Genomic DNA, 144,179 nt, shown 5'->3' with positions numbered 1-144,179 from the left:
GCCACAATAGAGCCCTGGTTCAGATTTCAACAATTTGATTTCTTCCATCATTCATGGATTTTTCAAATGAGCATAAAAAAAAGTATAGCGGTAACTAGGCCTTCACCATTTTTATGGAATCTTCCTCCATATTTTTTCTACTGGTTGGCAGATGTAAGCTTCCTGGAGACCTCAAGCCCAAGAGAACAAATTTTGCAGAATATGGTTGGTTTATCTAAGCATATAGACTTATACAAAAATCTTCCACACATATTCTTTCTGGCATCTATGTTCCTCCACCAGAAGAGAATTGAAAATCTAAAATTTCCTCAGAGACATCTCACACAAATGCATGGCTCTGGTTCACCTCCAAGTTTTGGCTAAAGAGAAACGGGATTTTAAGTTTTGACGAACAGTACGGCAGACTGGGTCGCCTCCTCCATAGCTCATCACTCCGGAGCTTTCTTATGGGATGGTATTGGTCCTATTCCGCAGGGCCTCGATTGTATTTTGCATTCTGATTGCTCGTGGCGTACCCACATCCATGTATAGTGAGACGCCGTTTTACCACAAAAAAAAAAAAAAAAGAGATCATCATATACCACTTCTAACCTTCTTTATGACCGGTCAATAGACCATGTTCAGTGTAATTAGGTGCAATCGTCTCCGTGCTTGATATAATAGTATAAGATCAACCAAACCTAATATGAAGAATGTAGGCCACCAAGGCTATAGTTTAGGCTGCTTCTTGCTCGGGTCAAGGTTCCAACCAGTGCATCTTGGGTAGGTTGGACCAGGCCAAGCACAAACAAGATCTTTCCAGATGCAGGATATTCATAGCTTTGGGTTGGTCAGTCCATTTTAGCCAATTGGAGAGGCAGCCCGTTTGGCAGAGGCTTTTGAGGATCAAAAAGCACTTTATGATCCTTCAAAAGCACTTTTAGATGAAATAAGAATGTTTGATAAAAATTTCAGAAAGCTGTTTTAGCTTTACCAAAAAACTAAAAACAACTTTTTTTTGGACCTTTTTTTTGGAGAAGCTCCATTTTGGAGCTTCTCCGAAAAAGTATTTTTAGGTCCCATCGAAAAGCTGTTTTGAGTTATAATATTTTTTTCTTTTTAGACCAAAATATCCGTAACAATTATACAAAATTTCCTTTTATAATCATGAAAATCTACACGAGTCTCAACAAAAAATATTATATTATATTACACTATAAATATTTTATAATCACAAAAATATTATATTATACTATAAATATTATATTATACTACAATCATTAAAATATTTTATACCTTTATTATTGTATTATATTATAAATATAATATTATATTATATTATATTATAATACGTTAATATCTTATGTTAAATAATTTAATATTATGTTATATTATAGAAAATTAATTTACACTAATAATTATAATATTTTATACTTTTATTATTATATTATACTATAAATATCATATTATATTACATTATATTATAATACATTAATTTGTTATATGAAATAATTTAATATTATATTATATTATGAAAAATTAATTTATGCTAATAATTATAATATTTTATATCTTTATTATTGTATTATACGGTAAATATAATATTATATTACATGATATCATAATACATTAATATGTTATGTCAAATAATTTAATATGATACTATATTATGAAAAATTAATTTACGCTAATGATTATAATATTTTAGACATTTATTATTGTATTATACTATAAATATAATATTATATTACATTATATCATAATACATTGATATGTCATGTTAGATAATTTAATATTATATTAAATTATTATGCTACAGTATACAATATTATATTACTATATTACAATAATATTATATTACTATATTATAATGATATTATATTATATTACAGTAATATTATATTATATCATATATTTATGTATTAATACATATTATATTTTATTATGTTCTATTGTATAATACTATGAAATGTCCTTTATAGTTATTTTGTCATAACAAAAGTATTTTCTCAGTTTGTTTATAAAATATATGTTAAAGTTCTATAGCACTTTAAAAATATAGTTACCAAACAGCAAGCAGTTTTTTATAAAGCTCTATTTCAAAAAACTCTATTTCTAAAAATTCTGCTGCCAACAGCTCTGCCAAACAGAGCCATACTTAGGAGCCAAAAATGAGGAATACAAATATCTTGTGCACTGTTTTTAGCTCTTTCACAACGGATTCTTCGGTGGCAGTTGCACTTCTAGAAACTTGATTCCCATCCACAAGGGAATTTGTGCTATTGCTAGCTTGGAGCAAGTTAAGCCCGGCCCAATTAGATCCGCAACACAAAGAAACTACTAATTCTTTATTAAATTGTACGATCAAGTAAATGCACGCTCAAAATTCATATATTCAAATTCTTTGATGCCTAAATATGCCATACATACATATATATCATGTGTATTGATTGGGCTGTCTTGGTTTTTCATTTCGGATCCAGACCCAGGCCATTATCGGTCCAGTGGGCTAGGCTCCGAGGGAACCCTAGTTTGGGGTCCATCTCCAGTCCTAGTCTACCTGCAGTCAAAGCAGCAGATGACAAGAGCTCAGCTCTGCCCATCCTTTCTAAATGGAAGCATAATGACCCCATAAGAAGGTCAAGAACAAAATGGATGGTAACAGAAAAAGAAAACAAAGTTGGCAGAAGCAGATAGAGGTTTAATGTGATGGCCCAACTAATTAACTTCACCTCATACATAGGTTCACTTCCTTTGGCCTCCTCCCTCTTCCTTCAATCTCGGTACTCTTTGCTTGACTAATTCCTTGACATACGGCAATCTTTGCTCGTTGTCGGAGTTCTCCCCTAAGCATAGCCACCCCATTGATATGGATAAGGGGACAAGAAGATGATCATTCATGTCTTTGCTAAAGGTATAGAAGTGCTTTGTAGCGGATTCCAGCTTCCCATTATCCACTGTATATACTTTTTTTTTTTTTTTTGCGCTGGGGCCACCATTTTTATAGCTTACCTAGCCGTAGTCAGTGGAAACAAAAGCAAAGATGGGAGCTCCCGCCATCGATGAATGTTTGAATTATTGTAAGAGCCCGTATTAAGGTGGGCTTGGGCCGGCCTGGTGGTGGTTTGGATCGGCCTCTTGGGCCACCCTCATGCATGGCATGTGGTAGAGGCAGGGAGGAAGACACCTGATCGGAGTCATCATCTTCTCTAAGTCCATCGAGGAAGATGGGACCTATGTGTCATGCCCCAAACCCATCACCCGGGTCCGGCACGTGACCAGCCGCATGAGCCCTAGAGCAGTGCCCTAAAGATTATGCAAGGCCTAAAATAAACAACAATTCAATAAATCCACAACTAATTAATTAATTCAAATTGACAAATCCGACATGTCCAAATAAAAAATTGGTTCAATTACAAGATTTTCAAATGTTCATCAATAAAAGATAAGCTGCTTCTAATTATCTAGCAGTCTGACTCTAGATCGATCTCACTTCTTGTCCCACCCGACAGATCATACGAATCCAATGCCTCTGAGAAAAAATGTAAGAGTAGTATGAGCTTTTCCAGCCCAGTAAGAATCCCAACAGCCACACACAGTAATAATAATAAAATAATCAAAGCATCAAATAAATGTTATTTCATCTTTTCAAAGGCTCAACAAACAACAAAAATATATAACCATTTCATATACATAAATCATTTTTCACATTATATGATCCATTCACGTAACACTCTGATTTCCAAGTTTTCAGACTTTTCACTTCTGGCTTTGGACTAACCAAGTTCATGTCCCAGCCCAAGATTGCACAAATCTCACGCATAAGCTCGTGGCAGTTATCCCACGCGTAAGCCCGTGGAGGCTATCCTACGCATAAGTTCGTAGAGGCTATCCCACGCGTAAGCCCGTGGAGGCTATCCCACGCATCAGCTCGGGGCAGCTATCCTACACATAAGCTCGTAGAGGCTATCTCATGACAAGGTTAGTCCAACCCATTCTACATGTCTAGTTTTACATGTTTAATCAAATTCCAATCACATCACATACTTTCTTAAATTCTCAAAAATATGTTAATTCTTCTCAATTTAATTATTTCAATATTTTCATAACAAAATGCACATCTCATATGTGTCATACAAGCTCATAAAATTAATATCAACATACTGATAAATTATAACCAACGATAAATTCCATACATGCATAAATAGAGGTGCTCAGTTGTAGGAATTCTTACTGAAATTGTAGACTGACACAAACACGGATTCGAATCACAACCTACGAGCTGGGGTGATGAGTCTCCTGATCAAAACCTCCTGGCACCGCTGACTCCTTTCCTACAACATAAATTTCAAATCACAACTAAATTATTTAATATTTAAATATTCTAAACCATAATTCACATTTATTATGGGGTCCATCACCAGGTCCACAAATATCTCAATCCCTCCAGATCTAGGGCAGTCGAGGTGGCCCGACTCCAACCTTATACCACCGGCCTACGTCGTCGCCAGCCGTGGCCGCTGCCATGCCGGCGATGATGGTCGGTCCCGGTGAAGAGACTAACATAAAGGGATGATTTATCTCTCTTCATGGTTGGGAATACATCTCCCTTCCTCAAATCTTTTTGATCCGAGGGCAACAGCCATAGTGGTTGTGCCCTCTCCTTCCCCAACCAGACAACACCACTGGCCAAACCATTGCCGGCCGCCACTGTTGCAGTTGCCGGCGATGGTGGCCGACCAAGAGAGGGAGAGAAGAAGAAGTTTCTTCTCCTTCTTCTTCTTCTTCCCCCAAAAACGGACACAGGGTCCCCTCCCCCTTCCTCCATTCATCCATGGTAAAACCACCGTGATGGTGGCTCGACTTCCCCCACCCGACGGCAGCCACGGTGGCCAGGTCCCACCGTCGTCGCCGGCCGGCGGCGAACCGACGAGAGGAAGCCCTCGGTCCACCATCCCCATCCACAACAAACCCTAGGAATCCATCTCCGACCCTCACACACACCCGACAAACCCCGCCGCCATGAATCCCGGCCAACCCGGCGGCCGGCGGTGGCGAAATCCGGAGGAGAAAAGCCGAAACAGAGGTTCCCTGTTTTGGACTCTTCTCTGGCGATCTCATCGGCCAAACCCCAACCGGCGCAGCCCAAAATCTAGCAAAGGATGTGCAAGGAGAGGCACCACACTTAACTCGGTCCGACGGAGTGCTCCGGTGACCCTTCCGGCGAGGACTCGGTGGAGAAAATCCATGAGCAACCCGAATCAACGCGCACGGCCCAAGATTTCTTCACCTGTGGGGATCTTCACTGAAGGAAAGTGGCCTTCCTCCGCGGCCAGCCGGATCTCGGCGTTCGGTCTCCTCTCCGGCGATCCCCTCCAACGCCCCCCCCCCCCTTTGCACCCTCCCTTCATCTACGATCGTGCCTAGGGCACGATCGTAATAGGTGGATGGGCCCGGTCTTTTCGGGCCGGCCCGTCCACCCCTTTTTTTTGTGGAGGGTTTTTACATTCTCCCCTCCTAAAAAAAATTTCGTCCACAAAATTAACGTACCTGGAATACCAAAGAGTTGAGGGTGTTTGGCTTTTATTTCTTCCTCAAGCTCCCAAGTGGCCTCTCTTTCTGAGTGATTGCTCCATTGCATCTTTACATAAGGAATGGTCTGACGTCGCAACACTTGATCCTTTCTATCCATAATCCGTACCTGGTACTCTTCATAAGTCAAATCCTCATGCAGACTTATAGGCTCAAAATCTACCACATGGTTCGGGTCCGGAATATATTTTCTCAGCATTGAAACATGGAATACATTACGTACACCTGATAAAGCTGGTGGTAGAACCAAACGATATGCCACTTCTCCAACTCTGTCCAGGATCTCGAACGGACCAACATACCTAGGGCTCAATTTGCCACAAACCCCGAATCTCATCACACCTTTAGTAGAAGATACTTTCAAGAAAACATGATCACCAACTTGAAACTCCAGTTCTCTTCTCCTATTGTCTGCATAACTCTTTTAACGACTCTGAGCTGTACGAAGTCGTTCTCTGATCACTTACACCTTATCTATAGTCTATTGCACTATCTCTGGGCCTAAAAATTTTCTCTCGCCCACATCATCCCAACAAATAGGAGATCCATGTTAAACATTCCAAGTCTAAGACCAACCAAGGAATCATCAACCGTAAATGCTAAATTTAACATGCCCAAGATTCTCCCAAAAGTTGTCAACAATAGAAGAATCCACTGGTGAAAATTACATAGCTACCTTTAGATCATCCATAGAATCAACAACATTCTCCTGAAACTAACTCAAGTATTCCATCATAATGCCTTTTAGATCAAATATTAATGATCTTAACCAGTTTCAAAATAAGTCAAACCACCACACTTCCGCTGCACACTCTGATTTAATTCATTTAATTCTCTAAAGTCACAAAATGATTTCTGACTAAAGTATCACTTTGCATTGAGACTAATAAAATCCAAATTTCAAATTTTCAAGCAGAACTAGAGAAAAACCTCTAGATCTTTTTGTCCTCAATTTATATGGAGTGTACTTATCATAACTAACCCCCAATCCTTTAGTCAAGTTTAAGGTGACTACGTAATCTCCACAACCTTCTTAGAATCCAAAATATCTAAGTTTTATTTAAAGAAGGTAATTCTTGTATTCTCTTAGCAATTTAATTAGAAAATCTACATTGATTTTTTCTTCCAACAGAATTTACTTCAAACTCAATGGGTTAGAACTGTTGAGCCAATATCACTATGAGTAGGAATTAACTCTATCCACCTCCAAATCCTTCTTCACCAAAATTCTTGATGTCTATGATCAATGCTACACATAATAACTCACATAAGCATCTCAAAATCGAAATCTCTACTCAATATTGTATTTTACAATGACAAAGATTTCTGGTTAGATCATAAACCTAGACTTGAGTTCAAGTTAACACATCCAAAAGTCTCCAACAATTATAAGAAAAATTCAGTAGCCCAATCCAAATATAAAAATTCAAATAATTAGAATACTCCACCAATTTGCATACTATATGGCCTTTAGAATTTAATCCACTAATAGAAATACGCCAATTTACAATATTCAAATATGTCAATTCCAAATATAATCCCCATACAGATTTAACCTCGAAAATATTCTGCACTAATACCACGAAAAAAAATCTTTCTTAGTCCACTTCAATAATACAGAAGATCTATATATAAATCACACTCTAATAATTAGTAGCAAAACCAAAAGTACGATTATATCACAACCCATATCAAGTTTGAATTTTCAAGTCATTTAAATAATATCTAAACATCGTATAACCGATATGCCATTGTTGACCTTCCTACACTTATCTTAGGTCAAACCTCTTTTATCATGATCAAAGACAATTTATACTTTTCTTCTGTACTCATCGAAAACCAAATCGATGCATACATTTTATCACAATGCCCAATGATCTTACACCTTAAGCACTGAATTTAATTGTCATGTTTCAAGTGATCATAACCTTAAGCTATGATATATTTCTGTCACAATACCTAGTGATCTTAAACATATGCTCATATTCCGATTTTGTCACTATCCCCAGTGATCTTAAACCTCAAACTCTAATGCCACTAAGCCCACAGTCTCTAGTGGTCTTAAACCTTAGACTACAATATCATTCCTGTTACAATCTCAAGTGATTATAAATCAAAGCTCTGATAGTTTTTCTATCATAATTTTCTAGTCACACTTACCTGAACCTAAACCTTAGGATACCTTAACCTTAAGCTCTGATACGAAATCTGTCATGCCCCAAACCCATCACCCGGGTCCGACACGTGACCAGCCGCATGAGCCCTAGAGCAGTGCCCTAAAGATCATGCAAGGCCTAAAATAAACGACAATTTAATAAATCCACAACTAATTAATTAATTCAAATTGACAAATCCGACATATCCAAATAAACAATCGGTTTAATTACAAGATTTTCAAATGTTCATCAATAAAAGATAAGCTGCTTCTAACTATCTAGCAGTCTGACTCTAGATCGATCTCACTTCTTGTCCCACCCGATAGATCCTACGAATCCAGTGTCACCGATGGCTCTTTCATCAGGTCAGCGCCTCTGAGAAAAAATGTAAGAGTAGTATGAGCTTTTTCAGCCCAGTAAGAATCCCAACAACCACACACAGTAATAATAATAAAATAATCAAAGCATCAAATAAATGTCATTTCATCTTTTCAAAGGCTCAACAAACAACAAAAATATATAACCATTTCATATACATAAATCTTTTTTCACATTATGTGATCCATTCACGTAATACTCTGATTTTCAAGTTTTCAGACTTTTCACTTCTGGCTTTGGACTAACCAAGTTCATGTTCCAGTCCAAGATTGCACAAATTCCATGCATAAGCTCATGGCAGCTATCCCACACGTAAGCCCGTGGAGGCTATCCTACGCATAAGCTCGTAGAGGCTATCCCACGCGTAAGCCCGTGGAGGCTATCTCACGCATCAGCTCGGGGCAGCTATCCTACGCATAAGCTCATAGAGGCTATCTCATGACAATGTTAGTCCAACCCATTCTACATGTCTAGTTTTACATGTTTAATCAAATTCCAATCACATCACATACTTTCTTAAATTCTCAAAAATATGTAATTCTTCTCAATTTAATTATTTCAATATTTTCATAACAAAATGCACATCTCATATGTGTCATACAAGCTCATAAAATTAATATCAACATACTGATAAATTATAACCAACGATAAATTCCATACATGCATAAATAGAGGTGCTTAGTTGTAGGGATTCTTACTGAAATTGTAGACTGACACAAACACGGATCCGAATCACAACCCACGAGCTGGGGTGCTGAGTCTTCTGATCAAAACCTCCTGGCACCGCTGACTCCTTTTCTACAACATAAATTTCAAATCACAACTAAGTTATTTAATATTTAAATATTCTAAACCATAATTCACATCTAGTATGGGGTCCATCACCAGGTCTCCAAATATCTCAATTCCTCCAGATCTAGGGCAGTCGGGGTGGCCCAACTCTAACCTTGTACCACCGGCCTACGTCGTCGCCAGCCGTGGCCGCTGCCACGCCGGCAATGATGGTCGGTCCCGGTGAAGAGACCAACATAAAGGGATGATTTCTCTCTCTTCATGGTTGGGAATACATCTCCCTCTCTCAAATCTTTTTGACCCGAGGGCAACAGCCATGGTGGCTGTGCCCTCTCCTTCCCCAACCCGACAACACCACTGGCCGAACCATCGCTGGCCGCCACTGTTGCAGTCGCCGGCGATGGTGGCCGACCAAGAGAGGGAGAGAAGAAAAAATTTCTTCTCCTTCTTCTTCTTCTTCCCACAAAAACCGACACAGGGTCCCCTACCCCTTCCCCCATTCATCCACGGAAAAACCACCATGATGGTGGCTCGGCTTCCCCCACCCGATGGCCGCCACGGTGGCCAGGTCCCACCGTCGTTGCCAGCCGGCGGCGAACCGACGAGAGGGAGAGAAGAAGAGGGTGAAACCATGAGAGGAAGCCCTCGGTCCACCATCCCCATCCACAACAAACCCTAGGAATCCATCTCCGACCCTCACACACACCTGACCAACCCCGCCGCCATGAATTCCGGCCAACCCGACGGCCGGCGGTGGCGAAATCCGGAGGAGAAAAGCCGAAACTGGGGTTCCCTGTTTTGGATTCTTCTCCGGCGATCTCATCAGCCAAACCCCAACCGGCGCAGCCCAAAATCTAGCAAAGGATGTGCAAGGAGAGGCACCACACTTACCTCGGTCCGACGAAGTGCTCCGGCGACCCTTCCGGCGAGGACTCGGTGGAGAAAATCCATGAGCAACCCGGATCAACGCGCACGGCCCAAGATTTCTTCACCCGTGGGGATCTTCACCGAAAGATAGTGGCCTTCCTCCGCGGCCGGCCGGATCTCGGCGTTCGGTCTCCTCTCCGGCGATCCCCTCCAACGCCCCCCCTGCACCCTCCCTTCATCCACGATCGTGCCTAGGGCACAATCATAATAGGTGGATGGGCCCGGTCTTTTCGGGCCGGCCCGTCCACCCCTCTTTTTTTTTGGGTTTTTACACTATGGCTCGTTGGACTCCCCTAAGATTTCACCTATAAAAAACCCCTCTCCTCTTCTCTTGAGGCATCTCCCTCTAATCTCCGATTCATCGCCAACGAGATCCACTCCTTTCCTCGATTTATTTCTTGAGTGTGCGTAGTGAGTCACCATTAATTACCTCGCCGAATCAAGGTAATCCACCCACCTTCCTCTTCCATGGCCTTCTCCTAGTTATAAGGCCACCATCAGCGACCTGAGTCGAGCTAACCGGGCGCCAGATTCGTTGAACAGAATTCTTCCCCACTCCAGTTTCCACTCCCCTCTTTTTCTTTTCTTCTTCCCATTCAGCTAATCACCACTGCCATTCCCAGCCATAGCCATGCTCGAGTTGCAGAGGGTCGGAGTCGCTGCAGCTACTACAATTGCTGGAGATCGCTGCTATGGTGGTGGCCGCCGGCCATGGCCCTTTCTCTCTCTTTCCCTCTCATTTCTCTCTTTCTCTCTATTGCTCTCTCCTATATTTCTCTCTTTATCACTCTTTCTCTCTCTAGATATTTCATGGACCAATAGACGATGTAGATATCTAAGTAAACCCAGGTTGACTACGTGGACCTTAGGAGGAGTCTTGGGCTGGCATTATACAACCAGAGGTTCAGGCAAGCAATATTAAAATTTAATACCATTTCTTTCATAATTTTATACCATTGATCGTGGATTTTGTGGTCACTCAGATGATTAGGCTTGATTTTGTAGTAAAACAATCGTTTAGGCAAGAAGGTGTTGAGCAGACCACTTTGCCCCTGAGTTCATAAGTCGAGGAGTGGATCGGTGTACCCAATATTTGTTTGTCATCGATAGAGCTAAGAAGTCTTGTATACAACCACCTATATGGATAATATATATTTTGTAATATATGTCAATGATTTTGAGATTTGTATCATTTGTCGTACGATTACTGATTGATTTTTGACATAGTTATATAAGTATATATTTCTTATTTATATTGACATATCAAATATTGGTGATTATGGTTGCTTGGATTATGGTTTTGGTTGTTTGAAATATAAATGTTGATTATTTTGGATTTTGGGTATGAATTATAATATCAAATTATATTTTTCTGATATAGATGAAATTGAAGGATTTGGACTAAATATGTTATGGCTTACAAATTATGGGCCGAATCGTGACACATTGGTTTGCCATTGTAGGCTGAAGTACAGTTATCTTGGTTTATTACTGCAAGCCGAAGCACAGTTATTTTGGTTTGCCACTACAGGTCGAAATATAGATATTTTGGTTTGCCATCATGGGCTGAAACGTAGAATTATGATTTACGAGTCACGGGCCAAAGCGTGACCATGAATAGTTCAAATCATAAAAGATAATAGTTGATCAAAAATCTCAATAAAAAAATTAAAATATAAAATCACAATATGATAAAATCTTACATGTTTTCTAGAATAAGTTTTATGTTCGGTGACATACATTTATGGATGCATATTTATATAAATTTTATCAAGCTATGTTGAATAATCGGTATGAGACTTTATGATTTTTGTCTATATTTTGATGGTGTTTATAGTTAATTTTTATTTTAAATTTACTATATTATATTGGTGTGAGTGTGTGGGGTTCTTACTGGGCTGTAAAACTCATACCACTTCTTTCCTTTTTTCTTTTAAAGTTGTAGGATGCTGGGTACTTGGCTATGGTTAGAATCATGAATGAAATGATGAATAAATAGATTATCACTAAAACCAACTAGATGGTTAACTCTATAATTGTACGAGTTTTATTATTTGTTATGAATTGATATCATTATTTTTCAATGATATTGATATTGTAATGAATTTTCAGGCCTTGCATATTTTAGAGCTTTGCTTTAGCTAGGGAGTATGCGGCCGTGTCACATAGCTGACTCGGGTGATGCATTTGAGGCGTGGCAATTATATTGCTCAATCTATCAAGGATCTTATGAAATGTGTTGTCAGTGGAGGATATAACACTTAAAATTTTCAGGAGCCGAGTCATATGGAATCCAAGAAATATGTTGGGGAGGCATGTCTTTCGACTCTTGGAGATGAACATGAATTCCCCACTGTTGAAAGGAATGAGTTCCAGACTCGTTGAGAAGAACGAGAGTTGATTAAGAGTCTAGGTTGGCACAGGTCCGCAACAGTGAAGGTTGCTATTTTTAGACGTGACTGGAATTCTGATCTGAATTGAGAGACTATTCTCTCTAGGCCGAGTAGTTGGCATCCATCTTTGACAAAATCTTCATGATATTTTATCCATCTTTGTTGCTTTCAATCCTCCTATATATGTTCCTGAAGCAATAAACATGTACCTTGCATAACAAAGGAAAGAGAGATGTTTGTGCTGATTGGTGATGGGTGTCAATATCTCGTTGGAGTTGGCCAATTATTTCTTCCAGTTGGTCGTAGGAGACCTCAGAGGCTTGAAAAGTTAATTTTTCATATTCATGCCGACATTTACCCTTCTCACTTAGCATCATACCCTTGCACATGAATGCTTTTACTTGTGTGCATGAGTACACTTCTAGTTATGTGTGCATGAATTAGAGAGAGAGAGAGAGAGAGAGAGAGAGAGAGAGAGAGTCCAATTGCAATGAGACATGAGGGGTGGTTGCGTCAGAGGTTCCCTTCATCTCTCTTTGACGAGGGACGCATAGTTAGGGACAGGCCTTCTTTCTCCTCCTCGTAGCGTGTGTCACAGGTTGTGGACAAAAGAAAGACGACCAGCCGAAGACACAATTATAAGCCTTCACAGTGCAAGAGGGGCTTAAATCAAGCGGAGGTGGACAAGAAGCACAACTTATCCCTCTTTTTAGACCCATTTGAAAGGGGACGCCCCACCCCCTCGCCAGCCCCTTCCAACTCACCAGTCAAACAACCTAAGGCCACACTCTAGAGCACTAGCCAGACAAAAGCCAGAGGTCCATTTATTCTTACCATGGTCCACAGCCCTTTCCTCCTTCCTATCCCTCTCCACTAGCTTTTATCGTAAAATGCCGTCATCCTAAGAGCTAACCCACACTTCATACAAATATGAGAACCCAATCACTTTGTGCTTTGCCCCAGCGTCTTGTTTCTTGGACGTAAGTTGCGAATATGTACTGCTGGCTACATTGGCTTTGTCTGATGGTCCTCGTCCCAGAAAGAAAGGATGGACCATGTCGTAGAACCGGTGCTTCTTCCATGCAGCCTCTCTTTTTCTCAAAAAATGGCCCCAATTATGTACTGAAAGGAAGGATACTTTGGTGAGTACTTGCTGCTGTTGGCATTTGAGGGGATCCCACCGGCTGATCTTGCTTGGACACGGAACCAAGCACACCCTTGGCTTGGCTAGAAACCACCCCCTTGATCTAATATCACTGTAGCTCCCTTCCTTTTCATGAGTAGAACCACAGTGTCCTAGAAATGGAATCTAGGGATGGTGAATGAGTTGATGGGGTACTCCACTGGGAGGGGAGAGACAATGCCCCATATGTGTTCTCCCCCGCACTGTCATCTTCTTCCCCTTACATTGCCTTCAAAAGTCTTGTCACTTCGTCAACTTTCGATCAGCCTTATCCTCCTACCATACACAATCAATTAATGCTCCCATTGTTACTGGCATCTCAGTGTTCCACACTCCAAAACACCTTCCAATGCTTGCCTTGGGAAGTGAGCTGACGGTCGTACTGTGGGTGCCCATTCTGAAATTTGTGGCCATGCTGATTTGACAATTGACGTGCTGTGATATAAAGTCAAATATTGCTTTTAATCTACGGGTACGTTTAGAGGACATGTCAGGAGGCGAGCCGGTACCATGTTCATCACCACAATAATATGTCCAGTGGATCAACCTCACCATGCACCACCGACGATTTTACCACCAGCGATTTGTGTGGGAAAAATATATTTAGGAAGGATAATTAATTAAGTACAGTAAACAAAGCTCTCGTCAAAGTATCACAGTGTAACACATTGATGGTGGATGGTACAAGGATACACACTTCCACATATGGGGGGAAACGATGAACCTCGCAAAAGAACAGCGCGGCAAAAATTAGATTGATGAGACTGGGCATACGCCACAAAAATATGTTCTGCCGTAGTGAGATCATGAAGACCAAAAATGACATTTTATAACTCGGATGGAAGAAACAAGAATGGATTTACACAAGCTTCTGTTATATTCATGGAATTGATAGCCATAAAGCTGGCAATCAGTTAAAAATGTTCGAAAATGTTCCCAAGTCATTTGTGGAGGCATCTTTTAAAGCTGTGCACCATGGCCATCTTGATGAGATGAGACATGAATGATAGTCGATAGATTAGTTGTTTTTATTAGGAAAGGATCGATGTACACGCAAAGCCTTATCCATCTTGCTTTCACTAAACTTTAACATCAAAAATAAAGTCCATGGTATCATTTTCAACACTTCATTGTCTGTAGTGTAATAATTTTCCGGGATCTGGACACACTATGGACAACCCGCACAGATCCCTTAAATGCCATGTCGGTTAGGCAAAATCGCACAGAAAACACACAGGCACACGCACAGTGTGTGTGTATGTGTGAGAGAGAGAGAGAGAGAGAGAGAGAGAGAGAGAAGGGAGGGGAAGCTCTATAAACTTGCATTGGTCATTGTAAAATATTGGTCAGCCAAAAGGTTGCTCAAGATGTAACTTTAAAAGCGAGGAGGATACAGTTAGGAGATCTTCATTGCGAGCTTTAGCTGTAGAGTCAGTAGCTGCTACAGCTTTCCTGCTGCCTTTCCAACTTACCAAGCAGAAAAAAATAACAACCAAAGAAACAAACATAGGGAACAAAAAGAAAACAGCGAGTCGAGAGAAAACAAGAGATGAGGCTGCCTTGCCGTCAAGTCTCCATCTCGTATTTTGTCATGTCTCACATGCCTCGCCTCTCCTCTACTTTTGAGGACCTACACTTTGTCCATTTCCAAGTCCAAGACTCTGGAGAGTTGCTGTCTACCTGTCATCTCAAGTCGAATTAATCACAGACCACGGGAATCGCATAAATGTAGTCTGTCTTCATTTGAGAATAAAATCTTCCGTCTTTTTTGTTTGCCTATGATCTTGGTTTCGCTTGGCCCTTTGTTTTGCTCTGCAACATGATCCATTGTGGGCTCTCCATAAGAAGCCAACATTTCTCCCACCAATATTTACGACCATAGGTCCAAACATGATCCATATTAAACGTTTCACCAAAATTTCAAAAGAATTCATAAAATATTATTTCTTAAAAGTAAGAAATATGCAAATATGGTGAAATATAATTGATGGGAACAAAAATTATATGAGATAAAAAAAATATAAAACAAGCTTCTTATTTTATCATGTTTCATCTAATGCTTATCTTAAAGAAGAAACATAAGATGTCATAGACTTTTCTACTAATAGAGTCGTCAGTCCCATAATTAAAAAAAAAAATAAAAGAAAGAAAATCACAGGTGGCATCCTTTTTCTTCCTCGTTTTCAAAGCATACTTTTTATCGGTACATACTATATAACTAAATAATACATACCAAATAAATTAGTCATTTAGCAAGTCAATACATACATATATGTAAATTGATATATGATTTTTAGAACATAGTGTTCACCAATACACAGTACATGATCAGATGATACACACTTAACAAATTAGTCAGTTAGCAACCTAATATATACCTCTAATGAAATTGATATACAGTTTTCAGAGCATTATATTCATCAGTATATATCTTTAAATAAATTGATACATAATTTTAAAAAATTGCTTTTTTCAGTACATACTATATGGCCAGATAATACACATCGAACAAATTAGTCATCTAACAAGCCAGTACAAACTTCTAGATAAATCAATACATAGTTTTCAGAATATGATATTCATCAGTACCTGTACACAATTGCGTAGCTTTGTATGACATAAAAAAATATATACATATCATTTCTCAGATTTCATGAAGTCTTAGATGCAAAGATTTCAGAAAAGAAAGAGATGTTGGAGAAGAAGAAAGAGACTCAAAGGGAGAAGAAAGGCCTGAATCTGCTTGATAAGAAAAAGGATAGATAAAGAAGCTTGATAAGGAAGAAAAAGGATGCAGACGGCCTCTCTTGGCGCATGCAATTTTTTTTTTTTAATTATAGGAGAGTAGTCCTATCTCTATTTAACTTTTAATTATTTTTTTTAAGATATGCACTAGAAAAAAAATATGGCAGAATAGAAGTTCTGCCCTATATAATATTCTACGGTGAGAGCTCCATATGATTTTTGTTCTTGTCAGGCACCAGCTGCCATCAGATATATTATGATTACTATAGTCATATGAGAAGCCACAACGACAACACATAACATCAACAGTCTTTTTTTTTTACCTAATGTAAGGGAAGACAATCCACCCAGTTTTTTATTAGAGATCAAAATTTACAAGTAACTCCCCAATACGACAATATGAGAGGGGGAGAGGGACAGATTTGTTTAGATATCACTAAAGGAGTCATAGCAGCCTAAACAAAGAAAACAAAAAGATGAGATCAGAACATAGATTGGATCAATGGTAATATTGCTTAGAGGTCTGTATTCTTTCACCAGCAGTTTTTGGGTGACTTTAAACAATCCGACTACTGCAACAGATCAATAATTCATCTTTTCTCCCATTAAATCAGCATCACTGAGGGATGAAGAACAACTTTCTACAGCTCAAGTTTACAGTAAGAGCAGCTAAAAAATCTGGGATTTAGATGCTGCTGAGCAGAACCACAATTCTTCTACTAGTAATATTATGCCCTAGAAAATAATTAACGTACACTTTGCGACTGCAGGACAGCCTATATCCATTCCTTCAGAAGTGCAGCTGAGGCTTCAAGCGATCAGAAAGCAGAGACCGAATACGGTAAGTATGATGTATTTAGACCCCAATCAATACAGCCACCAGAATTCCACGGAGTTTCTCCTACTTAGAGTAGAGCTGGTGCTGTTCTAATATTAGTCGAGGTTGAAGCAAAACCGGGTAAATATTTCTGATGACAAAGCAGAGACCAGCCATCAAATGAGTTAATTCCTTCATCAATATTCACGATATAGAGAATATGTCAAGAACAAGATATTACTAATTTTTGAAAATAAAATGAACCGTTGAATTCTTTCTGTATCATTTTTTTTTAAATGGAAATGATTTGTTGGTGAACGAAATCCAAGTGAAAAACGAGAACCTTTCACTGGTTTGGTATGCACTCAGAAATTATCTCTATATGTCTAGCATTTCAATTTTTTTCTCCTTGTTCTATTATTTATGAATCCATTCCAGATTTTTTATGAATTATCTGCATTTTCCTAAAGTTTTTTCCTCTCGTAATATGCAATGCATCAAACTTGAGACTATGCTAGTATTGACTCTTCATTTAAGGCTCAAGCCCATAAATATATCTTATTGATTATGGAACACTACTCCCCCACAAAAAAAAAAAAGGATCAATGCTAGCTTGCCTTCCTTAAGCACAAGAACCCTAGCTCACCTAGGATGCCAACTTTGTCGGTCGATGACCCGAAAAAGGCCAAGACATGAGAATAATGCAACATTCTTCTCCAACTACGGGACGACCAAAGAGGTGGCTATCAGTGGTCCTCATGTCACTCCTTTCACCCGACATTGGTGTCGAAACAGCGAGCAGATAAAGACACCACAACCGCACACCTACAATTCCCATCGAGAGGAGAAGAAGAAAAGAGAGGCGATGAAATCCCTTACACGGAGCATAGATTAACCACCCATGAAAGAGAGGGGAAAAAATAATAAAAAGGTGGTGGAGAGAAGAAAACAAAGAGCACGTTCAGAGGCCGTAGTCACAGATGCCTGCCCTTGCGTAAGAAAGCCAAAGAAAAGGACCTCCAAAAGTATACAACAAAATTGCTAGCATTGTAACCATCACATCCATGTACATGAGATGTTGGCCTTCAGCGCCGGACCTCAGGCTTGGAGGGCTTCCATGGCCTTGGGTTGGAGATCAAGCACTTGGAAAAGATTGGTTTGGGGCCTCACCTTTTGGGCCAGTTCACTGAATGCTTGAAACGACGGGAACGGCTGAAGCCAGGCAATGCGGAGCCTCTGATGGCTACCGTTGAGAAGCATGCAGGGCCATGCTGAAAAGAACAGAGGTAGTACAGTCCCGACATATTGTATGCCGTTGCACACTTGCGGTCGGTGTTCGTAGGCTTATATGTACTTCATTTTGTAGCACGTGAGCTAGCTGGAATTCACCGTTGTTCTGATGATCGTGTTTCTAAATATACATGGTAGAGAAAAACTTAGCGTCACCGTGCATATTATAGCTTCCAGGAGATATTTCTGCGATATGTTATAAACGCGATATGTTAAAAACGCGTAGTGCAAAATATAATCTTTGCACATTCTTTGATCTCATTGTTATAGAAATAAAGCTTAGAAATACATTACTTGCTTCTAAGGAAGTAATTCGTGAGTTGTGGTTACGGTGTTTGGAGTTAGAACTAGAAATCATTAACATGAAATTAAAGTTTAGAAATACATTACTTGCTTCCAAGGAAGTAATTGGTAAGCTATGGTTACGATGTTTGGAGTTAGAAGTAGAAATCATTAACATGGAAATGGTATGAGCTTTCAGAGTGGTTTGATGCAAGATAGAAGGAGAAGGAGGAGAAGAGAAGACGGGAAGATGGAGGGCTCCAGCAAAGGGGCGGCGGGCCATCGGTGGCCGAGATGGGGAAGAGTTAGAGAGATAGAGGGAGGAGAGCACATCTCAAAATTGGGGATTTCCTTTTTTTTCTCTCTCTTTTCTTACTTTTTTTTCTTTCTTTGGTTTTTTTTTTAGGTGTTGGTGTGGTAAGGCATGACGATAGTGATGATGGCAAAGGATCTGTGCGAGCGGTCCCATAGGGTGCTACGGCTACGATGATAAAGAAAAGAAGATGTTAATGATAGTGATAGTGGATTGAGATTTATTCTGATACTAACTGACATAGGACAAAAGGATAAGAAGAAAAAAAAGGGAAGAGAAGAGCAGGAGGAGAAGAGAAATAGAAGAAGAAGAAGAGAGAATAAGGCACAGGGAGAGAGAAAGGAGGAATTTTCAATATTTTATAATTTTAATAAATCAAGTTGTGCTCTTAGTAATATAACTATGGGTTTATATAGAGAACCTATAACTCTAATAAGAGACTATATAAAAATTAAATACTAGAGACTGCACAAATTTTAATTCTAAGGCTTACAAAATTCTAGTTATAGAATCCACATAAAAGTAAAATTTTCTAATTTTTATATTTACGCTTGATAAAAGTATACCTAATTTTTTTATTATTGGACAGTTCTCTGTTATGATCAAAGTGGAAGCTCAATAACAAGAGTTCGGATCCTCTATGATGCATTTTTTGCACCGTAGAGAGTTGTCTGTGATTGGATAGCCTCCATATTGCCTATATTTGAAAATTGGTGACTGTCGTGCACGTTAAAAATAGAGAGCTATATATTATGGTCCAATCACAGTGGGTTAAGAGATAGGCAATAATCATCTTCTTTTCTTTTTTTGGTAAGTCGGCTGCTCACATTGCTCGCATATGAGCATAGCTAGCTACATTACTATCAAGAACGCTACATAAAACAGAAGCAACTAAAGACTGCCGACGCCATAAAAACTCGCTTGAATGCTGAGCAGTGAATGAGGTAACCCAATCGATAGCCTGATTCGCCTCTGAAAGGACGTGCTTAACCTAGATGACCTGACACTCCTGTAACATCCGTCTCATGTCGCCCAAAAGTGGGCGCTCCACCCTCTCCCGACCTTCCACCTAGAGGCGATCAATCAAAACGGCTGAATCCCCCTCCAAAGTAATCCGATCAGCCATCAATACATATCTCGCATGGGATAGACCCTCTCATGCAGCTCTGAGCTCTGCCCCAAATGCCGAGTCTCAAAGGAGCGGCATTCCCCCGCAACAACTAATCTGGCCCTATGGTTCCTAATCACAAATGCCACCCCTGCCCAATCTCCACCAGCGGGCAGGCTTCCATCGAAATTCACCTTAAAATAGCCAGGAGGTGGGGGCTTCTAAGAGACGAGAACAAAAGTCATCTATTTCCAAGATGAAAAATATGGTAGCTATCGAAGCATGCATGGATCCCTGTATCCAAAACATGTAGTGCATAGAATTCCTACTTCAATAACAACCTTATAATAGATTATGGAGGGTGGGATCAAATACGCCACAATCAGACCTACTTATTGGATGAGCTAGGCCGAGTCTAAGATAGGTTCAGTCAAAAGCATGACCAAAATTAGTCAGGCCTCAGCCAACTTGATCCAGCCTTCAGGCCTACTTCTCAAGCTCAAGCTTGGTAGCCTCGGATGTCCAACTAGGCCTCAAAATTTTTAGACCGTGGGTTACAACCAAGCGAGGAGCTGAAGAAGTTGAAGGCCACAATTTGTTGACAAGAAGGAGAAGATAGAACTTCCAAAGAGGAGGATGGAAGGAACAGTGAAGGCGAAGAAGCCGGAGGCCATGGCTCATCACCGAGGAGGAGGATGAAAAACCGTCTGCCCCATCGCCGATGCTGAAGGGATTTCCACCTCAAATTGAGAAATTGGAAGGGGGCAAGAGCATCGACCTTGAACCAGAGGATGCCGCTCCACAACGGCCATGGACCGCTGCCCTTGGATCAAGCACCAGGGCCAAACTAGTGGGTAGATGAGAAGAGGTGAGGAGCCGAGGAAAGGAGGAGGCGCACGGTGACTAAGGGATCGGGCCCTTCTTGTAATTAAGGAAAAAAAAAGGGCTCAGGCCTATTCAATGTAAATCCAAAACCGACGCATTTAATAGGCGAGCTCAAATTTCAGGCCCGACCTAATCGGCAAAGCTTAAAAATCAGGCCCAGGCCTATCCGAAATGCTCCGAGCTCAGACGGTCCCCTACGATTTAAACAACTTTAGCCACAATCATTGATAGTCGGGACCACTAGACTAGTAGGAACAACACACTTGACTACCACTACCAGATATTGACATAATTAATACTTGTTTTGGAGTGTAAGACCGGCAAAGCAAGGAAGTTGCCTGCTCTTGGCTTGATTAAACAAAAGCAACAAAGCCTAACTTGAGCTAGGCAAAAGAGTCGTGCGGGCTGGCATAAAATAATAATGAACAAAGTTGAAAGTTTCTACTTGCATCACGAAATTGCTCGGAAACGGAGCTTTCAAGTGGGCTTGGTTTAGTCAAAAAAAGCATCAAAACTCTTGATTTTTTGGGAACGGAGCTTTCAAGTAGCGATGCAACTTGCAGCGGTAGTCCAGCTCTATGATGCCTGGAAAGCCACCAAAGACTGCGAGTAGGGCTTCAAGTGTTCGAGGACATGTGATATGGGATGGTAAACAGCTATTAAAGGGAGATTTGTTTCTTGGACTATGGTTTTTAATAGAAAGTGGTTCTCTTGAATCTATCACCAGGTTAATTATATATTGCCCTCGAGCTGGATCGGCCCCTAAAGAGCGGGAGAACATACTTTCTTTAGGATTATATTAGTATCTTTCATGTTACAATGGGTACGGGCATTGCGTTCCAATGTAGTCATTAGAGGAGACATTAAATTACTAAGCATTTGACATGTAGATTTTGGTAATTTAATAGGAGAATGTTCAACCAGTACGAAAAAAAAAAAGATTACTACCTTTGCGCGCGGCAAGATAAAATTGTCGGGTAGCAAGCATCACAGCATGAACTTCACGTGAACAGGCTTAGCCCGTTTCCAGCAGATCGTCTCTACGTTCGATAACGTCGCCATTTTCAGAGAGTTGTTTGTTTCCAGTTAAATACTCAGGTGGTCTTCTCCACCTTGAGTTGGGGGTGCTTCGATGCCCTCAAGAAAATGCATAGAGAGCACGGACAAATGCATTTATATGTTTGGAAGCCATGAAGATTCCATATGCTTAATATACCAAAAAAAAAAAAAGAAACATGAAATGTACGTGCTTGTGAATTGAATGCATGTTCTTATCCTCTTTACGTATTCTTACGTAATATCTGTGTATACTAGTATATGGACTGTAGATAGAGAGATCTAGAGAAAGAGAGAGAGAGAGTATAGGGGTGAGGAAGTGGAGTGGAGTAATTGTTTAGTTGTGATGTGAGATGAGCAGTGCGAGGGATTTGAGTGGGTGGACGTAAACACTACCCTAGCTCTCCTTCCCATCTTTTAAAGAAATGACTTCAAATCTCAACTTGAAGGTAAACGGTCAACTCTTCTTGTGCGTATGGCTTCCACCCCACGCGTTCGCTCGGGCACATTCCCATACGAATCTCACTCAACATTCCAACCCCCACTTGGCTTGTTTCCCTGAATTGGTGCGCCCGTTTCCTATTTCCCCCCGCGAAGCAACGCTCTCCAGATTTTGAAATTGATGAAGCTAATCGACGCCGTTGGTTCCGCACGAGAATCGAGGCAGATCGGGGGATGCGCGGCGCGGTCAATGCTTCGTCCCCGGCACGAGCTACGAGGCCGGGGCCGTATGAGCCGAATCACGTCTCGACGTCTGGGCGCCTCAGGTGGCTTCGGTGCCACGTTTCGCGTCCACGGCATCGGGCCGAGTGGGCCCCAAATCATGGTCGTGCTCGTGACGTCACGCCGTGGGTGAACTTTCGGCGACGCCATATGGTTGCTATTTACACCCCATTTCTTCAGAATATTCGCCCTTCTGGTCCCTCTTCAATTCATCATCATGCCGGATCAGGCTACCCGAGACTCTTTTTGATCATCTAATTCTGTCCGTGGACCAGCTATATATATGTCTCCAAGAAGCTGTGGGAGCTAGATAAATGAACTCCCACTTCAGGTACTCTACTCCTTCAATCCTTTGTAGCCACAAAAATTGTTCTCATTGGTAGTGCATGACGAATATATTAGCGAAGTATAGCTAGAAACATTTGAGTCTCTCTCTCTCTCTCTCTCTCTCTCTCTCTCCCTAAAAGAGATCAACTGCAAAAGCTGTGATAACATAATTCTATTGCGTTTTTGTTTAGTATATATTGCATGATTTCATGATATTAATTATTGGTAGTGATACATTATTCCCACTAGATGACCTTCGCCAATTAGCCAATAATGTAATGTTTGACGGATCTTTGATGCTGAGCTGCACCGATTTCATTACATGGTTATGAGCAAGCTCCACTGCAAAAGGAAAAGGAAACTGCTTTCAGACTTTGAGCATGAATCTTTTTTCCAATTAATATTGTCAAATTCTATCATGATGTCCTATAAAAACTTTGCCTTTCTGCAAAACAGTGGAGCTTAACTTGTATCCAATGTGCACTCCACTTGCTCTTCAAACATAGCTTGATACTATGTAAGGAAATGTGCATATAAAACTTAGGGATAGACCAAAATCACTCATCATAGTCTTTGTCCACTGGAATTGAACATTCCTTATAAATCATGCACCTCAAATCATCAAAATGGTTGGTTGTAAGTTAAGAGTCGCAGCACTCTTCGGGACAAAAATGATCATCCGAGTACATTACAATGATCTATGGTGTACGAAATTAGTCTTGTGATGAAGATGGGATGGCTTTCAGCATTAAAGGGTAAGGTAAAAAAGGAGTGGACGGTGGACACTTAGCCATGTCCACCATAGGGAGCAAAAAGGTGGATAGGCTTATCAGCCTTTTTGCCCCCCTTAAAGTTTATAAGAGAACCCTGACTCAACCACTTTTGGGACGCTTGCATTTTGTACAAGCCTTGTGATGCTCCATTACAATTACACCCTTGAATTTTATGGCTCATGCATGCAATGTCAGGCCCACTCTTGCTTTGTTTGTTCTAGATTTATAATGGGAAATGGAAGGTAAAATTTCTTTCTTTGATCCACTCCCACATTTACCTATACATCTATCATGAACACATGTGGTGTTGACCACATATAATTGAAGGCATCTACCAAAAGGTCTACACCTCATCAGTCCAACATGTTTTCCAAGCCTCAAGGATGCAACATTTTGATATTTCCGGCAATTTACTGAAGCTATTCTGATTTTTCCTTCTCTTCCTCCTTTATTTTGTTTGCTTTCTGAAGATGATGCCTAAGGAGATAAAAATGCATCAATTGCAAACATAATTGGCACCACATAAATTTAAGGGAATCCCATGGCATTTTCATAGGACAGAGCACATGAGGTGCCTAGTCTAAAGTGAGTCTATTAAATTATGTTACTCTAGCATTATTGTTTTAGCAGTTGTTGATGCAGAAGATTTCTTCTATTGTCAAAGTTTCAATGAAGTGACTTTTCCTTCTTAATTTATATGATATAAGAGTATTTTAATGATATAATAATTTTCTAATTTTATAAAAGCTGTTTACTCCATTTCAGTGAAAGATTGCTCAACATATGTAAGAAAATTAACCACATTACTTTAGGAGTATATTCACTACTACAAGACAAAAGTTGCTTAAATCCAACATGTCATGTCTTAGTTAATATTACAATATTTTAATGAAGTTGATTTATTATTTCTAAATTTTCTAATGATTTTGAATAATGATGATTTGATTACTGTCACATTGATTCAAAAATTGTAACTTAAATGCTGAATTGATAAGCAATTTCTCCATTGCACAAGTGTCTTTATGATTAGGGATCGACATCTACAGTAGCTATTTCAGAAATGCATCTTCTTGTGTTATAAGTAGGTATCATGGCCAATGATTATTCATTTATGTGTTAAACTAGTACCAATAGATTGTAATAATATCCTTGGGCACTGCAATTAACTAGTTCCAAACAAGGTGTGCTCCAAACGTTTTGTAAATTCATTGGTTAACTTTGATTTTTCACTTAAATATGTATAATATAAAGATTTTCTTAATGGTGCTACACAACCATCTTTGAAGGCTCTATTGATCTCCTATAGTGGAGAGAGAACTCTTGTTCTTTACATGTCATGAGAAGAACTCTAGCGATGCACATTGGAGCTATAACTCCAAAAAATAAGATTATAACAAGGTAAACTTTGACCTGATTTAGTGAGTGTGCACATTTTACTATTACACTTCAGAGACAGTAGTAGATAATATTATATGTACTAATAAACTTTTTTCTAACTCCTAGTTACAAAGCCAAGGCAGTAGCTACACTAGCAAAATATTATCTTTAGATGTTGTTTAATTCATTGATATTGCATGTCAAATGGACCATGAATATAATTTTGCACCCAAAAAATGGACTACAAATTTTTGTTAAGAAAAACAAGTGGATCGTGAAGTTGATCAAACAATTCCCACTAAGTTGCTAAGGTGCCATCATATGTTTGTAGGCTAATGTATTTATTCTACCCATTCAACCGCATATTATATGCATCACATGATATCTAAATTGCAAGTATCATCGAGGTAAAGACATACTTACACTACATATCTAGTTGTCAAATTAACATTTACAACTAAACTTAAATGATACAATAATAAAAAGGAGAAAATGTGCACCCTCAAGAGCAACCTCTAAGAAATATGGGTAGCACTTTATTAATTATAGACAAAGGTGAAAGCCAGATGCTTAGGTAATATCTTGACTCTTTTGTTGCTCATTGGGATGATTCATTATTTTGGCATTATTCATTTACATTCTACCCAATTTATAAAAAAAATAAAAAAATGAAATTTACAATACCTTTAATAATAAGGCTGAAAACATATTATCTACAAATTGGATAGTAATATATCCACATCTATATCCATATTTTTTAGTGAAAACAAATATAGGTATTAAACAAATACCAAATATCCATATTTTATTCTAAATATATATAGATAAAAATCAAATATTAAGAATACCTATATTAGTTTCAGAAAGATATGGGTACATCTGTATCCATATTTTTTCGATCTGAATATAGATATAAGATGGATATTATTTGGATATAAATCAGATAATAAGTAGATCTCAAAAATTAAAACTGACATAATTAATATAATCATAAAGTATGGAAATAAAATTCACTATCAAAATCGCGTACAATGCACTATAACAAAGTAATGTTTAAGGCACGGCTATTAAACTTGCATGCAGACCGATTAAGCCAAAATTTAGATCACTGATTCAAACTAATTTAAAAAATTAAAAATTATTTAAATAAAATAAATAATATAAAGTTATTAAAAAATTTCATTAAATATCATTATTACTCCTTAACTATAGTATAATAAAAATAGTCATTGCTTATCTGTTTTTATAGACCTTGTAAGAAAACAAATATATGTATAAATAATTGATTTTTTTTAATTATTTTAAAGGAAAAGGCTTCATAAATATCATAAGGAATAAAATGAAGTTATTCATTTTTCATTTTTTATCAAATGAAAATGATTGAATTATTCTAAAAATAAATAATTAGTAAAATATGAAATATCACACTATATTTTAATTGACTAAATTTTAATTGAATAAATTTTAGATAAGTATAATAAAAAATGATTATATAACAATATTGAACACTGTCATGGTGATTGAGTGGCCATTAACTATCTCGGAGGTCATCGATTTTCCTGTACATTTTGTAGTACATGATTTTTTTTTCCTCATATAGGTGGTTTACAATATTTTTAACTTGATACCTAGGTCTAGATCTGAAAAATCTTTAAAGATAGATCCAATATTTGGCAAAATTCACAAACATGTATCCTGATCCATATCTGTATTCGATCATCTATAGAGATTTCTATCTAAATCCCCTAATTTAGGTGATTTATAGTTATTTTTTGGTCAAGTATCTAGATCTGATAACTAGCAAATTCATAAACATGTATTCAGTTTCCATAGTTTTTTAAATTAGATATTTAGATCCATGTCTTCAAAAACTTCAAAATCTAGATTGGATCCAATATCCAACAAAATTTATAAGCATAATTTATAAGTGTGTAATTGGATCTCTATCCAAGTTCATTTAATTGGATACAAGGATTTCTAACCAAATTTTATCTGAACTAGATACAAAATGGATATGGTTTGGAAATATCATATCCCTTTTGAGCCCTATTTTACAAGTAAAAGTTGGTAAATAAAAGCAATAAATATTATTTTTGGCGAGCAATTACTTGTCTACGATGGTTCTTGTGGCATGCGAAGTGTGCCAAACCATTAGAATCAGGTGTACGTATGTGTGGCTTAATTATCCTCATGGCCTCCAAAATATGAAAATATTGTGATATATTTATGTTTAGAACATAATAATAGAATCAAGAGAGAAGTTTTATCAACATCAACCATCCAATGGGTTGAGCAACTATGCTCGACGAAAGAATATTCATCAGATGGCTCTAGAACCCACCAATTAACATCTCATTATCTAGCTACATTATATGTTGATAGTATCATTCCAGAAATTGATGATTTTCAAATAGAAATTTATTTTACCGGCAAGAGAAAAGCTATCAATTCTTTAAGGAACACCCGAGGTACAAGTATGCTTGCACCTGATATATTTCCAGTTGGTTTATTGGGTACTGCCGGTGGACATCCCCATACCCTTACTTTCTACTTTAGAACATCACCAGATGTGTTTGAATTCCAAACTTTTTCCTATTTTCCTTTTATGACAAGCAGATCTCAAGGTTTTTTTTTCTTCTTTTTCAAAGCATAAAAAAGAGCTAACCATAAAAAACCTAACAAAGGATAAACAAGGCAAAGTATGAAACAAGAAAACGAATATTAGAGAATATTAGTTAAGTATTTTTTTGCTATTCTTCCAAGGGCTACTGAAGAGATAATTATGTTTTGCTCCGAACCTATATATTATTAGTTTTCTATATTTTACACCTCTTGAAGTTTTTGTCTTGGTTGGGATCACATGTGTAGGTACGAGGCATCACCCAATACCAAATATATAAAAAGATCTATCCATTATCTCATCGAAAATAAATAAAAAAAATCTAAGATATTGTAAAGAACTGAATTTAACTTAGGACTGGCGACAATAGAAGAAGTGGACTCCCTATGAGAGTCTGTCTCCCTTCCGACTACATCAGATAGAAGGAAATCTAGGGCTACCAAGATCGGATGAGGCCCCAGGGATTTTCTATAAAGGAAGGTCCCCTCTCCTCGTCTAGGTGTTCCTCCATCGAATCCGCCTCTATGCACCACTAATTCCAAGCTTTTTGCAAAGATTTTCCTCTTAGGTCTCTACCCAAAAAAAAAGTCGCCAAAACCCCTTTGAGACTTCGTCGGATTTAGGAAAGAAAATATTTGGGCAAAGAGATACCGAGCTGGGTACTCTATAAATTGGTTTTTAGATGGAGTGGGTTGGCCTTGGGGCATGGGCGGTATGTGGACTAGTTGGCCATGCAAGAATGTGATGTATTTGTAGTGTTGGCCTTGGGTTGAAATGCAAACATTGTGTTTTGCCTACCATGGGCTGGAGCATAGCTTTAATTAGTCTAATATAAGAAAGTCGATTCCATATAATAAACCACACTTAATCATAGTTGTGACATAATTAAATTGAATTTTGCGTAATTTCAAGTGGAAAAAATGGGGGCCATCTAGATTAGCCGACTACATGTGAAATATGGTGTGCTAGCTGTGAATTTAGATATGATATTATGGTTGCTAGCCATGGGCGAAGGCATGGCATATGTTTGGCCTACTACATGTTGGAGCATAGGTGTAACTAGTCCAATGCCGAAATCAAATCATAACTATAAGATTAGAAAAAAGGACATTTGGACTAGCCGGTATGTATGAAACATGGTACATGTGAAGTCAATGGTGGGTTGGAATTTGTTATTATTATTGCTTGGTACAGATGGAAATGTGATGTGTATGTTTGGTTGGCCATAGGCTGGGGCATGGGCAGGACTAGTCCAATTTTGGAACGACAATATGTCAAGATCTGATTTGTGTTAACCAATTAATGATAGGCAACATCATTGAATTACTATTAAATGAAATTGCTGGCTAGATGATATATGATGTATGTAACAAAACTGTGGTAATTTATAACATACATATCGAGACTGCTACTGTGGTGATATAGATAAAATTGAGTTGTTATATATACAGTTAAAACTTGATGTGTATGCTAGCATGGCTTATATGTATGTTATATAAATATATACATTGGATCCATTAAATATTTATTCAATTATTAGATTTTTGATGTATAAATTTTACTATTTTTCTATCAGCTATATATTTGCTAAAAGTTATTTTCATCTTCAAACTAATGTGCGTGCATGGAGGATTTTTATTGGGCTATAAAGCTCATATTTCTTGTTGTATTTTATTTTTCAAAGTTTCAGAATGCTTAGATTGGATGGATTTGGGTGTAAAGTTCGAGCAAGGAAGTCATTAGTTAGATAATTGATTTTTTGATACTAGATGAAATTTAAAATTTTGTAATTGAACATGCGTTGCTATTTGATAATGATGGATTTATTTAGTTGGATTATTATGACTAAATTTCATGATTTAATTTGATTGTTTTGGTATTATTGGAGATGTCATTCATCTCATAGGTCTTACATGATCTAGAGTATCGTTGTAGGGTTCATGTAGTCATATCACGTGGCCACTCAGATGACTGATTTTGGATGTGATAGATATCAACTGATGTATACATATTGACCAATATTTTTTGTTTTTTACTAATAAATTTTAAAATCTACTTAAGTATAACTTGTATCATGGATTTACTATTTCAGACAAAATTTTGGTTTGAAAATATTAGTTGAAATATAAAAAAAAATCTTGGTTCATCTCAATCTTGGCTACTCACCAAGATAACTTAGATCAAAAAAGCTTACTGGTTTAAACCTAAACAATTAAGAAAAATATAATAATATAGTAATTACTATATATTTTATTTTATTTGGTAACTTCTACCATAGGAAAGTTGTTCATTATAGCAAGTACATATTAATATCCAAATGTAATGGCTTCTAAATTGATCAATATACGTCTTCTTGGTTATTCAGTTTTAACCCTATTAAAGATCAAGATCCAAATTCTTATTAGTATAATCATAAAGCACATGACTTATATGGTATCGAATAAAAAAAATAATTTAGAATTTTTAAAATAATTAAAAAAATGGAGTCATCTTACCTATGCATTATATTGGCATAAAATTGAGAATCAAGAAAAGTGGATGGCAAAAATTTAAGGTGGGAAGAAACTAATGAAATAAAAAACATACCGTTCTGCATTATTTTTGTGTCATAAAACATATATGTTTTTTTTTTTTGGGGGGGGGGGTGTTAAGACCTGAACTTATTTAGTAGCTCAATTTCGCACGCAAAAAGTCATCACATTGACGTGCTGCTATCTTACTGTTCCCTTTTTTTTGGCATCATGATATGTGCCACGTAATGGAGCAAAGTCAAAGCCGCGCAAGGTAGTTGAGCTACCTCTTTGCGTGATTTTTTTGAGTTACGAAGCGTTGTACTAAATTTAGTAGGCTAGGAATTTAGGATTATTTGTTTATAGGCATTTTATATATAATCTAATTATAAATAACAATGCTTGTTTAAAATAAATCACTGTACATATAACCTGCCCCAGTTTGTTGCTTAACTCCATGTTTCCAACCTACTCTTAATCTGCAACTCTAGTCATCAAATACACAGCAAAACATCTCCGCATAGTGAATAATGGATGTACATCCAATTTAAAGGGCGCTATGGACAAGGACTCTATGTTTTGGCCTAAATGATAGGTGCTCCTCCTCATATTTTGAGGTCATTTCAATTGTATGACATGTCCCATATAAACTGTACACGAAAAATATGGACAATATGTGAAGCTTGCGCACTGCTTAACCTTGTGGCTCTCGCTCAAGCTATATCTCATCCTACAAAGTTAACCAAATCCAAAAAAAAAAAAACAAACAGAAGAAGGTAAAGGTAAATAGGCAGCAAATAGAATTATCTAAAATGACCATCCACTTATACTGTATGGTTTGAAGCATGAGTGACACACAGACAATCTCCACACTCCACCCCCACCTCCCATTTCCTCCTATATATATCCCTTCCTACCCCTCTTTTTTTTCCCACACACAAGCCCCTCATCTCTTCTCCCCCCACGCCCTCCCTCCTATTCCTTCTCCAAATCCATTTCCATTCTCTCCATATCTCCCCTTCCTCCAAGTCTTGCTTCGCCGCCGCCGCCGCCACCACCATGCCAGAAGCTCCCAAACCCATGCAGACCTGGGCCTCTGCCGCGGCACCGGAGGAGCACCGCAAGGTTCTTGACTACGTCGAGGATGTGACTGTTAATGCCGACGAGGTCCAGCGCCGCGTGCTCTCGGAGATCCTTACCCAGAATGCACCTGCCGAGTATCTGCACCGCCATGGGCTGTCCGGCCACGCCACCGCCGACCCCGACGCCTTCAAACGCCTCATCCCTGTCATCACCTACGAAGATCTCCAGCCCGACGTCCTCCGCATCGCCCATGGCGACACCTCGCCCATCCTCTCCGGCCGCCCCATCTCTGAGTTCCTCACTAGGTTTGTTAATCGTCACTTTCCCATAAACCTTGCCACCGATTCGTGCACTAGCTAGCGGTGCACCACTAAACTTGTTACATGGTTTATTTATTGGTTGTAGCTCCGGGACATCGGGCGGCGAGCGCAAGCTCATGCCCACGATCCACGATGAGCTCGACCGTCGATCGCTTTTCTATAGCCTGATGACGCCGGTGATGAGCCAATTCGTGCCGGGCCTCGACAAAGGCAAAGCAATGTACCTCTACTTCGTGAAATCGGAGTCCCGGACCCCCGGCGGCCTCGTCGCCCGCCCGGTCCTCACCAGCTACTACAAGAGCCGCCACTTCCTCGAGCGGCCTTTCGACCCCTACAACATCCTCACCAGCCCCAACGAGGCCATCCTGTGCCCGGACTCGTACCAAAGCATGTACGCCCAACTGCTGTGCGGCCTGGTCCAGCGCGCCGACGTGGTCCGGGTGGGCGCTGTGTTCGCCTCCGGCTTCCTTCGGGCCATCAAATTCCTGGAGAAGCACTGGCCCCGCCTGTGCTGCGACATCCGGACCGGCATGCTGGACCCCGAGATCACCGACCGGGCCGTGCGTGAGGCCGTCGAGCGCGTGCTCCGGCCGGACCCCGGGCTCGCAGGCGAGATCGAGACCGAGTGCAGCAAGGCCTCGTGGCAGGGCATCATCCGCCGGATATGGCCGAACACAAAGTACATCGACATCATCGTCACCGGCGCAATGGCGCAATATATTCCCACTCTCGAATTCTACGGCGGCGGACTCCCATTGGCATGCACGATGTACGGTTCGTCGGAGTGCTACTTCGGTATCAACCTTAATCCCATGTGCAAGCCTAGCGAGGTTGCCTACACCTTGATTCCCACCATGGCCTACTTTGAGTTCCTTCCGGTCCATCATATCAACCACGGCGCCAAGGACTATGATCAACGTGACCTGGTCGACCTCGTTGATGTGAAGCTCGGGCAGGAGTACGAGCTCGTCGTCACTACCTACTCTGGTACATGGCGATTCATTACCAAATAATTTCGTTTTGATACCTTGTTAGATTAGTACTAGTGGAGATATTTTGGACTTGTCATGGCACAGGGTTGTATCGATATAGAGTCGGCGACGTGCTTAGGGTCGCCGGATTTAAGGACAAGGCACCGCAGTTCAATTTTGTGCGGCGGAAGAATGTGGCCCTAAGCATTGATTCGGACAAAACGGACGAAGTGGAGCTCCATGCAGCGGTGAGGAATGCGGTGAACCACCTGGAGCCATTCGGGGCGTCGCTGGTGGAGTACACAAGCTATGCCGACACCTCGAGCATTCCCGGCCACTACGTGCTCTTCTGGGAGCTGAAGGCGGGTGGGACGGCCGTGCCGCCGTCGGTGTTTGAGGACTGCTGCCTGGCGGCGGAGGAGTCTCTGAATAGCGTGTACCGGCAAGGGCGGGCGTGCGACAAGTCGATCGGGCCGCTGGAGATCCGAGTGGTGGAGGAGGGGACGTTCGACAAGCTCATGGACTATGCGTTGAGCCAGGGAGCATCGATCAACCAGTACAAGGCACCGCGGTGCGTGCGATCGGGGCCCGCCGTCGAGCTGCTCGACGGCCGGGTACAGTCCCGGTTCTTCAGCCCAAAGTGCCCCAAATGGGTTGCCGGACACAAACAATGGATCATAGATAATGGTGGCGTCTAATAAGGAACCTTTGATATAAAAAAATTGAGATGTTAGCCTTCAATTAATCATGGCAGTCACCACCTTTAGAGCTAGATAGGCCTGCCTCCCATCTCTTTTTTTGCTTTTTGTTGTTTTTCTCCTTAGCTTTCTGTTTGTCTTCCTTTTTGTATTAGGTGTCGATGAAGCTAGGAGGACTGAGGACTCCATCTCCATTTGTGTAAAAATTGTTCCAAGGAAGTTTTTATATCACTTTTCTGTTTTAACTAAAAATTTTTATATCACACTTTCTAATTTATGCCAAGAATCCTGCTCGGCAGAGCCTCATTGACTGTTCCCAGGAAAGCACCCTGAGAACAACCCCACCATACTTCCTAATTTCTGGCAAGCAGGAAATTATATTGATGTGCCTCAAGGCTTTTTAACAAAGTGTGGGCTCTGACCCAAGGTTCGATGAATTTTAGTTGTAGGATGGCTAACTTTCTCTACATGTTTTATGTCGGCACTCTTCTTCCAGCTTGGCTGGCATTAGTTCCGTGCTTGGAATCAACGACGTGTTCCATTAAATCTAGAAAGAAAGTCCGATACTCTAATGTAAGTTGGTGCTCAAAAATTAGGTAAATTCAGACATTTCTTTCTGAATGTTTGCTGCCGTGGTTGACATGGTTCACAGCATTGTTTTCTTTATTTTGTCACACTGTATGCAAGCCTTCCACGCATACATATATAGAAATTTCATACAGAGAAGCCATATTTGCCATATGAAAGCAACATATAGGAAGAAGGGACCAAAAGAGAGGGTCAAAAAGAGAATGCATGCAGTGGCAAACCAGAACAAGCTATAACATCATCTACCATAACATTTAAAATTCGAGACGGAGAAACTATAGTACTCTCTTACTAGTAGTGCCAGAATTATTTCTGAGATCTCAAGTCAACAAGTAAATACCCGGCGACGACTCCATCATCCTCTGTACCAAAAGAAAAAGAGGTAACAGAAAATGATATCCTGAGGCTGCAATAGATGAGGGGGAAATATGACATCTGTTTCCTAGCCGCATCCAAGGTGTTCTTTAGCTTTTGACATGAAGGAAACAGATTCCTGACAAGCACCGCCGCATCTGGTTAGACGTTGTCAGAGTGTGTTGGGTTAACGGACAAATTTTTAGGGAATCGGTTCCTTACGTTCCTCTGCTTAAAAATGATTCCTGTTGGGGACCTGACACTCACAAACGGAGAGCTTATCCAAATCGCGAAGCCAAAAGTAATGGAACAAATAAAATTTGGATGAGTCTGCATGGATCGTTCGGCGTCATTCAGGGTCCAACTAGGCACTTTTATATAGAACCAACAAGGTCATATTCTGTTGATGGGCCAAACGTGAACGACCAACATCTGTTTCTTTCCAGTTTATTCTCTTTGTTTGTTCTCTTTTTCATTTTCTTTCGTGTGTGTCAAGTAAGCAAATGTATTATAATATTATCATTGTCTGTTTCAAAACCATATATATCTCCATGCTCATATGTTGAAATATCAAAGTTTCTTAACTATTGCTATCGTTGATATATTAGTCTGTAGGATGACATGCTATACGGTGTAGATCAAATATATGCTGGCTTATGATTCAGAACAAACCCCAATTAAATCAATCAATAGTGGTGGAAAAAAAAATTTAGAAAAAAATAAATTTATTCAAAAAAAATAAAAGCTAAAATAGAGAGTTTGACTTTCACCGTCAAAGAGGCCTCACCCCATTGAAAAGAATTCTCTCTCAACTCTCTTTCTCTCGTAATAAAACTACATACTATCTCCTCCACTACAAGGTAAAATAATCGCCATCTTCGACTAAAAGAGGAAAACATCAATAACCCAGTTTAACTAAAAAACAAACTTAAATGTATCATGGGCTCAACCTAACTCAAGTGAATTAGCACTAAAAAACAAATTATTTCAACTATAATTCAGATAAGAGACACGGATAAACTAGGAACAAAATTCTACTACAAGCATGACAAGTAATAGATTCCCAATACTCTCCCTCCTTGCAAAGTCCATATCGACAATGTTGGATTTGCTGATGTTGTGAAACACCATAGCAGCCATTGCTATTATTGCTATAGTAATAGCAATATGCAATGACGTCAAACTAATAATTATATAGCGCCTTTCGATGTATATTTTGGAGTTAGCGATATCTTTTAGTACTTCCTTTAGCATCGACATCATGGTCATGATGCTGAGATTTCATCGAGCATCTAGCCTAGATTGATAAGTGTCAAGTTATGAGATGCAATCATTGTAAGCACTAACCATTACCAGCAAATAAATGAAATCAATAACAAAAATTTGACCATATTCACATGCCTCTAGTTGAGCAGCTACTTGAATCTATAGACAATTACCTCCTAAATACAGAATTAGATTCTCATGTGTAAAGTCTTCTAACTATTCAAACCATATAATAGCTTCAAAATTAACAACAGCCCTAAAATCTTGTGGAAGACCAAGGCACAATATGAATCATCTATGCTAAGCATATCTTACTACTTGATCCCTAAAACTATTTCAAAATTAAATGGCTCTTCATTCGCATGGCTGACTAATTCTCCAAAAGAAACATCCATATCCTAGATAACATCATCATAATACTCTTTATATGATTTAGCTTCTCACTATGGATCTCTATGAATGGATCAACTACAATATCCTTTGATATTTTATGAGCACTTTCAAAATCAAATTGTCCTTTAATCATGACCTCTTCCAAACTTGTTACAATATCCATATGATCAAGATCTTGCTCCATACTTTCTTCAAGATAATTGATCCTTGAGTGATCGATTCTGTCATGCTCCGAGTCTTCCGATCTCTACCCAATTAGGCTCTTCTTGTTTCAAATCTTCATATTTAAACTAATTCAACTCTTCTTTTAGATTTTCAGAAAAACCTAGCATCAAAATCCACCCTTCAAATAACTTTTGTTTGAAATGTCTCACCTCACTAGATATTGAGTAGATAGTTGTATGGATGTCCCATACTTTTTTCAGCTCTTTTATATCCTAAATATTGAGATAATTCTCTCCATCAACTGAAACTTGGATTACCTACATCACCTTCCCAGATTTCAGGTTCCATTTTTTTATAATCTCATCATTAGGAGTATTTATTGGCATCATCTCTAATTCTTCTAATATATCCCATAAATCTTATCCTATCAAATAAAATATGACAATAGACTTTTAAATTGGATTACATGTGTTGTTCAACTTATGAAAACAAGTGGTAGTAGAAAAGCAACTATGTTGATGTTGGTGAAGTTGGCAAGATAAGTGGTCGTGGAAAAAACAACCATATTGATGTTGGTGAAGTCAGCCACCACGATCTAAATATCGAATTATAATAGAGCTCATATGTTTGCCCATATATACAATAAATTACTAGAAGTTCTAGAACCACAACAAACAATCATCTTCAAAACCACCAACACTTAAGTCACCACTCTAAAGATTTCACTTCTGAGAAATCTAATGAAGCTGCACACCAAGTGGCCATATTCTAACCTCTCTTTGCTACCATGTAAAGCAACAAATATACGGACCATCAGTGTCAAAACCAATGGCTCTAATACAATGTAGAATGGCAAACATACGAACCACCAATCTCAAAATCTATAGCTCTAATGTTATGTAGAGCCACAAACATACAAACTACCTATCTCAAAATCTATGGCTTTGATACCATATCGAATAATCTCAAAGTCAATCTCTAATCCAAACTCTAGGTTTAAGGCCTATAAAATGCTAGAAAGTCACCAATATTGGGCTAGAGTACTACCATTTAAGGGTTGAAGGATTCAAAAGGAGTGAGCTCACATTGACACAAATATTTAGGAATGTTGTGCTTTTCAAAAACCTGCATGTTAGGAAGTTTTCACATTTTTTGTAGATATAAAAATCGGCACTGGATTGGAAAGCCAAAGAAGAAGTTTATGTTGGCAAAGAGAAGGAAGAATGTTGCTTGTTGACCTTGAGTGAGCTGGAGATTTTTGGACTAGATGTCTCCCTACTACAACCAAATGGTAGTCACTTAGGCCCTGTTTGGGGGAGCTGTTGGCAGTAGAGCTGTTGGAAGTAGAGCTATTAGAAGTAGAGTTGTTGGAAGTAGAGCTTTTATAAAAAGCTGTTTGCTGTTTGGTAACTAAATTTCTAAAGTGCTGTGGCACTTTAACATTTATTTGGTAAACAAATTGAGAAAGTACTTTTGTATGACAAAATGACCATAAAAAACATTACTAGTATTATACAATAGTGCATAATAAAATATAATATATATTAATACATAAATATATGATATAGTATAATATTAATGTAATGTAACATAATATTATTATAATATAGTATTATAACATTGTATACTATAAGATAATAATTTAATATAATATTAAATTATTTAACATAACATAATATTATATTATGTTATATTTATAGTATAATACAATAATAAATGTATAAAATATTATAATTATTAGTATAAATTAATTTTTTACTCTTTTGATGACCATTTATTTCTCTAACAAATTTTCTAGTTAGGTAAAAAAATTGGTTAAATAATTACTAATATTTTTATTTATTTATTATTTTATTTCATTGAAATATATTTATTTATTATTTTATTTATTTATTTATTCGTTCATTTATATACATATTTATTTATTTATTTTTTCCTTTTCTTTTCTTTTCTTTTTTTTCTTCTCTTTTTTTTCTTTCCTTTTCTTCTTTTTTTTTTTTTGTTTTTTCTTCTCTTCTTCTCCTTCCTTCCTCTCTTTCCTTCTTCTCCTTTCTTCTTCTCCCGCGAAGCCGGCGGTGCTGGAAGGGGGGCCGGGCCGCGGCGGCCGCGGGAGAGGGGCCGGGATGGCGGGCCGCGGCGGCCGCGGGAGGAGGGGGGCTCGGGAGGGGGCCGGGACGGCGGGCCCCGACGGCCGCGGGGGAGGGGGGCTTGGGAGGGGGTCGGGACGGCGGGCCCCGACGACCGCCGAAGGAGGGGGGGCTCGAGAGGGGGCCGGGACGGTGGGCCCCGACGGCCGCGGTGGGAGGGGGGCTCGGGAGGGGGTCGGGACGGCGGGCCCCGACGACCGCGGGGGGAGGGGGGCTCGGGAGGGGGGCCGGGACGGCGTGCCGCAGCGACCGCGGGGGAGGGGGGGCTCGGGAGGGGGCCGGGGCGGCGGGCCCCGACGACCGCGGGGGGAGGGGGGCTCGGGAGGGGGCCGGGACGGCGTGCCGCGGCGACCGCGGGGGAGGGGGCTCGGGAGGGGGCCGGGACGGCGTGCTGCGGCGACCGCGGGGGAGGGGGGCTCGGGAGGGGGCCGGGACGGCGTGCCGCGGCGACCGCGGGGGATGGGGGGCCTCGGGAGGGGGCCGAGACGGCGGGCGGGCCGGGGAGGCAGCGGCCATGGCGGCCCCTTCCTCCCCTTCCTTTTTTTTTTTTGCTGTGTGGTGGGTCGCAACGGCCGGGGCGACAGGCCGCAGCGGCGGCTGGGGAGCGCGGCCACGGGTGGCCGACGTGGTGGCTGCCTCCCAAAAAAAAAAAAAAAGTAGGAGGGCCGGCGGCATTGAGGAGAAGGAGATAGAGAGGGAGAGAGAGAGAGAGAGGGGGGGATGGTGAGAGAGAAAGAGGCGGTGGGATTGAGATTTTTGGGAGGAAAAAGAAACTTTTAAATGGGGGTATTTTGGTCAAAAATATAGCTTCCCGACAAAGCTGAAAACAGCGTTTTCGGAAAGCTCCAAAATTGAGCTTTTGCGAAAAAGCTGTTTTCAGCTTCCCGCAAAAGCTGAAACAGCTTCTTGGAAATTTTACCAAACACACTTTTTTACCTAAAAGTACTTTTGGAGAGCCAGAAAGTATTTTTTGGCCCTCCAAAAGCTCCCCCAAACAGGGCCTTAAGGTAGGAACAAGTTCTCACAAGCTAATAATTAGTTTACTAAACCTTACACAAATCGTAGCTAAGTGATCTGTGAACCATAGCTAGGTGGTCATGTGATGAGTCCAAGGTGTAACAATTCATTTATCCTATAAGGATACATGTCACCTATAAATTAGTGGTGCCTATCAAATAATCCTCTAAATTTTAGGAGATAATGTTATTGATTGGAGTCAAGAAGGGAAGACATTTTAGTAACCAGAAGCATGATAATGTGATTCATGAAACCCTAAACAACTTTCCACTTAGCCTAGTATCTTGGTGAGCATGCCTGCTGCTGTGCTCTTTCTTACTTTTTAGCCTATTTTTGTAGATAGATGATAAATTTTTTATGAAGAAAAAGACTACAACAAAAAGAAATTTTTGATGCTAAGTAAATTAAAATAAATTAGTCATCTAGATCTGGCAATCACGGTACTTACGCTCTCGCTAGACATCCGCAGACATCATTTATCTTTCAATCTAGCATCACCAATCAACTTGCAAATATTTGTACTAGGAAAATTGGTAAATGTGAATGTCTCACAAATTTGAATCAAATGAAAGGTTTTCTGGAACACATATAAACATCAACTGTACCAACGGGTCTCGTTCTCCAGCACCACAGACGCTCTTATTCCGTGCCTACTATACGCTGCAAGTTCAAACAGGTCATTTGGGTCGAGCTAAGTGGTCTAGCCTAGCCGAGTTCTGAGTTCAGATCTTGCCTTTTGGACACAAACCCATATTTTGGAACCTTGTCACAAAATGAGCAGACTCGTACCTAACTACCCATCTCTCGAAGCTCATCGAACTGGCCCAGATATCACATCATGGGCCTGGGCCTTTCGACAAGGAGCTGGGAATGGGACAAGAGTCTCGCTGTCGTGACGCTTGCACATGTGGACTTCGTGTATGGGAGAGAGGGGACGCAATGATGACGTGGACGGCCAATGGGATTGTTGAGTTGGGTCAGGTCAAAACGGGGATGAAGACAATCCACATGCAGCATGTCCGTCCCCAAGATCTTGCCGGCCATGCAATCCTTTCCGATCCTTTTGTCCCCTTTCCGTTTGCTTCCCTTTTAGTACTATTGTTATGGCATTATTCTTTCGACCTTTTTTTCTTCTTCTGATTTTCATAGTTAATTGATTATTTTGTTCTTCCTTCTAAGAGAGTTGGTTTCCAATCCAGCTACAAGTACTTGTTGGAATGCCATCATTACGCGACAAGAAAATAGTTGGAGGCCACAATTATTTTTGAGAGAGCACCATGGAGTTCAACTATAAGGCCACAACTAGGGGTAGCATGGCTGTTCAATCATAGACGGCACCATCAAGATATGGATAACGATCGAGCAATGCAGTCACCCACCATGTCATGCACGACTCACATTATTTAATGTCTGTCTATCTTTTGATGGCAGCCATCCAAAAAAATATAGCACTTTAGAAGCATGAGCCACTTAACAGAAGATCTTGGTTGAGATAGGTGAAGAATGGCTCTCAATGTAAAGCAAAAAACTTATCAAATTTGATTTGACATAGACCGCCAGCCTCATATTATAATCTAGTTTATCGCATTCCAATTTCTCTGAAATGAGAAGCAATTTAGAAAAAAACAAGGCTAATAAAAGCAAAAAGTTTCGATGGATGCTTTGAGTATAATCAAGGAAGAAAATTGCAACTTTTACGTTCAACAAAGAACAAATACTGAAATTGGACTTTAAAAATAACAGAAAATTTTCTATAATTCAATAGAATATGTAACCTAAAGCAACTGACAAAATATGCTAATGTAAGCTAAGAAACTCTATCAAAGCCTTTGAGCACTATTCATGGAAGAAATCTGAACCTCAAACGATCCAGAAACTTCCATTTAAAGTTTCAATCCTTCCAGCAGGAATTTTTAACTATATAGAGTAGTGAACTCTCCCAGCTCCAAGTTGCACTAATTTTTATGGCTTGACCCAAAAACATCTGCATTGCATAAGATTATATAACAATTCAATACCAACCAATCCGGTGAATTGGATGAAACCCAGCTCTACACGCTCAAATTTTAATTACAGAAATACCTATAGCTTGGTTGTGAAAGGCTTATGGTGCGGACCTTAGTATCGGACTGATTGTTTTGCAGGATCACGGTCGTCGTAGGAGGACGGTCTATCCACTTTCGTTATGGCTAGATTGATTTATGTTATTTTATTTTATGTTAGTTGGATTTATTTGCATATTGTCATTTAAGGATCCTTTTCGGATTGTTTTCTTTGTAAGGACCTATTTGTTATTTTGTGACCTTATATATATATATATATATATATATATATAGGCATGCATTTGTTTAGGGTTAATGAACGATGAATGAAAATTAGCCTCCTTTTTTTCTACTTCCTTCTCTCTTCTCTTCTTCTTTCTCCTCTTCTTCTCCTCTTTCTCTCTATCTATCCTTCCCTACCTTCGTCCTGCATCAACATAAACTACCATACGGGAAGAACTGCAAGTCAAGCGCACAAAACCCTGATTCTTAATGTGGTTATTTCTTAAGAATTATTCCTTAATTCTTCTAATGGCACTTCGTCCTCTTAAAGATTTCAATTGAAGCATCACATTAATTACAAGCAAGCTCCACGTTAAAGAGGGGGACCCTTGATCCAAAGGTGGCCTTACCATGATCTCGAAACGTGGGTACAGGAAATCAAGCGACGCCGGCGCCGGATGTCCGCCAGCGATCACTTGAGACGGTCGTGGGGTTGTCGTGGCGCTGTTGACCAACTGCCGCGACACGTGCGATGGTGAAAGACCTCGGCCGGACCACGTGGGGACCGCCGCGAACGTGGGGAACATACCATACCTCTCGCCTCTCGGTAGGTGGCGGAGGTGGTGTTGGTGGTTACGGTTTGGATGCATCCCTTCGGGCCATGATGCCTCACTTGCATGAGGCATCCACTGCATGGCACACGTGTGAAAGGGCTTCCAATTCCATAGTTTTATTTTCCCTCCTGTCTTTACATTTAGGTTCAGCCATGCGTATAGAAAAAGCTCCTAACGCGAGAAAAAAGTAATGCTTCAAAAAAAATTACTTGATACTTTGTCCATACAACAACAACAATTATGTTATTTTAATGTCACCCATATGTTTTAAGAAAGAACAATCAACCAGTGGTTAACTGATAAATAGATCAAGCTGTTGAGATTCATTGCCTAGTCCTAATTCTATTAGAATTTTGTTTAGTTGGTTATTAGTTTTAATAACTTTAGGATTTTACTCTTAGTTTTATGTTAGTTATTCCTTCCAAAATAGTTATCTTTATTCTTTAGTGGTTATTAAATCTTGTTTTTTAGTTGGTGTTGGTTTTTGAATTTGGGTAGGATCCAAACATCCTACCTATATGATGCTCTATTTAAGGGGACCTTTAGCGTTTCCTTTAGTGTGATTTGAGAAGAGGGAGAGGGAGAGCAAAAGAGTTGTCCTTCTTAGTGAGTCGTGAGAGAGTGCTTTTTTGTGTGGCCCAATTGTTTAACAAAATATTTTTTTCCTCTCTCTTATTTTTTTCTTCTAGCATTTTTTTCTATTTTTTGTTTGATGTTTGCTCTAGATCCTGGGTGGCACGGTGGATCTACTCTGTAAGTGTGTTGTTCTACATGGTATCAGAGCGAGGTTGAAGTATAGACAAGTGATTTGTAGCTTTGATCAGATTTATTCAGAGCATAGTTTTTGGAGTGGCGACTTGATTGTTGGTAATTTGTGTATTCGTAGCCCGGTGTGGTTGAAGAACTTCTAATAATTCGTTGTGCGGTAGTACAAGTGTGTGGACTATTATTTTAGTTATTCAAGAGGTAAATCATCATGGTTGATCCTACTACCTTGTATCTTAATGGGTTTAACATGCGTGATCTCACCAACAACAGCATGGCTCTTTTTTTGAACAACACCTGTTATCTAATTTGAAATGTATTATTTGATAGGGTAAGATTTATGGAATATTCTAGATGAGTCAAAGATGATGCCAACAGATACTCTTAACAATGAGGTTCCGAGAAAACAATGGAATATCAAATCTAGGAAGATGGTATGGATTATTCAAGTTTTAGTTGATAAAGAAAATTATCTCAATTTAGAATAGGCTCTGAATAGATACGAGCCGAAGAAAGTGTGTGATATTCTTATGGTCATTCACTCAAATTCTATTAAGATGAGACATCTTAAACAAAAGTTGCCTGAAGAATGAATTTTAGTTCCAGGCTTTTCTAAAAATTCAGAAGAAGAATAGAATTAGTTTAAAGATGAAGATTTGAAGTGGGGGAGCTTGATTAGTTAGAGATCGGTTTAAGTTTGAAAGATTTAGGGTATAGCAAAATTGATCAGCTCCCCCCTACTTCAAGTCTTCATCTTTAAACTAATTCTATTCTTTTTAGAATTTTTAGGAAACCCTAAAACCAAAATTCATTCTTTAGGAAAGTTTTGCTTAAGACGTCTCCTCTTGCTAGAACTTGAGCAGACGGTCACATGCATATCACACACTTTCTTCGGCTCTTGTACATTTGAAATATGGAGATAATTTTCTCTATCAAGTAAAATATGAATAACCCACATCGCCCTTCTAGATTTCATATTCCACTTTCTTCTTGTAACCTCATAATTGGGGTATCTGTTGGTATCATTTTTGACTCATCGAGGATATCCCATAAATCTTATCCTTTCAAATAAGATTTGACAATAGTCTCCTAAATTAGATAACAGGTGCTCTTCAACTTATAAAGAGAAGCAGTAGTAACAAAAGCAACTATGTTGATGTTGGTCAGGTTAAATATGTTGAACCCATTGAGATAGAAGATAGTTGCATCAGCCATGATGATTCACCATTTGAATTACTAAAAGAAGAGTCCATATGCTTGTACCACCATACAATGAATTACTGAAATCTCTTCAACCATGTTGAGCTACGAATATATGAATTACTAGACCTAGAAAAAAATTTAGAGTAGGAGGAGTTGATTCTGAAGTTGCCCAAGAAGAGTCAAAGGATGCTCCAGTTGATCCATTTGTAAAGATCTGTACTGAGGAATCAAATAATGCAAAAGAGTCTTGTGGTGAAGCTATCCAAAATACAGATATTTCTTATGGAGATTTAGCCAGCCATGAGATTGAAAAGTTGACTCATATTGAAGTAGTTTCAGTAATTAAGTAGGGAAAAGGTACTCTTGGTGGAGATGATTCATATTACTCTTTGGTATTCGATAAGATTTTTAGTGTACTAGTTAATTTTTAAACTTATTCAAAGTTCGAGCTATTAGAAGATTCTATACATGAAGATTTGGTTCCGTATGTAGCAACAAAAAATATGTAGATACTTGAAGCTGCTCAAGTAGAGATAATGGCCGATGCTCACATTGATTGCAACTAGCAACTTGATGTTCGTTGGCGTAAGCTAAGCGTTTTATGAAATCTTAACATAATGACCATGGAGTCAATGCTAAGGAGAAGTGTTGGAGGATATCGTCAATTTTAATATATGCATAAAAAGGACAAGTCGGCGAAAAAATTATTGTTCGAGAAAATAAAAAAGTTTTGCTATTTAATTATAGGTTCAACAAGTTATTGTATGTTACCATTACTTTAGCAATAATGACAAAGTCTATTATGGTGTTTCACATATCAACAAGTTTAACGTTGTTGCAATGGACTTCGTAATGAGGAGTATTGAGATTCATTACCAAGTCCTAATCCTATTAGAATTTTTGTTTAGTTGGTCATTAGTTTTAATGACTTTAGGATTATATTCCTAGTTTTTTTCTACTTAGTTATTCCTTCTAGAATAATTATTTTTATCCTTTAGTAGTTATCAAGTTTGATCTTTTAATGGGTGTTGGTTTTTGAATTTGGGTAGGAATCAAACATCCCACCTATATAATGCTCCATTTAAAGAGATCTTTGATGTCTTTAGTGTGATGTGAGAAAAGAGAAAAGGGTAGAGAGTGAGAATTATCCTTTTTGGTGAGGCATAGCTTTTCTATATGGCTCATTTTTTTAACAAAATATTTTTTTCTTTCTCCTTATTTTTTTTTCTTCTGTCATCTCTTTTCTGTTTGTTTGGCTTCTCCTATATCCTAGGCCAGTATAATCGATCTTAGCGTGCCGTTCTACACAAGCACTGTAAAGGAGCACAAGATTTAGACAGAAAACTGAGCTGTGCCAATAAGATCCCATGGTGTAAAGAAGAAAAAAAAATCACTTTCATCCTCTAACCAGCGCTTCCGTCCTGTGTCGACACAGAATATTAATTAAATTCTTAGGGCACAGTACAGATGAAGAATTTCTTAGATGGTATGAGAACATTTAATAACTCCAGCACATCGCGTTTTGGCCAACAGATTGGTACTCCTCTTCCAAACGCCTGTGCGGAGAGACTCAAATTGATTTGCAGTCTTTGCATTCCATTCTGCTTCCGGTCCAGCGGGTGCAAGTCTTGGACGTTGGTAGGTTCACCTCCTGAATCACCTCAACATTTAACCATCGTCCAGAAGAGCTTATTTTGTCACTTCTTATGTTTGGTTTATGTTTATATTGCAGGGAAGAAACATATATAGCAGTGCTAGTTATTTCTCTGCCAACTCTTGCGTAGCGTATTGCAGATCCTGCAGTCGTTATGTTGGCTCCGAATCCCTTTTTTATTTACTTTAGATAGGAGGTGTTAGGCTAAGTTGCCCTTCAAAATCAAAACTATAATATCCAGCAAAAGTTCAGGGCTTCCCATTAGATTGTCAATTTTTTACGCAAAGAATATCTATTATACTCTTTTAAGATATCATCAAATATAATAGTATTCCTAGGCAGCTACTTGTTTCTTTTACGGTCTGCTAATTAGATATTCCTTACAGGAATATTTATAAAAATCGGGCATGTTGGCCAATCTAGCCCGTATCTTCTAAGGACCCACCAAAGTTTCAGCCTAAATCTGAGCCTATAGGCATGTTGGTCTAGGAAGAATAGAAAAATTTATAGAGGTCTAATTATTTGCTATATGATTCAGGCTGAGTAGTGTTGGGTTGGCATCGACCATGCTCAAATAAACTTTTCAATCTACGAATCAAGCAGAAAATTTAGCTCAAATTCTACATAGTCTACCATGTCCCCACGTTATACCAAGATGTTCTTAATGACTTTTTTTAGGTGATGGGTAGAGAAAAATCTAGAGGAGAAGCCCTTGAAAGATTTAGTGATACTTTTTCAGAATAAGAAGAAGAGGTTTAGCAGCTTCGGGCTTCTACAACATAAATTTACATCAAGTTCAAGATGTTGATAAAGCTTCCCTTCCTGTTTCTTTTGTTCTTTTGAAATGAGTTGCTTGACTCCAAGGTCCACGATAGAATCTGAGAAAGCAATCATGGACGTCATACGTTGCACTTGCGGGGCATGTAATCACATCTTGTCGCAGCATCTTTGGAGACAACTATAAAGCAACAAAACCATGGCATCTCTTTCTCTGATGTTTCAAGTATGTATCAAAATTCTCCGCTAAAACTAAAATGTTGCTCATAGAAGAAATTTATTAATGTTTGGAGAGATCGGACTTCCATGATTCCATCTACATCTTGTAATGAAACATGCAATTTCAGATCTTTTTCAAATTATTCTCTGGACTTTTTATCAATATGAGGTGATCGTAATACTGTATATAAGACTCGTTGAAATGGAATTAGTTTTCCACAAGCAGATAGGAAGGCTTTGGATTTAATAGAAACTCTTCTTGACTACATAGCAAAATTGCTACCCAGGAGTAAGGTCACGACTTGCAGGACTCTTTGGCTGAAAGCTGCTCAGTGCCAGATCAAGAAGGCCACAAAGAGAGTAACTCTTTTTTTATTATATCTTATTATTTCATCTGCTTAATGAAATGTCGATAGGCGACTTTGGCCTTCCTTATTCTCTGAAAAAAGGCATGTATAGCAGCATATCTGTGCATTGTAGTCTAATGCCTTTCGGTTTTCACCTTTTTAGCATGATATCCCATATCTTGGGGATAATTTGAATTTATTTTACTGATTTAAAATTCTACAAATTTACCATCCCTGATTTCAAAGGCCTTAATCCAGAGGGTAAAATATAGATAGAAAAACAATAAAAAATCTAGCCAGCCCAAAAAGGAAATAATAGCACGGATAGTTCAAACCCACAGTTTGTAGTAGAATAGCCAGAGCAAGCACCTTGTAGCCCTTATGCAATTATCAGCTCATCTATGGAGCAAGTAGCTAGCGGCAGCAATATCCAAAGTGCCAAATTCTGCAAGCCATGACAGTCTGTCTTCTTTCAAATGTTGCTAGAAGCAGTTCAACCAATTCAGAATTCCTGATAGAGTTCTTTATGATCCTCATAACTCAAAACTAGAAGACAAGTTATAGATATAGTTTGCGCAAAATAGTTTCACAATATTGATGTACTTGATTCTTGTTGAAAGCCATCTCAGCGATATGCACTTTGCCTAAAGATGTTGAATTTTGATTTTTCAGTATAATTCATGTGAGAATGCAAACAAGCCTGTGTTTATGTCTTGGTTATGTACTAGATAGATCTTAGGTGCTTATATAGAGCCAAGTAACCTTCCAGCTAGTCTTTTTGAGTGAGGTTCTAAGCTCTTATAAATAGTATCAAAGCAAACCCATGGCCTATGTAGACTACAAGACGCCGCAGCACAGGCCCAATTAGATCGATCAGGAGTTGGTCGTAGTGTTTTTAATTAGATTTTTGGTACTTGAGAATGAATTTGAATGGATTTGGATTCTTAGTCTGGTGAGAATGTCGAGGCCTAAATGAAGGGAGTATATGAAGACCCACATGAGTGTGTTTGGTCTCACATAACCTGTATGCTAGTTAGATCTTGAGTACTTATATAGGGCCAAAGATTCCAAATAATATATTCTAGCTAGCCTTTTGGAATGAGATCCTAGGTTATTACAATCTAACTATTACTAGTAACTCTATTTACCGCATCACATGACTTTAGGAAGGAAAAAAATTCTTGAGAACTGATTGTTCCTCACACAATTGTTGATCAGTGGCAATATTGATTAAGCCAAAAAGCGGCAATATTGATTATCTTGCGGTGGACAGACATGGTACTCGTCTCTAGGTCATGCTATGAAGGCTCGGCTAGCCAAATGGATCTCTTGGATTTGCGAACAATAATTAGTCATACAAGTTGCTTGCCAGTTGTATATGATCCCTTTCCAAGGGAAGTTCCAACTCTAAACTTCCACCATGAACTTGAGTTGATTAAGAATTCCCCAAAATTGTTATTTCTGTTTTAAACTAATTTAAACAACAGTGTCTTGCAACGATAAGCAGCCAAGTTTGGCCAAGTTAGGTCTTGATGTTTCCTGTTTGCTCAGGGTTCCATCGCTTGCAGTAAAATGTTTTCAACTGGCCAAAGTTGTCTATGTTTCCTTGATAAGATTTAATAAGATAACATAGAAGTTGGCTTCTGTTATAATGTGCTAATCGCAATTAACAAAATTTGTTTCAGTAATTTGCATCAACAGTGAATGCTCTATTAACCATCTCAATTCAGAGTCATATTTTCCAGCATAATGAGGATCATTGGAACCTACAATTATGATGTCCTCACAGATCTCATTTGCTTGTCCCTCTTCAAAGCCCTTCCCTGAACAGGATTTCTCAGTTCTAACAAGTCTTTCTCTGGCTTCCACTAGATATCGAGAAACCATAACAAAACAATTTTGCTAACACTTTGTCTCAGCAAATATTCCTCATATCTTGTCCTCACTGCTGCATTCCTGGAGAATAGATGTCTCTTCCTCTGTTCGGCTATTTGACCTTAATCAATAGCCTAACCAGCTCCATTTGTCCCTCTCATTCAGTCCTAGAAGAAAGCTTAAAGAACTCCATTACACTTCTAATTAGTGGCCTATTGGTTGACTATATTGGATATAATAATCACTGCCTTTCCTAGTGTGATGCATATGAAGTTTTACATCCACATTGTCGAATCACTTATGCTCCAAAATCTCACTAATTGCACAATGCTCCAACATAACCAGCCTTAATATTGTCCTAAATTCCACCAGAGTTGCAGACATGCAGTAGACAAGTACTATCTACATTTCATTCACCTTGATTAAATTCTATTGACAAGTTCTCACAATCTCAATAGTGCAGTATTGTAGTCATCACTTTTGCCTCATCTCCATTAGCAGTCACACAAAACTTGCCACATAAAAGCCATGACTATGACCTCTATCCTCAGAATACCATCATAGCTTTTACTCATTAATTCTTATCTCTCATCAAACAGGACCAAATCTAGGAAAAATATGCATCAAGGAGTTTCTCTTAGTAATCAGTTTGTTTTCGATAGATGCAAAATGGATAAATATAGGAAGAAAAAACATCACTAATAACAGATTAATATCCCTTAAAAATTTTTCTAGGCCTTATACTGCATTCGAAATTATGATAATCTACGATAATGTTCAATTACCATATGAAAAGTTTGCCACCTGAACCACATAATAGTATTTCTGCCTGCAAAATATCCTTGTTTGATAAGACACCAACATCAACTTAGATCTGATTAATATATTTACTTTGATGCTTTTCTTTAAAGCACTTTTTATATGATCTAAACCAAGATTGAAAGCCTCAAGGAAAATCATGAGGTCGTGAAACATACAACACTAACCACCATTATGAATCTCATATCAATTCTACTCAGAATGAAATTAAACTAAACATAAGCTCTAGGATGGTTCCTTGATGCAAGAAGGGTTTTCAAAACTTTCAGATAGGTTTTTCATTTAGATATATATGCGCTAACAACCTTCTAAACAGATGCATGAGATCAGTTGGATCTACCAAGACCAAAGATAGTATTGAGGACTGAAAGTGGGTATAACCTGTATATGACGTAACCGCAACCAATAAACCTTATCTCAAAAATTCAAGGTTGCCTTCATGAGTCGCTCCTCTATTTGTCCCACTTAAGGGTTATGTTCCTTGACTTACAAATCAGACAACTCGTGTAAAATTCGAAGGACTTAAAAAAGTCTAATCAACTAACACTACAAGAAAATTGGGCATTAGCGACGCTTTTTTTGGCCATTAGCGACGCTTTTAAGCGTCGGTAAAAACCATCCCGACGCTATCCCAAGCGTCGGTAAAGCGTCGCCTATGCTACAGTGGATAAATAATTTTCCGACGCTTTTCAAAGCGTCGGTCATTAGCGACGCTTTTTAGCGTCGGTAACGTACAATTTAGCGACGCTTAAAAGCGTCGCTAATTGCAATTTAGCGACCCTTTTTAGCGTCGGTAACTAGCGACGCTTTAAAGCGTCGTTAAAGTCAAACCTACCGACGCTTTAAAGCGTCGGTAATAGTTAAAACACCGGGATTTTAACGACGCTTTAAAGCGTCGTTAGAGTATAATTTTTTTTAAAAAAATTTAAATTTTTTTTAAAAAAAATTTAAATTTTTTTTTTAAAACTCTGTTTACAAAATCAAAGGCATTCACACTAAACGAGATTATACTCATAGCACAATCAAACATATTTATCAAAACATTCATTTTGTCAAATTACATTCATATTGTCAAATTACATTCATACTGTCAATTTACATTTGCAATGTACTTCAAAAAGCATAAAAAAATGCATATAAAACTCCAAAATAAAAGCTTCAGGGGATCAATGGAGTCACCATTTCTACGAGCAGATGAAGTATCAGGAACCTGTAATAAAAAAACCTTAAGAAGTTAAGAATACAAAATTTATTAAGCTCTTCAAAAAAATATGATACTTATTTATATGCATGTTGAAGGAAGGACTTAAGAAGGCTGGCCTTTGATGGATTTCATGCTGGGGCACTACATGGATGTTGATACAAATTGCATATTGTCTGTATATGCAGCCTACACATTGTATATGCACTATGGAGTCCTTGACTGCTTGCATGCCATAGCCATAGCCATAGCAAAAATAAGATTCCTGGTCTTCTAAGAAGAACTAGGAGGGAAATGTGAACGGCGATCTACTTGGAAAGAATATGCATATGATATACATAAATATGAATAATCCTAATATTGAAAGCAACAACAGCAGAATTATCATAAATTATCAGATACTCAACGTGACAAAATCAGTTAAATATCCAGCAATTGCTTATAAAACAAGATTACATGGTACTAAAGCCAACCTTTCCTCAGTAAAAGGTCGCTTGCTTCCCTTCTTCTCATGACCATTACCATTGGCAATCTCCTACAAGATATTATGAGAAACAAACATTAAAACTAATACCTGACTCAGAAAAATATCAATGATTACCGCATAAGATAATAACCTTACGATACCCTCCTTCCACTTGATAGTCGTACCGGTTATATTAGCCACTCCTTCCTCAGTGAAGGAATAAGTCTTCACAAGCTTTGTGTCTTCAAAATATGGGTTAGGAGAGAAGTTCTATACATTACAAACACCCAGTCAATTGATTAAAGGTAATAAATCACAAGAATATACTTATTCATAGCAACAGAATGGCTATTTCGTCAAAAACAAACAACATCTCACAAATATAATGGAGTAGCCTGACTTCAAATCTTGACAATCTTCAACGTCCAATGAAACCAAATACTTGAAAATGTGCATCAAAGGAACTTTATTAACACAAGCACCTGGAAATCTATAATGGGTTCCAAGTAATACCAGACATCAGATAAATCCAGAAGAAGCTGACAAAGGTCCTAGAATGATATCTCTAATTGATATAGTTAATATATTTATTCTGGATGGAGTAACAATTTCCACCACACTTAGTTTGAACACAGCATGTTTCAAAAATAACAGCATGCATACCTTTTGGTCTTCCTCTGTCAGAAGATCGCTAAGAGCAGGATGACTCAGGAACTAAAGAGTTAAGCATTACACACAGAAATACAAAAAAGAAAAACTATTAGATGAGAATGTTCCAAAAAAGAGGTTGTAGCTTAAATATATAATTACTAAAAAAAGAGAGATTACGAACCGCAGTTAACCAAAAGTCTGGAATGGATTGGATGATCTCATTCCGTTTAATGTAGACAGGTCTTCGAATCTCATTATATTTCTGTTCCACCTCCAAAACTTTATCACTTGCTTCCTCATTAACCTACAGTCATGAATGAGATGAGCATATGGCAGACACAGGCAACAGGCCGACAACTCTACAAGTAAAAATACTATGAGAGTAAAAAAGAAATACTATGAGAGTAAAAAAGAAATTTCTACTTAAATCGTGGTAGAGATTATGTTGGACAGAAACTCTACTACAGACAATTTTGGTGAGCCTTAAAATTCTACAAGTAAAAATTCAGAACACTTTGTGCGGTAGCTGGTTTGGCCATTCTCTTCTCCAACATTGAGAAAGACAAAAAACCACATGACATGCCTAAAACTTGACTGCAAGGCTCACATGTCAGTCAAAGGCCTAGCCATTGTTCACTCATGAAACTGATCTAGTTCTTAGATCACATGAAGAACATGTAAGCCACATTATTGGTGCAAACATAAGGATAAAAAGACACCATATGTGTAAAGCCCTGTCAACATACGAGTATGTGTTGGGCCAAAAATCTCCTACAAATCTCCATTCAATGTTCCATATCACCAGTGAGTTATCAAATCAGAGTTCAAAACATTCAGTAATGCTTTAAACAAGATAATAACGGGAGGCACAATTTCAGTGAAAAATAAGCAAAAAGAGCTCAGTCAGCTAAATAAAGAAGCAGAACAATAGATCGAGTAACACAAATGGTGGGAAGGAGGGAAATACAAGAGAACAATCTTGTTATCTATTAATCATGAGCTTGTAACACAATTTTTCCCACCCAAAACAATTAAACCTCAAAAGCACACCAAAAGAGCAGAGGAAAGACCTTCAAGCAATAACAATGCAATGGACCAATTTCGGTCAATCAAAAGCAACAAAAGAAAAGGTTAACTCCAAGAAAAAGAGAATTACATAGAATTAGATGAGAGACATCCAAGGCCATACTTTATCCTCGGATTCTAGTGACAACAGCAAGAAGTAAATGAAGAAAATCCCAGGAATTAAGGAAGAATATAGCTATCCACCAAAAAGCATTAACACAAAATAGACAAGGTACAGCTATAAATCCAAATTTTATAGATTATGAAAAAAAAATGTAATGATTTAGACGAAATATTCTGAAAGACTCTGGAGATGCAATGATAGAACAAAAACCTTGGTCCTCAGCTCCGCCTCGTCTCCGTCGGAGGAGGAGGGCAACGAAGCTGAGGACGGCGCCGACGACGGCGACGAGGTTTCCCTCTCGGAGGAGGATCTTGAGCGCGAAACCGGCAATGTCGGCGGTGATCCGACGGCCGTCGGCGACGAGCGCCCGTCGGGGCTTCCCGGCGAAGGCGAGCAGCACGAGGATCGTGATCCAGGTGACCAACGTGGCCGGCACCGCCACGGCCAGCGCCGCCCCCATGGAGAGCAGGCCGAAGACCCCTCCGTAGAGCACGGAGGCGTAGAGGGCCTTCCAGCCGGCGGCGGCGCGGGAGGAGGCGGAGGCGGCCGCCGAGTTGTACCAGGAGCGGATGGAGAGGAGGAGGTTCCAGGAGGAGGAGAGGAGGAGGGAGTAGACGACGAGGAAGAGGAAGACCCACGTCCGCCGCTTGCTCAACGCCCGCATCAGCAGCGACTCCCCCCATCGCGACGACGGAGAGCGCTCGGCGGAGGAGAATGGATGAGATCGGTGAAAAGGGTTGAGAAGAGAGGGAGTCGGTCGGGGGATTTAGGGCTTTAGAGGGAGGGGGGTATGCGGGAGGAATGAAGTCCGACGACGCTTATAAGCGTCGTCGTGTTCTTCCGTTATACCGACGCATAACAGCGTCGGTGTTTAAATATTCCGATGCTTATAAGCGTCGGTAATGCGCCCAGACGCCGACGCTTAAAAAAAGCGTCGCTGGAAGCTTTTTTACCGACGCTTCCCAGAAGCGTCGGTGGTTACTGTCCCAACAAAAAAAATCGCCGACGCTTTTAACTAGCGTCGGCAATACAAAGTCGGCAAAAATCTTTTTTGTTGTAGTGTAAGAAACAAACAATTCTAATTCATCAATATGTGATACTCTACCTCAGTGATCGGCCTAGGTGATGAGGCATATTGGCTAGCGAATTAGCAGTCTGTTTAAGAAAAAGACTAGAAAACATAAAAAGTCATAACATAACGCAATTAACTTCACTTTTCTTCAAATCAAGTGCATAAGAAATAACCAAGTCAAATATAAGGTGACAATTGATAACAGAAGGAAGCTCTTCAATGGGGAAGAAAAAGAAAATACACTGAACATAAACAAAAGAGAAAAGATAAAATATGGGGAAAGAAGATGAAAGCGAGAAGAAAAGGCAAGATAAAGTAAAAATGGCGAAACATAGAGAAAAAATGAGCTAACAAGAAGAGGAAAGAGAGGACTAAAGGAGAAGAAATAAGCAAAGAAAAGGGAAATTAAGAAGGGAAAGAATAAGGAAAAAAAAGAGAGAAATCATTCAAAAGAGAAGAGGGAAGAGGCATTGGACGTGTAAGATGAGGGAGTGTAAACTCGGAAAGTTATGACATAAATTATGTTATTTTCACTAACATGTAATCTTAAGTTGGAAACCTTCAAAACTAATAAATAGGAAGTATAACGTAAACAGAAAGGGTTACGATAGGTTAAGATAACATTTGTATATGAGTTGCCTAATGGGCCATTTCCTAAAGAATTCGGCATCTCTAGGCACATAGGAAATGATTTTGACAACCCTGGACGCAACTAACTAATATTAATTAAAATAGCACTTAGTAAGACTAGTAATTAAATTCTACATGTGAAAGATATAATGTTGTTATTAAAGGTTTATAGTAGCCTAAACTTCCTTTTGTACATCTTGAAGCCTTCAGGGTTGCTTTATAATTTTGGTAGAATGGATGATTACTGATGTTTCCTGCTAATGACTAACATTAAGGGCATATTTGGAAACTTCCTGTTGGATCCAATAGGATTGACTAGAGAGATGTGTGGAAGCGAAAAAATGAAGCGAGAGAGCAAGAGCTTTTTTATTTTTGATCCCGGAGGGAGCAAACAATGCAACCTCACGTTCATCCTCTCTCATTCTCCTACTTTATCCTTTCATTCTATGGCACTTCGAAGATTCCTTCTCCCCAAACACACCCTAAATGCTTCAAGATTCCTTTATCCTTGGATATGTAAAATTCCTATTTAATTGAAATGTTGGATGGGTGGGCTTTCATACATAAAAAAAAAACAAAGAAAAGATAGTGAGATATGTTGAGGAGAAAAGGAAAAAGTAAGAGAGAAGAAATTAAGGCAGTGGAGTTAAAAGAAGGGATGGTGTTATTTCATACTCCCTAGTGGTCATACTAACCCGGTTAAATGACTTTCCTAGTATTAACTATCTTCATTCTAAGAAGAAAAGGTGGGGGATGTAGGATAACTCATCTCTGATCTATAGAAAATATGCAGCCAAGTGCAATCGAAGGGATAAGTCTAACGTTAAAGCTTTTAACCATGAGATGATATGTAAAGTTAGTAAGAAATGATGAATAAAAGGTTATAGGAGAGTGATGTGTTGTATCATGGTATTTAGGTGGCATGGCTAGAAATAGGTATAGAAATATGTAAAGAAGTGTTAGTTATAATTAAATATAAAAGTAAACGAGTAGGAGCGTTAGGCTAGCACATAAAAGCTACTTATAAAAATTGAGCTTTCATTTGCTAGTGGGCCAAATGGCTCCTAAATAATTTTGATCTTTTTGACCTAAAGAACTATTATGGGCTTAGGATTATAGGATTATTTGGAAATATAGGAGCATAAATGAGATTGCCAATGGTTTGCTAAGGATAACTGGGCTTAGATGTACATTATAGTTTGGATTTAAATCTAAGTAAATATTTTATTAAAGAAAAAAATATTAGATTAAGGAGAAGCACAAGGGCACATAGAGATATCTACAATAGTAGCATAGATGGTATATTTGCATATTCTATGGATTAAAATTATACCTTCATATCTCCATATATATATATATATATATATATATATATATATATATAAGTTTATGAAATCTCATAAATATATTTCAACTTTGCCTTGTGTTTTTCTCTTGCTTCTCTCCCATTAGAGAGAGAAAGCAAATCCAATAGAAGTTCTTGAAGGTGTTGAAGGCTTCAGAGAAAAACGGTGGATGATCTATGGAAGAGATTTATTTATAATATTTGCATGGTATAGGGGTTTATCCTGAAAACAGGTTTATTTTATATAAAGACAGGGTCTTCTGTGTAAAAACTGAGTTTAAAATAATGTCGGCAGATGCTTTGCCGATATTAGTTCACCGGCTTTTCCAACTGCTTCTTCTAAACCCCCATCAACCCCGAAAGAAAGATCCATTCCCCTCAAAAATAAAACCCAATACACCCAAACCCAACCTTATCTCCACTCTCTCTTCGCGCACCCCCTCCAATGGCGACCATGAACTCCTCCTCTCTCTCCTCCCTCAAAGCCCTAATGACCTCCTCGCCGAACCATAGAATCGCCCCACGCGGCGCCCACGTCACCGCGCTCCGCCCCAATCCCCTTCTTCCCCCCTTTTCCTCCCGCCTCCGGCCGGCCTTCCTGCCGGGTGTGCCCCGGGCCATGGCAGTGGACGGGGAGTACTCGTCCAGGAGGAGCAGCAGCAGCGAGCCGAGGGAGACGATCCTGCTGCCCGGATGCGACTACAACCACTGGCTCATCGTCATGGAGTTCCCCAAGGACCCTGCCCCCACCCGGGAGCAGATGATCGAGACCTACCTCAACACCCTTGCCACGGTTCTCGGAAGGTAAACGGCTTGAAGATTTAAAAAGATCGGATCTTTATGGAATTGGGGCCTTCTTTCTAAAGATTTTTCGAGATTCTAGTGTCCACCATTTTGATACGTGGTATTTTCAACATTTGTTATCTTATTTTCTTTTTAATGAACTAGGATTGTCTGAATGTCGTTCTTGTAGTTATGGTGATTGATATCGGGTTTCTATCTGGGATGAACATGCTCGAGAGATTTTTTTTTCCTAAAGAAAGATTATGGTTTTTTTGTGGAGTTCTTAATATAATTCTCTAGCAAATTTATAGAGAAGAAAATAGGACAAGTACTAGTGTGATGATTTTAGATTTCCTAGGCATGTTTCTGAGATATGTTATTATTGCGATCAAATTATTAGTTTTGACAACTGAAACTAGGATGAAACCATTATTCAGCTACTAATAATACTGTAGCCATTATCTTTGAATATTAGATTTTGTTTAAATCTTTTATGTGGTGGGGTGCCAACAGGCTGTAGAGTCAAGGTTGCAAGGGTCACATAAAATGTAGATAAGCATTGGCATATTTTAATGCCAAATTCATTTAAAGTGGCTTGACAAATTTGTGAAACATGACACGCAATTCAGTTATATGGAAAATACTTGTTAGATGACTCATGATCTGGTCATGGAAATTGATCTTTATTTATTTGGGTGGATTCAAAAATAAGTTAAAAAGATAAAAATGCATTGATGCACGCAAAGTTAAAATAAATGTCAAATTAACAAAAGTTGCCACATGTGGTAGCTATAATGTACACTGTTAATTTACCTCTCTTCCTTCATTTATGATAAAATGAAATACAAGGGTATTGTAGCAAGTGTTCATGCAAGTGCGCAACTTTGTGGATATTTGGGCATATGTCCTATCTGGATGATGGAAATTTTACTCATAGGGTGGAGGTAGCAACTCTTTACCCCAAACAGTGGATTAGGTAGGTGTTAGATGTGGTTTTGTGAGATTGCATGGACTTATTACTAATGATTCTATCTACCCAGGTCGGTGAAATTATTTGGCACTACATTGTAAGATATCACTAAAGAATTTTCTATGTTATATATTTCTTCTTATATGGCCACCTTTCAGGTTACATCAAAATGCTACTGGTTTAGAATTACCAATAACATAATAAGGCTTCATTTTTAGACTTCAGATAATAGTGTAAAACTAAAAATTTGTGGGAAAAGACAACATAGACTTTATATTTTAACCAATTTGTATATCAAAAGCTAGTCTTTGCAATTTGATTTCTTTGGAGAGGAAATATGGGATGCAAAAGAAAACTGATAAAGAAGAAAGACAAAAAGATGAATAAGGGGAAAATACAAGGGCAAGAAAGGGAAATAGTTGAGAAAGAAGAAAAAAGGAGGGAAATAAGCAAAGGTTAGAAGAGAAGCAATATTTTGATGGAATATTTTATGGTTCTTTCCATTGCTTTGCATAGACCTGACTTACAGAAGCCTTTAGTTTTGGTGAATTGAAGATGAACAATTATTTAATGATCCAAACTCAAACTAGTGCTATGAAGTTGAGTATCAAATTCTACAAACTAGATGGTGATGCAAAATTAGAAGAGAACAGTGCTGGGCTTGCAAGGAAGGACATGATTGTGTGCGGGCCAATGAAGACATGTATCGTAACATAAGGTTGTTTCAGCTCTACTACATGACCCATGAATATTCGAGCATTTTGAACCATTCCTAACCCTTGGATTGACGTTTGGAGTGAGTTTGAAGCTTGTAAGTTCATCTAAGGTTTCCTTGAAGATTTTAGAAATCCATTAGAGTTATGGGGAAAGTATGTTAGGAATTGTGTGGATTGTTTAATTTTCTTGTTTTAGCATAGGGCAAGTAGTGAATGTTGCCTTTCCTCTCCTTCGTCTCGAAACTCCCACTTTCTTTACTGCCAATTTAATTTCCACTTTCTGCAAGATAGATCTAGGGGCCATTTGGGCAACTCAAATAGTCACATGGAGCATTAAGCTGAAAACAGTCTTTACTTTACACTAGATGTTTAGGGTGTTATGCTGGTTCAAAATGGATGGCTTGTAATATTGCCTTAATAATGTCTATTATAATTGTACAAGGAGGAACAATGATTCTTGCGTTCCTCTATTACGTTGTTAACAATAAAACTTATAGATTATGGCCTTAGAAGAAATAAGTGATGTTTTAGAGACGCTATATAAAGTAGCCATAAGAAATTGTTATTACAAACATATTTATCTACTAGTAATGGTTATCGTAGTAGAGTATGAACTTATTTAATTTCCATGTCTTCATATATCTGAATTTTCATAATTATCCTTTATAATGATTTTGCAATAGGGCACTTATTTCTAATATTATAATGCAAAAGCCTTCAACCTATATCAAAATTCAACTTATACAAAATATAAGAGGTTCCAAAGGGTCCCAACAATTAAATAAAAAACAAGTTGCTGGTATAGATCTTCTAAATTCACAAAATACAAATGTTCAAAATCCTAGAATCTTCAAATCCATAATTTATCAACTACAAGTCCATAATATCATTAATCAACTAATAAACTATAAATCTGCTGCAAAAGCCTCCAAGCTTGCTAGCACAAATCCTCAAGCTTGGATCACTTCAGTTGCTAGCTGCCCTACCTGTTTGAAAGGATAAAAATAAGAGTAAGCTACACAGTTCAATAAGCAAACCTCCAACTACTTACCTGATCAAGCATAGGTTTTACATTGCTTAATAAATCATTTAAAGATAATAACTTTCATTGAAAATAAAATATTTCATAGCAACAATATAATAAACAAAATCATAAAACCAGTTATGCTTTCACATAAGCATAAATCATGTAAAGTTCATAACTATGATTTCAAGTGTAAAACATAACTAAAGTCATAAAACATGTCATCTAGCCTCATCATAGCACAAAACAATGCTCTTAGATATTTAATGTAAGATCATTTTATACCAGTGATGGAGCCGTAATTGACTAAGTATCACAAATCGTAATACATGGTTCATATGCCAACTTTATACTTGTTGGCAAGGTTGTATGGAACTAACTTTGGGTGTCAATGTACCCTACTTCTAGGAACTGTAGATAACTATCTGAGAACCTCCAAAACAATCATATTTTCTTAAAACATACATAAATAAAGAGGTTTAAAGACATTGAATGACATTATAGAATTCATAGACAATAAAGCATTAATGGAACCATTCTTTTTATGAAAAAAATACAATTTTCATAATATCATATGCTCGATCCTTATTTAAGAAAAATATAGAATCATCAATGTCAAAAATCATTTTATAACTTTTACAAAGCCTTAAGCATTGAAAATGATCGATAGTTCAAAAACTAGCAAGGAATGTAAAGATTACTTATCTCTTTTCATCTTAAGATCTTGAAATTCAGCTAAGCGAGCCAACCAAACCAATTCAAAGCAGTTCAAAGCTTAAGTAATCCATAATCAACAACATTGAAACTTAGATACGCGATAGAAAATCTAAGAGACCCGAAAATAGGTCAAAATTGCTCAAAACAATGCAAGTTGGGGTGCTGCAGGGGGCGGCCTCATGCTTAGACTGGGATGAAGGAAGGTCAGCACCAGCAGCAATAAGCTCCTACTAGAGGTCCAACCTTTGGTGAAGGTTGTGACAATGGTGGTTGGCGAGCAAGCAGAGGCGTGATGATATCAGTCCCTTATTCATGCTAGACTCCTGTTGCTCGATATTATTTTTCTCTTCTCCTTCCACTGCCAGTCATCGTTGTCATAACCTTCATTGGAGGTCAGATCTCTAGTAGGTGCTTACCGCTGCAGGTGACAGCCTTCCTTCACCCCAGTCCGAGCATGAGGCCACCCCTTGTAGCATCCCAAATTGTGTTGTTTTGTGTAATGTTGATCCGTTTTCAGTTCTCTTTGGTTTCCTATCATGTATCTGGGTTTCAAACTTGAATTTGGATTACTTGGGCATTGAATAGCTTTAAATAGATTTAGTTGGCTTGCTTAGCTACATTTCAAGATCTTAGGGTGAAAAGAGATAACCCTTACACTCCTTACTGGTTTCGAACTAGTGGTCATTTTTAATGCTGAAGACTTTTAAGTTATAAATGATATTAGACATTGATTATTCTATATTTTTTCTTTAATGAAGAATTGATCATGTGATTTTATGAAAATTTTTTTTTATCATAAAAGATTGGTTCTATGAATGTTGTATTATTAGTGACATGTTTATGAAACGTGAACTCTATAATGCCATTTAGTATCTTTCAACTTATTTGTTTATGTATGTTTTTAAAAAATACAGTTATTTCGTAGCTAACTCTATATGGCCTCACTAGCGGGTATAAAGTTGGTATATGAACCCTGAACTATGATTTGTGATACGTAGTCCATTACCACCCTGCCACGGATATCAAATGACTTTAGCATTAAATATCTGAGAGCTTTGTTTTGCGCTAGGATGTGGCTAAATGACAAATATTTTATGACTTCAGTTATGTGTTACACTTGGAACCACATTTATAGTGAAAGCATGATTGATTTTATAACTTCGTTTATGATATTGTTACTATAAAATATTTTATTTCCAATAACAGTTATTATCTTTAAATGATTTATTGAGCTATGTAAAATCTATGTTTGATCCGGTGAGGTAGTGTGATGTTGGCTTACTGAGTTGTGTAGCTTACTCTTCTTTTTATCTTTTCAGACGAGCAAGGTAGTTAGGAGCAGGGAGGGATCCAGGTTTAGGGGTTTGTGCGAGCAAGCTTGGAGGCTTTTGTAGCAGATTTATAGTTTATTTATTGATTAATGATATTATGGACTTATATTTGATTTGTGGATTTAAGATTCTAGGATGTTGAACATTTGTATGTTGTGGATTTAGAAGTTCTATACCAGCAACTTGTTTCTTTATTTAATTGTTAGAAGATTTTGGATTCTGTTTGTATTTTGTATGCGTTGGATTTTTATACAGGTTACTATAGTTGGCTTCGTGTTATCATAGGCAGTACCTCACAGAAGCATGGTCGTGCCATGTTTCAGAGTTGGGGCGTGACATTTAGTGGTATTAAACCCAAGCCCATTGTACGTCACAACCTTTATTAATCATGTGAGCCTTTCATTAAGGGATACCAAAGTCACTGAGGACCAAGTAGGTTCGAGTAGGATTCGAGCCATGGGTGGGCTTTCCTCTTTCAAGTAAGAGCCAACAATGACAAGGGTGTCACGAAATTGGGCAGGGGAGATTGTCATAGCCCTGCATTGGCCAATAAATAGGGTACCACTTAGGTTTATTAGCCTGGGCCAGTCCTTCCAACTCAAACTTTTGGGATGTGAGTCCATGAGTAGTGGAATTAGAGCATAAGCTTGATTGTGAGTAAAACTTAAGCCTAGCCATGGGTAGTTTGGACATCGTTCGATTGAGTAAGAGCAGATAAGTTTTCGTAACCCTATTGTTGCTTATTTGTGGAGCTAATTGTTGTTGGTGTTTACGATAAATGATCATAAGCAACAAGGAAGAGGAAACTTTGGGGAACATGGTTGCTATGGAAAGAGGAGTAGTTATGGGTAGACCAGCAGAGACTCGGGTAGCTCAAAATGCTAGGGGAGCAAGAGCCACAAGGGGGGAGCTAATCAACCAGTTGAGCAGGCTCCTAATGCTCTAGTCACTCAAGCAGATATGGCTGGGGTATGTCAGGTGGTCAATGGTAGCAGTAGATGCTGGCAGTTCCTCAACCTACACATTTTTCGAACTCTTACTAGAAGAGATTTAGAAAGCTCAACCCGCCACAGTTTGAGGGTGAAGCTAATTCTCTAGTTGCTAAGACATGGATTAAGTAGATGAAAAAGTTATTTGATGCATTCCAGTATTTTGAGGATATGAAAGTGAGGTTGGCTATACCAATGCTAAAGAAAAATGCAGAATATTGGTGCACCGCAACTAAAGACCATTTATGAGGATGCTAGGAGCAGTTGACATGGGAGAAATTCAAGAAGATATTTAATCAATATTTTTCTGAGTCAGGGAGACTGGAGGAGGAGAATGAGTTTTTGACCTTGTGACAAATACAGAACATGATGATGTTGGAGTATACTGACAAATTCAATGAGCTAGGATGCTTTTTCCCTCATCTTATTGAATCAGATAGGAATAAAGCAAACCGGTTTGAGCATGGATTGAAGTTTGGTATCGATTTCACTTGTCATCGCATCTCCTGATGGTTATAAGTATGTCCTTGAGAGACTTTTGAAGGTTGAGTCTTATATGAAGAGATCTGAACAGTAGCAGGGTGACAAGACGAGGCCTAGACCTATGTGAACTCAGGATAATCGACATAAGAATTCAGGAAACAATTCTAACAAGAAGGGAGCCATGTGTGATTGGTATGTTTGTCCATTTGGAACTGAACTCAATACTTGATTAGGCCACAATGGAAAGCCAATTTTTGTCTAGATTCTATATAAGACGAAGGATAATCAATATCTCTCCTATTCAGATCTCTTCATATCGAACTCGACCTTCAAAACTCTCGTTAGCATACTCCAATACTATCAGATTATTTGTCTGCTGCAAGGCTAGAAACTCATTCACCTTTTCTAGTCTCACTAACCCAGGAAAATATTAATCATTAAATATCTTCTTGAATTCTTTCCATGTCAATTGTTCTCAAGCATCCTTATAACTGGTCTTAGTTGCAGTCCACCAATATTCTGCATTTTTCTTTGGCATTTGGATATAGCCAACCTCACCTTCACATCCTTGCAGTACTACAATGCATCAAATAGCTTTTCCTTCTCCATGATCCATAGCTTAGCAGCCAAAGGATCAGCTCTACCTCAAGCAGCAGTGGGTTGAGCTTTCTAAATCTCTCATAGTAAGACTCTGAAAAATATGCAGGTTGAGGCCGCGATGCCACTAAATGTCACTCACAGAACCTTTGGCCAAACATTGCAGTGGTCATCATTGCGGGTGTTCAATATCCTTTTACAATTTCACCCTTATTTTAATAGATAATTCCCTTCATATTCAGTTTCTTGTAACTGACCAAGAAAGATAAAGAAGAGGACATAAAATAAGTGTGTGTTATCAAATATATCTGACAAATCTTCTTTTCTCTTGAATAAATCGTTGGCATCACATGTGCCGGGATCCATCATGCATGTAGTGATATTATTGGAATTAATGAATTATAGTGACGAGACACTATTTTAACCTTGCATATACATATAGATGTCCTGGAGGCAAAACATGTCTTGATTTAATATGATTCAACTTAGTAGTCAAGCATTCATGATGCAGATGCTTGTCATTTTGCTGATGTATTTGAGGACAGTGTTTATTGACTCATTGACATCTAAAATCTTAGTGGATGGGAAGGGAAACCAGGCTGTAATCCCTATTCTCGCAGTTCTTATAGGAAAATCTGATCTCTTTCTAACAAGGTGGCATTTTGCAGCATGGAGGAAGCGAAAAAGAACATGTATGCTTTTAGCACTACTACTTATACTGGCTTTCAATGCACTGTATCTGAAGAGACTGCAGAGAAATTCAAGGGTGAGCTAGTATCTTGGCAAAGATCATACTTTCTTTCTGAAGTTACAAAACTATCCATCTTAATCTGTCTATAGATCGATTTCCATCTTGTGTAGGATTGCCTGGTGTTCTCTGGGTACTACCAGATTCCTATATTGATGTGAAAAACAAGGACTATGGAGGTAAGTTTAAGCAGTGCACGTATGTTATTGTCATTAATCTGTACTGTTTTCAGTACTTTTAACTCCATGGTTTGTTCATCCCTTTAGGTGATAAATATATAAACGGGGAGATAATTCCATGTACATACCCAACCTACCAACCAAAACAGCGAAGTGGTTCAAAATACCAGAGCAGAAGGTACGAGAGACGGAGGGACGGTCCTCCATCTGAACGCAGAAGACCAACACAAGAAGCTCCTCGGCCTGAGTCAGCATCATAATGAGGTAAGTGTGACATGATTATCCATTATGCCATTGTCATCAATTGTTACTACCCAGGAATCCAAAGCAATTTGCTTCAATTTTGTTTCGCAGGTAGGTCATTTAATGTATGCACCAATGACAGGATGGTATATCGTGAAATCCTGCTATCTGTCCCTACCTTATCTTTCTGATGATAGAAGCAGAATTTGCTGATGTTGGATGAGTTAGTCATGTACTAGTTCTTATGTCATGTACTAATTGCAGAACTGAGGATATGTCGGTTAACCACGTACTGTCATATATGCTACTCTAAATTGTATCAATTATTTACATTGGTAAATTGAGAGGAATCTGGAAATATGGTGGTGATTAAAAGGTGAACATATAGAACAAATAGATTAACTTATCAAAAACATTCCACTGAATAAGAGAATTCAGAAAAAGTCTCAGAATAATTTTGAAACGTTGGTAAATATTCCAAGCTGTTCATTGAAAAAAAAAATCAGTAATGCAAAAACCATGATTCTTTTCATATTAAGTTAACAGGGGGAACATTTGATGGGATGGATGCTAGTTATACATAAAACAAATTGCTGATATATGCATCAGTTGTATGTGCTCTAACTTTGGCTTCTCTGCTGTCACTTGTTTCTATTTCTTGTTGCACTCATGTGGCTGCTTTTGGAGGCTATGATGTTGAGCCCCTGTGTATACTTTGTCTTGTTTACTGATGTGCAAACAAAGCGTGCTGATGTGAAAACTGAAAAGAGGCAGCAAAGCATGCTGATGTGAGGTCAAGCACTAAAAGATACTTCGGTTTCACCCGCCCGTGATGGCGGTGACTTTTCTTTTAAACGATCTTTAAGGCATTGGTAGATAAATACTTAAATATCTCATAGGCTAAAACCGCAGGGACTGGGATTTATTTGAATGCCAAAGTTTATATATTTTAAAAAAATGCCGAAGTTTAATCAGTTTATTTGGGGCCCTCTGTGATGAATAAGGAATCAAAAAGGTTCAATTATAGGAGGTCGCTGCAGATTGAATTGATATGTAAAGTTACCATAAAGTTTGAACAATATGAGAATGTATTGTAAAGTAGAAGTTCTATGTTACAACAAGATTTAGAGTGGAAGAAATGTTGGTTTCAGGTGAAGAGTGTTGGCAAGAAATCAAAATGGTTAAAATATCAGGGTTTTGCGTGCGTGCGTGCGTGCGTTGGATGAGATGGTTTTTTTTTCGGATAAATCGAAAAGGGGAGGGGGGGAGAAAGGGACAAGCCCACCCCCGCGTAGCAGCCTCTATCAGGAGAATATTCAATGCGGACAGAAACGACCGTATGTTGGGCACCCTGGCTGATTTTACTCATACCCTCCCCATCCATGGGCCCAGTTCGGTTATCCCTCTAGGCTCCGGCACGAACATCATGTGTGAGTACGTCATACCTGGCACTATCGAGGCTATCAGCAGAGCGATATGCCTTTTCAGATCCTGTGTCCGAACAGAAAGCATTCGGTCTCCACAATTTAATCGATGCTCATGCGTTTCGAGCATGGATTCTGCCCTTTGTCTATGACCCTACCATGCCCATACAATTTCTTTGTACCAAATAATGTTAGTGGTGACATTGAAGGTTGATTTTTATCTCAGTCTATACTTGAGTTTTCCAGATTGGAAGTAACTGACAAATGAATGCATGACTAGTTAAAAATCTAGCTAAGCATAAGACAGAGACTTCTAATATTTAATTTTTAAAAATAAGTTAGTAAAATGTAATTAATTAATCATGGGGTAATTTTTGTTATGGGATAATATGCTTGATATCATAAAAAAATCCTATAGCTAAATCCGGACAACATTATATATTTCCAGCCCTGTTGATTCCGGATCAACTTGATCTTAATCATACCTAGGGCAGTCTATTTTTTTAACAGCCTTGCTTTTACAACTTCTCGATCATGGAAAGCTTTAGTCCTTACTTAGCAGACAGTAATGTAATCATTCACGGAAGGCATCCCACCCACAAGGTTGCATCAGTGCTTTCTTGTAAAGATCTTATTAATCATACAATTTGTTTCCATAACAGCCCCACTTATCATATCTTCGAACCCCTTTTAACATTTAAATAGCTGCATAAGTTTACCCTTTGCAATTTCCCACTCTTCTAAGCAGGCAATCTACATCTCATACCATGCAATTTTTAATAATAACTTTTGCTTTATGTGGGGCTCGGATGACCCCAAATCTTGGATACAGGCTGAACAGAGCTTGTACTCAACTATAACCAAATGGCTGGCTTTAGTCGGCCTTTTCCCTTTCAATTGTAAGGCTTGTTAGGTAAAGTTTGGTGGGAGCACACCCTCAGAACCCAGCTGCAGCTGATAGAGGCTCTACTTGTTTCTGTCATGGTGATGTCCTCTCGGACCTGCCATAAACTCCTTGCATGTGGATGTTGCTCTGAAGATGCTCAAAGATTATGAAGGACTTAAACTTTTTTAAGTAAGTTTAAAACTCATTTTAGCTAATGTGGTTAACTGTTTTTTTTTTGAAAAAAATTCAGACTTGATTTAGTTTCGTAATATGTTTATTGATTGAGGATGTAGAATTTGAAAAAAGAAAAAAGATATTTGGAGATCATAACTAATATATAGATTTTAGGATATTAAAGTATCAAAAATAATTTCAGGCCAACCTAGAAATTGCACCAATCCTCAGTTATGACGGACTTTCTCTTGTTTAGCAAGTTTGGTCCCTGTGGCAGCACTCTCAGTGATCCTAGCATATATCATTTATGACTTGATTTGTTATAAAAGAGATAAAATATATTTCCCCGCTCCATTAAGCTATTGAAGGAGAAACAAAATGAGGCTTTAAAGCAAGAAGCCTCATAAAAAATTAATAGGAAAAATACATAGCAAGATTGAAGATTAAACTAGATACAGTATCAAAGGAGAGTAAGATCAAATGCCATGACTTCTCAACCATACGATCAAATACCCTTGAGTTTGGTGGTCTTATTTAACTCACCCTGTCCTTGCCGTCACATGAGGTCTCCCTAAGCTTGGCTTAGGCCTACGTGCCTCAACCGGGGAAAGGACTATGCACCCAAAAAAAAAAAAAGCCTGAGAAAGGACGAGGGGAATTGAGAAGAAATATGGGACAAAGGGCCATGGAGAAAAGCCATGGCTAACCTGTGAAGGGGATTAAAGAAATTAAGGATTCAATCACTGATGTCTAAGACGTATCATTAGGGAAGCTTGAGCCAAAAAGAAGACCTGTTCCTGCATGAGAAGTGGCACGTAAGCGAATGTCCCCCCTCGGCTCCGAAGCAGATTAAACTAATAAGATGGGGTCGGCTATCTTTGCTCATGTTTCAGAGTGGTTGCCTTTCTCGAGGTCTCCTAGCCTAAAAAGCCCTTGCTTTCCTGTTGAAACGACCTCTGAAAGAAAGTTTATGTTGGATTTATATATTGGACTAGGTTGTTTACTCATCAATAATAGGTATATTAGACCGGACAAGTGAGAAAAAAATATCAGAGGTTTAGATGATCACTCATTCATCAACTACTCCTCTCTATTAAATCTATCGTGTTAATTGCTCATGCTTTTTACTATTAATTAAAGTATAACTAAATTAAGAATAAATGTTAGATTGAACTTACATAATTAATTAATATTTTGGAAAAATCTTTAGGGTGCCCTTAATTGCACATGAAGAGTTACTTGAGCCTCATTAATGTTGTTAACTCAACAATCAACTACCCCTGCCCGTTCTCTCTCCTTTTATTGACCATCTGTGCTACATGGCTTAGTTGAATTTTTCATGCCCACATAATAGGCGGCACTATAGGTAGAAGTGTCAAAGGAGCAAGCTATTCGCATTATATATTGATAATAAGTAAAGATTGATCTTGAAACTTTAAGCCAATGGTTAAAAACTCTGTTGATAAATAATTTATTTTGCTACTAGATGAAAATCCAATAGCATATCTCAGAAGCCCTAAAGGTGACGCTCCCACTTCACCTCTACTTCATTTCACTCCCTCAAATTTGTAATATATATTAATAAATGATATATATTATGCTGATAATAAGTTAAAATTGATCATTGAAATTTAATCCAATGGTTGATAACTTTCTTGATAAATATTTGATTTTGCTACTGGATTAAGATCCAACAGCTTATCCGAGAAGCTCTAAAGGTGAGGCCTCCACTTCACCACCTCTACTTCATTTCGCTATCTCCTTTCCCTCTTTTTGCTCTTCACCCTCTCCCGGTCTCTCAATCCCTCCTCCTCCCCTTTCATCTCTCTTCACATTTTAGATCTTTTGAAAAAAAGCCCATTGATGGTACTTCTGATCTTTCTCTCACTACAAGAAAATACATATTCAGCGACTAAGATTCTAGTCACCGAATAACCTTATTTGGTCGCTAAAATCTTTTCGCGATTAGCATACTCTTCGTCGCCAAACCCTAGTCACTGAAAGGTTTTGGCGACCAATATTGTATGGTCACCTAAGGTACACCAACAACGACTAACATTTGGTTGCCGAAGAAAATTATCAGTGACCAAATCTGTTGTTGCTAATTTCAACGCCGACCAAATAGTTGGTCGTGGAAGGTTTGTCTTCTGCTACCAAAATAATGGTCACTGAATGTCTATCTTCCCCCACTAATAGTTTGGTCGTAGAATGTATTGGAATGCATTGGCAACAAACATTTTTTGGTGGCAGAAAGTATTAACCTGTATATAATTAACAATTCAAATTATAAGCTTAATATTTATTTTTGGGCTCGTTCCAAATTCAGTACAACCAACACAACTTATCCAATATCCATATTGCACAATACATTTGCTCATAAAAATAAAAGTATACACAATGTTGGAGAATCCATAATCATTCATTATAAATATCATCATCTATAAGTCTAACGTTAAGCATACCTATTAACCATGCATCACAATGTTTCATCCATACCATATGTTAAGGTGATAATCATCACCAAACACATCAAAATGTAAATTAAAAATCCCAAAATATCTGATCTTGCTATTCATCCAAACAACCATCATGTAGATAAAAATATTCTTATACTAAAAACTGGATTCTGCTTGCAGACAACTCCACCATGATCATCTGAACAAAAGCTATTCATGTACCAGAAACTAGATTTCACATGCTCATAACTCCACCATGTATCTGAGAAAGCAAAAAAGAATACACAATCAATAACCACATGTGAAAAATAATAAACTAAAATTCAAGTATAAGTTCACAATGACATTTCGCTTAATTTGGTCAAAATCTCTAAATAACCTACGTAATATAAATGAGAATACATACCAACGAGTATTTGTACCACCAGTTGAATACATGGCCCCATTATGATGGATAGATGACTTGTGTGTTTGGTCTTTTTCTTTAAGAACTCTGTCACCAAACTTGTAAGATGTGCAATTTGCTTCTGTTCTTCCTCTCGCTCTTTCTTTTCCTCCTCATGCTCTCTCCTCTCCTGCTCCAATTGCCTCCGCAGCTCCTCACGCTCCATCTTTATCTCCTCCATCTCAGCTTTAAGTTTCTGCAACTCCCCAACATGGTCTTGTGACACACGACTAGGTATGGAAGAAGATGAAGAGGGCTTCAGCCCAACCCTAAATCTAAGAATGTATCTCTTCCTTTTTCCAAGTGTCTGTCTAGACATCTCCTCTTATGTTAATTGCACACCGGATTGGAAAGATTCTTCTCGCAAGCTCAACATCTTTGACTATCAATGCAAAGGTAACAACAGAATTAAATGTATATAACCTTGCAAAAGTATAAACTAATTTAAATGATTATTGAGATTTCAGATACCTACATGTTTCACGACGCAAATAGGATCAATCCACTCTTTGTTCTTCTTGGTATGAGTTTTCTTATAGAATTCTGAAAATTCAAGGTTTTCAGAATCATTAAACTCCGGCTGCAAAGTGTAATTTAGATTAGCATATAGCCACTACATAATAAGAAAACTAGAATAACTGTCAGATCTACTTGCATAAAAGAATTCCAAAAATATATTTGCAGCAAACTAGAATAAAAAATCTACTTGCAGCAAATTGTTTATTTTACAATAGCCAAAATTATTCCATAGACTGTTTCACAGGCAATTCACTAAAAATATAGCCAGTACATACTCAAAAATGTATTACCGGTATAGTCATTGTTGCAACAAATGACCGAGATCCTGAACAATGATTGTACTCAAACCCAGCTGAGGCTTCTCCAAGTCTAATGGCTATAACCACAAAGACAAAATAAACAGAACAACATCATCTTTACATGAAAACCCAGTATAACTTATAGCAGATATAAACTACTCATCAATCAGGTGACAAAAATCCAACCTTCAAGTCTTTAATGAACCTATCAAAGTGCAACCTGACACCATGAAGGAGCTCGAGAGAACTCATTGCTCTGGCAAGGAATCTTGGTCACTTCAAAGATCTGAGACCCAACCTTGGGCTCTGCAACGCCGAGGCTGAACTTAGCCTTCTTCCCCTCTTTTGGTTTCGGGAGGTTGATTTCCAAGAAGTTCCTCAACGCATCGGTCATGAGCCCTAGAAGCCCGCAACAAAATAGAATAAATTTGTAACTTCGAACCCCAAATGGGTAGCAGATGGGGGGAAAAGGTAGGGTTCGAAGCTCACCTTCGGAGATGGCGTTGCATTGGTTCAGGGCATCGAGGGCGGAGGAGAAAGGGTGGAAGGCGACGAGCTTGACCACCTTGCCAAAGGCTCGTGAGGTCGAGGACCGAGTTCCGGACGGCCTCGGTGTTCTGGCCGATCTCGTCGAGGCCGTACGCGTGGAAGAGGATGTAGCCGGAGGCGGATTCAAAGGGGAGGTAGAGTGCCATCGCCCGACGGAGCGAGGCTTTGACGAGGAGAAGGTTGGAATTCTAGGGTTTCTCCTCCCTCTCCCCTCTGGTTTTCAGATAGGGTTTTGGAGGCGCGAGGAAGGAGAAGTGGAGGTAGGGTTTTGAGGAGAAAGGGGAAGGGAGCTAGGTTTTTACGGGCCTCAGTTCTCCTCCCAGTGTTCCGCCAGGATTAATCTTTAACTTGATCAGGACCGTCCGATGGATTTGACCACCTCCGGCCAGGGAGATTAAGATGAGGGTTTGGGTTGGGTCCTGTCTTAAAGGGACAGACCTAATTCCAGCTTGCCTCAGCCATCTACCAGTAGTTGTTTAGGTGGTATTTGGTAACGGCATAAGACCTGAAATAAAATCATGCACAAGGATATTTCTTCTATGATATAAGTCTCAACAATGGAACCTTCAATCGATGCTCGATTCTTTACTTTTTGCTTTAAATCACGCATAAGCCTATAAATAAGATTAATATATTAATTTCTCGAATTTAATGGATTTAAAGAAACTATTTAATGGATTTAAAGAAATTGTTATGGTTACAGATTTTACCTTTCAAAGGGTATATCCATCTGTACTGCACGGGGCCCCCGACCTTAGCTTTATAAGCTAGGCTCATGGACTCATAAATAGGATTACTCATGGACCCATCAACTGGGTTCTAAATCCTAAAGGACCTGATTTGATCAATTATTTAATCAGATATCCGAATTCGAATCCGAAAAAATAGATCTAGTCGTATCTGTATCCATATCCATATCCGGAATATTTTTAAACTAACTATCCGGATCCGTATTTGAATCCGATCGGATGAACAAAACAGCATCCGAATCTAACCCAAATCAAATACGGAAACGGATACGGTCGGATAAAATCCGACCCGTTTTCAGCCTTAGGCGGAGCATTCCAAATAGTTTACTGCCGTTAATCACTAGGGGTGCAAATGGGTCATCGTTTATGGTCGGCGCCATAGGATTTGGGAATGAGAAGAGGGGATTTGGATTTTCTGGAGAGCGATTGGGATTTGGGCTATCAAAGGGATTTGGGCGAGGCGGCGGGCACACTTAGTTTCATTTTGGATTTCTCTCTTTTTACCTTTTTTTAATTTATAATTACTCAAAAATAATATTTTTAATATTTTTGAAATTAAAAATTAAATTTGGTGATGGAAATTTTTGTCAATAATCCATCACTACCAAAAATAATATTTTAAAAATTTATAAATACTTGGGTTATGATTTTTGTAATGACTGAATTTGTCACTGCCTGGTTGCAATTTCAGTTACCAGTTTTGTGACAGATACTCCGTCACTACGATGGTCACTAAGTTTTGGCGCCCACCCTATCCGTGTATTCTGTAACCTGTCTGTCACTAAGTTCACACCATAGTGACCAAATTTCTGTCTGTCACTAATCCGTCACAAATAGTGACTGATAACGGGCCGTCACTAGTTTTCCGTCACTATACGCTTGTTTTCTGGTAGTGAGAAGCCCTCCGCGGTGGCTGCGGTGGCAGCGAAGGAGGAGAAGCCCTCCATAGTGGCTGCAGTGGCTGCGGCGTCGGCGAAGGAGGAGAAGCCCTCCTGGGTTTCTTCTTCTCCCGCCTCGCCTCCAAATCTCCCGACAACCCGGCCTCGACGACCCCCACCTCTCCGCGGTGGCTGCGGCGGCGACGAAGGAGGAGAAGCCCTCCTGGGTTTCTTCTTCTTCCGCCTCGCCTCCAAATCTTCTGACAACCCGGCCTGACGACCACCACCTCTCCCTCTCCCTCTCCCTCTCTCTCTTGGCCTCTGCTAAATCAAATTCCGGAGGAAATATACCTTGGGACGCCGACGCCGAAGAGACTCGCGAACGGACAAAGGACGCGACGGGTGAAGGCAAGGAGATAAAGCCGAATAGAGGAATAGGGAATTAGCTAGGGTTTGTTTGGTTTCTCACACGTCCCCTACATGCATACGTTTCTCGACTGCATTTTTTTTAGTCAATGGAGGTGAACCTTTAGGGACCAAAATTTAGTCACCAAAAATTTTACCTCCAGCCCGCGCGAAATACTAGACTTGTGCCAACTTGGTTTTGATTTTCCGCGATCAAATATGCATTTAGTTGGTGTAGGACAATCATTCGGTAACTAACAAGGATGCGCGCAAATTTATTTCTAAGCGGATTTTCGATCCTGCCCGTAGGATGTCCAAGAATATTATATATTTCTAAGTGGATTTCCGTTCCCACGTCTGCATGCTGCGTATCCTGTCGATCCGTATATTTATTTGACAAGGAGTCAAGCACCGAGCTCGAGCTTTTAAAATTATATTATAATATTAAAAATAAAAAAGAATTTAAGTATGAAGAAAAGTTGTGGATTGAATTACTAGTGATTCCAAAGAAGTCTATTTATAAACTCTATTCGGAAATTGAAGAGACGCAATAGCTTCGAAGATATATAATGTTTCGACACCCTTTTTTTTGGGGGGGGGAGCAGCATTCTCTTTCGAAGAGTACAAATTCATCTAAAAAAGGCGCCTAACAAAAAAATATTTTAAAAATATTTAAAATAACTAAAATTTAAAAATAAAATAATATTTTTTAATTAAAACTCCAACAAATTATGCCTAAATTTAGGTCAGTTTGTTATTGTTTCTCATCCCTATATCCTTGCTAAGTACAAGCATGCCGGCTCTCTGACACCAAGAGGATTAAGTTGCCTACTAGGACTTTGACCGCCCAGCTCCTTTTCTTTTTCTTTTTTTTTGCTAAAAAAAGAGGAAAGGGGGAGGAAGGGACGAGCCCACCCCCGCATAGCAGCCCCCACCTTGCCTGGAGAATGTTCGATGCAAGCAGAAATGACCATGTGTTGGACACCCCGACCGGTTTTACTCATACTCTCCCTACCTATAGGCCTGGCTCGGATACCCCTCTGGGCTCCGGCACGAATTCTTTGTGTGAGTACGTCACACTTGGCACCACCGAGGCTACCAGCGGACTAGTAGCCCTTCCAAACCCCGTGTCCGAGCAAGAAGCATCCGGTCTCTATAATTTAATCGTCGCCCGTGGGTTTCGAACTCGGAACTACTTGGTTGTAAGTAAGGCTCCGTTCCATTGAGCTACCACCTCAGCGGCACCACCTAGCTCCTTCATCGATGGCTAAAGATCCCAAGTTTGACCATACTCTCTTTCTATATTTCTCTCTCTTATTTCAATTAGGGTTAGGGTTGATATAAGTTCGAGCTTAAATTCCGAACCAAACTTGAATAAGAGATTAGCTCACTCATGTACTCCTTTACACCCCCTATCCATATCATCTCTAATATTTATATTTACATCATTCCTTTTTAACACAAGAGATGTTAATGTTAGTGAAGCGGAAGGAAAGGACAAGGATTATCTATATTAAAAGGGTAAATGAAAAAAATAAAAGTAAAATAAAAGGGATTCTCTTACAACTACTAAGTAGTGTGTATTACATATTTTTCCCCAAAAAAATTAAAGGAATAAATCCTAAATAGTTGTCCTACTTATTTTCCAAGCTCTATGATTGGCAAAAATAGATAGACATTTTTACACCATATAAAGTACTGCAAATTATTAAAACAGGATACATATATGCAGTGGATGTTCATAACAAAAACCTTCCTAAGAATAAGATTTCAATTCGTTTTGCACTGTAACATTACATGTGAGGACTAAAATTCTCGAGCACTTCATGTTTTTAGAAAAACATAATTTATACACAACAGAGCTGCATTAAGTGGGGTTAAAGCAGCGTCATCTTGGTGCATGAATGGGTCCAATATGCCATCAAACTAGTCTGTATAATAGACGGTCTCTTGGTTAATAGAGAATTAATCTGTTGTCCACATCTAATTTATTCATCTGTCGATTAAGATTATTCTAAAAAATAATATTCTTTCAACATTAATATTTCATATCATGAAGCTCCTGTCTATCATCACAATGGTCATGCTTATATCCAATCATTTTTAATTTATATAGAAAAGCCCGAGTGCCTACAGAGACAGACAGAGAGAGAGAGAGAGAGATGGTTCTGCCACTCTGGTTTCCTCGACGGGATTGCTTTCCAACTCTTCTCCATTCAGGGCTCGTTTGGTTCGCGGGAAGTCAGTGCCGGCCCGAGCCCTAGGCGATCGAGGCGGTCGCCTAGGGCCTCGGACCAAAGGAAGGCCTCCGGCCTCCGCCTCTGGGAGAGCTCCTCGCCTCCTCCTCCAGGCTCCAGCGACCAGCGGGCAGCGACCAACGGTCCGCAACCGGCATCCAGGCCAACGGCAACGGGTACGGGACAAGACATTTCTTCTCCAGCTGCCCAAGCCCTAGCATGCCGTAGCCAACTAGCCCGTCTTCTCCATCCAACCATCCGCCTGGCACAGTGGCACCGGCACGCCACCGTCTTCAGTCTTCTTACTTCTTAAATGTTAGCCCGTAGCCACCGTCTTCTTCCTCTTCCTTCCCGGCTTCCCGTAACCCCGTTCCTCGAATCTCGAATCTCGATAACTCGGTTCTTGAGAGTTGAGACTTGACGCTGGCGTCTCTTCTCCAGGTCTCCTTCTCGTTCTCGGCCCTCCGCGGCTCCGCCTCCGCAGTCCGTCCTCGGTCCTCTCTGGCTTCTCCAGCTCCTTCCCCTGTTTCCGCGGTGAGTTCTCCTTCCCCTGTTTCCGCGGTGAGACTTGCAATTCTAGCTTTGAAGATGGAAGTAGAATGGGTTTCACTGTTTCAGAAACTTTCTTTTTAATCTATTGCCGTGATTTGCATGATATCTAAAGCCAAAATGGCCTTTTCTTCGCAACAATGGAACCTCAGGATGGAGGGTTTTCAACTGTTTCTTTCCACCTATTTTATAACTGTTTACTGTGTAATATTATTATTACATTCTGTAAGAAAACCATTAAACTCTATGCGTCTATCTTTTACATCTTAGATAAATATTCACATGCTTCGATCTTCCTATGTTCATTTGTTTCAATGAACTGAAACTTGACTGATGTGAATTTTTTGCCTCCTTGCACAAGCATGTGTATTGCCAACATTGTTTGATAATTGATTTATCTAAGTTGTTTATTTGCAGTCATAACCATTGCAGACAATAAATTGTAGTCAGAATTTTCTTTTGAAAAAAAAAACACACTAATTGTTAGATTAAATAAGATATTATTTTAAAAACTCCTTCTGAGGCCTTAAACTACCACAAGGAATCATGGGCAGCGATCTCCCTACCACCTATCAAAAAGAACTCACTCAAAAAGCTAGACGGATTATTTTTAAATAAATTTTTAAAATATTTTGCACTTATTAAAATTTATTATTATTATTATTATTATTATTATTATTTAAAAAAAAGGCCTCTCTTAGAAAGTTCGCCTTAGGCCTCCAAATGCATTGGGCCGCCCCTGCGGGAAGTATTTTCCCTTCTAGGAATATGATTCCTGGGAATCATATTCCTAGGAAGAGGATACCTAGGAAAGTATTTTTGGCATGTTTGGTTAACCATGGGAAAGTGACAAATTTCCAAAGTGCTTATGTTTGGTTGACCATCCACTTTCCTAGGAAAGTTATGTATAATTCCTATTATGCCCTTAATAAAAATTAGTTTTTTAATGCCTCTTTAATGCTTCTTTAATGTTGAAGGGTCTTTTTGGGAAAAAATAAAAAAGGAGTGATTCCCACCTCATGGGAAAGTAACTTTCCCATGTTTCTCATGGGAAAGACTTTCCCATGAAATGTGGGAATCATATTCCCATGGAAATATAACTTTCCCATCTCTCTCCTTTGAAAACTCCAACCAAACAAGAGGCATTTCATTACTTTTTCGTTGACCACACTTTCCCCCCTCCTTTTCTTGCGAACCAAACGAGCCCTCAATGCCAAACGAGCCAAAACAGAAGGCTCCCTCGTAAGTTCACGGATGCTGCCAATTAATTAGAAACAATGGGACCCATGGATACCTTCTAGTGACCAAAACACCCTTTATATTTATTATATATAAGAGAATTGATATGGCAAAGTGGCATGCATCATCAGTTTTTTGACGCCTGAAGTAGAGCAATATTAGAAGCTGTGTTGTTCTGTAAGCAGGAGGTGATACGGCCAAGTAGGATTTTTTAGGTCTTCCTTTGAGTGACAAAAAAAAAAAAAATCCCCAAATAGATGTGGATGCCCCTCTTGGAGAAGATACACTCAAAATTGGCCTTTGTGAAAAGGAATGTTTCTCTCCTTGGGAGGTAGACTCACATTGATAAACTCTTTTCACACTGCTCTGCCTTCCTATTACATATCGGTTTAAATTGCCAAAATGGTTTCTGAATAGAATTGATAAAATGATGCATGCTTTTCTTTGGAAGTAAAGGATATGGTTAGTGGATTTCATTGCTTGCTTGATAGAAATGTTGTCTGTAGATCTAAAAAACAAAAAAGATTGAGGATTAAAAATATTGAGCAAATGAATTTTGCACTCCTTGCCAAATAGGCTTGAAAATTCACTTTGGGATCTGTGTCTCCACGGTGGAAATAGATCAAAAGAGCTTACTATATTAGAAAGAAATCTGGAATGAGAGTCGAAAAAATCGCAAAAAGTTTTGGAAGGATATAAGTAAACATCCATAAGCTTCTTACAAAAAGTTATTTTAGTTTTTTGAAAAAATTAAAATAGCTTTTCAAAAATTTAATCAAACGTTTTTAATTTATGTAAAAATACTTTTAGAATGTCAGAAAGTACTTTTTCGCCCTTCAAAATTTTTTTTCAAATGAAGTCTTATTCTTTCTATGTGCATTAAAGATACAACCCTAACCCGAAAAGAAAAGACCTCCATAACTACCACGTGGATAGGATGAGGCATCGTGTGTGTCGAGATTGAAATAAAAAGCCCACTTAAATATCATCGCTACGGATATTATGTTACTTCCATGGGGCTCACGGGATTGTTACCAGAGTCTAATGGCGGAGGATGTTTTAGTACGTGGTTAGAAACAATCGAGTGTAGAGGTGGCTTGGGGAAACCTCCTTCCCTTATTCACTCCCAACACCAAATGCACCGGCTCTCATGATACGCCAAAATGACGCCCCTCTATGAATTTGTGAGGTCTATGGTGAAACCTAGAAAGAGACAAGAAAGAGCGTAGAATTGGATGTGTTATTGGTCTGGGTGTGTGAAGTAATTTCATGTCCCACTTTGGCTTTTGGCTCCAGTCGAAAAATGTGAAATTAAATGCTCTCTTGAATTAAAATATTATTCCCGCATGGAATTACATGCTAGTCGGATATGTGGTGGATAGAAGGAAGGATTATTTGGTGAAGAGCCTCTATTTCAGTCTACAGTAGAATAAAATAAAAAATATAGAATTGGACTTTTTTTTTATAAACTTTTTTTTATAAATATTTTTTTAAAAATTTAAATTTATGTGAATACCTTCTTAAAATTTATATTTATTTCTATATTTTTACAAAATATTGTTTTTACACAAATATTCCTAATATAACGGTTCTTCTAATACGATTAATAAAAATATATTTATTTTAATAAAAAATAAAATAAAATTTTAAAATTAGTATTTTATCTTCTATCTCAATCATTTTATATAGGTTTTTTTTTTACACATCCACCTATTAAGGATATTTCAGTTATTTTATTTTGAATCTGCTAATATACGGTGTCAGATGGCGTGAGACTCACATGGGCAAAAATAAAAATTAAAATAAAATAAAATAAAAATATTAATTTTGTGATGATATTTATGTAAAATTTAATATTTAGAAAGATATTCGTAAAAAAAAAATATTGACGTGGGCAGATATACCTTCCATGGGCCCCGCCAAATTGTTACTGGTTTACATGACGAGGGAGGGTGAAAACCGGGCGCAGAGGTGACTTCCTGAAACCTCCTTGTCCTGTTCACCCCGTGCGACACCAAACGCACCGATCTCCTAGATGCCAAAATGATGAGTTTGTGGGGCCCACGGTGGCATAAAGAAAGAGTGTAGATTTTTTCTTTTTTTTTTTTTGCGGGCGTGTGAAGTATTTTGTGATCCCGATTCCGCTACCGGTTCCGGTTTCACGTTTCAGAAAAAGGTGGGATTAAACGCTCCCTTGAATTAAGTACTGTTTCCTTGTGGAATTAAATACTGTTTGGATATATCGTTGATGGAGAGAGAGTATATGGACATACGGCCGATGAAGAGTTCTGCTAATAAAGAGCATCTCTTTATATATAAATATATATATAGACTCAAGCTGCCTGCAAGTGAAGTCGGTCCCACCGGCCAACCCATCTGCCTTCTTTTCTGCCCTCAAATCCGCTTCCAATCCTTCTCTCTCAAAAACCCCTTCCTAAACCCTTCTCTTCGGCTCCTCGTCCTCCTCGTGGAATCATCCATGGCAAAGATCTCGCCTTTCTCTATCCTTCTGATGTTTCTACTCTTGATAGGTCTTATGGGCGTGGCGGAGCTCGCGGCGACCGGGGGCGGATCGATCCACGAGCTCCTCCGGGAGCACGGCCTTCCGGCCGGCCTCCTTCCGAAGGCGGTCGAGTCGTTCGACCTGGACCGGGACTCCGGTCTCCTTGAGGTCCGGCTCGAGCGGCCCTGCTATGCGGTTTACGACGGGCTGGCCTACTTCGACCGGGTGGTCCGGGGGAACCTCAGCCACGGCGCGCTCCGGGGAGTGGAGGGCTTCTCCCAGGAGGAGCTCTTCCTCTGGCTCCCCGTCAAGGGGATTCTCGTCTCCGATCCGTCGTCCGGCATCATCCTCATCGACATCGTCCTCGCCCACAAACAGTTGTCCCTCTCGCTCTTCGAGGAGCCGCCGGACTGCCAGCCGGCGGTGCGGCAGGTCATCGGGGAAGGTGAGGGGCCAAAAAAGATGCGATTTTGATGGTTCTTCCGTTTCAAATCTGTCTCATTTGCGTTTCGACTGTGTTTATTGCTTTGTCTTTCTGACTCCCCGGGTAGATTGCATTTACTTTGGGCTCTGTATGATTTTAATGTCTTTAATTAGGATTTCTGGCTCATTTTACATTTAAATTACTATTGGATCTGTGTGTTTTATTGTTTCAATTTTTGTCCTTCTACCATTGGAGGGATCTTTTGTAGTCTTCAAACATTAGTAGATCTACTACCACCATGATCTGTTGTATGTAGTGTTAGCTCTGTTTGTTTCTTGTCGATTTAACATCAACACTACAGCCTTCATGCTTTCTTCCTTTTTGCCCCTAAGAGAGGTTTCTGCCCTCTTAAATTCGTGTTTATTGGTATAAATAATTCTATTGAATCTAAATTTGAAGTTTGATTAAATTTTCTTTAGATTCTATGTTGTTTCTCTACGATTTCTATCAACAGTCTGATTACTTTTCCTTAATGTTGGCTCTTTTTTTTTCAACAGTTTTTTCCAGTTTAATTTTTCGAATAACAAAAATCTATTTATTTCAACTTAGGAGCTTTTCTTTTAACAAATTACACTCTAATGTTTTGGAGAAGAATTATAGTTTTTCAGTCTTTGCCCAGTTGAAACTGGGGTACAATTCTGTCTGTAGACGATGACTTGTTTTTTTCTCTTAGGCATTATTCTCCGTCTTTAATGTGCAATAACACTACTACTCTGCAATTCTCTGTTCAAACTAATTTGGCTTTTGTTGAATTTGACTAACCATTTTTTCTTTCTTTTTTCCTTTATTCTAGTGCTCTCCACTTGAAATTGGCTACGCCATGGAAGTTCCTTTCACATATATTTTCTTTCCTCCAAGTAAATTACAACATAGATTCTTCTGCTTTGGTTCCCAGTTCAGTTTTATTTGGGCATGCTCTTAGAGACCTTTTTATCTTGGTTGCTTGACCTTTACCCTTTATTTCTTTTCAGCTGAAATAGTGATCTAGTCTTTTTCTCTGGATCAATGTCTTCTGTTTCACCCTTTTTTTTATTGTAGCTATGTACTACATTAGCAAGCTGTTCCGCGCTTGCTGTCTCTCTGTTTTAACTAACTCGAGATGATCTGTGTCTATTTTGCAGGGCTTTTTGGCAGAAAGGTTGGATTGCAAGGTCGGAGAGAGATATAGAAGAGAAGCACCGGAGTTTTCTTTCTTGCCTCTACCCTTCTTCTCCCTATAACTGAAGTTAATGGAGTGATGTGAAAATGGGAATGGAATGTCTGATAGACTGCGTCTCTCCTTCACCTCTCCATAGTCCATAGTCGTCATGTGTGGCATGCTACATGTGTGTCATGGTGTCTAATATGCTTTGGGACTATATTAGACCAATGAAGTTTTGAGATGAATGGTGTGGTGTGTTAAGCTTAGTTCCTTGTATATATACACCTCTACATTTACATTTGTCATGGTTTTGTGATGGCTGGTGATGGGATAATTTGAGTCGGTTTTGGATGGTCTCTTAGTGCGCTGACATTCATTTATGATGCATTTGTTATTGTTTATTGAATTTTGTCATGTCGGTGAGGAGGCATTAGAACCATCCGCCATGTATTTGAGGGTATAGGTCTCTTACTTCTTCCATGGGCAGTAACAAGGGATTAGTTCATATCAATTACAATTGGACATAATTTTTTAATTTTTTCATACTATGTATGTTCTTATTATCTCCAGTCATAAGTACTAGTAGATGTGACTTAAACAATGATATCATTTTGTTCAATGCCTTATAAACTTATCAGCATAGCATCTTCAAGGCAATTTTGATATGCAGGTCTGATCATCTGAGCTATTAGATGTAATCTGTTACTTCTAGATGGTGAAATGTCATACATTATTTCATAATATTTTAATTGTGCAATTTTTGACCAGTGTATAAGATAGGGCTTTTGCAATTATATAATTTTTTGTATTTAAGTAGTTTAGAGATGGTAGATCACATTGATATCTTTGCTTCTCTTTGGAGCAAACATTTTCTGAAAAATATCTTTTCAGGTAAAGAATCTTTTTTTTTTTTTCATGAGTAAGGTAAAATATCTGTTGGCCTTACCAAACTCTTTCCTTTTTAATAGTACTCTCTTATAAGATGATCAATTAATAGTTTCTTATGAAATAATCACCTGAAAACTAAAAGAAAAAGCTCTCTTCTGAAGAAAATTCCAACTCTCTAACTTGTTCTTGAAATCTGCAGCCCCCCTTTTTTTTTCTCATCTCTAGTCCTTGTTAGATCTTCCTCAACGATTCCAACATAGCTAATCTGTATTTTTCTCTTGCTTTTAAGAACTCAAGCATATCCTTGAAAGAGCTGATCAAGAAAGGATAAAGTTCTTCTATCAATTAAAAACATACTTACAAACTAAACTAAATATGTATTTATATTTTATTTTATTCTTTTATATTAACATATTGAAATGGCTATTTCTTGTAAGACTTTTCCCATTGTAAAAGAGAAAATGTTAAAAGTTTTTTAAGTTGCCGCTATCAGCTAACAGTGCCACAATTCACATTATGCGGCAAGCATGGCTTTCTTTTTCTTTTTGTTTGTTGTTTATTTTGTATGTATGTGTATAATGACATGAGACAAACTACTATTACCTTAGAACTGCAGATGATGATGATGATGCATGTTGAATTTTCATTTGAATTTCTTCCTATGTGATGTGAGTGGCTGCGACCAATTGCAGGAAAAAGGAAAAAGTAGATCTGAAATTTCCACATTAACATTACGTCTTTGGAGTAAAATAATTACTTGCTGCACCCAGCCACATTTGATTTGATAAGGCTGTGCAGACCAATTTCATTTCTGCAGAGTTGTGCCTACAAGGGAAGCAAAGTAGACCTCACACATTAAACCTTTTTGAGACAGGCCACATTGAACTTTTTTTGATGTCTTTGATATCTGATACTACTTCTACTGTCATGCATACATGATGCTCAAGTGGTGCATATGCACATTTCACATACTACAATACATAATGCAGCTAATGTCGCATAATCCAATGAGCATGTACGCAATTAAGCACCAGCCTTCAAACCGGTCGAATTGACCGGTCCGAATTCCACCCGAACTGGTTCAGCATTGAACCAGGGCCCCAGGCCCATGCCAACCCTTAAACAAGACGTTGGACGGTTATCGATCAAGTTTCGGTTCAAAATGCCCGGGGATTCCGTATGCGACCACAACCCCCTCGGTGGCGTACACCTCTGGCTCGGCGATCGCCGCCGTTCCAGTGCTCCCGCCGACGATGATCCTAATCTCCCCGTCGTTGGCTACCGTCCGCACGTCCTGCCCCACGCACGTAGCAGACCAGTCCGTGCACGCGGACCAACTTCAACTGCCACGTGGCGCTTTCGCTCGTACCAACAGCGCGGGCGACCCGACGTGATCGAGGCCCCGTGCGAACACCGTAACGTGGTCCTGCACCAGCGACGTGCGGGGCACCGTGTCGGAACCGCGCGAACCCCACGGGGAAGGGCAGGTATCCAAGGGCAGGTAACGTCCCTCGCCCGTTGCCTTCCTATGTTGGATGGATTCATTGTTGCATATATATATATATATATATATATATATATATATATATATATATATATATATATATATATATATATATATATATATATATATATATATATATATATATAAATATATATATATATATATATTTTATTTTTTTTTCGGGGGTGCATCCATTGCTCACAACTAATTTTGCAGGGCACAGCCAACAAAATCAAGAGAAACAAAATGATGCAGTGGTGAAAAAATCTCTTCAAAATTATTGGCAGCATATGAGGCAACTCAGTGAACAGCCCTTTTTGTCTCTTGGTACACATGCACGGTCTGAAAAGCATCACACTTCCTCACCAGCTATCGGATATCATCTAGACGTGGATGTTCTGCCTCTCCTCTGTTCCTTCTTTAGTAGTCAACTAATCACCACGGCTGAATTCCTTTTAAAGATGATGCTTCCAGCTCCTAATATCTATTTTGCGTAGGAGATTTTCTCCTATGCTGCCCTAAGCTTCATCCCAACAGCTCATGGGAGATTCCTAAAAACATGAACACACATACAGACAATTACATCCCATATCGTCGCCAAAGCAATGGCCGATTTTAGTATTCTTAACATCATCAAGATTTGGCATGAAGCTTTGATGAGCAAGGCGGCCATTAAAGTGGTGCTTCATGCAGACAACCTTTGGAGCATTATAATTAGGTAGAAATATAGTTTGCAAGTAAGTTGGCGTGCTTATATGCTCACACGACGGTGTTCACCAATTTGGTGAGCCATATGTTATCTATAAAGGATCGATTGCAGTGGATGGTTGTCTCTGGAGATAGTGCGACGTTAATGAACATGGATATGGTGAGAAATAAGCTAAAAATGAATTTTTTGATTACTATTTCAGTTGGCTAGGACGTGACTAAAGTACATCAACTTTTCCTTCCAGAGGTGGTATTGATGCACTCGAGCCGGAAGGACGCGCAGTGTTGAGGTACTGGTCTCTGTCTTAGAGCCAAAGTTCAAAGTATCTACAGGTCACTTCTCATAGATAAAGTCAACATTGAAAATGATTACACTTGGATTTGGCATTTGGATGCCCATCGTATAGAGATAGGAGTCGGGGAAAGTTGCCATGTAATGCCGTGCTTATAGAAGGGGGGGCTTAGGCCAAGCCTGTCGTAGCCGAAGCATAAGTGCCATGGATGCCATCAACCTGCTACCGTATGGCACTTGTCTTGTTTGAGCCATGAATTAGCCTCATTGGATAACTACAACTCTTAGTTAGCCACAGTGTTAAGATGTTAAGTTGAGATGTTGTATGCAGTCATTTATTGCCTATATTTTACAGCTACTATGGGATGCAAGGAACAGTCAACTATTTCCAGGTGAAGTGGTGAGCCCAGCTAGTATCATTACGAAAGTTCAACATTTGGTTGACGAACATGACAGTTTCCTTGAGCTACAACAAATAAATGCATTATACCATCATCCTCTTCCATTATTTGTTGGTCTTTCCCTCAACTGGATTAAATTGAATTCTAATAGCTCTTATAAGGTAGGTGGTGTGTTGGTATTGGTTTCGGTCATCCAAGATAGCAAATGGACCTGTAATGGTTGATGAGGCTGTACCCATATTCTCGGAGAATTCGGTGCCTTAAATGAGTTGTAGGGGGCATGGGAAGGATTGAAGTACATGGAACGAAAGAGGCCAATATATGGGTAGAAGGTGACCACTCGGCAACAGCTATTTTATACCTTAATCAAAGGCCTGATCATGACCATCCATGTATCTTAGCCATAGCTGCTTGTAGAAAAGAGTTTCCAGATTCTTAAACAGTGCACTTAAAATGAGAGGCAAATCATGTAACTGGTTACTTGGCTAATATTGCTACTGATTTAGAGTAGATATGAGTTTGGTCCAACGAATATCCTACCTATGCCATAGTTGATGTTCACAGCATTGCTTATACCATACTTTCATCCAAAAAAAAAATCTCTGTGCCCAGTGCCTGCACCACATGGCCAAAAGTACCAAGCATCAATGGCCATCTTTGGGTCGCAGATCGCATAGGGACATGATTTCAACCCTTGAATTGGTGGAACACACTGCTAGCACCATGTATCATGATGGTGACTGTGGAGGAAAGCATCATGGTGGGAGATCGGGATGCTTAATGTTGATGGAGCAATGGTCTATCTCAGTGTTCTTGATATTCTAATATATGAGAATGTAGTATGGAGATGTAGGACCTAGTTTATTGGCTATTTGAGTATCTTAATAGAAGGACATAATAACTAGATTATTACTTTATTTCTCTCATCCTAGTTGAATTCTGATTTAAACATATCTATATAAGTTAGAGAGTTGTTTGCCCCATCGTCGGACGATAAAAAGTAGGAGAGAAAGGTGAAGAGCCTGCCTAGGGTTTTTCACTGCATAAAGACTGTTTTTGATGAGAAGTTACCTATAGGCATGGTGAGATTAGAAGGTACGCACTTATTTTTTTCCTCTCTAGATTAGTAAATGTTGTATTTTTAGTTTCTAATTTGCCGATCCAATAATTTTACATATGTACTCAAAGCAAGATAATACTAGGAAGATTAAAATCGAATTTTATTCAAAATGTTTTAATAGATGAAACTTAATTTCACCACTCGATCTCTTCATGATTGATGAAACTCTGAAACAATTTAGAGCTTTTATTGTTCTCAGAGCTCATAGGATATTGGAAATCATCGAAAAGGTGACTATTGATATCTAAAAATGTTAAACTGATCACGCTACTTTTAAATTTTTTGCTCCTATTTCAGATCTTAATGGAGGCCACAGGTCTCCATATCAATAATTCCAGGGGACCAATGCGAAGGTGCTTCAATAAATAAACTCCAATGGACAATAAAGAACTGTAAGAGTGATATTATTAACAATGGAGCCTACATGGTGAACCAAGTTTACTGGTGCTTTTGGAAGCAGGGCTACCTCCTGTTCCCCGGTCCTCCCCTTTTTCTCGCCATGACTCCTCTCCCTCCTCTCAACTACTGCATATCCACCCATATTTTTCAGATCTGGGAAGTCGATCGCTTGCACTTGCCGTAATGGTTCAATGTGCTTCTCCTGTAAGGGGGTGGGTTTGGCTGGGTCTTTACCCAGCTTGAATCCGATACCCAATTACTTTTCAGCTCTACGACTCGATTTACACGTAGGGTGCATTTGAATGTTGTACAGAATTATGATTTTTCCCATAGTTTCTTAAAGTTAAGCTCAGGTTACAAAGTTCAAACACTATGAATTGTAATTCGAAACCTCCAAGCCCAGTGAAAACATTATTAAGCCTGAAATTGATGTGCCAAACTGAAAGTAACGAGTCTCTTATAGCCAACTCCTGGCTAAATAACCTGAATCCCAGAAATCATTGAAACGACTATTTCTTAATTTTTATAATGTCATAGATGTTGGTATAAAGCTTTCTTATATTCAAGCATCAAAACCTGATCGATGTGAGAGGAGCTACTAGAAAAGGAGACCCAACTGTGCAATAAATTCAGTCCAGATTTTGGATATGCACCATAGAAATCTAGATCTGCTGCTTGCAAACCAGAGGTGTGACAAATGGGATTATCCTCAGTTCACAAATCCAAACATGGGAGCTCTGTATTACTGAATTTATCCCTCTAACGTAGCTTTCTAAAAATCCTGTGATGGACTAACAGAATCAATTTTCTTCTTAGGGGGAAACAAAGAATAAATTAAGAGATGAGATATCTAGTGCATTTGGGCTTCCTGAATTGGCCAATCATTACTTTGAAGTTTAATTTCCCAGCTCCCTGTGACTGCACCCAATCATCAGCGCAAAACTTGGACATAGAATATGAAATTATTGTACGTGGGCCAATATTTCAGCTATACAGCACCTAATGCTTTTATTGCTGTGCCAGCTTCCAACAAGCAATTCATGCTCCATTGCCTGATACCCAGTAGGCCATGGATCAATCTGACAAATATTAAGAAAATGGAGAGGGGGGGTGGGATGTGGAGGAGAAAAAGACACTGCTCTTATTTTTGAGAAAAAACATTCATGTATAAAGAGTCTAGTGCAAATATTTATATGCTCAGGTTTTTCATCGATCAGCAGTTTCCATCAACGCTTTGTTTGCAAGGTAATGATAGTTTGGTGAAGAATCATCAGTAGGTCCCTGTGCCTTTAAAGCAAATTCACCTCGACTGTTTCCTGATTCATAATAGTTCAGATTATTGTGCCATGATTCATTCTGGCTACAGATAACCCAGCAGCAAAAAAAAATCTCTCAATGGTAAAACTATTAAGGGAAGGGAAAAAACATTCATATATAAAGAGACTAGCGCAAATATTAATATGCTAGGGTTTGTCATCAATCAGCAGTAATATTCATGTATAAAGAGTCTCCGCATATAAGCAAAGGGAAAGGAACAGTGAATACAATATCAGAACAGGAAGAGTAGGTAGATGCAAGCTCTCAGTGAAAACCTTCAGTTATGTCAAACTCCTAAAGAGAAGGGGAATTCATAATTAATTCTACCAAGATCTCAGGCTTCCAATTAACAAAGTGATTGGGCGTCCACCCAAGCCACCTTCATAGATATCAGTAACATAGTGAATTCTAAAACCATTTCAAGAACCATTGCTTCTCACTGATAGAATACCTTCCTAATTGTTGTGGCCAGGAAAGACCAATCAAAAATCTCATTCTTAATGAGAAGAGGGACCTTGGACACAATCAAAGTTCTGGATAGCACAACTTGACAAACAAATTTCCATGGAGGAACTCTGCTTGTTGGAATTATTCACAAAACAAACAATGTTATTTAGCAATCATGTAAATAATTATATATCTGAAACATTTATCTATTTATTCCTCAGATCACCAATGCATCAAGCTAACCCACAACAACTCATGCAATACTGTCGCTTCCATAACCTGCCAATGTCGAAGAAAAGAAATGGGTAATTACCCACCATCAAAACAATATGTACATTCACAATGATTAACTTTATCTGAGCAGCCACAACTCAAATTCATAAATAAGCATAAGAGCCTTCCACCATAGAGGGTTGAGCCCTTAATGTTGAACTTCTCATTGTAGAGTTCCTTCGCCTCATTTAAACTATTTGTGTTACGACGAATTCATTGTCCCGACCATTCTCCCTTGCAGTTCTACCTCTTCGTTTTGGTTCTACAACCCAGAAAGACTACTCATCTACTTCTGATCCTAGAATTTGAATCTATAAACTGCTTTGAATTTGAATTACCATTACATCTCTTATCAAACAAATTTACTCAAATCATTTCTTGCATGTCTTTTCAGTTTAGACATTCTTTTCTAACTGCTGAAAGAATTAGAAGGGTTAAAAAACACGAGCAGCAAATGATATAAGCCAATCCAACAACATTGTACAGAACTACCTCCCACAAAATAATTTGAATCCAAAGCACAGGACCAGGCCCTACCAAGAACTAATATCGAGTGATATATCTTTGAAGTGTTTCCCTTATTCCTAATTACAATCTTCACGTCCTATTGGTTCACCTCCTCAGCAGAGGGGCATTTCTCATAGAAACAACAAGCAAAAGTCCATAAAAATATTGCAAGATTTATTAAAAAACGAACAATCTAATGATTTGCAAATTGAGAAGCAATAACAATCAGGTTAAGCATACAAGCAGCAAAGTGTCTAGAAAGTACAAGGATATTGATTGAACTATAATCCAAAACTTACAAATTTTACTGGAGAAAAACCTTCCAACCACCCCTAAAGTTTTGCTCCTCAAAGAAGCTAGGGGTTAAATCCTGAGTATTGCTAAAAATAAAAAAGGAAAACCTTCCAAGCAAAATATATACATCAAAACACAACAAAATGTGCCAGGCAATTTCATCAATTCGTACCTGCAATCTACAAAGAATCAATTTGCAACTTGCTTAAACACGTCTCAAGAAAGCTCTGCCAACCACTCCATGACCTTCGAATCCAGCATGCACTCACAAGACCTCTGAAGTAGCCAGTCATCCTCCTCATTATTTGAACAGGCCATAAACTCACCCAACTCAAATCTTGAGTCCCACAGGAAAACCTTCAGGCGTGAAGCCTTCTCCAGGACCAAATCTGTGATACCAGAATTCTCATACCCAGAAATGTCAAGGTGCTCCAGCTCCTTCAACTCATCTAGAAAAGTAATTATGGCCTGCCTTGAGATGGCAGAATTCGTTATCTCAAGTTTCCGGAGGTCTGGGAGAGATTTGCAGATGATGGATGCTTTCTCTTCATCCACATTCTCAGCAAACACGTTCAGCTCAGTGAAGTATTTACAGCACTTGTTGACATGTTGAAGCACTTCGCGGTTGATGACACTCTCGTCCACGGCCATGCCCTTGAGAAACTCAAGTTTGCTGACAGCCTCACAGAATCTATGCTCCATTACATGCGGATTTGGGAGGCTGAAATAAGTCAACTCTGGACACCTGAAAATTCCAAAAAACACATACAGAATATATGTTGAATTCCAAACATCTATGCTTCCCAAACAAGATATACCAACATTTCCCATATTCCATAATAAGTGAAAAAAATGGCAGGTTCCGAAAAAACCTACACAGAAACCAAACAAATTGGCATTTTGTTTTTACAATGTAAAGAAAGAAAACATATTCTTATTCAATCTCACCTTTAGGCAAAATTCCCGGGATCTCATGGTTACAAAGAATGGTCCAATGGAAGAGAAGAGAAACAAAGGCCTAGATGCTCTCCGGAGATAAGACCATAAAATCCAAGTCTAGTTTTAATCCTCATAAAAATATTCCACAACCCCTAAAGAAAGATTAAGTCATTCAACAACAATAAATTCAAAGCAAGATAAAATGATGGCTTTCCAAATCTCATCACAGGAAGAAAACAAAACCCTAGGAAAATCTCAAAAATTACCACGAAGAACCATAAAAGCGATTTTTTCCCAAGAACACCAGCGGCAAAACGGCAAGCCCAAACAAAATTGGGCAAAAATCGAAGAGAATGCAGAAACCCTAACTGCAAATTACACGTTAAATGGATCACCTTTCGGAGACGTCGAGGAGATCGATATCGTCAGCGAAGTCAGGGAAATAGATGGAGTCGAGGTGCTCGTGGGCGCGGGTGATGGAGAAATCGAGGAGGTCGGCGAAGTCGAGGATCTCGTTGCGGCGGAAGAAGAGGCGGAGGCAGATGGACTCCCAGTCGCGGAAGTCGAGGTTCCGCCAGCAGACGGGGTCAAGTGAGGCGACGCGCCAAGATGAACAGACGAAGGGGACGCCGGCGATGAGGTCCGCCACCCCCATCCTCTCGAAGATCGCCACCAGAAGGTCACGGTTCAGGTCCTCCCACCTTCCGCCGATGCCGGCGGCGGAGGCGGTGCTGCTCTCTCCGGCGGCTCCGCCGTAAGCGGCTGCCATGCATCCTAGGGTGTTCGGGATTGTGAAAGAAAAGGTCGGTTTCGTTGGCCGTCAGTGTTACATAACGGTGGGTGAACAAAAAGAGTTCGGGTTGTATCTTTCAAGCAAAAGAATGATTGATCTTTGTTCTAAACGTAGACCGTAGGATGGTGTTATACACAGATCGCAAAGCATTTGAACTCCGTATTTCTCCCTCTCACAACGGTGGATCCAACGGTGGATCCGCTCGAAGGAAGGTGAATTCTTATTTCACTCGAAATATACAACCTGGTTCCGAACCCAAATCTACGGATGACAATTGGTCGGGTGAGGTCAGATTAAACATGGTCTAAATAACAGCCCGATATAGCAGTCGTTATATACCCCATACGATTGTTTTTGTCAATAAAATACTTTTTTTCAATTTCATTTTTTTTAAAAAGATTTTTCAATCTAAAAATAAATTTGTAATTTATTGAACAATGACTAGATGATCGTTCGTCATCTAAATCTGCCGATCACTCTTTTCCATTATCGCACCGTGATAATGTTTTTAATAATAAATATTTCAAATCATGCCAAATGAGGTAAATATCAACTGCTATTAGCCAGTTAATCAGAGGAGGGCCATCACAATTCTTATATTTAAAATTCACATATTTTAATAGAGAGTAATAGAAGATCATATCTAGGGTTAAGGTGCATAGATCTTTATATATATATATATATATATATATATATATATATATATATATATATATATATATATATATATATATATATATATATATATATATATATATATATATATATATATATATTTGAATCAAACCCTAATTAACCTATCGCTGACTAAATTATTACTAGTTTAGAAAATTGGTTTGGATTTTAAGAACTTTCCTAACTTGCTCCCTCGTGCAAACAAAGAATGTGGATTCCTTCGCACCCATCAAGCATCAAATCATCTATACTTTACTTTGAGAACTGTGTAAGTGAATAAATAATGAAATTTAGAGTGTGAAGAAAGATGTATCTTTCTTTTGCACGGAGGATGCAATTACAACTCTCATAGTCCAACAACTAAATAAAACCTAATTAATTATAATAGGGTTGGTCTTGCATAACTAAAATTTAATTAGTTAAAAACTTTCCCATCCAAACTCATCCATTACAAGTAAGTTCAAAGAAAATGGTTAGCTTAGATCAAATACGTAACCCTTAATCAATGGTAAGGAAATAACAACCATTATGGTAGCTTAAAAGGCCTCAAATACATTATATTGCATTATATTCAATATGGTGATAGATATTGCAGTATTACAATATATATACAATATGATAATAGTCTACGAATAATAAAATAATATTTTATTATAATCATAAAATATGTTTTGTAAACTATTTTATAATATATTATATTTTACTAGATTACAATTGCTATAATTTACAATATTGTAATATATCCAAACATACGAAGCGAATGACTGCAATTATTGCTTGGCATAGCACTATAGTTTTCCAAACAATATATATATATATATATATATATATATATATATATATATATATATATATATATATATATATATATATATATATATATATATATGATCTATACCTGTTTATCCCGGTTTGAATTAATATATATATATATATATATATATGATCTATACCTGTTTATCCCGGTTTGAATTAATATTTCTTGTGAAATTAAGTAGGTTTTAAAGCAGTAGTTATGGTCTCAAGATGCTCACCTATACAAAGGTGATCCTATCATATAGCAACGTGTGGCAAACTGAGGTTTGGGAAAGTGCATAAAAGAGTTTGCAATTTAGTTGAGCACTAATGGAAGATTGAGTTGCTGACTATTATTTGGGTTTGTTTGAAGAGTTCGACGAATATGATGGTAGCTACAACAATGAGTATGGATACTATTGTAGCTATGAAAGATATTTTGATTGAGATTATTGTGACACTCTGGCCGACTAGCTTAAGCACACTCATATATCCAATGACAATACTGAGCATTTTAAATTCTATAATTGGACCAACCACTTCATTGAGAAAGATTGCAGTGTCATTGCATATTGCTCTGATGTTGATACTGCTATTAGGTGCGTAGAAGAAGTGTTTGTGCTCTTAAGATATTTTGAAGCATAGTTTTATCTTGGGTTTTGGTGCAGCCAACTTGTTGAGCTTTTATATCTATGTTTATTAATACGTTTTTTCTGGTCATGTCTGGATAGTTAGTTGCTTTCTGTAATTAACTCTGCCATCACTTTTTTGCCATACCATCATACTTCTTTATGCATGTCAACTTCCTTTGGGTCATAATGGAAATTACAGTCGTATATATCATTTTTGGCTGAACGGATTGCAGCATAAATCAATAAATAAATAAATAAAATAGGCAAAGAATCAACTTAGAATCAAATTTGAATTATTGGTGGCAATGGTATATTTCTATTGCCTCCTCTTTCTCAAAAACAAAAAAAAAAAGTCAGATTTGAATTTCCTAATTGAAAAACAAAAATATAGAAATTATAATCTTATATGTCATTCTTTGATGAACAGATTGCAGCATAAATAAATAAAATAGATAAAAAAATTAACTGATAATCAGATTTAAGTTGGTATATTTTTATTGTCTCCACTTTCCCAACAAAAAAAATAAAAGAACAAAAGTCAGATTTGAATTCCCTAAATGAAAAAACTAACTGGTAATTATTGCGTGGGCGGCAGGATTCGAACCTGCGCGGGCAAAGCCCACATGATTTCTAGTCATGCCCGATAACCACTCCGGCACGCCCACGGTGGTAGCATTCTTCTACATACGTCTCTAATCTCCATTTTTAATAACCCTGAACATTCTCCCCCCACACTCATAAAATGCTACATAAAAATATAATAACTAACGATAGGATCTTGGATACTTATATATAACCAATAAATCTAAAAAATATCATCTGTCTAGTATTTTAAGATAAAGTTCTGGATTGTTCCATATGTGATGTTCTTCCAAGGGTTTTTCTACTAATGAAAAAATTAATTTTGCAATAAGTCATATACTTTGTAGTGCCTAATTCCACCCACCAGTTATTATCAACACCACATTCAGCTAGTATAGCATCTAAGACCATGAATATCAATTTTTTATTTTGTTCACATGACTTATGATGTCTTAGGTATTTATTTTGGAAAAGATATTTTGTTATTAGTACTACATCAATAATTGTATTTGGTTTCAGAAATAGGCCCGTACTCGATCCCGAAGGCTTCCAAAATTTCTTATATATATATATATATATATATATATATCTATATATATATATATATATATATATATATATATATATATATATATGCTACAGTAATTTACGTCAATCTGGCATCAGAGGCTAAAGAATAAGAGTACATAAAGGTAGGAGAGCGAAATCAATCTCCGTCCATAAAATCTCTTCCGAGTAGTGAGCAACAAAAGAGACGACCCAGTCTGCTGCCGAGTTTGCCTTCCGATATACATAGGCCATCTGGAACGATCTCCAGCCGGCCACCAAGCTCTGGATATCCCTGAGTAAGGCATGACCATTACCCTGTCGCCCAGCATTGCAAATTCCAGAGAGGAATGAGTTGGTTTTGCTAGCATGACTACCAAGATCCTCCCGCTATTCTTTTAATTTAATGGTCTCAATATCTTTATCATTGGTTGGTGCAGGCTTTGGGGTGACAGTAACAAACAAGATCTTACTATATGTCAAAGTATGGATGATTTTTCTTTTCCAAATATGATAATTATTACCGCGAAGTTTGTCTACCTTAAATCTATCAAAACTATCATTTTATGCTCCACAAGAAAATAACACAAGAATATAGTATGACACGCATTATTAGTATAATTTTTCAATTAGATCACATGTATGGCTGCTTTTTTTGCTTCTATCTTATGGAAAATGAGAAAATTTAGTATGTGTCATGCTTATATGTGTAGGCCTCCAGACTTCTTTTCAGCAATTACCTGCTGCGACGCGGGTTTTGATGGCATTCTCCACTCAAGGCTTTGTAAAACTTGATATTGATAGTTCTTTTGTACATAATGAACGAGTATGCTAGGGCTGGGTTTGTCCTTTGAAATGTTGGTGCTCGCATTGCCTATGCAAAGGCTGGAATTTTTAAAAACCTGTGTCTAAATAATTAATTATGTTTAGGTCAGCCTTTCTTATGCAACTAGTCAAGAGTAAAAGTTATTCGTGAGTAATTGACTCTTTTTTAAGCCCATCAGTCTCTCTAGAAGATCATGGGCAAAAGCGAATCGGATTAATATCCATTTGGATTCGTTTCTGTATTTGAACCTATTCGGATATGGATAAAAATTTGAGACTAATATTCATATTCTTATTTATATTAAAAAAAGATATAAATATGGATAAACAACTATCCGATTCGTATCCGAATATTCGATTCTATTTGTAAACCTCATTCAATTTTATATATATTTATAATTTTTTTAAAAATAAATAATCATATTAGTATGTTATTAACTTTGTTTATTATTGTCGTAGTAATACCTTTGCTTCGGTTGCGATAAAGATTAATTATTCGCTTTATACCTATATTTATAACTATACTATTGATATTTATTTTATATCTATATTTATTTAAAATAAATATAAATATAAATTTTTACATCAAATTAATATTTATATTTATATTTATATAAAAAAATAAATATAAAAATAAATATACTAATATCCGATCAATTGCAGCCCTAAGCCCTACTGCAAGCTCTTAAACCCTTCCCCTCGCTCTCTCCGGACCGGAAGGCCAAAAAAATGTCCTCTCGCCTCGTTCGCGTTACCCAATGTCTCTCCCGCCTCTTCTCCTCCTCTGGAAACCCTAACCCTAATCCCTACCCGAAGCGCCTGAAGACCACCGTCAATTACCTCTTCCGGGAGCACAACCCCGACAAGCTCGTCGCCGCCTTCAAGAAGTCCTCCGAGTCCTACCGCTTCCGCTGCAAGCACCGCATCTACGAGATCACCGTCCGCCGCCTCGCCGCCGCCGGCCGCCCCGACGCCGTGGAGGCCATCCTCGAGGAACAGAAGCGCTACCCCGACGATATCGCCCGCGAGGGCTTCGCCGTCCGCCTCATCTCCCTCTACGGCAAGGCCGGCATGGCCGCCAACGCCGCTGCCACCTTCGACCAGCTCCCCGCCCTTGGCTGCCCCCGCTCCGTCATGTCCTTCAACGCCCTCCTCAGCGCCTGCGCCGACGCCGGCGACTCCGACCGAATGGCCGCAGCCTTCCGGGAGATCCCTGCTGCCGACCCCTCCATTGTCCCCAATGTCTTCTCCTACAACATCCTCATCCGCGTCCTCTGTGAAAAGGGCGATCTCGATGCGGCCTTCGATGTATTGAGCCTCATGGAGAACAATGAGGTCGCCCCTGATTTGATCTCCTTCAATACTCTCTTGAATGGTTTCTATTCAAACAAGAGATTCTCCGACACTGAAAAAATTTGGACTTTAATGGGTGAGAAAAATATCGAGCCGGATATCAAGAGCTTCAATGCAAAGCTGAGAGCACTGGTTTCAGAAGGGAACACTTCGGAGGCAGTGGAGCTTGTCGATGAATTGAGTCGGGTTGGACCAAAGCCCGACACTTTCTCTTTCAATGCTCTGATCAAAGGGCACTGCCAAGACGGGAACTTGGAAGAGGCCAAGAGGTTGTACCTGGATTTGACGAACAATGGCTGTGCTCCCAACAGGGGGACCTTCGAGACACTGATCCCTAGTCTTTGTGAGGCTGGGGACCTCGACCTGGCTCTCAAATGTTGTAACGAGAGCATGAGCCGCCGCTGTGTTGTGGATGCGTCAATGTTGCAGGAGGTGGTGGAAGGGCTGGTTAAGTTGTCGAGAGTGGAGGAGGCTAAGAAGCTTGTGGAGCTTGGGCGGAGGAATTATTATTCACGAAAGGACCTGAGAATGCCTTCCCCATCTTGAGTCTCCCAGGTAAATACAATTTCCTATTGTTGCAATTCATGTTCTATGAATTATGAGGCAGTTGGTTTCTCGCTGTTTTGATGCTCTGCAAGGAACAATCCACTCAGATATTGTTTTATAGAAAAAAAAACTCTCGTCATTTTAACGAACATATGATGCTCTCTGTTCAGGAACGATAAACCCCGAATGGTTAGCCAACATAGTTCCTGTCCCGAAAAAGGACGGCAGATACTTGCACTAATTAGTGTTGCTATGCATTTGGCGTTCTCCAAGGTTATTGTTGTTGCTTGCAACTTGATGTAAATCTTTGATCGACTTAGGTCCGTCTTTAGTCCATCTATCTGTTGTCTTTTTTCTTTCATTTAAAGCTCTCTATTTTGTGGTCATTATGAATTTCTGTGTCCTTGCTTGAGAACCAGCATTTAGGAAAAAGTTGCAAGAAACACTGTTGGAAGTCTGTGACTTTTCTATCAATCAGTTGATTAGCATGTAACCCATAGGCCATCTAATCTAGAAATTAGAGCTCTTTTATCTTTCCCACTAGGAAAAGGTCACTTATATCCACTTAACTCATGCATTGTGACATGAGGACCCAAACCCGGACATTTCTCTGAAAAGCACCATACAAGCAATTGCCTTCTTGTAAGCCTAAGAGGAGTGCTATCTTCAATCTGATGCTAGTTGTCCCTGTTAAAAATATAAGATGGAAAAAAAAGCAAGAAGAACTTACTCTTATTCAATGCCAGACTACTTGAAAAATGTAAGAAGTGCTTCAATTGCAAATTATGCTGTTCCATGTATCTTAGAGTTTATAACTAAGATTGATCCAACTCCCAACTTTATTGCCAAAAGAAGAACAGAATTGTTTAAGGAGTGAATGATCAAGTATCTCTCTGGTCACTTAAGTGAACTTTTGGATTAACTTACAAATTATGCATGTGACTCTGACCCAGTGGTCACTGCCTTCTGGGAGACCCCCTCTGCTGACCCCTCTATAGTCCCCAGTCTCATCTTCTACAACATCCTCATCCACGCCCCCTGCGAAAAAAGCAATCTTGATGCAGCATTTGATGTATTCAGCCTCATGGAGAAGATGGGGTTGCCCTTGATTTGATCTCCTTCAATCCCCCCGCCCCGGACAGGTTCTATTCAACAAGAGATTCTCCAATGCTGAAATGATTTGGACTTTAATGGGTGAGAAAAATATCTTGCCGGATATAAAGAGCTTCAGGTTTCGGAAGGGTAGACTTCAGATGCGGTGGAGCTCATCGATGAATTGAGGTGGGTCGGACCAAAGCCCGACATGTTCTCCTTCAATGCTCTGACCAAAGGGTCCTGCCAAGTTGGGAACTTGGAGGAAGCCAAGAGGTTGTGGGACCTTTAAAACCATGATCCCCAGCTTTTGTAAGGCTACAAAGCTCGACATGGCTCTCATTTGTAGTAATGATAGTCATAGTATGAGCCACCAGCTTGTTGTGGATGTGGCAGTATTGCAGGGGGTGGTGGATGGGCTGGTTAAGGTGTCTAAATTGGAGGAGCCTAAGAAGCTCTTGCGCAGCTTGGGCAAATGATTATTATTCATGAAAGGACCTGAGGATGCCTTTGTCATCGTGAGTCTCATATGTATATCCATCTTCTCATTGTTGTAATTCATGTTATGTGAATTATGAGGCATTAGATTTGCAGTTTTGATGCTTGGGACCTAATCAGATATTGTTCTATTAAAAAACAATTTTTTCCATTAACAAGCATATGATGTTCCTTTTCTGGCAATCTTACTTGCATTAGTTAGCATTGGTGTTTAATTGGTGATCATTGAGGTTTGCTTTAACTGCATTTTAGTTTAGAACTTTGCTCAACTTAGGTCTGTTTTTAATTATCTCTGTATCTTTACCATATATTTCCCTTTTAAGTAAAAGCTCTTTATTTGTAGTACTATAAACATTTTTGACATTGTTTGAGACCTCAACTAAAGGAAGGAATTCCAAGATGCCCTGTTGGGAATCTGTAGCAGTTCTATCAATGCCTAAACTATCTTAGGTCAACTTTTGATTTAATTTGCTGACATAATCCACTGACCTGTTGATCCATTGACTGATCATGACAATAAGATAGAAATGGATGTTAATACTCTGCTGTTCTGCTTGATTATACCACAAGATCAGCTTCTTTGCTGGATTTTCGATGAAGAGTAATGGCACGTCCAGTAAAGGACCTTCGCTTTACCGATCCCTAGCCTTTGCAGGCTCAATAATCTGCTATTCTGCTTGATTGTACCACAAGATCAGCTTCTTGGCTGGATTTTTGATGAAGAGTAATTGCACTTCCAGTAAAGGGCCTTCGGTACGTTGTTCCGCAGTCTCTACGGGCTTGGGGAGCTCGACCTGGCTCTCAAGTGTTGCAGGGGGGTGGTGGATGGGCTGTTTAATATTTTGTAGTGAAGGCTCAGAAACTCATGGATTTACAAAAGGAAAGGACCTGAGGATGCCTTCCTTATCTTTAGTCTCATAGGTAAATCCATTTCCTCATCGTGATAATTCATGTACTATGAACTATGTGCTGTTAGCATCTTGTTGTTTTGATGCTTTGGAATCTAATCAGACATTGTTCTACAGAAAAGGAAATGACTTTCTTCATTTTTTGTTTTTTTACATATACATGATGCTCCTTCTGTGGGAACCCTTGCTGCATAAGTTAGTGTAGGCATGTAGTTGGTGATCTCTGAGATTATTGTCGTGTCCATTCTATAGTCAAATTTAGATGTTCGCCTGCAGCATTTCTTCTTAATATCTGTTCTTTCTAAATGAAAGCTCTTTAATTTTACTTTCTATGAACATCTGTCACATTTTTTGAGAACAATCATCTAACAGTTCCAGGATGCCGTAGATGTTTTATTGTCATTTGGTTATCTAATATGGGATATGGCTCAGGGAATGGTTTTGTTAGAAGATATTTAAGGAAGTGACACATGCTTCTCTACAAAATGACAAAAGTTTACAGTTTATTTGTTTTACTTGAGATGAGCAACTGGACCTCTGTTCTAAATGGAGGGAAAATTCTGGGGAAGGTGAAAGTTTGGCAAAAGCAGCTAATTTAGCCAGGGAGCGAGACAGCTCGATATCCTTTGAATAGGAAATGCTGAGCTTCATTTACTTCAATTGCAGAGATCATACCTCATCATTATTGTTATCAAAATTCATTCCCACTCACGGAGATCTAAATTATGCAATCATTAGTTGCCATTCCAGAAATTTTCCGGAGAACAATGTGCAAGGTCTCTCCATGCCTTAGTAAAAACCATAACCTTGTGTGATCCATTTATCCATATCTAGTTTACATTTTTCAACATCCAAGAATCTCAGATTCTCTTTGTTCAAAAAAGAAATAATCTTAGATTCACGGAAGAACATGCAATCAGTCTAAGTGTCTGTTCTTTCTGCCTTCGAATCCAAAAGGTACTATTTTTTCAATGTAATCGGTTAGAAAGTGGCGTCACATGACTGAATTGGTGAAGTGGATTTTCCTGGAACTCAGAGAACTTCAACACGATCTGTCCCAGTATTAGTGATGTAGCACCAGTGTGGGAAAAGAGGAGGAGGAAGAACAAGGGAGGAAGAAGGAAGAAGAGGTTATAGAGACGCAGGAAGAACAGAAGGGGAGGAGGAAGAAGAAGAACAAGAAAGAGGCTAGGGTTTTTTTTCATCAATTCCCTCATACATGAGAGAGGTGGTTTTTATATAGACCTTACACATTGACCCAATTATATAAATCCAATTGACCAGTCTAATAATAAAACAAGAGACCAAATTAACTTGACTAAGACAAAAGTAAATAATGCAATAAAAGAAAATGACTCGGACTCAAATAGATCCAATTCAGGTCTGACTCAATTCGGGGGTTCAGGATCATTTAGATGAAGAGCTCTGATGTCTCCATTAACTCCTCCAGGGTGAGAAAAACTCGACCCTGTTGAGTGTAGATCTGGCCGGCTGTCGTACTGCTTCAGAATATCGAGGTCAAGATGCTACATCTGGGCTCTGGAAATATACGTCACGTCAGATTTTGGTCGACCTTTCCATCAACATGGTCTTGAGATCCTTCTCTATGCACAAGCCACACCTTGTTTCCTAGCGTGACTTTGTGATCTAAAACAACTCTTCATGAGCTTTCACTGCATTCTCAACAAACTTCTAATAGGCCAATCCTGTCAGGGCAATCCCCAGTTTTACAAAATGCAACATTTGTTCCAATGATTCAAAATTTGGTTTATTGTCATTTAAACGATGTTAGTGACAAAGCTTGAACAATATAACTTTCTCTCCATCTTTTTGTCCTGTTATATGTATGCAACAACCAATGCGTGCATGCGCTTAGTTTACATCGATTGTACATTATTAAGATCTTGTGTGATTATATAAAACTAAGGAGTTCAAGATATCAGATAATTATGTAGGGCCAAAGGACCCAAAATATAACTTTTGACTAGCTTTTTGGATGATATCCCAGATTATTACAAATGGTAATAAAGTAGACTCAGTCCACAATCTATATGTGACTAGGAGAGAGAGGTTCTTTTGGAGCTTATCATGAGCCAATTAGATTTAGAGCGTTAGCTTGATGAGGATGCTATAGCTTAAATGAGTATGTAAGGACCTTGCAGATTATATTTAATCCCACATCTTAAATCTATGAGGAAACATGCATTGGTTCTTCTCCCCAATACTCTCACCGTGAATCTTCATAGAGACTTTGTTCTCAACAATTTCATCAGTCCTTCATACCAGTTGAAATTTGAGTGCAGCAGCCATCGATCTTATCTCCTTACTATTACATTGCCTTGATTGTTGTTCTTAGGTTTATCTCCTTACTGCCATCTTAAGTCGCTTAGAGTGATATTAAATAGCCAACAGAAGTAGTCTTCTCAGAATTATACACTTGACTAACCATCTAATTGACAGTCATTTTTTGCGGCCAAGAAGCCATTAGAGTGACATAAAATAAACAAAAGAAGTTAAGAGACTAAATTAAGGGCTTAGGTTTCTGTTCTGTAAAATATCAATTACCTGTCATCTTATCCTTTTTGAACCCCAAAGAATTGGATATTTTAAAGATTATGAATCTTCCATGCAAATCATGGTCGTAGCGTGCAACTTTCTCTTTCAGAACAACGAATCATTCAAATCACTCTGTGGATGTAGCTCATGAAGCTCTTAGCAAACCCGTAGGAGACCAAGTTGCATTCGCTCACGTGAGTCAGCTTTTTGCTGGGTCTTCTTACTATTAGTCGGGTAAATGACAGGAGAAATCTTGACAGCTATCATAAGATTTTATCTATATTGGTTGGTACTCTATTGGTCTGATAAATTCTAAATAAGTATTGAGTCTGGTTATAATAGATGGGGTTGGATAGAGCCATTTTACGTCATCTAGGTTGGGTTGGATTGAGTTTCTGTCAAGTCCGATTGGAAGTAAGTTGCACTTCATTGAGTCAAGTGTGGTCTATTGATGAGGTGTGGATCTGCCGTGTGGCCCAAGTTTCAATTGGATGTTGTTTTGTCTCTTTCATTAGCTTTGAAGTTTTTTTTTAATCAAAAGAGAAAGAAATGGACTAGATCAAGCAAGATGTATGATGGAATCTTTTTGTCCTCTGAAATTGTTTCTAAAAACTGTAGAATTTTTGGTAGTAAAGATTTATTACCTTCAAAAATAGCGAAAACAAAAGCAACAAATGGCATATATTTTGTGCAAATGCTATATCTAATATCAATCTCCATATTGTATTTCACTAATTTATAGAAAAATAAAAAACACAAAGACAGCAACGAGACCCAAAATTACAAACCAAATCCAAAATAAATTACCCCAAGATTTTGTACAAATATTACTAGTCTAAACCATTCTAAAGCTAGAAGCACAAAGCTCTGTTAATTTTCTTTCGCAAGAACAGAGGAAAGAAGAGTTTATTCGCGAAGGAAGACGCGGGACAACCTGCGATCGCATCCTCCACATCCATGAGTGCTGGAAATTCCACCGAAGGGCGGACAGCAGTAGGGAAAGGCTGCAGTATCAGCACCGCAACCGAGGCCGAGACGGCCACCGATTTCAAAAATTGGACGTAGACCGGCGGCAGAGGGACGCCGGCGACGGCGGCGCACATGAGCAAGAGGCCGGCTTTGAAGGCGACGAGACTGAGAAGGACGCACGCCACCGATGCCAGGTCATGGTCGCCGGACTGCGGATCGGCGATCACGAATCCGCCCACGGCGATGGAGAGGGCGGAGACGACGACGGAGGTGAGATCGCAGCGGCCAACGGCGGCCGCCATGAGCTAGTTACGGAAGAGAATAAGGGGAAGAGAAATGAGACCCAGGAGCGAAGGGTGAGGTCGCCGAGATTGCGGAGGCATTGCCTAAGTTTATACCCGCTGGTGTCGTCATGCGCGTGCGAGAACGACGTTCAGGCGTGACGGCACGAACGGGTCAAGCACGTGCGGTGCACTTCAAGGTGTTGACGACTCAATGGGTGCAATGAGGGCCGGTTTTATCAAGCTAATGTCTGATCAAATTTAGTTTGAAATTTCTTAAGTCAAGCTTGATTTATTTTTTATTATTTTAAGCTTAATTTATGCTTAATTTCAAATCGAAAATCGATTAGCTCGACAATTCTAAATTGAGATAAAATGAATTTAAACTCAAATGTAGCTTAATTAAAATTTTTAGTACTATTTTAATAAATTAAAAAGAATAAAAAATATAAATTAAAACTTTAATTTAACAGTATATTATTGATGTAGTATATAATACAAATATATTTGATCAATATCTGGCTGAGCTTGATGTTGATTTGAAATTAATTTGAAGTTTGTTTTGCTGGTTCAAGCTTAACTTATTCAGCTTACTTCGATTCTATAGTTTCTAGAAGCTGACCCCGTGAAAGCTTAAGTTGCTCAGGCCAAGCTTACAGTTCAGCGATTGATGGTAGATTTTCACTTACTTCTGAGAGACGTATGTGCAGATTGACCATGGACGGAGTTGGCGGTCCGTGGTGTACTAAATTGAGAATATTCTTTGGCTTTTACCAAAAACAAAAAATGATGAATCATAAATTTGATTTATGACTTCTCCCTCGCAATCTGGAGGAGGGACGCGACCAGCAACCACCAGTGGCAGAGCCGGACCGGCCAGCTGCGGCCGTGGCGTTGAACAGGTCTTCGGTTGGATTCGGAAAATCCAATATGCACCGACATCGGGAAATTGTCTTTTGACCGAATCTTTCTAAATAAAATAATGGACTCCACGACAGATATTTTACCAACTACCGAAACAGAAAATGATGGTTTAAATAGAAGGCCTGATAGCTCGCATGGCTGGCTCTGTTGATGAAATCCGGAATTGCTGTTTTTACAACTCATAAAGTTAAATATCAAAATATTACTTTGGTTGGATAAATACAGAAAATATTAAATAACAGCGGTCTTTCTTGTTCTTATTAAGATAATGTCTGCGTCTGAGGGTCGTGCTTTCGGCGATGAGCTCGTGGGATATAGGCTAGGATGGCGCAGGAGGTGACGTGGGATGGGCTACCGTTACTTCGTGCATGGTCAAGTCCACCCTTGGACCAACCATCGCGCAAGTCTCAAAGCACTCCTAAGTCCATCATTCATCCATTGGCAGCTCACAAAGCAGCAAGTGGATATCCAACGGTGAATTTACATGAAGAAAAAAAAAAGAGCTTAGGTTATTGTTTATAAAATAAAAGATATCTTTGCATTAGTATGAAATCATTGAAAAGTAGGATTTCGAAAAAAATATTTTAATCTTATAAATAGTTTTAAAAAAATTCTAACAGCGATGATTGTGACATGATAATGAATAATTTTATAACTTTTTAGGCCTATAAACGCGGGAAAAGGTAAGGTGATCGACCGCATCGAAGGTGGCCAGAAAGCAATTAGGGTGTGAGTTTAGCTTAGTGTAATAAAACATCCAACGACCAATTAAGAAAATCAAGTAAAATATAAAGGCAGGTCAAGTGATAAAATGGTGAGTCATCAGACCTTGCAAGCTGGAAGCACGAAATTCCTGTCTGTGCCAACGGTGATAAGGACTTGCTTGGCTGGGTTGTGGACCATGAATCTGGTCAGAAAAAAAAAAGGGAAGGGAGACTGAGGACTTTGAAAGAAAAAGAAAATAGAAGAGAAGAGGGTTGAAGCAATCACTGAAATGAGGGAGAAACGCAGCGTAAGGTTTGGTACTGGCGAGCAAGGACAAAGTCAAAAAAGAGTTTTGAGGCATAAATTAATAATGTTATATAAATTAAAAAATGTTAAAAATATTACACAACAATGATAGGCATTATTAGGTGGACTAGGTCCACCATGGATCTAGGATAATATATATATTTTTTTCCTCCTCTTTCTTTTTTATTTTATGTATAATAGTAATATGTGCTAGGATGATTTGATTAGTGAGGGAAAAAAAAATTCTCAATCCGCTCAACTCTAATCTCTTATAAGAAAATTAGAAAAGAAAGAAAAAATTACGAAAATAGGATTTATATCCTTTTTTTTATCATTGATGATCCATATACCATAAATTAAGGTACATAGCATTATTTATAATAGTAGTTAGGTCCTCTCTTACACAATTCAGATTGGATTCCTCTCCTACTTCGAGTAGAACCACATTTCCAAAAATAAACATGAACAACAGAAATAAATATATATAAAAACTAAAATTTTACATGATGTAGATCTCAATTTCTACATTAACTTAGTTTTCTATCACTTTGCCAATTCTTCACGGATTGGGAAAGATGCTTGATCAAAATTTTTTCTAAAAAAAAAAAAATAATTTGATTGGCCTGTTTCTAAGCTCAAACGATGGAATTTCATCTCGCTTAGCTCCATAGAAGGTTAACCCTAAGTTATAGATCTCAAAAAATTATCCAAACGTTATATGACCAAATTACGGCCTCCAGAAGTTTGGTTCCTGACTCAGCTTTTCGATGTGGAAGATTTTGCTTTTGGACCCTATCCAGCCCTACTCATAGTGGCCAAAATGGTCCACATCAAGTCTAGTGATCCTCCTGATTCAAGACTCTTCTTGTTTAGGGGATTTAACTCCTACTAAATTGAAATTGAAGATGAAAAATTGCTAAATTCTTTGCCTTACGGCTGAACCGCTTTGGGCCCTCACCTGTCGGTCCACTAGGATTTAGTATTCACTTAGTAATTGTGTGATTCCAAGGGTGGACCAGAATCTTGTCCTCATACAAATGCGGTTTAATTTTAGGAATTTTAACTGGAGTCCTGTTCTTCAGATTTTAATCCCATATCGGATAAATATATCAATAGCATAGTATTTTTATATTTAAAAGAGCCCGTTGCCGCATCTTGCCGATTTTGGTTGCGTGGGCGTAGGGAACCGTTTCAAAAGAACCGTTTTGACTTACGATTGGAACCAAATTGAGAGGCATAAGATGTCCGCTGCAAGCACTCTAATATGAGGTACTCTTTTTTAAGATTTATATTAGAGATCGAGTCCTTAGGGTTGCTGAGTTGCCATTTTTCCCCTTTCTTTCTTTCTCTTCTTTTTTTCATGGAGTTTCAACAGCCACACCCAGATTTTCCCCATGTGTAAAATTGGAGAAGATTGAAGACTGCAAAATTGAAGCTTTCCAATGTGAGATGGAGTAAATTAACCTTCTTTTACACCTTACTAAATGATATCATGTATGAAGAACTTTTCTCATACTTATTTTGATGTAATTTTTTAATTTTTTCTTTTTTATTGGAATTTTTGATTTTTTTGAGTTGAACATGAATAGGGATTTTGCTGAAGTCATACTTTTGCCCGTAGATCTTGAACAGTTTAGGTTTGCCTTGGGAACAAGTTTTTTTCTTCATATTTGATTTTTTATTTCGTAATTTGACAAAATGAAACATTCTTGCTTTGTGAGATTTGGCATTAATCAGTTGCAGTATGCCATATTCAAATTTGTCATATTTCTCCTTATTGTCATAAGAGATGAACAATAACTTGGCCAACATTATGTTTTTCCTTAGGATACCGAGCAAATTGAGTTGCTTTCACTTTTTTTTCTTTTTTTTCTTTTTTAAGAAGAGTCTTGATAGCATGTTTAATGGCACATCTCCTAACAACCAGTGTTTTTAGGTTATCGATTGTTTGCTATATTTATTTCGATTAATAACTCATCTACAACTTAGTATATGCCTTAAAGATAGTGTGCAAGGCAACTCAACGTGACATTCATTTCTCTTAGATTTAGTAGGCTCCTCTGTCTGAACTAAAAGAAGGACTTTTGTAAATAAATCACAAGAAACGTACAGTTTAGTTGACAATACATAATAATTGCAAAATTTTATTTTTGGTGATGAAGAGTGTGGGGAGCATCAAGTGAGATCTTAAGCCTGTCATGCATTGCATGGTAATCCAAAACACACTCAGGAAGGTTGCTTGTAAACGTTGTGACAAGCAAGCTCAAATCCTCTACAACTTCATCTGGCCATATTTCATTAATTAACTTTAGAACATTATAGTGGGTCGCTCTAGCTAATGATGGGATGATCTCAAGACTATCTTCAACAATATCATATTTCGTCTGTTCGGTAATTTGCCATTAATCTTTCTTAAAAAATCACACATTGTTGATTAATGGATTTACTTGACTGGGTCCTCACGTGCAACATAAAAGGTTATTACTAAGAGATCTAAATTTTGACATGCAGAGGTTTCAGTGACTCATATTTCACCAAATTAAAAACCTGTCTAACATCATTATTCACCATTTTAATGAAAGCTAGTGTGATCTGTCCATCAAACTAATTTTACAACCCTTGTTGATGTCTCCAATGTTGGCATCCAAATAATTTTAAGATTATTTCAAATGAAATAATAATAATCCTTACAAGTCACTTCTTTCAAAGAGAGAGAAATGCACTAGTATTATAATTATCTAGATCCAGTTTTTGATAGAGGTGGCCATGTTTAACCCAATTAATTTGATTCAACTTGTTTAAGGCTGAGTTAGGTTAGCTATTTAATAAATGATCAAGTTCGGATTTGGATTTATGACCCGCTTAACAAAAAAAAGTTGGATTTGGGTTGATAAAATTTTGTCCTATTCTATATTCAACCCGATCCGCTTGTGCAATCCGGCCCAATTGCCACCCCAAGCTTTTGGGGATATAACCTCTAGTTGCTGAGTAGAGATCTGTGACTATTTGGACATGTCCTAATTCACCAAGTTGTTATTCATCTTTATAAATATTTTTTTCATAAAATTATATTTAATAAATAAAATTAATAATACTATTTGTCCGAACCACTATTCTTTTGCAAGAAAGGAAGGGAGACTTGGTTCATACTTTAATAATCCAAGATTGATGTCCAAGACCTCCGATTGCTAAGCAGAAGTGATGTTACTATCTGAACAAAACCCCAATCTACTATTTACACAAAATACTAATAATGTTGTAAATAAATAAAAATTCAGCTGGTAGAAATATAATTTTTACAATTATCATTTTATTCATGATAAAGGACTAAAAATATCATATTGCTAGTACTTATTCCTTTACATAATGGCCATCTTTAGGACAATATAATAGTAAAATATTTTTTTTTTGGTACTCTGTCTCCTTGGCCCTCACAAAGAAGAGCCCCTCCCACGCCTCCTGCAGCTTCGCTCTAATGATAGAGATGTCAAAGATCCATCAACGGCTAACCGCCATAAATCTAGAGTGGTGATCTCTGATGATAAAGCCCTCATCTTTCTCTCGCCTCGCTTAGCAATACTACTATCAAAATTCATCTTGAGAAAACAAGGAGGTGGAGGTTCTTAAAAAACATAGACAAATCTGGTCGTTGACTCAACTGAATGAGAGATACAGATATCCCTAGCCGCTTCAGGGGAATATGATTGTGCACTGCTGATGAACTCTGACGCATGAAGCAAGGCTCTGATCGCCACCACCCTCGGATGTAGCCACATGTTATCGAAGACCCGCGAGTTCCTATCCAGCCAAGTATGGTAGGCAAGATAGGCACATCGGACCCCCACACCATCGTGTTAGGCCGCCTCGCAAATGTCTGTAGCCGTAATAGAAAAGCCTTCGTCGGGGACCTGCCCCGTTTGACGTCTAGGACAAGCCCCGCACACCACCAAATCTAGACAGCCCGCGAACAGTAGACGAGGGCATGGTAAATGGCTCCTCTATTGCTGGGCAAGCCCCACAGGCGGAAGAAATTCTCAACTCTCTGCTCGCGAGCACACCTCTGGTCGGTAGGCACCTTCAGACTACCTTCCAAATAAATAAGGCAATTCGAGAGTGAATACATAGCCAGCAAATCCAAACTTCATCTATCTACCGTGTCGAGGCAACCCGAGGGTAAAATAGTAACTATAACAAAATTTTCGTTATTTACATGGCAAGTGAGGCCTCCAATTCCCTTATATATAACAACAGTTGATTCAAAACATGAGCCACGCATGTGGGTTATTTTTTTTAACTCTTCAAAGAAAATTAGTAAAGAATTAAGAAGAATCCCATCACCTCCAACGAAGTGGTGACCTACCAAAAATTCAGGAGGGTAAATCTATCCATCCAAACATTCCAATGAGCAGCAAAATATTATAAAATCTCGAGGATTTCCAACGAACGTTGTGGCGCGGTCTGCGGGGGAGACGTTAATAAAAAGCGAAGGTCCACCGGCGGCCTCGCCTGGCTTCCGTGGAGATGAATCCAACCCTCGACGGCTCGACCACACGGCAGGATCGAAGTTATCGGAAGAGTTGGGCGTGAGAAACACGAGGCCGTGCGACCAGACTCGACTCTACACGTGCCAATGTTACTTCATTTGCACGTGTGAGAATCTCGAGGCCTTTTGCCCATACCGCCTCTTCCCGAAACCCCATATCATGTTTTCTCCCTTCCCAAGATATTTGTTTGTTTTTACGCCCTTCAACCCACAGCATGCAGCATGAAATTTTTATGACTTAGCTATGGATATCCCTCTTAGCCAGGCATATACTTGCAATACACTTATTTTTTTTGGGAGAACGACACCTTCTCCTTCGTAGTAACAAGTGAGGTTGTGAAGTATGCCGTTATGAGATGCGAATGTATTATTTTGATTTGTTATGACATGTTGATACTTGATGGTGACCATTTATGGAGGCATATAATCTTGGATTTTTTTTTTTTTTTTTTGGATATGTGGGTGTGTCAACTGTCATGAAGCATTAGTCGATTGTTTTTGTTGGATTGCTCTAGGTGTCTATGGAACACCATTGGTTGGTCATTTTAAAGGTTATGATTTAGAGACATTATTTTGGGCTTGGTTAGTGCAACTCTATCCTTCAACCGATGATTTTATTATTAGTACGTAATTGTTTTGGCTGAATCTAGGTTTTGAATATGAGTGGCGTTGAAGATATCTTTTGCTGCCGTATAGCTTGAGATTTCATGCATTGTTCAGGGTTCCTTTATGATTCAAAGAGGTTTCTCTTTGCAAGTTTGTTTCTAAAACAAGTGACTTTATGTGTAAATCTGTAGTTTCTCGAGATGCAAATTGATTAAGCCCTAACATCTGGTCAAATGCTATATAGAAAGGAAGAAAAGAAGGTGAAGTCAAATGCAAGGAATCTGTGAATATGTTGATGCTTATAAATTATGTTGGAATGCATGCTGCGAATTAACTGATGAGACCGACTAAAATTTTGGAAATCAACGAGAGGCCGGTCATCAGTGTGACATGGTGGGCTCCCACATCATGTTGTTATTATCTAATCATAAGGTCTCGGTCTGAGGTACAATGGAAGCTACTTGCAATTAATAGTTCCTCGACTTTTGAGTTGTTTAATTTAGATTATGAATGATGGACGCAATCATGTCATGCCATTATCGAGTTTATTATACCAAGTTAATAAAAACCGAGGCTTTTGGACCGGCATCGGCCTTCTCTTGTCTCGGTCGGATTCTGTTTTGCTCTTCTAGATGCAAGAATTCTAGCTTTGAAGATAATTTAAAGATTGTACTTTACAGTCAGATAAGGTTCTTACCTTATCGAAAACCATAGTGGATGCACCAGCTTTCTTTCTTTCATTCGTTTGGCTCCACAAATTTTTGGTGCTATCCACTAATAACTTGCAAATTGCAACTGGAGATGTATATTTTATAAATCACGTACTTCTTTTGAACTTGTGCATGGCACCTGTGAGGCCCAATAGTTCCATATCGGAAAGATTTGTTTCAGAATTTGCGCATATGAGGCGGGTGTCTCTAAATCCTGTAGACGCGTTTTGGGAGAAAAATAAAACCGGAGATGGGTGAATGACGCTTGCATGAAGCTCCAGAACCGGACAATATCTGGCAGGAAAGCTCCGTGTTTCCCCTCCATGTGACCCCCACGTGCGTACTAGGTGCCTCACGGGCCCCGCACAGGCGGAAGGCGTGACATTTGGTATCAGAGCCGAGGACGGCTCTTGTCCGAGGTGGGAAGGGTGTGAGGCTCAATAGTTCCACATTGAAAAAACTTGTTTTAGAGCCTAAACATATGAGGCTGGTGTCTCCAAATCCTGCAGATGTATATGGGAGGAAAACAAAATCGAGAAGGAGTGAAAGATGCTTGCATGAAGCCCCATGTTTTGCTCCTCATCTAGCAAGGGAGCTCCATGTTTCTCCCCTCATGTGGTCCCTACATGGGCACTGGGTGCCTCACGTGCCCCGCATAGGCGAGGGACGTGAGAGCACCATGGCTATGTTGATTAAGACATAATAAAATTTTATTATTATTATTATTATTTAATAAAGGGAGGCTAACCACCCAATTTTATTAGAAAGAGATACTTACAAGAGAAGGGAGAGGACATAAATGAATTAAATGGATTAAAATGTCCAGCTACTTAAATTGTTTAATTTCTTTCAAATTTATTTCACAATTAGTGCACCACCAATACCAAATTTGTTTGTGATCGTATTTGATTTTTTTCATCCCACACATCATGTGAGAGGTTTAACGACAAGCCATGTTGAAGGGGCTGGGGAGTGGACCAAAGTCCCTTGTTACCAATCCCCACGCAAATAAGGGACCCAAGGGATGTTAGGATACTTGGGTGCGCGCGCGCATTCAAGTTATAATCGAGTGAAACTCACGAAAATAACATAAAAGAGGACCACGTCCATTTACTTTTTGACTATAATACAGAAACACATTTCTTTTACCATATATTCAAGTCAGGAAACACAGTTTCAGAGTGAATTCTAATATATTTGCACTCAATTTGGGTGGTCCCGGCTACAGAGAGCATCCAAAGAAGCTTCTCATGTCGAAGAATATGCCTGCTTCCTTGTTGCTGGTGTGGTCCCTCCTCATGTGGATCACCTCATTTGAATTTTAAAATAAAAGAAAATAAGAAGGAAACCTCCAGCTTGGGTGAGTTAATCGAGAAGAAAGAGTGGGGTGTGGGGCTCTATGGAAAAACGAAAGAGAAAAAAGAGAGTAAAAACTAAGGAGAAAAAGAGGAAGAAAAAATACTACTTGTCGAATTGATAGTTGATTTTATTCAGATTTGGCCGAAATTTTAGTATGTCCGGCATTAAGAGCTCAAGATTGAACGGTTTGGATCTTTAAAAAGCTTTCTCTATTGATTGTTCCAAAAATCAATACTTAGTGAAATTTATTCTCTATTTTGTTGTTTATTGTTGAAATCTGCCTTATTAGTGATGAATGTTCTTATTTTGAAAGCCAAGATTAAATTTTGTTGATGTTTGTGCAACCTCTAGTTGATCTAGAGAGAATCATTGTAATCTCATTATTCTAAATAGTTGAAGTTTTTGGCTGGACTAGGTTCCGTGAGTTTTTTTTCTTCACATCAAAGAGTTTTCCACATTAAAAATTGTATCGTCTCTTGTTTGTAGATTGCTTGATTATTTTGCTTATTAATTGCTTGAGTAGATTGTAGAGATTATTGTTGCTTGGGAAGTGATATCTCATTTAATAACATAAAGGAAAAAAAAATTTGTAGCATCATTATTTCTTAATTGCATTTTTTCAACAAAGTGGTATCAAGCAAGTTGCTAATGGTTGAACTTTTCTTGTGTTAATTAAATGGAAGAGCATTTATGTTGCAATTTGATTAAACTCACATATTTTAATTATTCAATTTGGAAGCTGCGATGGAAAGATTTACTATATTGCAAAAATTTGTATGATCCTATGAGATAGTGTCAAACCAAGTGACAAAACTTGACAAGAGTGGGAGAAAATGAATAGAAAGATGGTTGGATTGATTATGCAGTGGATAGATAATAGTGTTTTTCATCATGTTGCTATAGAAATTAATGCTCATAGTTTATGGAAGATATTAGAGAGTCTCTATGAGCGAAAGATTGTACAGAATAAGGCATTCATGATCAGAAAGCTTGTGAATATGAAGTATAAGAAGAAAAGTTCAACGACCGAGCATTTAAGTAGATTTCAAGATGTGGTAAATTAGCTAAATACTATGAAAATGATGTTAAATGGTGAGTTGCAAGCATTTTTATTGCTCGGCTTCTTGGCTGATAGTTGGAAAACTCTAGTTGTGTCACTTAGTAATTTAGCTTTTAATGGTGTGGTAATGTTGGGAATGGTTAAAAATAGTATCCTTAATGAGAAGGTTAGAAAAAGAGAACATGGTGTAACTCTACAGTTAGAGGCATTGGTTATAGAAAAGTAGGGGAGGAGTAAAACTAGAATCTTGCAAAATTCTAACAATCATGATAAGTCAAAGATAAGGTCCAGATTCAGAAATGAGATCAAATGTTTTTATTATGGTAGGCTAGGGCACATGAAAAGAGAGTGCACAAAATTTAAAAGAGAGCAATCAAGGGGAAGAGGTGAAGAAAAAAAGGAAGAAAATGATACGACAATAGTTGAATCTGATGGTGATGTCAGTATTATTTGTAGGATGCTTGTGTAAATCTTACATGCGAGGATTGTATTTGGGTTGTTGACTCAGGTGCCTCTTTACTTCTCGACGAAATTTCTTTCCATCCTATGCTAGTGGTGATATTAGTAGTGTTAAGATGGAAAATGATGGAGTAACTAAGATTGTGGGCATAGAAGATATTTGCTTGGAAGCCGACATTGAGTGTTAACTATTATTAAATTAAATTGGCGAGAGATGTTCCACATATCTGTTGAGTTACGCCCCGCGTGATGTGACGATCACAACGGAATATCGCACGGGACGTTGTTCATCGTATGAACGCGCCATAGATCATAGAGTTCAAAAATTTTTCTGGATCCAAATCCAGAAGACCTTTGCTCATGAGGGAGGGAAGATTAGGATCTGAAAAAGGTTGATTAAATATCACAAAATTGAAAAAAAATCAGAAACAAAGATTTGAAGATCCCATTTTCAAACTTTTGTGCGGGTGGAAAAACACCGCAGCTTGATGATCATAGGAGGTTCCTATTGGAGCCGCATAAGCGTCTGGCCTCTACAGGTATCCACATGAGGACTTGAATATCTGAGATCAGATCTCACCGGAGTGCTAGCTCCTTGCAGAGACCTTTCATGACTATCAATAATGATTAGAAGAAGATCAACAACATACCTCCTTGAAGAAGAATTCTTTCTTCTTCAACCTTGTTCACGATGAAGGAAGGAAAGGAGGAAGCTTTGCACTGTGGATCTTCCTTGCCTTGCTATCGTGGAGAAAGAGGATGAAGAAGACCTCTTGCTGCCATGGAGAAGGGAGGAAGAAGGCTTGGGCATGGAAGGAAAGAACCCTTCTTTCCTTGGGCGTGTAGGCTCTCCCCTTAGGTTCTCTTCTCACGCTTCCAACACACCTTTGGAAGAGGAAGAAGGCTTGCTCCTTCTGCCATGGGAGAAGAGAAGAAGAGGGAGAGGGAGGAGGCATGGAGAAGGAGGAAGAAACTCCAATAAATTGCCCTCACATGCCTCCAATAAACTCTTTTTATAATTGGTGGCTTAGGGTTTTTCCAAGGCTTATCAAACCAAGAGATAAACTCTACCTTGCCGCCCACCACTGGATCAATGCCAAGTGTCCATGGCGCCATGATCAAGTGGATTAGAATCCATTCAGGTGGCGCCTCAAATCAATGCATGACATGTGTCCTTGGATCAAGAGATTGGAGCCTAATCACATTGGGCTTGAACCTCTTTCATGGTGCCTTGGATGGGTCCCAATCACATTAGGACTTGTCCCTTAATTAGGCTAACTCCTAATCACATTAGAAAAATTAGATGGGGCGCCATGCATCCTATGACGCCATGCGGACTTTAGAGTCCTTATGGTGTGAACACGACTTACTGCATTTTCATCCTACGATGCCATGTGGACTTTAAAATTCGTATGGTGTGAACACGACTTAAGGCATATTCCAAGAATATACCTTGATCTAATCAGGGTTAAACCAATCATGAGCCCAACTCAATTTGGGTCGAACCCAATTTGATTTGGCTCATCAAATCAGCCTAATTGCAATCCAATTGCAATCAATTCCACTTAATTCTTCTTCCATTAACTCATTAATACTTAATAGGTTAATTCAATCACCAATTATATTGATCATTGACATCAATTGTGATTCTAAATCATAATTACTATAATTTGACTAATCAAATTCTCTATGTGTGTGACCTCGTAGGTTTTATTCTGTCTGGTAGTGAGACATATTGAGATCCCCATCTCAATATCACTGAAACTCCTTTCAGTGGACTGAAACAATTTCAATTCTGCTCTTAGGGTTCACTGATCATCAAGTGAATGCCTTCGAATCTCACAATCCACTAGTGACACCTAGCAGTATGTGGTGGCAACCCAGCAGAATGGAATGTCTGAACCTCTAGGTGCAGTTAGCGTATGATACAGTCCCTCTATCATGGATCAGGACGGAGATTATAGATAACTTGTCAAACCCCATCGTCCGTCATATGTCAAATTTATTCGACTTCTAATTCGAGATATGAAAAACTCTTTTTTCAAAATACCTGGCCAGAAATTTATCGAACTTAGTCTCATAAATCACATAGGATCACTCCAATCTATCAAGGTCGATAGATCCCATCTAGATGCAACCCTATATTCCAAAATGAATCTATTGCAGTAATCCGCACCACAAGAACCCGAATGGCTAGGGCCCAAGTTCACATGCTCGTCAAACTATAGCAATCTCACGGTGAATAGCTGAGGCATCGCAGATTAAAGGACTAGTCATACAACTGCAGCATAAGTAGTCGCTGACGAGTGGATAGACATATATGTGACTACTTTCTTTGGTCATGCTCAGTATCTTGTTCTCTAACAAGTACTTGCACAATCACTCTAGAGCTTCTACACTATAGACTCGAGACTCATCCATCTGACTAAGTGATCTGTGCACTAATCTTATCGAATCGATCACCGTCCCTCGTGATGGTTCTATTGATCAGGAGCATTTAGAAATTAATTCATAATAACACATGCCTCAAATTCTCAACTCCTTGAGAATATGTGTCACCATCTTATTAATTTCTTGGACGATTCATGGACACATACAAATATGACTGAATAATAAATTGCCCAATCTTATTAATCAATAAGAGTCAAATTACAAATTTATGCCCAGATTATAAATATGTGTCAGCTATATTGGTTTCTAGTGCATACTTCTAACAATATCCGCCTCCACTTGATCTCTACTGGAGTACTTGATGATGAAACAGGAGCAACTCCATGCATTTGGGGGCCTAAGGTGAACTCAAAGGCCCCAACATAAATGCATTTGGGTGCTTTAATGCATAAATAAGGAAAGAGATAATAAATTTCTTTGGGTAAGAGATACGTCCCAACATAAATGTATTTGGGGACCTCAATGCATTTATAGCTATAAAAATATGTAGCATTTGAAGCTCCCAAATGCATTGGGGGCCTCAATGCATTTGGACGCTCACCTTAGAACTCATTATAATAAATGCATTTGGGGGTCGGGGCCTAAGGGTTGAGCCAACCCTGTGATGAAGATTACCATAACTACTTTGGTGAAGGAATGTGGAAGCTTACCAAGGATTCTCTCTTGGTAGTAAGAGGAAAGAAATCAAGCATACTTTACATGATGCAAGCAAAATTGTACAAGAAGGAGGTGAATGCAGTTCAAGATTCCTCCATTAAATTATTGCATAAGCGGCTTGGACACATTAGTTAGAATGGACTTCTGGCAAAAAAAGAAAAAACTTCTTGCCATAAAAGATATGCTCTTAAAAATTTATACTCAATTGTTTAACTAGCAAACAACATTATTATTTTTTAATTATATTTTTCTAGCGTCTCAAATCACATCCATGTCTCATGCCATTAAATTCAGTGGGTTGCATGGCGCTACCATGCAATGCCGTGCGCACCCCTCCATTTCTCAAGCGCAACGACAATGGCGTGGGGTCTCGCAACTCCGCGTGCCCTTTGCCGCGTTCCTCGCCTCGGGGTTCATCGAGACCCTTTCACAAGCTCGTTTACAAAGTATAAACTATAATTACGTGAGCATCGCATAAACTAATTAGTAGTGAGTGGTGACTTTGGATGGAGAGTCCCACCAACAACTATTCAACATTTTCTTCTTTTTTTTTTTGAGTGAGCTTTCCACTTAGCATTTTGTTAATGGTGGTCCTGTTTAATCATACTGCAAACAGCACTTACTGCCCATGAGCACATCAAACTCAAGAGCAGACCATTAATCACCTCAAATCACTATTAAAAATATAAAAAAGTGGATCTAGTGCACCAGGTCCTTCATCATTTGGCTAGTCGGCTTCCACAGGAAAAGAACTAGAATTCGGCTGGTCCATGTATAATACCTGAGCTCATTGGGAAATGACTAGATCTCCATGGTGGAGTTGAACTCCACAAACCCCTCAGTTATTTTTTCTTAGGAGGAGGTATCCAAAGCTAAGAAGGTAACATGTAGAAATAGGCTCGCATCTTTTTTTTTTTTTTTCAGTTGACTGCTCCCTGACCATCGGTCGCTACGATGCCTGTACGTCGGTCTTGCTAATGTTGTCATGGAGACATTGGGCAACCTCACGCTCAGAAAGCCCAAAGATTTCCACAGACTTGGACTTGGAACCATGAAACTAAATGGAGAGATGTTACTGAATTGGCTTTTGTATACGAGGAATAGTAAAATCGGCCAAAGGTAAACTGTTTCAATACTACGTATCCCTCCCTTCATAGAATGTCCTGATTTATATGGTAATAGTTCTCTTGAATCCAAAGAAATTTTCTATGCTTCAAATTTTGAATTAGCGCCGTTGCAAGCTTAGATGTTCTTAGAGTGGCTTAGCCAATGGGAAGTTACCAGGCTGCCAACTGCCTCTTAGCTAAAGATACCTGTCAGTCTTTTAGCGAGGGCTATAAAAAGCCTGTACCATGAACACTAATGACAAAAGAAGAGCCAAACTTATCAGCAGACGTACAAATGGACATCTCACCCTTCAGAAAGAACAATCCAACAATCTTTCATTTTCCTCTGTTAAAGGCACCGCTCGCTTACCAGCTTTACCACAGGAAGGGACCAAGACATTGTAGCAGATACTGTGGAACCCACTTGTCAACAATAATATTATGTACAAATATATATATATATATATATATATATATATATATATAGAGAATTGAATCATGAACATAGTCTAGGGACTGATCTCGAGCTACCAGGACTGGATACCTCAGTCTTCATGATCTTTGCCATCTGGGTTCGCATTTTTTTGCAAATCTTCTCCAATTCCATTACCCTGCATTGCATTCCTTGCAGATGGGCTTTGAGCTTCTCATTCTCCATTGGCAAATTGAGCTTCTTTGCATAAAGAATGATCTGCTCACCATCGTCACATTGATTTTTCTCATACTCATTTCCCTTAAGAGGAGAACTGAAAGATTTTAAGTGGTTGGTGTCTTCGAGTAGGCTCTTGAGCTTCAATTGTTGAGAAATTAGTGCTTGGACTGCTGTCCTCTTAGGAACTTTTGAGTTCCATGCAAGATGCTTGCAGGATTCCACTGAAAGCTTCTCGCAGTTTATGGCACAACATATATTCATCTTCTCTTCCTCAGATAATTGAGCATGAACCTGAGTATATATCAAAGGATAATGGACGCAGCAGAGAGAAAAACTTCAGATCAAATATTTGAAGTGGCAACCAAAAGTTTTTGAAGAATTAAAATTAGTTCATTATTAACTAAAATTCTAGAATTCCCCTTGAATCTATCCAATTGGACTAGTAATAGTGAGAGCTCAGAGTATTAGCCTTACTATTTTTGTTTGGTTTTTAATTTGAATCACCTAGAACATAAATTGGAAGAACTTATGTGAACACTGAGATGAAAATTTTGATCACATAAATGACTCACCTCAAGGTAAATGACGATTGCTTGGTACATGGCATCATGAGAATCTCTTGCAGCATCAGGTAGGGCTATAGTTAGTGCAATGAACTTTGTGGGCTTCAAACATGAGTCAGGAGCAACTTCTGCTAGGTATAAGTCAATTAAGCTCCCCACCTGCTTCAATCGAGTTACAGATGCTTGGCCTCCAGCACTAAGAAAAGATTTCACAAACCTTAAGACTAGATTTACATCATAAATACTTTCCATCCCAGCTGGGGCTGGCACAAGTAAATTGTCCAATGTTGCTTGATCAAGCTGACTTCCTATCATACTCTCCAATCTGCTCCTGCAACACTTGCTTAGATTCAGAGATGATGAGATCCGAAGAATTCCAAACAAGCTCTTGCAGGACACTGAGCTTCTATCAAGAGAGTAGAGCAAGTCGACCACAACTTCAGTGCATTTCTTCTTCTCATCAGAGGTGGCATTGGAAAATTTACATTTGATGTAGTAAAAGAGGAACCTACTGACCGTCGCATGATCTACTTTCTGAGAAACCATGCTCTTGATTATTTTCTTGATAGAGTCGGAGTTCAAAACCACAAGATCTTCAAACCACCAAACTCGGTAATTGCTGTTTTTAGTGCTAACGGTACTCCTTGTATCACATGAAAAGCGGAAAGTGAAGCTCTCCGGAGAGGAACCTGTAGGACTTGTATCACTGGCTGTCGTGATTCTTCCTACTAGAGTCTCTAATATTTTATCAACGATCCCTGAGGAGTTGGCTGCAGGGAAGAAATCTTGGCACTGTTTCAAGGCATTCACGATCTCGGACCACGTCCAATAAAGAATTCCCTCAAGAGATTTTTCAGTCAGCTCGATCAAGTTTGGGGAGGAAGAGACATCCTCGCTCATCTCCATAAACTGAGCTATGCAGTGGAGAACGCAGGTATTAGTGGGAGTTATCTGAATTCCGCCATTACTGTAGCAGAACCTGGTCATGAGCTCAAATGCCTCAGGCCCTCCTGGCAAGTCATGGAATATTACTTTCAGAACCTTAGTCGCTGCTGCAGCTGATGGTTTGTTAAATAACTTCCTCAGCCTACCAGAGAATGATGAAAGGATTTCCTGCAAAGGGCCACAGAGTTATAACTCATATGAACAAAGTTATCCACCCAAATATAACAAAGGCTTTGTGTAGAAGGATATGATATGTGGTAACATTTAGCAATTAGTATATTAAATTGTTATGAAAAGAGTTGAATGGTAATAATAGATCTTCTGATAGAACTATGGTAATAACAAATCAAATTCTTCTGATGAAGTTTAAGGACACATCAAGGAAGTTATAGAAAAAAGAATTACCAAAAGATCCAAGATAGGTGTAGATAGCCATCTAAGGAAAAAAATTGCCGAAAATTGTTAGTAAAGTAGAAGAGGGGATTGGCATGAAATGCAAAACAATTCAGAACATCCCTAATCCCCTTCAAAGAATTGGAAATTTTTTTCGAAGACAGCCACCAAAAGCATTGAATTCATGAAGGAAGCTAAAGCCCATTACTAGAAGGTGTGCAGTAGCTATAGGCATTTACTAGAAGACAATGAAATAAGGAGAACAAGAAGGCAAAATCATTCCTTCATACATGGTAAGGAAGCAATGACACCACCCATGAGGCCAACTTTAATTGGACAGAGAGGTGGGACTGGAAAGGGAGATAAATGAGTACAACATTTAATCCTCGCATGAAGAGGTCTTAAATGAGAGCAAAAAAGAACCAAAGTCATTAAAACATATGCTCATAACTTGTGATAAAGCAATAGAAGCTATCAAAAAGAGGTAGCAGAACACAGAAGCAAACATTCCATAAGAAGAGAGGGTGAAGTTGATTGGCCAACAGAAGATGATACAGTGAAGAAAACCAAAGATGGCACCCAAAACAAAAAAAATGTCTGCAAGAGTAGAAATTGGATGAGACCAAAAGATGGTTGAAACGAAGGACAAAATTAAGAAGAGAATCTGATCGATTTCTCCATTAGCAGTTAAAAACAGTTCAAAAACTACCAAAAAATGACAAACCTCAAATTTCCCAAACAGTGGCCATTAGCCACCAAAAATAACCAAAGTAGCAAACAAGAAGACTTAAAATACCATTCTATTCATAGGAATGAAACCTTAAAGACAACAGTACATCAAACAAGGAATCGAGCAAAGATGAAAGAAAGAGACACTCCAAACCTTCAAAGAAAAGAACTTTTGGATTAAATCCTTTTTGACTGCCCCTTAAAAGTAAAAATCGCGTCTTTCTTTAATCAGGAAGAAACAGGGAATAACTTACATATCTGTGGCGAATGAAGTAAAGCCAATTCAGGAACTTGATCAAAATCCTAAATTTTCTTGAAGGGACTATGAAAAAAAACAAAGAGAAATATTTGGAAATACAGATACCAAATTATCCATTAGTACTGGTAGGAGAAAGAACTTACCTTACTCACTAAGAAGATCTCTTCCCCATTGACATCCACTTCAAGGTCACAAGTCACCTTCATTGCCTCCAAAAACAAATTTCACCCCAGAAGGGCTTCAAAAACAGTGATCTTTGGAACAGGTAACCAAACTCCAACTTCTAAGACCAATCTCTAGGACTCAAAAAGGATACAATGATGGAGATGGGAAAGGAGATGGAGGGAAAAGGAAACCCACAAAGCCAAATTCTCAGAAGGGCAACAAGACAAAGGGAAGGCAGAGCCCTTCTGGCTGGTCAAATGGAAGGGAAGAGAAGGGAAAGAAAAGAAAAGAAAAGAGAAAAGAAGTCACATTTTCTGAGACACCAAGGCCCAGAAGACAGATAGGAAGAGTGGGGAGAGAGGGTAGTAGTGTTGGGGAAGCGACCAATAGAGTTGGTGAGGAGAATCCTAACGTCTCTGGTAGTCTTTTCCAACTCCTAGTAAGTTTATAGAATGCTCTGTTCGGACCCCAAGCTTTGAGCTCAAGGAGACTCTTTCCTATGGCCTCTCTCCAGTCTTAAGCTCTCACCCATCTCAAGCCTTCTCACTGCCAAATCCCAGTTCTTCCTCATGCAATAAACAAATATAACCAGCCCAACAAACATCTTTCTTAAAAAGTGCCATGCTTTCCCATGTGAATAATTACCTGCCCAAAATGCCCCTCAAAATGGGGAGGAGAGAGAAGGGTGACATCTTAATTTAAATTTTTTAAAAAATTACATGAGTTTATGAAAAAATTATATCCATTTGGCCTTGCGCGCCGCCAATCACAACCTCGAGATCCCATGAGACACTTATCTTGATATATTCCTATAGAAAAAGGTGGCTGGGATTCATGGCGTGCACAACTATGTGGTGTATGCTAATATAAAATATAATTTCTCCCATTTATATTGAAGTTGGTATCTGTGGATAACATCACTCCTTGGGACATCTCTTGGGTGGTTGTTTCCCGTGCGATTGTGATGTGCCCTGGTTTCATCTCCCCTTTCTCTTGAATCTTTTAGTAGCGACCTGAAATGAAACCATGGGTCATGTTTGAAGGTGTGACTCCATCCATTTTAGAAGACCGGCTTAGGTCTTAGAATCCAAAGGAAGTTGGATTACCGAATGGACCATGCGCGACTGGTTTGAAACAAAAGAAGCAACCTGACCTTAATCGACTCCACAACTCAATAGAGTCGGTTTGCCGTAAAGACCTTAATCTAAAACAGGTAAGTCATTAGTGAAGCTTTCCTATTTCCCGTGGCTGGCTTTTCTACCCCTTCATAGCTAGCTTAGTTCTCACTAAATTTCTGTTTCCTTAAAGCATTAACTTGCTTACATAGGATGTAAATCATAAGAAAATTAACCCCAAAGCAAGCAAACCTACATGCATGCACTTGATGATATTATCCCATATAAATACTGATTTCAGCCAAGCTCTTCAATCCCTTGATAATTCAGCATGAGTGGAAACTTGAGAAGGGTTCCATTTCTTTTCTCAGAACAGAGAACCTATTTCTTTGAATTCACTTGAAAGGGGCCACTATTATTAAGCAACAAAAATTAAAAAGGACTATCCAAAATTGTCAAGCATTGTAAGCAGACGCAATTGAGAATCCAACTCCATTAATTTTAGCTCGACCATGTGGGCTTTACTTCATGATTCATCCTGTTGTAAGTCCAAATTCTTCAGAGGAGTAACAAATCATATTTCAGTATTCCTAACGAGGCCTTCTTAGGTCCCCTTCTCTATTTAATGTTTATATTGAATGTTAGTTGTTAGGAGCATCAACCATGACCTAACTTGCATTCTATAACTTGTCTCAATAACTGATCGCTTAATTACTTCCCAATAATATATATCAAGCCATGCGTACAGGCCCGAGCTTGAATGGTGCGAGTGGTGGTGAAATAGTGGGTGGATATTTTGCCACGGCATGCTTGAGACGGAATAGACGTTGTGCATGGTAATGAGCCCTTGTAACGACCATTCCAGTCAAAAATTCAGAACAAACATTAAACATAAAAAAATTTGCAAAAAAAATAATAATTGTGGAAGAAAAAAAATTAATTTATTTAAAAAATACTGACCAAAATAATATGTTCACTCTCTAGATGCTCCACATATAGAGTTTTTTCTCTTACCATAAAAGACATCTCGGCAAACTCTCTTTGTTTATAAAATCATATTATCTCTCCCATTATAAGAAAATATTAATATCTCACACCAACTAAAAAGCAAACTCAAATATATTAAGTCTAAAGTTAAGCCTAACTAAAATGAGCCTGCACTAAAAAACAAACTTTTCCAACTAGTATTGGAATGGAAAATAAAGATAAACTAAGAAGAGAATCCTAATACAAATATAATAAGCAATAGACTTCCAACAAATTAGAATTCAAATTGCAAAAACTATTTCTATTTATCTGTTTATAATTGAAAACTGCAAATACAATTGTACATGTTTAGTTGTTTGATGTTGAAAGATATATGGCAATTTTGCAAGTAATTTGGTAATGTTGCAATTTTGGAAATAATGAACCATTTACCTTTTCTAATAGTAATCATGTTATTTTTATAACTATAATAAGAAAGATAATATTATTACTAAATTATTATTCAATTATATATAACAAAAATTACTATAACAATTATATCACAATAAAATAATTTGATATTATAAAACTTAGATATATTTTTATAATCCTAAGTATATATTTATAATATATATTATTATAAATTGCTAGTAATCATCATATAATAGAAATTATAATATGATTATAAATGTTATATATACAGATTAATCTAATAAGAATCATACAATAATAAATAAATAAGTACATTATGATCATACTATTGTTAATGTTATAACAATAATTCTTGTAGTGACATAACATCACAACACTTATTTAATATTAGAATAAATATACATCAATATACTAATAAATTTATATTTTATAAGATATTTACTATAATAATAATATTTATATTAATGAAATAATTAATATATATTAAATATACTAAAATATACAATATTAAAATTCAACAATTGAGAATGGTGAGGGGAATCCTTTCAAGGCTGCTTCAAATTGCAACTAATCTTCTAGTTGGAAATGTGGCCAATTTTATTTGTAGTTTTAATTACAAAATTTGGGTTCCTTTTTGCAATTCAAATGCAGCATGAGTTGTAGTTGGAGATACCCAAGTAATCGCTTTGGGCACTTGCAATTTAATTGCAACATTTACAACTAGAATCTGCCTAAGTACAGGTAAATATACAACCTTTTATTCTAATTAGGTACTGTTGACCCCCTAATGGATTTTGATGAATACAAAACACTAGAGCATAATTCCATTATATCTTAACAATTTAATTAAGGAATTCATGTGTTTTATCTAGAATATTGTTGAGAAATGTCTAGGCAAGTTCCCATAATTTTTATGAATTCATTGAAGAACATTTTGAGTTAATGAAAAAGTTCAGGGACAGCCGAGACGTCTCCTGATAGTTTCAGAGACGTCTCTGGCACAAACAGGAAGAACTGGCACACTTGGAGACGTCCCCGGCACCTGCCGAGTCGTCCCCGCGTTAGCGGAGTCGACTCTCTCAGTAGCGGAGTCGACTCTCTCAGTGGCGGCAGAAAGGCAGTTTTCAAGAGATATGCGCGAGACGTCCCCACTGTACGCCGAGTTGTCCCCGCAGGTAAAAAGGAGAGTTCCCGAGTCGTCCCCAAGATAGCCGAGACGGCTCTCTCAGGGTTTTCCAGAGAATGTTTTTTTTTCGGTGATAAGGCAGCGGAGTCGACCCTGAGACAGCGGAGCTGTCCCCATGCATAAAGTGCAGACGAGCCGAGACGTCCCCTGAAAGAGCGGAGTCGACTCTCTCAGGAAATTCCAAAGGACATGTCTTTCGGAGATAAAGAAGCGGAGTCGTCCCCAAGGCAGCGGAGTCGTCCCCACTCAAAAAGTGCAGACAAGCTGAGACGTCCCCGTAAAGTGCCGAGTCGACCCCAGACAACATAAAAAGTAAAATCCTGTAGGCGAGACGTCCCTCGTTGTAGCGGAGACGTCCCCGGAGCGCCTGGGACGCGACTGACAGCTTTTCAGGTTTGGTTTGAATTTCAAATCCTTCTCTTTTTGTTTCTAACGGCTATATTTGCTTTTTGGGCTATAAAAAGGGACCTCTTAAGTGGTTCTCAACAACTCTTCACCAACCAAAAAGCTAGATCATTCAAGAGAGAAGTTAGAAAGAAAAGCTCAAGGGAGTGAGTGCATTCAAGGAAGGAAATCAAGTATTCTCAAGTCTCCCAAGCGATTTCAAGCTCAACCACTCTCGTGCGCTCGGGATTCGAAGCTCACACTCAACCCTACGCGCTCCACCTCGGAAGAATCAACATCTCCCACGCTTCCAACGGCAAAAGGATTCTTCCGGGTTACATTATTCATAATTGTTATATTTGCTTCTTAGAGCTTTTATTTCCTTTTGTAAACTCTTTTATTGTGGTGCTTATTCCAGTCAAGGGACTTGGAACAAGGGAAAGGCGTCCCAAGCCTAAGAGAAATTGGGGGTTTTAGGGTTTGTTGTGAGCCCGGTGTAAAACAACGAGTTGGGTAGTGAACTCGCAAAACTACCGTACTGTAATCTTGGATTATAGTGAAAATTTTCAAAGGCACTTTGGGGAGTGGATGTAGGAGCGGTGAAGGCTCCGAACCACTATAAAACCGTGTGTTTGTGGTTGTCTCTTCTTATCTCTTTATCCTTATTTTAGTTCATATATTTGTGTGTTTTATTTTTAATTAGGCAAAAAGTTTTTAAAACACCCAATTCACCCCCCTCTTGGGTGACCATCTCTGGGCAACAAGTGGTATCAGAGCGGGTGCTCTGTATATTTCTTGAAAGACCTAACCGTCTTAGCCAAAGATCTAGATGACAACACCCTTTAACAATGTTCCTGCCGAGGGGCAAGCAACCAATAGACCTCCACTCTTCAATGGGACAAATTATACCTATTGGAAGACGAGAATGAGAATTTTCATTCAAGCACAAGACTATGCCTTGTGGAGGGTTATAGTCAAGGGACCACAAGAACCATCACACGTGGTGAATGGCATTCGAGTTCCCAAACCTGAGGAGGATTGGGATGAGAATGATGATAGGATGGCTCAACTCAATTCTAGAGCCATGAACTCATTATTTTGTTCTCTAGATGTAAATGAGTTCAATAGAGTCTCTACATGCAGTTCCGCTAAGAAAATATGGGATAGGCTTGAAGTTACCCACGAGGGTACAAATCAAGTCAAAGAGTCCAAAGTGAACATTCTAGTTCACAAGTATGAATTGTTTAAGATGGAACCTAATGAAACCATCACATGCATGTTTACACGTTTTACCGAAATTATTAATGGTCTAAAAAGCTTGGGCAAATCTTACACTAACCCCGAACTTGTGAGTAAAATTCTCAGGTCACTGCCAAAAGCATGGGAAGCAAAGGTCACGGCGATTGTAGAAGCCAAAGACCTCAACACCTTGGGGCTAGAACAACTCTTGGGCTCATTGATGATGCATGAGCTCACGATGAAGCAGCATGAAGAAGAGTTGCCAAAGAAAAAGACAATCGCACTCAAGGCTACCTCAAGTGTATGTGAAGAAGAGAGCAGTGAGAGTGAAGAAGAAAGTCAAGATGAGGACTTGGGTTTGATAGTAAGGAAATTTAAAAAGTTCATGAGAAGAAAGAAACCATTCCCAAGAAAGAAATTTGGAGGGAGAAATGATTGGGAAAAAGAAAAAAAGAAAGAAAGAGACCCAATCGTATGCTATGACTGCAAGAGACCGGGACATATTCGTTCCGAATGCCCACAACAAAAGAAGCATTTTGGAAAGAAGAAGAAAAAGGCATTGAAGGCAACATGGGATGACAGTGACACATCATCCTCCGAGGAAGAGAAGGAAGAGACCGCCAATCTATGCTTCATGGCGCTCGAAGATGATGAGGTATGTCAAAACCCAACTATAAATTTTACTTTAGAAGAATTATATGATGCTTTTCAAGAACTTATGGGTGATTGTAGTATGTTAGGAGCAAAGAATAAAGAATTAAAAGCCTCAAATCAAAAACTAAAGGAAAATATTGAAAACCTATTAATTGAAAAAGAGAGCGTTAAAAATATGAACACTACTAACCTAAAAATCGAAAATTCAAGACTTAGCACTGAAAAAGAAAAGGCAAAAACACTAATCAAGGAATTAAATCTAAAAGTAAATTTCCTACTCAATAGTAATACCTCACTTGCGCAAACTGTTGAATCTCTTAAAAAGGATATGAAAGAACTAGTTAAAGAAAATTTGAATCTTAAGAATGAGGTACATAAGTACAAGCCAATTGTTGAAAAATTCACACAAAACTCTGAAAAATTAAATCTTATTCTTTCAAATCAAAGAGCTGTTTTCAATAAAGCCGGATTAGGATATAAAACTAATAAGCAACAAAAGTATCTAAAGAATTTCTTTGTAAAAGCAAAAGACGTAAAAACTGAAAAACCAACATGCTTTCTTTGTGGAAAGAACGGACATAAAGCCTACTCTTGTATTCAAAGAAAAATCCAAACTAACAAGGGTACATTTGTAAAAGCTAAAAACATAACTAAAGTATGGGTGCCTAAGGGAGTCAACTACACTAACCACGAAGGACCCAAGAAAACTTGGGTACCTAAGAGCTTCACATGATCATTCTGCAGATATGCCTTGCAGCCGAAAATAAAAAGAGAATGTGGTATCTTGATAGTGGTTGCTCAAGGCATATGACCGGTGACAAGAGTCTCTTCGTCACCTTGGAACCAAAAGAAGGAGGAGTAGTCACATTTGGTGACAATGCTAAAGGTCGAATTATTGGTGTTGGTAAAATCTCCATATCACCCTCCTCATTTATAGATAATGTATTGTTAGTTAATGGACTAAAACATAATTTATTAAGTATAAGTCAATTTTGTGACAAGGGCTTTAAAGTGTCATTTGAATCATCACTATGCATAATTAATAGTCCAATTGATAATGAGATCATACTCACAGGACATAGGCATGGAAACGTTTACATGGTAGATCTTGATGATCTCACCATGAGGGATGGCCAATGTCTTGTAGCCATGAATCCCAAAGTCAATGAGACTAGTTGGTTATGGCATCGTAGGTTAGGGCATGCTAGCATGGATTTAATCTCTAAATTGATCACAAAGGATCTAGTCAAAGGACTACCATAAATAGACCTTGAAAAGAATAAAATTTGTGCGGCATGTCAATTAGGGAAACAAACAAGAAGTTCTTTCAAGTCTAAGAACATAGTCTCAACATCAAAACCCTTAGAACTAATTCACATGGATTTGTTTGGACCCACTAGAACTGCTAGTCTAGGGGGTAAGAAATTTGGTCTTGTCATTGTTGATGATTTTTCACGTTTTACATGGGTTTCATTTCTTGCACACAAAGATGAGTCCTTTCTCGCTTTTGTCAAGTTTCATAATAAGGTTTCGAATGAACTCAATCTTAAACTAAAAGCAATTAGGAGTGATCATGGTACCGAGTTTGAAAATCAACACTTTGAAAAGTTTTGTGACGAAAATGGTATCAATCACAATTTCTCGGCACCTAGGACACCCCAACAAAATGGGGTGGTAGAAAGGAAGAATCGCACACTAGCCGATATGGCTCGTACCATGTTGTGCGAATCGGATCTACCAAAGTATTTCTAGGCTGAAGCAATAAATACCTCATGTTATATCTTAAATCGTGCTTTAGTTAGATCCATCTTAAAGAAAACACCGTATGAATTGATAAAAGGTAAGAAACCAAATATAAGTTATTTTCATGTTTTCGGTTGTCGATGCTTTATTTTGAATAATGGAAAGGACAATCTCAGTAAATTTAGTGCTAAATCAGATGAGGGGATCTTCTTAGGTTATTCCTCATCTAGTAGAGCATACAGGGTCTTCAACAAGAGAACTCTCGTTGTTGAAGAATCCATTCATGTTGTTTTTGATGAAACTAATGGAGATTCTTCTAGAAAAGAAGAAGATGGTGATGCAGGTATACTTGAAGACCGAATAAAGGAATTCTCCATACGAGACAAACAACATGAGGATGAGGTCAAGGAAGATACAAATCAGCAAGATGAAGAAGGTCAACCTCCATCAAAAATTCAAGATTTTCCTAAAGAATGGAGGTATGCACATGGTCATCCAAAGGATCTAATCCTTGGTGATCCTTCACAAGGTATAAGAACTAGATCCTCTTTAAGAAACACTAGTAATTACCTTGCTTTCGTATCACAAATAGAGCCTAAATCACTAGAAGAAGCTGAAAAAGATGATAATTGGATGAATGCTATGCAAGAGGAATTAAATCAATTCGAAAGAAATGAAGTTTGGACTCTAATGAAAAGACCCCCTAATGTTTCAATTATAGGTACCAAGTGGGTGTATAGAAATAAACTAGATGAAGATGGAATAGTAATAAGAAACAAAGCTAGGCTAGTGGCCAAAGGATATAATCAGGAGGAAAGAATAGATTTTGACGAAACTTTTGCTCCTGTTGCTAGATTAGAGGCTATTAGACTACTTTTAGCATATGCATGCTTCATGGATTTTAAACTTTATCAAATGGATGTAAAAAGTGCATTTTTAAATGGCTATATAATGGAGGAAGTTTATGTAGGACAACCTCCAGATTTTGAAAATCACTTACATCCAGATTATGTTTATAAATTGCATAAAGCATTGTATGGACTTAAGCAAGCCCCTAGGGCATGGTATGAAAGGTTAAGTAATTTCCTAATTGAGAACAAATTCAAGAGAGGAAATGTAGACAAAACCCTCTTTATTAAAAGAAAAGAAAATGACTTATTGCTTGTACAAATTTATGTGGATGATATAATTTTTGGTGCTACTAATGATAGTCTTTGTCAAGAGTTTGCCAAGCTTATGCAGGGAGAATTTGAAATGAGCATGATGGGTGAGCTCAACTTCTTCCTTGGGTTACAAATAAAATAATCAGAGGAAGGCATCTTCATCAGTCAGTCCAAATACATCAAGGAAATGCTGGAAAAATTCAAGATGAAGGATGCAAAGGAAATCAGCACACCCATGGGCTCAAGTTGCAAGCTAGACAAAGATGAAAAAGGTAAAAGTATAGACTGCAAATTATACAGAGGTATGATAGGCTCTCTACTTTATCTTACTGCTAGTAGACCAGATATATTATTCAGTGTTTGTATGTGTGCTAGATACCAAGCATGTCCTAAGGAATCACACTTGCAAGCTGTTAAGAGAATTTTTAGATATCTAGTAGGGACATCTAATGTAGGCTTATGGTATTCTAAACAATCTGACATAAACTTAATTGCTTATTCCGATGCTGATTTTGCCGGGTGCAAACTCGACAGAAAAAGCACAAGTGGCACATGTCAATTCTTGGGTGCCAATTTGGTTTCTTGGTTTAGCAAGAAACAAAATTCAGTTGCTTTGTCCACAGCTGAGGCTGAGTACATTGCAGCTGGAAGCTGTTGTGCCCAAGTTCTTTGGATTAAGCAACAACTTGAAGACTTCGGTATCAAAATGGATAATATACCAATTAAATGTGATAATACAAGTGCAATTAATTTAACAAAAAATCCTGTCCAACACTCTAAGTCAAAGCATATAGAGATTAGGCATCATTTTATTAGGGATCATGTGCTGAAAAATGATGTGATGATTGAATATGTATGTACAGAAAATCAATTAGCTGATATCTTTACAAAGCCCCTTTGTAAAGAAAGATTCAATTTCTTAAGGAATGCCTTGAGCTTGTATGATCCTAGCAAATGAGTTGAATTTGTATTGGATTACTTTGCTACTCAAACTAGTAATCAACCTCAAGGTAGACATAAGTGAAAACATGAATTCATCTAAGCTAAATGACGAACTGTTTGACTTTCCGGAGGATGGTTACCCTCCCTTGGACTCTTCATGGAGATATTTTCAGAACCTATTTCATAGGTATTCGAAATTTGGTCAAACATTCCTCATTTCAATATTAATAATTCAAAAAAAAAATTATCAAATTATTATAGGTTGTATCATTAAGGGGGAGGATCACAAACAAATTCACTCTAAGTTTATCAAAAGAGATCATGTCGATTAGGGTAATTAACCAAAATTGGGAGAAGATAGAATACAGTCTGAAATTTTTCAGTGCCGGAGACGTCTCTGGCAAATCGCAGAGACGTCCCCCCAAGGGGAGACGTCTCGCCTTAGTCGCGGAGACGTCTCGGGGACCGAATGAGGGCTTTTTAAATAGGTCGAAATTGCTCGAGCCGACTCGAGCTTTCTCCCTCATTCCCGACCAAAACGGAAAACCCTAGCCTCCATTTGCTCTCCACCTCAAATCCCAGCCTCCGTTTGCTCTAAATCACAAACCCTAGCATCCATGGCACCAAAGAAAGCTAGGACAACCCGTGGGAGGCGACCTAGAGTAGCGGCCGACCGTGAGGAACGGCGGGAAGAACCCTCCGCGCCTTCTCCTCCGGTTGCTCCACCGACCACGACGATTTTCTGTGCAAATCGCACAGTCACGACTGGTAGGTACATCGATTTCTCCTTTTTAGATCATGAGGGGTTCTCTATTGGAGAGAGACTCCGAGCTCAAGGGTGGGAGCACCTTTGCACACTAAATACCTCGACCTATCCCGGCCTAGTTAGAGAGTTTTTTAGCAATATGGCATTAGGGGACCAAGGGTACACTGGATGTGTCCGGGGGACATTAGTGGAAGTAAATGAAGATGTCCTATCCACTATCCTACAAATCCCTAAGGACGGTGAGGCTCCAACCTCACTTCCCCAAAGGGAATTAGCCCTAAATCTGCTGTTAGGACAAGAGGACTGCGGCCCTCTTGATGTTATCAACTCCCAAGACCTAAACGCCGAAATGAGATTACTTTTAAGTATTGTCAACCGGGTCTTGTTTGAAAGGAAAATATCCCGCAAAATCCGATAAAATCGGATGCCAGGTCAGAAAATCAGTTTTAAAATTTTATCTATTTATTTATAACAGGTATAAATAAATAACATAACTATATTATGTTTACCATACCTCGATCCCGCAGCGGAAGATGGTCAAGGTACTCAGGAACAGAATCTGGTACAGGGCCAAGTGCTGGATCAGATACTGGATTAGATGCTAGATCTGGTACTGGATCGGAAACTGGACCTGGAACTGGATCTGGTGCCGGATCTGGTACTGATGGATCTGGTGCTATGCAAGGCCCAGATGTACGGACCCTCTACTTCACACGCACGCCAAGAAATGCAGGAAGGTAGGATGATGTCTGTATAGTGCAAAAACCCTTTTGCAAATAAGCCCCTGGAAGAAAAGAATTTCAAAAATTCTTTCTTCCTTTTTTTTTTTTCCCGTTTCCTTTTTCTCTTTCTTCCCGTTTCCTTTTCCTCTCCTTTCAAGCTACTCAAAAGATCACGAATCTCCCCTCTCCCCAGATCAAATCTCTAGCAAAGAATGAAGAGAACCCCAGCCTATTTATAGGCAAAGAAAAGGCTGAACCAGGGAAGAGAAAACGGCAAAAGGGAAGAGTGAACGCCAAACGTTTCATGATTTTATTGAATTTTTTGAACCGTTTGATTTCAATTAAATCAGTCCTATGTTAAAGAGGTTTCAAAACCGAAGAGACACGTCTCTTCGGATCTTCAAATGGTTGCAGGATGAGGAAGATCAAGCGGTCAATTGAAGTGTTTCGAAGAAGGAAAAAAACGTGGTTCACGGGAGAACGATTCAGCAGAAAAAGTGGTTCACGGCTGATGTGGACCGAAGAAGAAACACAGGAAAGGTCAATTAAATAGAGGGGCAAACTTGTAAATGGGTTAATTCAAATGGGCTGAATCAAATGGGCTTGGGTCCATCATTGGTTCTAAACCAAATTGAAGACCAATTTGAAAGATTTTGGATCCGGAAAAATTCCACATGAATCTGATTCATGTGAACTCCAATTAGTTCAATTTTCGGATCAATCCAAGTCACACTTGGACTAGAATAAATATGGAATAAATTCTAATAAAATCATCATGAAGCCCAATTACATTCATTTGAATCCAATTCAAAAACAAACTCAACAAATGAGTCCAAATCAATTTCAATTACATTAATTGAAACTTGATTAAGCCAGAATACAGACATAATTAAATACACATCCATGAAATTCAGTATGTACCTCATGTTCAGTGCTAGCTGAACATAGACAAAATCAAATCTCAAATGATCCACAATTTAATTCTCAATTAAATTGGATCAAGTCCTTCCTACTTAACTTGACTTATGTGCGTGACTCCGATAGGTTCGAACACTAAGCCGGTAGTACATGGACTACTCCATACACTAATCGAGGTGACCATCTAGCAATGATACCCGACGTCCGGATAGGTCGAATATGCAAAGCAACATTCAAGAACCTAGACGTATGGTTGTTGCATAATTCATCCCTATGACCTTCGATGCTCAAGATGACCTCAGAGAGGACTGTCGACCTCTGGGTCCGGTCATCCATAGTGTATTTCAAATAATCAAATCAAGTGACCTATCACTTGGTTTACCCTGGCCAAGGTTTTACTGAATTGAAATACAGTGAGACATCAACTCCTAAAATCTGGAGCGGTCAATCCCATCTTGACTCATACACAGACTTCGCGAGTACTTGACTGCACCCAGCATCCTTCTGATCCCTGAATTAGAAATTCAGGTCATCCAGTGCCTAAGTATAGTGAGTTGCTTGCAAGTCACCGTGACAGTCTCAGGTCTAAGGGGTACTTATGCCCATACGTTTTACGAGCTAACTCCCAACAGTGGAGTGCTACGCAGGTGAGTCACTATTCAGTGACGATGTACTCCTACATCTCACATGTATGCCATACGGTGTCTCCACACTCCTTGGTTTAAGAGGACAACCAACTAAATGGCACACAATGACCTATACTTGACATAGCTATCGTCCAATTGACAGCTCGTCATTTGGTCGCGAACTGGTTTAAGGACTAAATGATAAAACCTCTTTTATCCACTAAATTAGTCCTAAGGACTTCATCACAATACACAGGAGTTCAATTTGAAGATGCAACACTTGTGATGAATAGAAAATTGCCAGAATAAATTTTTATTCATTTTAATAAAATATATACATAATTCAATTTCTTACAATTAAAAAATTGGCTTTGGGACACAATTCCCAACAACTCCCACTTGAACTAAAGCCAATTTGTACAGTATCTAATACCCATCTTCGATTTGTGATAATCGAACTCCTTTACAGAAAGGGCTTTAGTGAATGGGTCAGCTAGGTTCTCCTTTCCATCGATCTTTTGAAGATTGACGTCACCTCGTTCCACGATCTCTCGTACAAGGTGGTAGCGACGCAGAATGTGCTTGGTTCTATGGTGGGACTTTGGCTCCTTTGCTTGTGCAATGGCTCCAGTATTGTCACAATACAAAAGAACTGGACCATTGATTGAGGGAGCAACACCAAGTTGATTTACAAACTTCTTGATCCAAACAGCTTCCTTTGCCGCATCTGATGCAGCAACATACTCTGCTTCGCATACGGAATCGGCTACTGAATGCTGCTTGGAACTTTTCCAGCAGACTGCTCCTCCATTCAGGGTAAACACAAATCCTGACATACTCTTACTGTCATCATGGTCTGACTGAAAACTAGAGTCTGTAAATCCCACAAGTTTTAAGTCAGATTCTCCATAGATTAACCATTGGTCCTTAGTATTTCTTAAATACTTAAGGATGGTTTTCACCACCTTCCAATGGTTCTCACCCGGATCAGACTGATACCTACTTGCTACTGCTAGTGAGTAAGCAACATCCGGTCTTGTACATGTCATGGCGTACATAATAGAACCTACTGCAGAAGCATATGGGATTCTACTCATACGCTCTCTCTCTTCGGAAGTTGTCGGATAATCTTTCTTAGAGAGAGAAATTCCTTGGCCTATCGGAAGATAGCCCTTCTTGGAATTCTCCATGTTGAACCGCTTCAACATAGTGTCGATGTACGTGGATTGGGATAATCCAAGCAACCTCTTAGATCTATCTCTATAGATTTTCATCCCTAGGATGTAGGATGCTTCTCCCAGATCCTTCATGGAGAACTGTGATGACAGCCAGAGTTTCACATTTTGTAATGCAGGAATGTCATTCCCAATTAAGAGAATGTCATCCACATATAAGACAAGGAATGTGATCACTAAACCGTTAACCCACTTGTAAACACAAGGTTCTTCTTCGTTCTTAACGAAGCCATACGTTTTGATAGTTTTATCGAAACGTATGTTCCAACTTCGAGAAGCTTGCTTAAGTCCATAAATGGACTTTTGTAGCTTGCATACTTTGGACTCGTCTGTGGATATGAAACCCTCAGGTTGTATCATATACACCTCTTCTTCTAGCTCTCCATTTAGAAAAGCTGTTTTCACATCCATTTGCCAGATTTCATAATCCATATATGCTGCTATAGCTAGCATGATCCGAATAGATTTTAGCATTGCCACAGGAGAAAAAGTCTCGTCATAATCGATACCATAACGTTGACGATACCCCTTGGCAACCAGACGGGCTTTATAGGTCTCCACCTTTCCGTCTGCGCCTCTCTTTCTTTTGAAGATCCATTTGCACCCTATGGGCTTTATCCCTTTGGGTGGATCAACTAGTGTCCATACACTATTGATTTCCATGGACTCCATTTCGGATTTCATGGCATTAAGCCACAACTCGGAGTCAGACCTCTGCATAGCATCCATATAGGTGATCGGATCCTCATTGTTCTCATCGAGCTCAATAGGATCCGTGTCATGGACCAAGAAACCGTAGTATCTATCCACTTGACGCGGCACTCTACCGGATCGCCTTAATGGTGCTTCTACATTGGGCTCCGGGTTTGATCTAATCAAAACCGATTCTGTGGGTTCAGTAGATTGTGTTAAATCTTCCACCTGCTGAACTTCACTAAGTTCAACCTTAGAGGCAACAATTCCTTCACCAAGGAATTCCTTTTCCAAAAATGTTGCCTTAAGTCCTACGAACACCTTTTGTTCATTAGGAAGGTAAAAGTAATAACCCCTAGTTTGCTTGGGGTACCCTACAAAATAACACTTATCGGACCTAGGACCAAGTTTGTCAGTTTGAGAACGTTTAACATAAGCCGGACATCCCCAAACCCTAAGGTATGAAAGTGTCGGCTTACGCCCAGTCCATATCTCATATGGAGTCTTCTCAACAGACTTACTTGGAACCTTATTTAGTATTATACATGCAGACTCTAAAGCATAACCCCAAAAAGATAGAGGCAGACTAGTAAACCCCATCATGGATCGAACCATGTCTAACAGAGTTCGATTCCTCCTTTCGGATACACCATTATGCTGAGGTGTTCCTGGAGGGGTCCATTGTGAGAGAATCCCATTCTCCTCTAGATAAGTCAAGAAATCACCGGAAAGGTATTCTCCTCCTCGGTCTGACCGAAGGATCTTAATACTCTTTCCAGTCTGTTTTTCTACTTCATTACGAAATCGTTTGAACATTTCAAATGATTCCGACTTATGCTTCATCAGATAGACATACCGATACCTGGATAGGTCATCTGTGAAGGTTATGAAGTAGGCATAATCACCTTTGGCACTTACGTTCATAGGTCCACATACATCAGTATGTATGAGGCCAAGAACATCACTGGCTCGTTCACCCTTTCCAGAAAAAGGTGACTTGGTCATTTTACCCAGAAGACAGGATTCACAAGTTGGCAATGATTCACAATCATTGATTTCTAAAATGCCCTGTTGGGCTAACCTGTTTATCCTGTTTTTATTTATGTGACCTAACCGGCAATGCCATAAATAGGCTTCATTGACATTATCTAACTTAGGGCGTTTATTAGAGGTGTACATTACATTCACAGACAGTGATAGAGTATAAATGCCATATTTCAATTGTCCACGAAAAATTTTAATACCATTCAAAATGATATCACAAAAATTTTCTTTTATTGATAAACAATAACCATTTTTGGCCAAAAGGCCTACAGAAATGACATTTATTAAAAATGTTGGACAATAATGATAATCATCTAATATGACTACTCTAGATTCAAAAACAAGCTGAATGACTCCTAAAGCTAGGACTGGAACTGATCTTCCATCTCCAACGTTCAGGAATCTCTCGTCATTCTTGAATCTTCTACTAACTTGAAGTCCCTGCAACGAATTGCAAATATTAATTGGACTTCCGGTATCCAATACCCAAGTGGTAGAATCATAAATTGAAAAATTACAAGGTGTTATCATATAATTACCTTGTGTAGCAACTGTTTGCTGCTTTTTCTTCTTAGGCCTGTTTGGATCAAGGGACGCTATGTAAGCCGGACAGTTCCGCTTTCAATGACCCATCTTCTTACAGAAGAAGCACTCTGCATTGCTCTTATCGGCTTTACGCTTCTTAGTCTGGCTGGGCTTAGAGACCCCAGCACGAGCTTTCTGCACCTTCTTCTTCTTTCCTTTCTTAAAGGAAGAAAGTCCTGCAGAAGTCCCACCTACCACATTCACCGACTCCTTTTTGAGTTGGTGATCCTTCTCATAGGTCTGCAGTAATCCTAGCAAACCATGATAGGATACTTCAGGTTTAGTCATTCTATAATGACTAAGGAAGGTCAGGTAGGACTTAGGAAGTGAATTCAAAATGGCATCCTTGCCCAATTGCTCATGCAAAGGAAAGCCAAGTTTACTTAGGCGATCAATTTGTTCGACCATGTACAATACATGATCGGTGACCGATGCCCCTTCCCTCATGCGGGCATTGAATATAGCGCAGGAGGTCTTATGTCGTTCAACATCATCAGGTGTACCGAAAGACTCCTTCAACATTTGAAGGATTTCCACTGGCTGCGCTTCCTCGAATTTACGACTAAACTCGTCATTCATCGAGGCCCTCATGATGCAACGCACTGTAGTGCGATCGTTGAGCCACTTCTGATAAGCGTCTCTGATTGCACGTGGTGCATTGGCTGCAGGTTCCTCAGGTGCAGGATCCGATATCACATACAGGATCCCCTCATGCTCCAATACTATTTTCATCTTTCGATACCAGCTATCGAAGTTAGGTCCATTAAGCTTATCATTGTCTAATAGTGTTCGGAGGGACAATGAGTTAGCCATATCTGAAAAATAAAGGAAAAACCCAACTAATCAGTATATGATTTATTTAATCCTAAAGACTTGGACTTTAGTCAAAAGTTTTCTCCCACTATTTTAATCGAATTAATAGCCTCTACCTTTAATTCGAGGAATTACTTTAATTCCTTAGCGGGTACTAGAATCCACATGGACTGTATACAGGCCCGAGGAAAGCTCGGCCAACCCATATGCATCTAAGGGTAGGTACATTACCAATTATTTCTCTAAATAATTTCTAGTATTTTATTTTGCCCCAGGTGGTAATCAGTAGGCGGAGGCCTCCACTGAAAATCCTGGTCAGATCCAACCATTAATGAACTAACTCGATGACACTACCTAATGTATGATCAGGCCCGAGGAAAGCTCGGCCAACCTAATCACAATCAGATAGCTCAAAGAGCTATCATATAATGAAGGATAATTCCAATATTCAGATGAACACCAGACGGAAGCGTCCTGCATGTCCAACTGGAATACTGGACCAATTATCATCCATTTTAATGGGAGGCTACGACCTAGTTATCTATATAACTATATCATTTTAAGGACCTAATAATTTAGAGGATTTTAGAGAGACTGATAATTCTATATCCTCCCACTGACTGCACAGAGTCATATAGAGGACATAGAATATCATTGGTCTATGGACATCTAAATCAGTCATACTGATTTTCTTATTGACATGGGTGAGTACCAAGTCTCAAGATATCTAAATCAAAGCTTGAACGACCACATTGGCCAGGTAAGAGAGATCACGGGAGGGTTCCGCCATTAACCGTCTTTCCTAGACACCAACAGAGTTGGCCAGGAAAGAGGTAGCCCCAATTAATAACCGTAGATCCAACTTGCCTTAGACACCAAATGGTATGTCAAGTTGATTTAGATAGTCATTAAGAACTCAGGCTCGACCACTGAGCCACAATCAGATCCAATTGAAGTGTTTGGACATGATCAACAAAACTATTGAGTTTGATCAAATTAGAAAAATGAATTTAGTCTAATACAACTATTGATTCCAATTCAATTCAAACATTAGGTCTAACCTAATCAACTAATCTGATTGCGCTAATCCATGCCCCAAAACCCATGTTCAAATTTAAATTTTAATTCAAATTTCAAATTTTGAATTTTAAATCTTTATTTGAAATTCAAATTTTAAATTTTAAATTCAACATTTAATTCTTTATTAAATGTATTATGATCATGGATTCAAGGTGTCAATTTATTCCAAATATAAACAATTTATATTTAAACTTTGTGGTCATAATAAATTTAAAACTGAAAATTCATAAACATCAATTATGCATAATTTTACAAAAATAAACTATTTATTTTATGATACAAATTAATCTCAATTTTGTGCTAGGACAACCTTTTCACTATAAGGGGTTAACCTTATAGCAGGACAACCTTATAATTCAGCACAAGATTGATATTTTATCAATAAATCTAGATCTAATCTAAATTTAAAAATTAAATCATGCATAATTCTAGATATTATAGGCCAATTCCATCGGCCAACCTGGCTCTGATACCAGTTGAAAGGAAAATATCCCGCAAAATCCGATAAAATCGGATGCCAGGTCAGAAAATCAGTTTTAAAATTTTATCTATTTATTTATAACAGGTATAAATAAATAACATAACTATATTATGTTTACCATACCTCGATCCCACAGCGGAAGATGGTCATGGTACTCAGGAACAGAATCTGGTACAGGGCCAAGTGCTGGATCAGATACTGGATTAGATGCTAGATCTGGTACTGGATCGGAAACTGGATCTGGAACTGGATCTGGTGCCGGATCTGGTACTGATGGATCTGGTGCTATGCAAGGCCCAGATGTACGGACCCTCTACTTCACACGCACGCCAAGAAATGCAGGAAGGTAGGATGATGTCTGTATAGTGCAAAAACCCTTTTGCAAATAAGCCCCTGGAAGAAAAGAATTTCAAAAATTCTTTCTTCCTTTTTTTTTTTTTCCCGTTTCCTTTTTCTCTTTCTTCCCGTTTCCTTTTCCTCTCCTTTCAAGCTACTCAAAAGATCACGAATCTCCCCTCTCCCCAGATCAAATCTCTAGCAAAGAATGAAGAGAACCCCAGCCTATTTATAGGCAAAGAAAAGGCTGAACCAGGGAAGAGAAAACGGCAAAAGGGAAGAGTGAACGCCAAACGTTTCATGATTTTATTGAATTTTTTGAACCGTTTGATTTCAATTAAATCAGTCCTATGTTAAAGAGGTTTCAAAACCGAAGAGACACGTCTCTTCGGATCTTCAAATGGTTGCAGGATGAGGAAGATCAAGCGGTCAATTGAAGTGTTTCGAAGAAGGGAAAAAACGTGGTTCACGGGAGAACGATTCAGCAGAAAAAGTGGTTCACGGCTGATGTGGACCGAAGAAGAAACACAGGAAAGAGTCAATTAAATAGAGGGGCAAACTTGTAAATGGGTTAATTCAAATGGGCTGAATCAAATGGGCTTGGGTCCATCATTGGTTCTAAACCAAATTGAAGACCAATTTGAAAGATTTTGGATCCGGAAAAATTCCACATGAATCTGATTCATGTGAACTCCAATTAGTTCAATTTTCGGATCAATCCAAGTCACACTTGGACTAGAATAAATATGGAATAAATTCTAATAAAATCATCATGAAGCCCAATTACATTCATTTGAATCCAATTCAAAAACAAACTCAACAAATGAGTCCAAATCAATTTCAATTACATTAATTGAAACTTGATTAAGCCAGAATACAGACATAATTAAATACACATCCATGAAATTCAGTATGTACCTCATGTTCAGTGCTAGCTGAACATAGACAAAATCAAATCTCAAATGATCCACAATTTAATTCTCAATTAAATTGGATCAAGTCCTTCCTACTTAACTTGACTTATGTGCGTGACTCCGATAGGTTCGAACACTAAGCCGATAGTACATGGACTACTCCATACACTAATCGAGGTGACCATCTAGTAATGATACCCGACGTCCGGATAGGTCGAATATGCAAAGCAACATTCAAGAACCTAGACGTATGGTTGTTGCATAATTCATCCCTATGACCTTCGATGCTCAAGATGACCTCAGAGAGGACTGTCGACCTCTGGGTCCGGTCATCCATAGTGTATTTCAAATAATCAAATCAAGTGACCTATCACTTGGTTTACCCTGGCCAAGGTTTTACTGAATTGAAATACAGTGAGACATCAACTCCTAAAATCTGGAGCGGTCAATCCCATCTTGACTCATACACAGACTTCGCGAGTACTTGACTGCACCCAGCATCCTTCTGATCCCTGAATTAGAAATTCAGGTCATCCAGTGCCTAAGTATAGTGAGTTGCTTGCAAGTCACCGTGACAGTCTCAGGTCTAAGGGGTATTTATGCCCATACGTTTTACGAGCTAACTCCCGACAGTGGAGTGCTACGCAGGTGAGTCACTATTCAGTGACGATGTACTCCTACATCTCACCTGTATGCCATACAGTGTCTCCACACTCCTTGGTTTAAGAGGACAACCAACTAAATGGCACACAACGACCTATACTTGACATAGCTATCGTCCAATTGACAGCTCGTCATTTGGTCGCGAACTGGTTTAAGGACTAAATGATAAAACCTCTTTTATCCACTAAATTAGTCCTAAGGACTTCATCACAATACACAGGAGTTCAATTTGAAGATGCAACACTTGTGATGAATAGAAAATTGCCAGAATAAATTTTTATTCATTTTAATAAAACATATACATAATTCAATTTCTTACAATTAAAAAATTGGCTTTGGGACACAATTCCCAACATTGTTTCCCAAAACCGGTCGCTTCGATTTTGTTTCGGAGCGAGACTTAGCTATTTTGCATCATATCCTACAAGGGATCCCTCTAAACCTTCCTAGACTCATGCTAGATTACATTGCCCTATGTCATAGGTATTCTAGATTTAGTATACCCTATGGCATGATCTTTACCTTAATCTTTAAACACTTCAAGGTTCCCATTCCAACAAATGAACCTGCAAAGGCCTTGAGAAACACCGACTACTATAATGAGGGCACAATGAGAAGAATGGAGTTTCATAAGATAGATGGGTCGTGGGTCAAGGTTCCAAAAAGAAAAGCACAAACCATAGAGCCTGAAATCCCACATCATGAGTCTGA

General features: G+C 38.7%; 8 protein-coding genes, 1 long non-coding RNA gene and 1 other non-coding gene across 20 annotated transcripts; 4 read left to right on the top strand and 6 right to left on the bottom strand.

Moving 5' to 3' along the window:
- The first annotated feature begins 31,154 nt into the window (after nucleotides 1–31,154).
- LOC103712621 (putative indole-3-acetic acid-amido synthetase GH3.1) lies at nucleotides 31,155–33,550 on the top strand. The gene is made up of 3 exons (XM_008799189.5): nucleotides 31,155–31,614; nucleotides 31,715–32,616; nucleotides 32,706–33,550. Exons 1-3 carry the CDS (start codon nucleotides 31,286–31,288, stop codon nucleotides 33,296–33,298), a joined length of 1,824 nt encoding a protein of 607 aa, XP_008797411.3. The 5' UTR covers nucleotides 31,155–31,285; the 3' UTR covers nucleotides 33,299–33,550.
- A 17,196-nt stretch (nucleotides 33,551–50,746) lies between these two features.
- Nucleotides 50,747–54,051, bottom strand: LOC120104506 (uncharacterized). Of its 3 annotated transcripts, none has more exons than XM_089925422.1 (5): nucleotides 52,265–54,051; nucleotides 51,811–52,146; nucleotides 51,584–51,702; nucleotides 51,440–51,501; nucleotides 50,747–50,975 (listed from the first exon to the last, which is right to left on the bottom strand). In XM_089925422.1, exon 1 carries the CDS (start codon nucleotides 53,934–53,936, stop codon nucleotides 53,409–53,411), a length of 528 nt encoding a protein of 175 aa, XP_089781548.1. In that variant the 5' UTR covers nucleotides 53,937–54,051; the 3' UTR covers nucleotides 50,747–50,975; nucleotides 51,440–51,501; nucleotides 51,584–51,702; nucleotides 51,811–52,146; nucleotides 52,265–53,408. The 3 variants fall into 3 exon arrangements, with proteins under 3 accessions (XP_089781548.1, XP_089781549.1, XP_089781547.1); XM_089925423.1 differs by having other exon boundaries at nucleotides 51,594–51,702; XM_089925421.1 differs by having other exon boundaries at nucleotides 50,749–50,975; nucleotides 51,589–51,702.
- LOC149752888 (NAP1-related protein 2-like) lies at nucleotides 50,924–53,270 on the bottom strand. The gene is made up of 7 exons (XM_089925655.1): nucleotides 53,259–53,270; nucleotides 52,265–52,387; nucleotides 52,096–52,146; nucleotides 51,915–51,983; nucleotides 51,568–51,702; nucleotides 51,440–51,501; nucleotides 50,924–50,975 (listed from the first exon to the last, which is right to left on the bottom strand). Exons 1-7 carry the CDS (start codon nucleotides 53,268–53,270, stop codon nucleotides 50,924–50,926), a joined length of 504 nt encoding a protein of 167 aa, XP_089781781.1.
- A 2,630-nt stretch (nucleotides 54,052–56,681) lies between the features above and the next one.
- On the top strand, nucleotides 56,682–65,459 carry LOC103712622 (multiple organellar RNA editing factor 9, chloroplastic-like). 2 transcript variants are annotated; one of them, XM_008799190.5, is made up of 5 exons: nucleotides 56,682–57,123; nucleotides 64,598–64,695; nucleotides 64,770–64,856; nucleotides 64,944–65,120; nucleotides 65,211–65,459. In XM_008799190.5, the coding sequence occupies exons 1-4, from the start codon at nucleotides 56,765–56,767 to the stop codon at nucleotides 65,114–65,116; spliced, it is 717 nt and encodes a 238-aa protein (XP_008797412.2). In that variant the 5' UTR covers nucleotides 56,682–56,764; the 3' UTR covers nucleotides 65,117–65,120; nucleotides 65,211–65,459. The 2 variants fall into 2 exon arrangements, with proteins under 2 accessions (XP_008797412.2, XP_038977482.1); XM_039121554.3 differs by having other exon boundaries at nucleotides 56,684–57,123; nucleotides 64,791–64,856.
- Nucleotides 65,460–69,952: 4,493 nt separating this feature from the next.
- On the bottom strand, nucleotides 69,953–72,179 carry LOC103712623 (uncharacterized). 2 transcript variants are annotated; one of them, XR_016396470.1, is made up of 6 exons: nucleotides 71,792–72,179; nucleotides 71,523–71,701; nucleotides 71,294–71,379; nucleotides 70,960–71,064; nucleotides 70,446–70,866; nucleotides 69,953–70,301 (listed from the first exon to the last, which is right to left on the bottom strand). It is a non-coding gene; the product is annotated as an uncharacterized LOC103712623 (long non-coding RNA). The 2 variants fall into 2 exon arrangements; XR_015968851.2 differs by having other exon boundaries at nucleotides 71,489–71,701; nucleotides 71,792–72,174.
- An 8,058-nt stretch (nucleotides 72,180–80,237) lies between these two features.
- On the top strand, nucleotides 80,238–82,336 carry LOC103712625 (uncharacterized). Its single transcript, XM_008799192.6, has 2 exons — nucleotides 80,238–80,856; nucleotides 82,017–82,336. The coding sequence occupies exons 1-2, from the start codon at nucleotides 80,388–80,390 to the stop codon at nucleotides 82,061–82,063; spliced, it is 516 nt and encodes a 171-aa protein (XP_008797414.1). The 5' UTR covers nucleotides 80,238–80,387; the 3' UTR covers nucleotides 82,064–82,336.
- Nucleotides 82,337–88,310: 5,974 nt separating this feature from the next.
- Nucleotides 88,311–91,962, bottom strand: LOC103712626 (F-box/LRR-repeat protein At3g48880-like). Of its 4 annotated transcripts, none has more exons than XR_604961.6 (3): nucleotides 91,521–91,957; nucleotides 90,192–90,931; nucleotides 88,311–88,664 (listed from the first exon to the last, which is right to left on the bottom strand). XR_604961.6 is itself a non-coding variant. In XM_008799194.6 (3 exons), exons 1-2 carry the CDS (start codon nucleotides 91,892–91,894, stop codon nucleotides 90,403–90,405), a joined length of 903 nt encoding a protein of 300 aa, XP_008797416.3. In that variant the 5' UTR covers nucleotides 91,895–91,957; the 3' UTR covers nucleotides 88,311–88,664; nucleotides 90,359–90,402. The 4 variants fall into 4 exon arrangements, 3 of the variants coding, with proteins under 3 accessions (XP_008797416.3, XP_008797417.3, XP_026662546.3); XM_008799194.6 differs by having other exon boundaries at nucleotides 90,359–90,931; XM_008799195.6 differs by having other exon boundaries at nucleotides 88,311–88,657; nucleotides 90,359–90,931.
- Nucleotides 91,963–94,603: 2,641 nt separating this feature from the next.
- Nucleotides 94,604–94,685, bottom strand: TRNAS-AGA (transfer RNA serine (anticodon AGA)). Its single transcript has one exon. It is a non-coding gene; the product is annotated as a tRNA-Ser (tRNA).
- Nucleotides 94,686–96,618: 1,933 nt separating this feature from the next.
- On the top strand, nucleotides 96,619–100,747 carry LOC103712627 (pentatricopeptide repeat-containing protein At2g18520, mitochondrial-like). Of its 4 annotated transcripts, none has more exons than XM_008799197.5 (2): nucleotides 96,619–97,881; nucleotides 100,203–100,747. In XM_008799197.5, the coding sequence occupies exon 1, from the start codon at nucleotides 96,703–96,705 to the stop codon at nucleotides 97,870–97,872; it is 1,170 nt and encodes a 389-aa protein (XP_008797419.4). In that variant the 5' UTR covers nucleotides 96,619–96,702; the 3' UTR covers nucleotides 97,873–97,881; nucleotides 100,203–100,747. The 4 variants fall into 4 exon arrangements, with proteins under 4 accessions (XP_008797419.4, XP_008797418.4, XP_038975621.3 ...); XM_008799196.6 differs by having other exon boundaries at nucleotides 100,118–100,747; XM_039119693.3 differs by having other exon boundaries at nucleotides 100,038–100,747.
- Nucleotides 100,748–118,930: 18,183 nt separating this feature from the next.
- Nucleotides 118,931–123,410, bottom strand: LOC120106667 (BTB/POZ domain-containing protein At3g22104-like). The gene is made up of 3 exons (XM_039119694.3): nucleotides 122,747–123,410; nucleotides 120,287–121,390; nucleotides 118,931–120,005 (listed from the first exon to the last, which is right to left on the bottom strand). Exons 1-3 carry the CDS (start codon nucleotides 122,807–122,809, stop codon nucleotides 119,559–119,561), a joined length of 1,614 nt encoding a protein of 537 aa, XP_038975622.3. The 5' UTR covers nucleotides 122,810–123,410; the 3' UTR covers nucleotides 118,931–119,558.
- Nucleotides 123,411–144,179: the final 20,769 nt, after the last annotated feature.

Source organism: Phoenix dactylifera, chromosome 9 (assembly GCF_051530095.1).
Source record: "Phoenix dactylifera cultivar Ajwa chromosome 9, Ajwa_hap1_PhDact_Kaust_v1.1, whole genome shotgun sequence".
NCBI lineage: Eukaryota > Viridiplantae > Streptophyta > Magnoliopsida > Arecales > Arecaceae > Phoenix > Phoenix dactylifera.
Note: the sequence above shows the minus strand (reverse complement) of the source record. Positions and strands in the feature narration are given on the sequence as shown.

Excerpts from the sequence above, each read along its gene's own strand:
- LOC103712621 (XM_008799189.5), top strand. The coding sequence starts at position 31,286 with ATGCCAGAAGCTCCCAAACCCATGCAGACCTGGGCCTCTGCCGCGGCA. Across the intron at positions 31,615-31,714 it reads ATCTCTGAGTTCCTCACTAG|CTCCGGGACATCGGGCGGCG; the intron begins GTTTGTTAATCG and ends TATTGGTTGTAG. Across the intron at positions 32,617-32,705 it reads CGTCGTCACTACCTACTCTG|GGTTGTATCGATATAGAGTC; the intron begins GTACATGGCGAT and ends GTCATGGCACAG.
- LOC149752888 (XM_089925655.1), bottom strand. Across the intron at positions 51,703-51,914 it reads AACCCATTATAGATTTCCAG|AACTTCTCTCCTAACCCATA; the intron begins GTGCTTGTGTTA and ends TGTAATGTATAG. Across the intron at positions 50,976-51,439 it reads CGACCTTTTACTGAGGAAAG|GTTCCTGATACTTCATCTGC; the intron begins GTTGGCTTTAGT and ends TTTTTATTACAG.
- LOC120104506 (XM_089925422.1), bottom strand. The coding sequence starts at position 53,936 with ATGCGGGCGTTGAGCAAGCGGCGGACGTGGGTCTTCCTCTTCCTCGTC.
- LOC103712622 (XM_008799190.5), top strand. The coding sequence starts at position 56,765 with ATGGCGACCATGAACTCCTCCTCTCTCTCCTCCCTCAAAGCCCTAATG. Across the intron at positions 64,696-64,769 it reads GACTGCAGAGAAATTCAAGG|ATCGATTTCCATCTTGTGTA; the intron begins GTGAGCTAGTAT and ends ATCTGTCTATAG. Across the intron at positions 64,857-64,943 it reads GAAAAACAAGGACTATGGAG|GTGATAAATATATAAACGGG; the intron begins GTAAGTTTAAGC and ends TCATCCCTTTAG.
- LOC103712625 (XM_008799192.6), top strand. The coding sequence starts at position 80,388 with ATGGCAAAGATCTCGCCTTTCTCTATCCTTCTGATGTTTCTACTCTTG. Across the intron at positions 80,857-82,016 it reads GCGGCAGGTCATCGGGGAAG|GGCTTTTTGGCAGAAAGGTT; the intron begins GTGAGGGGCCAA and ends TCTATTTTGCAG.
- LOC103712626 (XM_026806745.4), bottom strand. The coding sequence starts at position 91,894 with ATGGCAGCCGCTTACGGCGGAGCCGCCGGAGAGAGCAGCACCGCCTCC. Across the intron at positions 90,932-91,520 it reads CTCCTCGACGTCTCCGAAAG|GTGTCCAGAGTTGACTTATT; the intron begins GTGATCCATTTA and ends TGGAATTTTCAG.
- LOC103712627 (XM_008799197.5), top strand. The coding sequence starts at position 96,703 with ATGTCCTCTCGCCTCGTTCGCGTTACCCAATGTCTCTCCCGCCTCTTC.
- LOC120106667 (XM_039119694.3), bottom strand. The coding sequence starts at position 122,809 with ATGAAGGTGACTTGTGACCTTGAAGTGGATGTCAATGGGGAAGAGATC. Across the intron at positions 121,391-122,746 it reads AGATCTTCTTAGTGAGTAAG|GAAATCCTTTCATCATTCTC; the intron begins GTAAGTTCTTTC and ends GGCCCTTTGCAG. Across the intron at positions 120,006-120,286 it reads CAATCGTCATTTACCTTGAG|GTTCATGCTCAATTATCTGA; the intron begins GTGAGTCATTTA and ends ATATATACTCAG.